General features: G+C 41.8%; 2 protein-coding genes and 1 pseudogene across 7 annotated transcripts; 1 reads left to right on the top strand and 2 right to left on the bottom strand.

Moving 5' to 3' along the window:
- Positions 1 to 3,923: 3,923 nt before the first annotated feature.
- Positions 3,924 to 23,922, bottom strand: LOC119804274 (annotated as a pseudogene).
- Positions 23,923 to 55,649: 31,727 nt separating this feature from the next.
- Positions 55,650 to 77,292, top strand: Las1l (LAS1 like ribosome biogenesis factor). 6 transcript variants are annotated; one of them, XM_038316326.2, is made up of 14 exons: positions 55,650 to 55,683; positions 55,778 to 55,973; positions 56,691 to 56,816; positions 58,014 to 58,083; positions 60,094 to 60,175; positions 61,214 to 61,510; positions 61,843 to 61,889; positions 62,735 to 62,844; positions 65,244 to 65,329; positions 66,016 to 66,222; positions 66,583 to 66,730; positions 71,616 to 72,190; positions 75,224 to 75,371; positions 76,961 to 77,292. In XM_038316326.2, the coding sequence occupies exons 2-14, from the start codon at positions 55,780 to 55,782 to the stop codon at positions 77,091 to 77,093; spliced, it is 2,223 nt and encodes a 740-aa protein (XP_038172254.1). In that variant the 5' UTR covers positions 55,650 to 55,683; positions 55,778 to 55,779; the 3' UTR covers positions 77,094 to 77,292. The 6 variants fall into 6 exon arrangements, with proteins under 6 accessions (XP_038172254.1, XP_038172253.1, XP_038172255.1 ...); XM_038316325.2 differs by having other exon boundaries at positions 75,221 to 75,371; XM_038316329.2 differs by lacking the exon at positions 55,650 to 55,683 and adding an exon at positions 65,655 to 65,705 and having other exon boundaries at positions 55,700 to 55,973.
- Positions 77,293 to 84,380: 7,088 nt separating this feature from the next.
- Positions 84,381 to 114,355, bottom strand: Zc3h12b (zinc finger CCCH-type containing 12B). Its single transcript, XM_038317471.1, has 5 exons — positions 113,751 to 114,355; positions 89,813 to 89,952; positions 87,635 to 87,869; positions 86,931 to 87,037; positions 84,381 to 85,801 (listed from the first exon to the last, which is right to left on the bottom strand). The coding sequence occupies exons 1-5, from the start codon at positions 114,353 to 114,355 to the stop codon at positions 84,381 to 84,383; spliced, it is 2,508 nt and encodes an 835-aa protein (XP_038173399.1).
- Positions 114,356 to 144,179: the final 29,824 nt, after the last annotated feature.

Below are 144,179 nucleotides of genomic sequence, written 5' to 3'. Positions count from 1 at the left end.
CAATATTTGTCTAGGACTGTTAATTTACCTATTATGGATAATCTCCAGATTAACACATCAGAGTTACAGGACACTAATTGGATCCCTCCAGGAAATACTATCCTGAGAGTAAAGCTGACAAACCCCAACTGCCCTGGCTGTTGGTGCCAGGAGAATGTCTTATCTCCCAATTCTGTCAGCCTGGGCCCACAACTAAATCTACATATGCATATTCCCTGGCTTTTGTTAATCTTTTCTATAAATTGTAATACTACTATAGGCAAGGCAGTTCTGGAAAATGTTGTAAATAAACTAGTTTCCCGTAAATAAATAATATACAACATACATTATGTACATGCATACATGCATGTATACACACACACACACATATATATGTGTACGTATGTATATTCACATATATTTTATTTTATTTTAATACAGGTTAGACAGACCTATGACCAAGGGCTCCAGTAACAGAAACACAGAATAACTTGGCTTTCAGAGTGGAATGGAAAGAAGCAATTTTCCCTCTCTCCTGGTTGATCCAAATCCCTTTCTGTTATAATTTTTAAAAATGGCAGGAAGGAGGGATGCCATACAACAGAGCTCACATGGGAGATTTATTAGAAGAGGAGCGAGAAGGGGCAGAAAAGGGAAAAAGAAGGGAGCAGAGAAGGAGACAGAGACCAGTTGCTGGGGGCAAAACGGGTGGGAGGGAGGGAGGGAGAGAGAGAGAGAGGGGGGTGCAAGGCTCACCTTTTATAAGGGAACATAGCAAATGTGCGTCAGAGGTGCTCTTAGTGGCTGCAGCTGAGGAGGAGACCTTTCAGGACCCTAAGGGCAGGCCAGTACAGATGCCTGAACACTAACACTCCTGTCAGGACCCTAAGGGCAGGCCAGTACAGATGCCTGAACACTAACACTCCTGTCAGGACCCTAAGGGCAGGCCAGTACAGATGCCTGAATACTAGCACCTTCATCCCAGAAAATTTGCTCCTTATGTACTCTAGTCTATTTGCTTCTTTTTTTTTTTTGTCTATTTGCTTCTTGATTCCGTATGCTCGACAATCTCTTTTGTGGTGGAACTGTGTACACAGTGTCTGTCTTCAGGACCTCTCCTCCAGGTATCTTACTACTTGTTCTCCTATAACGCATCTACTGTCAACCATTTGGGGAATTCTTCCTTGATTCATTCCCCAAAGACAAGAGTCTCTGCATTTTCATAATTAATACACTGTTTCTTTTTTTAGAACACTTTTTATACTATATATTATATACTTCGTTATGCCCCATTATATTGGTTTTATAATTTCTGTTTTTACAAATTGTCATATATCTAGGTGCTTAAAACTAAAACTTACTTTTTCAGCTCAGTAGTTTAGAAGCTTCTTGTTCTATTGAAAACAATTTTTTCATACAGTATATTCTGATCTCCATTTCTCCTCCATCATCTCAATTCTCCCTACCTCACCACCCATCCAACTTCAAGTTTTCTTTCTCTCTCCTTAGAAACCAAGTAGGCAAATAAAACAAAGAAACAAGAGGTTTTTTTCTTTTTTTAAGAAAAAAGAACAAGAAACACATGTATACAAAATTGAAAACCATACTATACAAATGATATACAAACAAAAGACCAGTATGACTAAGACAAACAAGCAAAGAAAGAATTAGGAGACAGAAAAAAATCTACAAAAATACTATTGAGTTTGCTTTGTGTTGACCATATAGATAGTTATGGTAGAAGTCTTACTGGGGTAAAATTAAGGTATTGTCAAAGTTCTAGTCATTTCTGGAGCTCCTAGGCAACAATGCAGTTTTTCGCATTTCCCTGCTTCTCTAAAGGTCACCTGCATTATCAGGTTCACTAAATATTCCTGCATCTTCAAACTTAGCAGCATAGGGGGAGGCATTGTCAAAACTGTCCTTTCCAGTACCTTCTTCCACTTCATTTGTTCATCTAGATACTAGGATATCCACTGAACTCGAAGCTCAATCTTTTAGTTAGGCTGGCTTGCCAGCAAGCTTCAAAAATCCACCCAATTTTTTCTCTCTAACCCAGGCCCTGGAGTTACAGATGCTTGCCAATGTATGTACCTTTTCCCGGGATGATAGACATCTGAGTTCATGTCCTCACGTTAGTGCTGCAGGCACTTTCCCAAATTACCCAACTTCTGAGTCCTTCGCAGTCTTTTTTTTTTCCAGAATGAATCAATGTGGACTTTATTTTATTTAACTTACAAAATAACAGATTTTCTTATGACTTTTTCTTACATACTAATTTAGGTGGATCCTTTTCTTCTCTTTCTCTGACCCATCTTCTTGCCACCCCTACCCACCCCTTACACTTTGCACATGGCTGCATTCCTTGTATTCCCCCTTCTACTTTCATATCACGTGCATTTTATTACCCTCTCTAACTCTCTCCCTTAAAGCTTCTTTTGTCCCCCATCTCATGGTCCCTGTCTCATTTCCTACCCTCAACCCACACTTACCCCACCCAAATATAGATATTTAACAATTAGAAGCTGGAATTGACATACTAGAGAGATCATACAGAATTGTATTTCTGAGCCTGAATTACCTCACTGGATGTAACTTTTTAGTTCCATCTATTTTCCTTTAAACTTAATCATTCTTTAGGACTGAATAAATTCAATTGTACATACATATTTTATTTTCATTATCCATTTATTAGCTGATGAACATCTAGACATTCCATTTCTTTGGTGTCATGAAAAATAGCAATAAACATCGATGTGCAGGCATGTCTATGGTAAGATATAGAGTGTGTGTGTGTGTGTGTGTGTGTATTACATGTCATGGTTCGCATGTGGAGGTCAAAGAACAATTTTGTGGACTTGGATGTCTCCTTCCACCTTCATGCGAGTTCTGGAGAATTGAACTCAGGATGCCAAAACTGCTCTGCCAGTGCCTTTATCTGGTGAGCCGCCTCATGGGCCCCTGTGTTTAATTTTTTTTGAGAAGTCCCCCACATTCATTTCCATGGCAGCTGCAACTGTCTCTTCATAAATATCTATCTTCCAACTTCACTGGAGTGCTGTGTTTTCAGGGAGTCCTTCCTTACCATTGGTCAGTACAGCCCTCCTTCCCCCATCTCTAGAAGTCTGAATTTCTAATCAGTACAGATTCCAACGAACAGCACTCTCCCCCCACCTCTATTTTACCTAGCATTTATTATAATAGCCGTTCTACTGGAATGAGATGAAATCTCAAAGTAATTTTAATTTTCATTTGATAGCTAAGGCTACTGAACACTTAAAACAGTTACTTTAATTTCCTGTAATTTCCATTTGTAAATTTTTGTGCTGTATTCATCTTAACTGTTCTTTGGTAGTGTTGGGTATGTGTGGAGTAGATTTTCCTTCCTTAAGCTAAAGGATCAGAACTCTTGTCTATATGTTGGGAGTCTGCCCATTACACTGTGTACAGAAGTAAGCATGTATAAAGAGCTTGAAAAACCTGCAATCTGATCCCAAATTAGTTTTGCAAACTCTTTCCTTATTTTATTCCACTCGCCATTCCATGTACTCCCTACTTGGCTCAAAGAACATCAATGCACTAATCTCCCATCTTTCCTTACAGCCATTTCTTTTTCTTCCCAGAATGTTTACCTCCCCCTCCTGCAATTACTTTCTCCCACCCTTTTCTCATAAATATCTGTTTATTCTCACAAGCACAACTGGAGTGCTTTCTTCTCCATGTGTCCCTCCTTAGCATTTGGTCAGAGTCCATTCCACTTTGTTTGGTTTGTTTGAATTTTTAATCACTACAGACCATATTCCACTTTGTTTGTTGAAAGGCTGGTAAACATCACTGAGGTTTATTCACCTCAGTGTCCTTTCAACCACCACAGCCTTGCATCTGTCACACAATGAATAGCACCAAGTTCATGGTCATGTTTACTCAGCAAGTGAATGAATGCACTACTTTTTCCTTGTTACTACTGAAGGCTCAGAAGAAATCCTGATTAATGTGTTGCCAAGCACCAGGGCTTCTTTAATTCCTCGCTGCACATCCTCAGCCTTGTATTTATGTCCTGACCCTTGTACTTCTTTCTCAAGTATCTTGTATGTGGCCTGAGTGCAAAATTGTATCACCTGGATGAAGAGTGTCAATTGTAGTCAATTCACAAGATTATAAAGCTGGAAAATAACTTGGTGGCGTTCATTTGTCTCTTGTTTTTTTTTAAAGAAATGAAGAATTAAGGATTATAGGGGTTAAGCATCTGTATCATATTGTTATCCTGGTCAGAACTAGGTCTCAGGAAACTTTTCCAGGTTTCTTTATTTAATCAAAATATAATTGAATTATTTCTCCCCCCTTTCCTCTTTCCCACCCCTCTCATGTTCTCCCTTCTTCCCAAATTTGTGACTTTCTCTTATTTACTTATTGTTGTTTTACATATATGAACAAACATATAAACATAACCTGTTGAGTCCACTCAGTATTGTCTGCACCCCTAGATGAAGAGCTACAAGCAATTAACAGCTATTAAGAGGGGGAGATATAGCCTTTCCAAGGGATGAACACCCCTGATAGGTTATGCAGTATACCAAATGATCAGCCCTAGAGATTTACACATGCAAGTTTTAGAGACTTTTCAATTTCATTTCCTTTGTAAACAGTCACATTCTAGTAGCTGTGAACAGAAAAGTGAACCAATGGTGCCACACAGTGGTTGATAGGTTTAGCTTCAACTAATGAATTTTTCTTTCAATTAAAAAGTGGGATACAGATCTAAACAGAATTCTCAACAGAAGAAGCTCAAGTGGTCAAAAGACATTTAAGCAATTGTTCAACATCCTTTGTCATCAGGGAAATACAAATCAAAACAACTCTGAGATACCATCTTACACCTATCAGTATGTCTAAGATTATAAAAATTGATGCCAGCTTATGCTGGAGAGGATGTGGAGTAAGGGGAACATTCCTCTACTGCTGGTGGGAGTATAAACTTGAACAGTCACTTTGGATATCAGTATGGTGGTTTCTCGGAAAATTGGGAATCATCCTATCTCAATCCCATCTATACCACTCCTGGGCATATACCCAAAGGATGCATAAATCAAACATCAAGGACATTTTCCCAATGATATTCATAACAGCATTGTTTGTGATAACCAGAACCTGTAAACAACCTAAATGCCCCTCAACTGAAGAACGGATAAAGAAAATGTGGTACATTTACACAATGGAGTACTACTCAGTGGGAAAAAAAACAATGACATCTTGAAATTTGCAGGCAAATGGATGGAACTAGAAAAAAAAACATTCTGAGTAAGGTAACTCAGACCCAGAAAGAAAAGCATGGTATGTGCTCACTCATAAGTGAGTATTAGAAAGACAAGCATGGTATGTACTCACTCATAAGTGAGTATTAGACAAGCATGGTATGTACTCACTCATAAGTGAGTATTAGACAAGCATGGTATGTACTCACTCATAAGTGAGTATTAGACAAGCATGGTATGTACTCACTCATAAGAGTATTAGAAAGACAAGCATGGTATGTACTCACTCATAAGTGAGTATTAGATGCAAAGCAAAACAAAGGCTAACCAGGCTACAATCCACAACCCCAGAGAAGCTAGGTAAAAAAAGGACCTGAAGAGGGACACACATGGAGGACCCCAGGAAAGGGAAATAGTTAAGATCTGCTGGGTAAACTGGGAAGAGGGTAGAAAGGAGGGCATAGGGAATGGGAATAAGAGGAATCAAGATGGTGAAGTGGAGAGGGGGAGCAATGAAAGAGATTATCTTGATAGACAGAGCCATTATGGGGTTAGGGAGAAACTTGGTGCTAGGGAAATTCTCAGGAATACACAAGGATGACCCCAGCTAAGACTCCTAGCAATGGTGGTACCTAAACTGGCCTTTCCCTATAATGAGATTAGTGACTACCCTAATTGTCATCATAGAACCTATGGAAGCAGATGCTCTGATCCGTAGCCAAGCACTGGGTTGAGCTTCTGGAGTTCAGTTGACAAGAGGGAGAAAGGATCATATGAGCAAAGGGAGAGTCAAGATCATGATGGGGAAAACCACAGAGACAGCTGACCTGAGCAAATGGGAGCTCAGAGACTCTGAACTGACTTCTGGGAAACCTACATGGGACTGAACTAGGTCCTCTGAATGTGGGGGAGAGTTATGTGACTTGATATGTTGGGGGGCTGGCAGTGGGACCAGGACTTATCCTGGATGCATGAACTGGTTTTTTGGAGCCCATTCCCTATGGTGAGACACCTTGCTCAGCCTTGATACTGTGGGGAGTGGCTTGGTCCTGCCTCAACTTGGTATGCAAGACTTGGTTGACTCCCAAGGGAGGCCTTACCTCCTCTGAGAAGTGGATGGGAATGGGATGGGGAGGTGAGGAAGCAAGAGAAAGGGAGGGAGTAGGAACTGGGGCTGGTATGTAAAATGAAAAAAAAGTTTTAGATTAAAAATTGTTAATGGTTTATCTCAAAAAACATAAGAATAAAGTGAAACTTCCAGTCCTTGCAGGGTTTCTCATCTGAAGGATGGGGGCAGGAAAAGGAGACCATCTCTGGGAATAATGAACAAGATATCTAGATAGCCTTAGCTTTGGCATTATAAAGTAGTACCCAACTATACTGTTTAGACTCTTCTCTAACTTGTATGGAGACTGGGGTACAGGACACAGTACAGAAGCCCAAGACGTTCCAAAAGGAACTTGGAAAGGAGCACTCAGCTCTTCTCTGACACAGCTTCAAAGGGTACTTTTAGAGTTTGTGCTGCTGGCCTGGCTGCTTCCCAAAGTTTGCTGTTGTTGTTGTTCTATCTGACTTGCCAAGAGCTGGCTTTCCAGACTGATATGGGATTTTCTCCCCAGAATAGCAGATAAAGATCCACCCTCACATACTTCGAATAGAGGTTTTACTAAATTGATTTGAAAATTTGGAAGCTGGGACTTTCTCTATTTTTCTTGCACAGGAAACTGAACTTTGGCTGTTCCTTAAGCCATCCTGGTCCAGCTCCTCATAGGAATCTTCTATATTGCATGTAGGCCCGAGGAAACAGAGTTAATAATATAAGGCAAAAGAAGGGAAAGGGAACAAACATTTTTTTTTATTTTTATTAAGCTCTACATTTTTCTCTGCTCCCCTTCCTGCCTCTCCCCTCTCCCCTTAAATTCTCCCCCAAGGTCCCCAAGCTCCCAATTTACTCAAGAGTTCTTGTTTTTTCTACTTCCCATGTAGAGTAGATCAATGTAAGTCTCTCTTAGTGTCCTCATTGTTGTCTAAGTCTCTGGAATTGTGGTTTGTAGCCTGGTTTTCTTTGCTTTATGTTTAAAAACCACCCACGAGTGAGTACATGTGATAATTGTCTTTCTGTGTCTGGGTTACCTCACTCAAAATAATGTTCTCAAGCTCCATCCATTTTCCTGCAAAATTCAAGGTGTCATTATTCTTTCTGCTGTGTAGTACTCCATTGTGTAAATGTATCATGTTTTCCTTATCCATTCTTCAGTCGAGGGGCATTTAAGTTGTTTCCAGGTTCTGGCTATGACAAACAATGCTGCTATGAACATAGTTGAGCACATGTCCTTGTGGCATGATTGAGCATCCTTTGGATATATACCCCAAAGTGGTATTTCTGTGTCTTGAGGAAGATTATTTCCTAATTTTCTGAGAAATCGCCACACTGACATCCAAAGGGTGCATTCCCACCAGCAATGCAGAAGTGTTCTCTTTTCTCCACAACCTCTCCAGCATAAGTTGTCATCAGTGTTTTTGATCTTGGCCATTCTTACAGGTGTAAGATGGAATCTCAGAGTTGTTTTGATTTGCATTTCTCTGATGACTAAGGATGTTTAACATTTCCTTAAGTGTCTTTCAGCCATTTTAGATTCCTCTGATGAGAGTTCTCTGTTTAGGTCTGTACTCCATTTTTTATTGGATTATTTGTTCCTTTGATGACCAATTTCTTGAGCTCTTTGTATATTTTGGAGATCAGTCATCTGTCTGATGTAGGGTTAGTAAAGATCTTTTTCCATTCTGTAGGCTGTCGTTTTGTCTTGTTGACCATGTCCTTTGCACACCTTCAAACACCTGATTTTTGACAAAGAAGCCCAAAATATCAAGTGGACAAAAGAAAGCATATTTAACAAATGGTATTGGCATAACTGGATATCAACATGTAGAAGAATGAAAATAGACTCATATCTATCACCATGCATAAAACTCAAGTCCAAATGGATCAAAGGCCTCAACATAAAGCCAGCTACACTGAACCTCATAGAAAGGAAAGTGGGAAGTACACTTGAATGCATTGGCACAGGAGACCACTTCCTAAATAGAACTCCAGCAGCACAGACACTGAGAGAAACAACTAATAAATGGGACCTCCTGAAACTGTGGGATTGCTAGAACATAGTAAGTTATCTCCATTTTATAAATAAAGAAATTGAACCTATTTTAGTTTTATAAAGTCCCACTTGTTAATTCCTGGGTAAATGGAGTCTTGTTCAAAAAATCCATTCCTACCATATGTAGGTATAGTGTACTTCTGGCAGTTTTGGTGTTTCAGATTTCACATCTAGGTCGTTGATACATTTGGAGTTAGTTTTTATACAAGGTGATAGATATGAGTCTAATTTAATTCTTCTGCCTGTGGACATTTGGTTTACCAGCACCATTTTTTGAAGATGCTGTCTCTTTCCTCCAGAGTATCTTTTTTTTGACTCTTTGTTGAATATCAAATGGCCGTAGTTACAAGTACTTATATTTGGATCTTCCATTTTATTCCATTGGTCTGAATGTCTGTTTTGTACAAGCAACATCACGTTTTGATTACTATATACTATGTCTATCTCTGCCTGTCTTAGAACTCACAGAAGAGATCTGTCTGCTTCTGCCTCCCTGAGTGCTGGGATTATACTATGTGCCGCCACTACCTGACTTCTCAATCTTTCTTCACAGATTTTTCAGTTTTCAAAAAATAAAAATTTTACAGCTAAGGAAACAAATTGAGTGAAGAAGAAAACCTCAGAGTGGGAAAGAACATTCTCCAACCACACATCTTATAGAGGATTAATATCCAGAATATACAAAGAACTAAACAAAAACAAAACAAAAATTTTTTTTGTTTTGTTTTGTTTTTTTGTTTTTCAAGACAGGGTTTCTCTGCAGCTTTTTTAGAGCCTGTCCTGGAACTAGCTCTTGTAGACCAGGCTGGCCTCGAACTCACAGAGATCCGCCTGCCTCTGCCTCCCGAGTGCTGGGATTAAAGGCGTGTGCCACCACCGCCTGGCAACAAAAAAAAATTTAAAAAAGTTTATAGAAACAAATATCCCAATTAAAAATGGGCTATTGTCAGGGTCATGGTGGCACATACTTTTAATCCCAGCACTTGGGAGGCAGAGGCAGGTGGATCTCTGTGAGTTCAAGGCCAGTCTGGTCTACAGAGTGAGCTTCAGGACAGCCAGAACTACACAGAGAAACCCTGTCTCAAAAAAAAAAAAACAAAACAACAACAATAACAAAATTCCGGGTTTTGTTTCTAAACAGAGAATTCTCAGTAGAAGAAATAAAAGTGGCCGTGAGCTACCTAAAAGTGTAAAGTTTTTTTTTTTTTCTGCCCGATAAGCCTCTCCACGATGCAATAATCCAAATCAGACCAAATCAAACCAGATTCGAAAAAACCCAGGTGTAATGGATGCTATTGCTCCTGGGTTCAGGACCATCCCCACCCCTGGAAGGAAGACCAGGACACCACAGAGAGGGGAAAGGAGAACCAGAAAGACCACAGGTGTGTTCTCTGGAGGGCAGTGTAAATCGCCTGTGGGTGTAGAGCCTTGACCCTCTCTGGGGGAGGGGTCACCATCTGTTGGGCTTCTCAGAGGTGGAGTCTGGACTGTGGCAACTCCCAGGGAAGAAGACTTGGGATGGATGCCAGGGGCTAGGGTGATGCTTCCAACCAGACATCCCAGACTCCTTGGATATAGGGGCGTTGGCTCAAGTCTGGCTACTTCCTGCAGGCATGGGGTGACATGGGGGAGGAGAGAATTGGGAGTTGGTGGACTCACCTCAGCTAGAGGTGTGACTGGAGAGGCATCCAGTTTACTGCCATCCTGGAGACCTCAGGCATCTGTTCCTTAAGGGAGATGAGAAGGCAGGTGGCTAGGAGAAAAAATATATTGTTATTATTGGCCCTATGGATGGGGCTAGTCATGGGAAGGGTCATTAACTGCCAGAAAGAATGGGACAGAGAAGCGTCCTGGTTGTACAGGAAAGGCATGGGTGAATAAGTGAGACACAAGAGCAGATGTGACATTTTAAAACCAGATTTTAGTTGGTAAGTGTTCTTTTGAGCCAGGAGAGTTGGTACCAATGGTGAATTCCCAGGAGCTAGTGCAGGTGTTGGTGCTAACTGGAGGGCCCTTTGTAAGTTGGTCTTGGCCCAGACAGCAGGAGTGACCTGTAAAATATGCTTGAAAATGGGTGGGATTAAAATAGGCTCTGGAGACTGTTAGTTTTATCAGACCTAAGTTTTGATACAGCAGTAAAACTCTTCCTAGGACCCTTTGGTATCTGTAAGACAATTGGAACAGGAACATTTTAGAAGACAATTAAAGGGAATTTGGATCTCTGGATCTTTGAAGATACATTTGAAGATACATCTTGGACTATGAAGTCTGTGAAAGAGGCACACCTGTCTGTATTTTTAGTAGGAAATTTAACAAATCCGGTAATGAGTTACAAGTACCTTAAGTCATCAAATGCCACTAGACAGATCTGGGAGGGATAAATGAGCAGAAATGAGACTTTTTTTTGGCTAAGCAAGCAATCCCAAGTTTTTCCATAGTAGTCTTTGGCAAACACCAGTCTAAGAAGCAGTACTTGCCAAGAGTCCAGGAGGTCTGAAGATTTTCCTGTGGGGGGAGGATCTAGTCTACCTGTCTTGGCAAGATGAGATGATCGATCCCCTGGTACAATGTCCAGAAAGCTGATGAGGTAGAAGGCCGTTTTTTGCTGTGTGGGTGGCTTTGCCTCCAGGCAGAAGGTCTTTTGCAACCATGAATTTTTTTGGAGGAGCTATAGGATGCTGCAGGAGCTGGCATGTCTTGGTGTTAGAAGCTCTTTTGTTAAATGACGTACTCTCAGATTTGTAAGGCACTTGAGAATCAGGGTATCATTATCTGTTAGTTATATTTAAATTAAGTATATAAGTTAAATTTAGACAAATATTTTATCCACCTAGTTACAGCTTACCAATGCTAGAGGAGGCAAGATTAGAAGGAATATTTTAATAAATCAAAGAATATTGTAGGCGGAATGTCTCCTTGTTAAGTCCAGCATATGTGGGTACTCTTACCAAAGATGGCACTGAAGTCAAAATAGAAGCTACTCACATGTTTGTATTTTTTTAGAGCTGTTGTAATCTGGAGTTACAAGTTTTATAGATCTTAAAACATGCACGCATACACACAGAGAAATAAGACAAGCATACTATGGAAACAAACACACATACATACATAGACATAAAAGAAGCATAGTGTGGCCATATTATTTTAACAGATAGACAAATAAAACTTTTTTAGGAACCTGTGTCAGCTGACCAACTTAAAAATTCTGGTGTAGATGGCATAAGCCAGGGAAGTACACAGGTGGTCCCATTAAGGACCAGATTAGCAGACGCTGCGAGAGAGAACAAAAACATAAGGATGGAATACCTATACAGTTTTAGAGTGGAAGCACAGGGGGAAATGGATCTGTTGTAGAGAGTAAACAGTGAAAGAAGTGGGGAGGGGGACTGGGAAGGGGGAGCAGGAACACAGTATCCAGAAACCATGGGCATATAGGGGCTTGGGGGCTTGTTTGTTTTGTTAGGTGTTAAGGGATTTACAGTGTCAGATAACCCCAATTTAAAAGGAGTTTTTGTAAAAAGCAGCCCAAGGGCATTTGAGGATCCAGCTTCGAATTGAAGGTGCCCATCTTACAAGTCTGTGCTGAGATTTGGGACTCAAAGCCTAGAACAATGCATCCGCTGTGATAGACTCTTGAGTCGAAAGCAGAGGTGTGTGGGAAATTCCTTGGAAGGACATCTCCTGCCTGAAGGAGTAACAAGGGTAAGGATTACCTTGCCTCTTTTGGTCAGGTTGGGTGCCTGGCACAAGCCCGTGACTTCAACAGACCACCCAACAAATGAATAGGCCCTGGGCCCTAATGGCAGCGACTTGAGAATGGAGACTCACCCAGATGAAGCTGATCTTAGCCTGATGGAGGACATGGGCGAGAAGAACATTTTCCAACATGTAGCCCTGGGCCAGTAGGAAAAAACAGCTCCCTCGGTGGGACCTCCAGATGTAAAATTTTTATGGCCCAATAAAGCTCTCCACAGACTCAATAATACAAATCAGGCCAAATCAAACCAAATTAGAAAAAGCTTAGGTTTAATGGGTGCCAGCGCTCCCAGGTGGCTTTCCAGTCCCCCCAGAAAGAAAGACCAGAAAACATGGAGAGGGGAAAGAAGGACTGGGAAGACTACATGCTCATTCTCTGGGGTGAAGGGGCAGTTTAAATAGCCTGTGGGAGTGGTCTTGACCCTCTCTAAGGAGGGGTCCCCGTTTGGTGGGCTTTCTCAGAGGTGGAGTCTGGACTGTGGCAACTCCCAGGGGAAGGGGCTTGGGATAGGTGCCAGGGACTGGGGTGACACTTGCAACCAAACAAAAGTATTCATCATCCTTCACAATTAGGGAAATGCAAAAATCAAAACAAAACAAAACAAAAACCAAACAAAACTGCACCCCAAAATGGCCAAGATCAACAAAACAACTGATAGTAAATGCTGCTGAGGTTATGGAGAAAGAGGAAATGTTTCAGGGAATGAAAACTGTGCAGCCACTCTGGAAATCATTACAAGAAATTCTCAGAAAAGTAAAAAGAAATCTACGATATGACCTATCAATGTAGCCCCGCTTGAGACAGACCCTTGGGTCAGAACTTTACCTGGTAAGCCACAGCCATGTGGCAGTACACAGATTAATGGAGATGGGATAGTTTAGAATACAAGAGTTAGCCAGAAATATGCTTAAGCTATTGTCCAAACAGTATTGCAAATAATATGGTTTTTGTGTGATTATGGCAGGGCTGAGCAGCAGGGAACTAACTAGCAGCCTCCTATAAGACTCATCCGTTGATGGTAACTAGTATTAGAACCTAGTACTATTTACCATGTCTGATACTAGCAACCTAGTCAGCATCCTTGTCATGAATATTAGAAGAGAATTTTTTATCTTCACTTTGCTAGATTAGCATAGTTCCTAATCACATTGTATATCTTATCCTTATGACTACAGCCAAGTGTAGTTATCACCTCTCAACAAAGAAGTCTCTCATTGCATCCAGTGGAGAACATCACAGAAAACCACAAGTGGACACAAAGCAGAGATCAGTGATAATGGGGATTACAGGTTCAATGGATACATCTACATCATAGCTCATGCATCTATGGCTCAGGGAACTTAGTGGAAGAGGGGACAGAAAGATAGTGAGAGTCAGAAAACCAGAAACTCCACTGGGAAACAGTCTCTCATAGAAATGGCTGCATGAAAAAGATCTGAACGTTAGTATATTAATAGATATGCTAGCACAGAAGGGGAATTATCTCTCATGGTATCTCACCCCTGGACAAAGAACTATAAGCCACTGATGAGAAAGTTGGCCTTTCTCTGGGATAAGTCCTGTAATTTGTTGTCTGGTTAGAAAATCTCACAGAACCTACGGCGGGTATCTGCAACACTTGGGAATCTGAGCTGCATTTTGGAAAGAAATGGGCAAAGTGCCCAGGAGTTGAGTCTTCTGGCTTCCCAAGGTTGAGGTCACTGGGACTCTACATTAGCTTCTCCCTGACCCATTGTGTATACCACAAACCTGTGGGGGGAGTGACCCTGGACTTCACAAGTTCTTTAAGCAACAGCAGTGGAAGAGAGGCTGCGTTCAGGCCCCATGGTTCCCCCTGGAGTCACAGACTTTGTGAGCAGCTCCACGAAGTCCCATAATGTTTCTGTCCAAGTTGCCTTGGAGGAGTGCAGCCTTGTTGCTTGGCTTGCACTTCATGGACTGTAATAGCCAAATTTGTGTGAAAAAATAGTAAAATGGTGCAAGCTTCCTTTTGTTTCTAGTGAGTGAACCTTGAATGTTGTATATTCAGAACCCTCTAAGTACCACCTGGAACCAAGAGCAGCCTGAACAGCTCCTTCTGAGGGTTTGGCCACCTGAAGTTGATGGTAGGATGGAGGTCATTAGAGCTAAGAAGAGTAGGAGAATGGAGGGCAAGAATGAGGATACCAGGCACCAAAATATAGCGGGAGAGGGGAAGTCATTGTAATGCTAAAAAGCACATAGGGCAACTACAGTCTAAAAGAGCAATTTCCATATTTCCAAATAATGACAGTAGAAAGTTGAAAGAACCAAAAGGGCTAATTACCCAGACTGGATGAGCACACATTAAATACAGGTATTGAATTATAATACTTTACTCTAAAATAAGTACAAATATCATATATCAATTAAAAAATAAAAGAAAGGAAATAACACCAGAATCTACTCCTGGATCTGAAACAGAATCTCCATTTTACACAGGCACACACACACATCACACAAATGAACGCATGGGAACACATACTCGTACAGACATGCATTCACAAGCACACATATGCCTATCCATTATCCACAGACTGGAGCCTCTGGAATAGAGAAAAGTGAGGAGGATAGTGGTTTAGGGGGTTAGCACACAGGAAGCAGGCATGCTGTCTTACACCTACCTAGAAAGGGGGGTCTTTAAGTCAGGATCCACGGGAGGAGCAGGGGGCCCTGAAACCCTGGCATATACCTACCATCTCCATGCTTGAAACCATACACACACAAAGAACCAAAAGTGGACACAGCAGGTTGCATTTATATATTTGTGCGCACACACACACATACCCATATAGTAATTGGGGGAAAAGGACTATCAATTTGAGAGTTGGTAGAACAAGGAAAGAGTTGAAAGGAAGGGACTTGGAGAAGGCTGGGAGGAGGAAAAGGATGAGGGAAAGCAATGCAATTAAAAATAAGAATAAGAGGAAAAAAGAGAATTTACCTGATGAATAGGAAAAATATGTAACATTTTATAGGCTACTGTACAAAATAAAACTATACACAATTTTGTAAGCATAAAAACTTAGGTATACTAATGAAAGTTACATAGGTGTAACAGTGGTGAGAAGATGAAGCACATTCATAAAAAATAGGCACAGAGCAAAATGTGTACACACACACACAGACATATATATATATATATATATATATATATATATATATATATGGTGGAGAATCATGCCTTGTATTAGAAACCTAGCTAACTTCCAGAGGCCAATGAAGTCATGCATATAAGATAATCCACTACCACCACTTTGCTGGACCAGCATAATTCCTAACTACTTCTGTATCTTATTCTTATACTCACAGATAAGTGTAGTTCTTACACTCATCAAAGAATCTTCTTTTCTACAGAAAATGAAGACCATCAGTGAAAAACACAACTAGACACAGTGCAGAGACCAATGGATCCAGTTCCAGTGGTTACATCTACATCATAGCTTCTGCATCTATGGCTCAGTATCACAGAAAGGGTGTTGGGAAAAATCGTAAGAGCTAGAATACCAGGACATTGTCTGTGACACAATTCCTCACAGAAATGGCTGCATAAACAAGATCTAAACAATGGTAATACAAAATGACATGTTAATAAGGAAAGGGAAAAATTTCGTGTGGCCAAATCTGTAGACAAAGAACTATGAACTACAGGCAAATCCTAACTGTTGTCTTTCCCAGGGATGATCCCCCATAATGGTTGTGACAGTTTGAATGTAATTGGGCCCCCAAAATCTCATAGGCAGTGGCTTGGTTGGAGTGTGTATGGTCTTGTTGGAGGAAGTATGTTACTGTGGGAGTGGGCTTTGATGTTTTCTATGCTTAGGGTATCACTCACTGTTTCAGAAACTTCCTGTTGTTTGCAAGATGTAGGACTCTCAGTTCAGCACCATGTTTCCCTACACACTGCTATGATGATGATAATAGATCACACTTCTGAAACTATAAGCAAGTCCTCCCTGCAATTAAATGTTTTATAAGAGTTGCTGTGGTCATAGTGTCTCCTCACAGCAATAGAAACCCTAACTAAGACAGTGGTTCTGCAATATAAAGTGGTCAGTCCTGAAACAATATACACACAAACAGCAAAAATGGGTGCAGAAAGTTGTATTTTTATATTTATGCATTTCATATATACATATGTATGTAACAGTATTAATCAAAGAACAAGTGGTTATCTATCATTCTGGGAGTGGGGTGGGTATGGAAATGGTTGGAAGGAAGAGTACCTGGGAAGAGCTGAAGGGAGAAAAGTGATTTTTTTCTATTTTAATTAAATTTTTAAGGTAGATTGAACATCTGGGATCAATGAAATTTTATTTTCCGGTGCTGGGGATCAAACTCACATCCCTGCATATTTGAGATGAGTAAGCTTGTACCTCTGAGCTCTATTCTCAGCCCAAGAAATTAACTTAATTAAGTTAGAATACCAGTGATGAAGGTATCTGACATAATTCTAATGATGCTCAAGTCCTAATTTATTTTCTGTCCCCAAACAACAATTTTCAGTGACTGGGTAGAAGAATTTAAATATCTGCAACAACGACCACCATCCAAGACAAGCTTTGTTCCAAGCCCACGACCTATTAGGTATGGGTTCAGAACCAGGAAACCAAGATAATTAGACTGAGGTTATAATACAGCTGGCATTTTCTTTGGGGGTACTTACAATTTCTATGTAGGGAGTAAATTATTTTAGCTGCTTTGTACCAGACAACTCTTCATATTATTGCAAAATCAAGACTTAGGGGAAAGGAATGAAAATCATTTATTAAAAAAGAAATATACCAAGGGGTGCTCAACACAAGCCTTATTCTAGCTAGACAAGAAGATGGACTGGGGAGAGGTGGGAGAGGTGGAGTGGAGCTAAGGTGGGAAGGAAAGCATAAATCTAGCTAATTCCCTTGAACTAAGATGACCCCAAGAACATTCCGGCCATCTTGGAATTAGGTTTTGATATGCTGGTAAGAAGTGATAGTATTGAGCTTTACCACAGATTGAGATGCTGTTCCTGTTGGGCCACTTTAAGGTGACCACCCAGGCTAGTAACTGCTACATTGCAAATAAACTCCTTGTCGACTGTTGAAGTCTGAAACGAAAAAGAGGAACTCAGCTCCCTTCTAGCCCGAGCAACTATTTTGGTGTTCTGAACAGGGAGAAGTGTTCTCCAGAACAAGTGAAGTAATTTTGTCAATGCTGTTATTACATAACTAACGCTCACCCCATATATAATTAATATTAGCAGGAAACTTGGTGACCAGAGACATCGTTTTACCTTTATCACATCAAATCTTAGCTGACCACTTGGTTAGTTTTTGGTCAAGTTGATTCACCTGATTGTTTCAGGGTAAAACAATCAGCCACGTTTCTCGACGTGAAACTTACAGAATCCACAGTTCATTGAACTTAAGTTCCTGCTTTTCTTCTTGGTTTCTTATTTCATAGACACTAAATCTTTTTTTTCTTTTTTTCTTCTTTTTTATTTTTATTTTTTTATTTTTAATTAAAAGTTTCCACCTCCTCCCCTCCTCCCATTTCCCTCCCTCTCCCCCGACCCCCCCCTCCCTCTCCAGTCCAAAGAGCAGTCAAGGTTTCCCTGCCCTGTGGTAAGTCCAAGGTCCTCCCCCCTCCATCCAGGTCTAGGAAGGTGAGCATCCAAACAGACTAGGCTCCCACAAAGCCAGTACATGCAGTAGGATCAAAACCCAGTGCCATTGTCCTTGGCTTCTCAGTCACTCCTCCTTCATAGACACTAAATCTAAGTCTGACTTTGTTTTCTGTATTCTCACTTAACCTGATGATGATCAGTAGAGAGGACAGAGGCATTTTTTTGTGTCTGTCTTGTGCCCACAATCTCATGGATGTTCCCTCTACAACCCTACCAGTATTGAGTGTAACCTGTAAGGAGAAGATCTTCTGCTCTTTCCTTTTCCACCCCAGGGAAATATGCTACTCAAGCACTTCTGTTTTGTGATGCTGGAGATAGAAACCAATACGTTGAAAATGTTAAGCAAGCACTCCACTGAACTACATCCTCAGGTCACATCCATAGAAATATGAAAGGGGTCTGATTTATTAATTCATGGATAGTTCCTCTATACATAGTTGCCCTTCTGCTACCATGGACTCTGTCTCATTCAGCATACCCATTTCCAGCTCACTCAATGACTTTGGCAAGAACCTCCTGTCTCTGGGGAGACCCAAGGAAGGAATAAGAATGGAGGAATGGATGATTCCCTCTCTGTGTGTCTCTGTCTGTCTACCTCTCTACCTCTGCCTCTCACACTCTCTCTTTCAAGGTCACCCAGGTTGATCTCAAACTCATTGCAATCCTCCCTCCTCAGCCTCCTGCATACTGGGATTACAAAGATGAGCCATTGCGCCTGACTTCCTTTCCCTCTCTTGACCTCGTGGAACATTTGGTGGAGGTGTAGAATGTTCTTGTTCCTTGCAAGGTCCTCTAAGTCTTGTTTCAAAAGAAAAAGAAAGCGAGGGATATTGTTCTTCCCTTTCCCTTTTTAAATAGTGTTTTTTCCAACTTTAAAGACTAGATTTATTTGTAGAAAAACACAAAAATCCTTAACCAAAAGGATGAGATTTTACTTCTCAAGACATCTCTCAAGTCATTTTTCATAGAATATATTTTTGTAAAATTTCATAGAAGAAATTTTGCATGTATTCAAGAGTGGTACAAAAATCAACCCCTGTTTTTTTTTTTTTTTACTTTTTTAAATTGATTTTTATTGAGCTCTACATTTTTCTCTGCTCCCCTCCCCTTCAACCCTCTCCTAAGGTCCCCTTGCTCCCAATTTACTCATAAGATCTTGTCTTTTTCTACTATGCATGTAGATTAGATCCATGTATTTCTCTCTTAAAGTCCTCATTGTTTTCTAGGTTCTCTGGGATTATGATTTGTAGGTTGGTTTTCTGGGTCTGGGTTACCTCACTCAAAACGATGTTTTCTAGCTCCATCCATTTGCCTGCAAAATTCAAGGTGTCGTTATTTTTTTTTTCTGCTGTGTAGTACTCCATTGTGTAAATGTACCACATTTTCCTTATCCATTCTTGGGTCGAGGGGCATTTAGGTTGTTTCCAGGTTCTGGCTATGACAAACAATGCTGTTATGAACATAGCTGAGGACATGTCCTTGTGGCACAGTTGAGCATCCTTTGGATGTATACCCAAAAGTGGTATTGCTGGGTCTTGAGGAAGCCAACCCCTGTTTTTATTTTAACAGAGAGACAAAGTAGGGGAGTGGGACACAACAGCTTCCTTTTGGATGCAACTATCTAGAAGGGAAATAGACACGAGGAGAGCAAGCTACCTTTTCATTGTCTACAACCAATGTTTTTTTTTTTAATTTATTCAACCGTGGGTATCTCTCTAAAAGCCTTCCGTGTAAGTGACTTGCTATGCCCACTGATGCTGCACACTAAACAAAGCTCCTACACAGCAGGCCTAGGGCTTACACATTAAGACCAAGATATCATTTGTCTACAGGTGCCCTGACTTCCCACAACAGGGAAGCTTGCCATATTTGGAGCTGATCAAAGCAGACAGGCTAAGAACTGTGCTGTGAGAGAAACCGGGACCTTGTTCAATGTTCTGTGCATTATCCTTTATTCCTAAGGTAAAGTTAAGAAGCCAACCCTCCTAAAGCAAAAAACCACACACTGTAGGTCACATTATAAAAGCAAGCACTGGCATAGGATTCGAGTGAAAGAAACTTGTAGAAGAAGCCTTAAAAACCCCGCAATCCAGGCTGAAGACCTCCCAACTCAACTCTCTCCTTTTATGCACCCCTCCCTATTCACCACTCAAGTCCAGCGACTTAAGTACTCTGACCTCCCTGTGGAGGGGTGTGAACACACCACAAGCAGGCAGACAGGGATGGGAATCAAAGAAACCACAGAGCTGGTTTGCTTGAGAAAAGCAGTGATTCCTCAGACCCCAGCTTCTGGTTGCCAAGATAAGATACCCGTGAGAGCAGGTGTGTGACTTCCAGACACTGCTTTTGGAAGGCCAATAGTGTCATCAAGAACACGAGATGAGCAGAGTAGCAAGGATTTAAAAACAATGTGGATATATCCTAGCCTTTAGAAAGGACAGTGTTTAGAAGGGGCAAAACCAGGACACACAAGGCTGAAAGTTCCCACATCTTCTAAGTGCTTCCTCATTCAAAAGGATAGGTAATATGGATCAACTCCCTAAAGCCTTTCAAACCACCATTGAGACTGAGTTTCCCATTCATTTAGTCTCCAAGCACATCTAATTGTTAGTGGCCTGTAGACTCACTCCCAACTACCCCCTGGGAGTTAAAAAGAAAACAATTCCCTCTAGGATGGCCCCAGTTAAGTCAGAATTAAAGTAGAAGGTCTGTCAGCATCCTGGAGACTGAAACAACTTGAGAGACTAGATCCACCTTTCTAAGGATGGGCAGTTTATTCAATCAATGTTTGGGAATTTCTGGTTGCCGTGATAGGATAAGAATTAAAAGGTGTGCTCAGCCTAGATTTAGTAGGGAGGGCCTTGAACCTCCCCCAAAGCAATGTGCCTTACTCTCTCTGAGGATTGGATGGAGGAGGGGAGAGAGTGGGAACTTGAATTGGTATGTATAATGAAAAAAGATAATTTGTTTTCTTTAATAAAATAAAAGAAAAAATACAGAAAAATTTAAAAAAAATCATAAGATAGAGAACTCTCTCTTCTTTGTACCTTTCTCTACTGCCTAACTGATTTGGCTGAGTGAGTCTCACTGTCACTACCTTTCTGCTGAATGGAGCCCCAAGCACTAGTCACAACTGCTTGCCACCATCAGAAGGTATTACAACTTCCCCCTTCACAAGAAGCAGCCACACGTCTCTGGCCACAGTGGCAATTCAATTTTCCTGTTACTTCAATATTTTAAAAGGCTGCAGCAGCATCCAAAAGAATTTCATTTCATTTAAGTTTTTGAAAGTTAAGGAAGGTCTTCAGGTGACAGCGAGTTCTATTTTGTCTTCTCTGGGTAGAGGTTTTGTTGTTCATTTAAAAATGCTATAAAGTTCCAGGCGGCAGCTGGCGGCAGGCAGCGGACTCTGGGAGCAGCCAGTCCCAAGGCAGAGACTCACAGGTCCCGAGCAGGTCGCCCAAGATCCCCAGGCAGTTCACGAGTGTTGGCTCATCCCGGGCCAGCTGGTCCCACCATGTGGCGAGCGGGGAGGGACAGCTCATGGCGGGTTTGGACGTGGTAGGTTTGGACATGGCGGGTAAAAGGTACATAGACACAGTAGGCAGGTGTAGAACTGGACATTTATTACTTAGAGGAGAGAAAGGGAGAGAGAAGGAGAAGAGAAAGGAGAGAGAGAGACAGACACGCATGCACACACCAAGGGACAGAAAGGGAGAGAGATGCAAGATGGCTGCGAGGGGGGGTCGCTGGGAGTGGCCGTGGCTTGCCCCCTTAAAGGGCCAGAAGAATAACAGGTTTGGTCTGCTCTTAAATGTTCCGGGGTGGAGAAGCTAAGCACAGGATGTAGAGGTCTCCTCAGTGCGGCCACACCCTCATTCTCACCTTCACCATCCACAGAGAGAGCAGCATTCGTTCTTGCAGAGCTTACCTTGGAGGCTGGATTCTTGTCAGATTTCTTTGGCTCAGGTGCAGATGTGGAGTCTCGGTGGTTTTGTGCCATCTTTCCTGGCCAGCTTCCTCCAGTGGTCTTTGTTCTCTCCATTTCCAGGACCACAGCGGGAGTTCCCTCTTTAGCCTCTTGGGACACTCACCCCATCCATTTTATTTTCCTTTTTCCTTGATGGTCGTTCCTCAGAGGGCTGAGCTGGGCCTACTTTCTCTCCACCTCTTGTAGGAAACTGCTCCTCTGTGCCTGAGCTTTGAGATCAAGGAAGAGGGTTCGAGCTTTGCTTCACAAACCAAGCATTCTCATTTGGTGGAGGGACTGGCATAACCTTTAGAGGACGTTCAGCTTTAGAGATTGGAGAGTAACAGTCTTCTTTATTGAGTGTTTCATTTTCTAGAGACTGTTCACTCTCTCCTTCACGTATTTCTGCCAGATGTGGTTGTAGGCCCAGTCTGTGACGACTCACTTCCTGTCCTCCACCATTCTTTTTCCCGAATTTCTTCACTTCACCAACTTGTGCTTCTCTCCTGGGGCCGGCAGTCTAGTTTTGGCTCACATCCAGCTGATGCTACAACTCCTGGTCCTTCTGTAGTTTGTTCTACTTCTCTTTCTCTAGCAGCTGTGTCAACAAACAGGCTTTGTCCCTCTGAAGACAGAAGCCGCTCAACTGCACTGGGAGGTGAAAAGTTTCTGTACCCCAGTAAGCCTCTCCAAATCAGACCAAATCAAACCGAATTAGAAAAAGCTTGTTTAATAGACACCATGCTCCTGGGTGGCTTTCCAGCTACCCAGAGGGGAAATGGGAAAGGAAGACTGGAAAAAAGTGGTTGTTCTCTGTGGGGAGACAGTTTAAATACCCTGTGGGAGTGGTACTGGGCATTTCTGGGGAGAGGTCATTGTTTGGCAGGCTTTCTCAGTGCCAGAGTATGGGACTGAGGCAACTCCAAGGGAGGGGGCCTTGGGATAAAACTTTCACCAGAACATTCCAGACTCTTTGGATATATGGATGCCGGGGGCTGGGGTGAGGCTTCCATACAAACATTCTAGACTCTTTGGATATATGGATGTCAGGGGCTGGGGTGAGGCTTCCATCAAAACAAGAGGTACTAGCAAAGGAATCATTTTCCTTAGGTATACTCCAAGGTTTTAGATTCAGTTGGGTCTTTTTTTTTGGGGGGGGGTCTATCATCATACCTATAATTGTCCCAAAAGTAATCATCTCTGAAGCTCCATGACCAACTGTCCCATGTGTCTGTCATATGGGTCTTCGTAGCTGCCACCACCTCCTCAGTACTCATGGTCCCCATTGTATACACTAGCAAATGCTCTTCTGCCACTAACGTATCCTGGAGTCATAGCCTTGGTCATAGTCTCTGCTGCCTTCTTCATCATAGCTAGCTGACCCCCATAGCAATCCACATCTTGGTTTGTGCAGTCCATTATGTCTCCTGATACCTGTCACAATACTGATTTGAAGATCTTTATGTTTGTCTCCAAAGCTATCATCACCTTTTTAGGTGGGTAGCCATCAACTTGGTCTGTGGCAGGATGGGCCCCACAGTCTGTCTGTTTTGTTAGAATCCCAATTTCTATCCCCACCAAAAACATGATCATCCCTCTCTTTATTCTGTGTTTGGCTAGCAATGTCCACTCAAATTATCCTGTTACCTAGAGACCCTTCATTGTGCCTCAGAGTACTGAGTAGAGAATCCAAGCCCTCAAATTCTGCATAGCCAACTTTCAGCCTGTCTGGATTATTGGGTTCACGTGGTATGCATACAACACTGATATTTCATCGTCTCAAGAATTTCTTAATGGGGTCATCTGTCACATCATAGGGCAGGTTCCTTAGAAAAGTTGGGTGGAGATTTTGGAAGATGACTCTGGTGGATATTGGGTTCTCAAACAGCCTGTGGAGCAGTGGGAAGGATAGGATGGTGGGTTGGAGGTGCCCTATACACATTGCCATCATTACTATGCCAAGTTATTGACACATTTCTTTCCAGATTGTCTGTTTTGTCAGCCCAGGTGACTGGTTGGGAGACACAGGTGTTTCCTCCACCAGTGCCTACATCCCCAGCTGAAGAGTCTGTTAGGGAAATGGTCTTCCCCTTTTTATTCTTTCTTTTTTCTGCTGAGGCAAACATGTTGGGAGAGGGAGAAAGAACACGAGGTAAAAATTGGTTTTTCAAGTTAGGATTTTATTATGGCATTTCTATACATATGTATTAGTTTACTTTCCATACATGTTTTACTATGTGTTGCCCTCTCCTACTGTCATCCTTCCCACCTACTTCTTCTTGCTACATTCATCCCTGTTTGTAGCCCCCCAACATGTATTCCATCACTATTACTTTGCTTCTCTTCAGTGTCCCTTAAGATCTTTTCCTGTGATCCTTTTTCTAGTTTCATCACACACACACACACACACACACACACACACACACACACCCCAAGATTCTATATGTGAAAGAAAGCACTCAGTATTTGACTTTCTAAGTCTAACTCATTTCATTTCACGCAATGATTTCCAGTTCTGCCCATTTTCTGCAAATGTCACAGTTTCATTTTCTTTTCTGTGGAATGTTGTGCATGCATGTCCTTTATCCATGTCCTTTATTTATCCACCTGTCATGTTGGGACCTAATGGAGTCCTGGCCTTCCTACTCACCTCCCCTGTTGGTGACCTTTCCCTTGTTATTCTGGGTTTCTGAGAAACTTGCAAGTTCTGTGCTCTCAGAGTTTTTTTTTCCAACCCTGCTTCCTGAGTATGCATTGCCTTGGCCCTAACCAGAGGATCCAGTGATGAGGTCTCCATCCTGTTGGCCCACCTGTCTGGATTAGGTATAAAACCACCTTGGTGATATACAATAAAGGCTTCTGATTCTGCAACATCAAAAGTGCATGTTCCATTAATTCTGACGTCCTTCGCTTAGACTTGGCTCTAGCTACACTGGCGCGGCACTGTCAATCAATATCTAGGCTAGTTTTATTTCCTAGGTATCGTAAATAGTATAGCAATAAACATGGCTGTGTAGGTATCTCTATGGTATGTCGAGTTAGAGTCCTTTGGGTATATATGGTATAGCTGTACCATATTGTAGTTCTATTTTCTTTTAGTTGTGAGAAGCTTCCATACTATTTCCCATAGTGGTTACAATGGTTAATCTTCATTGCCAAATACGCTGGATTTGGAATTAGTGCAGAACACAAGTCAAAGTATCTATGAGGGTATTTCTGAAAAGGTTTAATTGAGAATGGAAGACTTACCTAGAATGTAGAAGACACTGTCTCCGTTACCTGGGGTACTGAACTGAATGAAAAATGAGAAACTAGGGGTACAGACGAAACCCAGTTGTTAGAGTGCTTGCCTCGTGTGCACAGTCACCTAAAACCAAGCACAGTTGCCCAGTGTACTCCCAGCACTTAAGAGGTAGACACTGGAGGATCAGGAATTCAGGGTCACCCCTGAATATATATTGAATTTAAGGGAAGCCTATCTTGCAGGAGACCCCATCTCAAGGGGAGAAGGGAAAAGAAAAGAGAAGGAAGAAGAGAGAGGAGAGAACAAGTCAAGCAGCAGCATCCGCCTGCATTTGCTTCTTGATTGTAGACACAGCAGAACCCGCTTCCTTGCTCTCCAGCTATCCTCCTGCCTTCCCCACTAGCAACAACTCCACCCTTGAGCTGCAAGTCAACTCAATGCCTTTATTAAATTGCTCTTGTCAGGCATTTTGTCACAATATGTAAGTTAAATAAGACAGAAAATTGGTTCGGAGGAGCGGGGCTGTTGCTATGACAAACATACAAAGCATTGTAAGCTTGGGAATTGGTTACAAGGGAATGTGGAAGAGTCAAAACTCAGGACTAGAAAAGACCTAAAATGCTGTAAACATATCTTAATGGGCCACTGTGGTGGGAGTATGGAAGACTAAACTACTGATTGGAATGTAGACAGTATAGGTCTACCTTATAAGGTTTCAGAGAGAACCAAATTCTCTATCAAAAACTTAGCTAGAGACTATTTGGATGACATTCTGGCAAGGAACCTTGCTTTATCCTGTCCATGTCCTGAGAATTTGAGATTGGGTGAATTAAACAGTAATATACTAATTTAGTTGACAGAGGAAATTTAAAGAAAGAATAGTATTCAAGATGTGTCAATGATTCTTGTCCATCATTCTTATCCAGGTCAATGGTGAAAAAGAAAAGTAAAACAAAAAGATATGGGGAAAAATGTGAAATTTGACCAGGAAAAGAGCATGAGCAAGTTTAAAGTTGCAGACTAGATGGGTACCCAGAAAGTCACTGTAATTAGTAGAAATTAATAAAATTACCTGGCATGAGTGAGAAGGAAACACGGAACATGCAACAAACCTGCTCCTTAACTTACAAAATGCTTCCTTTTCGCTTTTAAACTATCCCGACTGGCTTCATCAAAAACTTGCAGTGATCCTCCTGCCTCTCCATTCTGAGTGTTGGGATGACAGGCATGTGAGGGGGACTTCGCAGGGGGCCGGCAGACAGGGAAGTGAACTGCGAAGAGGTAAGAATGAAAACTCAGTTCATACTGACTTTGTCAACTTGGATCAAACTTGGAGTCTGATGCCATGAGGTTCATTGCCAGTATATTTAAATATTGTATAATTTGGAAAATTCCTGGTGTAATACAATCCCCAGAGTACAAGGAATCATAATTACACCAAAACTCAACTCAACGTATGCATCATTTCTTCCAAGAAGATGGGTTCTGGAGATAGGCAACCTGTACTACCTTAAGGGCCTAGGGAAAGATCTGGCTTGGTCTTGTCATGCAGATAGTATAGAGGTCATTTGACAGCCACCTCTGATCCGGGTTGTGGGAGCATGGGGAAGCCCTTGCCTGTACAGATAATAGAAGAGTCATTTAAACTATTAGGTATCTCCAGTAGTCCCTGTGGAAGCTTAAGGAGCTACTGGTTGTTATCATTTAGATTATTAACCATCTCTTGTCCTAGGTGTAGGTTAATATGAACCTGCTCAACAGATAGCACAGATCACCAGGCTGTTAATCACTTCCAATTACCAGATTTCTGGATGGAAGAACAGGTTTTACATGGATTCTTTTGAGAGAACAATCCTGTGTGCTTAACATTCCTAGTTGTTGTGGATTCTGGAGATCTCTGGGTGTAGGGCCCACAGATCTTCCCCTCCTCCTGGGGCTCATGTTGAGGATAGCTTGCAGTTTCTGGCAAAATGTCTCCAGCAAAACATCCTGTTTGTTTCTGTGCTCCCTCTGCCCCCCTGGTGGTTAGATATAGGACCTTGTTTACCAGCCTGGTAATTTCCCACCTGCCTGGGGGGATTTCCATTGTGCAGCAGTTAGGTATATAAAGTGTTTTCTAAGCTTGACTAAATGGCATTCGACATTCTTGACCCACTCTCTTGTGTTCCTTAATCTCCAGGCCCTTTCCCGTAATGTCCAGTAATGCAGGTGTTATGTGTGCATGCAAGGACCTTTGCACTCCCAATAGGCATGCGTTATCACAGCCAGTATCATGGTTGATGTTGACTTTCACCTGGTCGAATCTACACTCACCTAAGAGTCCAATAATCTGGGTATGCCTGTGAGAAAGTTTTTATATTAGGTTCATTGTGGCAGGGAGGACTTGAGAATATACTATATGAGTTATTTGCCTTCCCTGTGTATTAAATAATTTATTTTATTTTATTTTTTTAAATTCTTTATTTTTTTATAAAAAATTTCCATCTCCTCCCCTCCTCCTCCCCCTTCCCTCCCCTCCCTTCCACCCATACCCCCACTCTCTCCCTCTCCAAGCCAAAAAGCCATCAGGGTTCCCTTCACTATGTTAAGTCCAAGGTCCTCCCAGCTCCCCTTAAGTCCAGGAAGGTGAGCATCCAAAATGACAAGGCTCACAGTGAGCCCATCCATGCTGTAGAGTTCAAGCTCATCGCCGTTGTCCTTGGTTTCTCAGTCCTCCTCCACCGTCAGCCACATTCAGAGAGTCCGGTTTGGTCCCCTGTTATTTAATAAATAATTATTAAAAGTAGGAGATTTGTTCATGAGGAGCCATTTAGCTACTCCCACTGCCTCTATACTCTTACAGAATTGTCCATGTAATGTGGCTGAACTAGTTACTTTTTTCATTGCTGTAGCAAAATACCTGACACACACACAACTTAAGGAAAGAAAGGTTTGCTTGACTCATAGTTCAAGGAGATAGCCATGGTGGCAAGGGAAAGCATGTTATCAGGGGAGAATGCACCTGGTCACATTGTATCTGTAGTCAGAAGGTAGAGACAGATGAGTGCTGCTTATCAGTTTGCTTTCTTCAGTCTAGGAAATTTAGGTTCATTGTGGCACAAAAGTCTCATAATTCATAAAATTAATGTCATGATAGAATAGGTGTTGACAAACTGTTATCTGGGGCCAAGGGTAGCTAGTTGCCTAGCTTTGGAAATAAAGCTTTATTGGCAAATAAATAGTCATGCCCACTCATTTACTTATTCTCTGTGGCTGTTTCTGTGAAGCAACAGAAGAACTGATCAGTTGCTAAGAGAAATTGGTAATTATTCAGCCACAAATAGGCTGCACTTCCGGGTTCTAGAGCCATGCATGTGCAGACAAGCCCTAAGGCAAAAGTGCCTGAATGTTAAAGAGCCCTGCATGACCCATGTGCACACATGCATGGTTACATCCACTATGACTCAGCTAAGGCCTTGCACACATGTGTGAGTCCCATCATCTGCGTATGATGTAGTTATGCTAACCTCCTGTGTGTATGTGCTAGGCAGTTTTTAAAAGCTGGAGGAACCATCTGTGTGTGTGTGTGTGTGTGTGTGTGTCTGCCTGTCTGTCTGTCTGTCTGTCTGTCTGTCTGTCTGTCTCTCCCTGTTTCTCTCTCTCTCTCTCTCTCTCTCTCTCTCTCTCTCTCTCTCTCTCTCTCTCTCTCCACACTGATTCCCCAGGCCTGTACATGCCCCCTCCAATAAACTCCTAAGCAGGTTTATTGTGTGTGTTGTGGTTCCTTCTCACTTGCGCCAAGTAATTTCATTGGTTGCTGTGAGGCTCTGGAGGCTCTCCCACCCTGAGCTCCTCTCCTGAGGTCGGGATCTGGAACCAGGTATTTTTTTTCCACAATAACCACTTGTTGCATATGCCTGAGTGTGATTTCTACTCACACCACCAGCTTTAATTGGTGAGTTTCCCCCATTCTGGTCAGCTTAACCATTTCTCTGAACCTATGAAATTGACCATTGAACTCCTGGGAATCTTCTGGTGTTCCTAGAAACGGTGGGGGGAGCCCCCAACCACGGTCTTTAAGGCTACAGTTGAGCCTTTCACTGACATTCATCTCTGGATTGCTTCCCTTAGCTAAAATTGTATTTGGATGGCCCAGGGCTGGTCCTCCCATGACTGGCCCCCCTCAGATTCTTCTTTCTCTTTTATTCTTTTTCTTTTCTTTTCTTTTTTTCCCTCCCTACCATGAAAGGATGCTTGGAGTGGCCTCTGGCCCCTCTGGCTTCCGAGTCACCCCAACCTGATCCAGTCAGGCAGTAGCACCCCACCTGTGGGCAGAGGATACTCTCCCACGGGTCCTATAGTGCTTGCCACCAATTTACACCCTCCCTATAGAGGAAGAGACGTCTCCCTGTAGGCCTTCCCTGTCGGCCTTGTGGTGTCGCTGTCTTTTGACGGTTTTCATGGTTTCAGCTATGGGTAGCAAGCCATCCAAACCCATCAATCTGGCCTCTCCCCTGGGATGCCTTTTAGAGGCCCTAAAACCCCAGGCTTTAATGCCCTACTTACAGATTTTAACACTTGTCTGTCTTTGTTTTTAAAAAAAATGGCCTCGTTACAATTTATATAACAATTTAAAGTGGCTGCCTAATGGCACCTTTGATCCTGGTATTTTATGGGAGCTTTCTAACTACTGTCAGCACACAGGCAAATGGAAGGAGTTTCCTTACATCCAAGCCTTTTACTATCTAGGCTCTAAGTCTAAGCCCTCTGTCCTTGCAAGTTCTTTGCCTGCTCACATGTTCCTGGCTATGCCATCTGAGGTAGAAGAACCCTCCACTTCCACTCTGAAGTCAGCTAATGAACCCTTGCCTTTTTGACCTCAGCAGGCAGTACCCCCATTCCTTCAACTCCTACCCCCCATTCCTCCAGCCCCTACCCCTGTTCCTTTAGTTCCTACCACAGTCCCTTCAGTCCCTACCCCTGTACCTTTAGTTCCTACCGATATTCCTTTAGCTCCTACCCCTGTCCCTTTAGTTCCTACTGCCATCCCTTCAGCTCCCATCCCTGTTCCTTCAGCTCCTACTACAGTCCCTCCAGCACCTACCTCCATTCCTTCAGCTACTGCTCTGAACCTTACTAAGGAATCCACACATTATAGACCTCAACAGATAGATATTTCTGCTCCTTTACCTCCTGCTGCCTTGCCACCTCCCTCCGCTTACTCTTCAGCTCTCTCTTCCCACCAACTACCTGCTCCAGCAGCCACACTGAATCATTTTCCTCTCCGGTGCCTGGCCACAGCAGTCGCCCAGTTCTGGCACCCACATTTACTCCTCCATTCACACACTCACGTGCTGCTATGGAACCCAACCCTGACCAAGCCAAGCTAGCTGCAGTTCTTCCGTTGTGAGAGGTGGCTGGTGTAGATGGATTGATTAGGGTACATGTTCCTTTCTCCCTTGCAGAACTCTCCAATATAGAACAAAAACTGGGGTCCTATATCCCTTAATATCTCAAATCTCCTACCTCAACCTAACATTAATTATTTCCCATCTCATTCCTGCATAGAAACCTTAGAGGATCTACTGCTCCACCCCTCACATATACAGGAGGGCAAACTGTCCCAGGCCACTTATACCTGATACACAGATGGCAGCTCCTTTTTATGTGAAGGGACCCGTAGAGCAGGCTATACCATAGTGTCAGATACTGGGGTAGTGGAGTCAAAGCCACTCCCTGCCCATACCACTAATCAGCAGGCTGAGTTAATAGTCCTTATCTGTGCCTTCCGGTTAGCAAAGGGGTAATCTTTAAATATTTACACAGACTCCAAATATGCCTTTCATATCCTCCTGTCCCACGCAGCTATCTAGAAGGAGCGTGGGCCTCTTACAACAAAAGGAGGATCCATAACTAACTCAAGTTACATTATGGACCTGTTAAAAGCCTCCCATCTCCCCAAAGCTATAGGAATTTTTCACTGTTGGTCTCATAAGACTGACAGTTCCATTATTTCCAAGGGAAATAACTGGGCTGACCAAACAGCTAGAACAGCAGCATTCCAGAGCCCAAACCTACCTCAATCACCTCAGTGGGTTCATACAGTACAGCCCACACTCTCACAGACACCCCCTGACACCTGAAAGTTCTGTCCTACCTACATCAGCTCTTTCATCCTAATAGCAAAGCTCTGTTTCATTTTGTCAAGGCTCACCTCCAACACACCCCTGAGGACTTAGAGTTCTTAAAAGCTATCACTGCCTCTTGTAAAATCTGTCAAAAGTCAGATCCCAAGACCAAATATTGTAGCTTCCCTTTTCCCACCCACCAGGCCATGGGCTCCCTTCCAGGAAGCGACTGGCAGCTAGATTTTACTCATATGCCCTTGGTCAGAAGAGTTAAAGATCTCCTGGTCTTGGTAAACACCATGTCTTGGTGTATTGAAGCATTTCCCACCACTAATAAGAGGGCACAGACAGTTTCTGATGTTCTTTTCTGAGAAATCATCCCTCGGTTTGGAATCCCAACCTCTTTTCAGTTGGATAATGGCCCAGAGTTCACATCCCAGATTTCCCAAAATTTGTCCAAGGCTCTTAACATCCTCTGGCATTTTCATATTCCATACCACCCTCAGTCTTCAGGGAAGGTAGAATGAAGTAACCATTTCTTAAAACATGTTCTTGTTAAAATGTCACAGGAGCTTCACCTTGACTGGGTAAAATTTTTCCTCTGGCCCTTCTAAGGCTTAGGGCTCTCCCCAAAAGCCCCCTTTTCATCTCGCCCTTTGAACTCATGTATGGTCGGCCAGTTTTAACCCCCAGCCTCTCACCTAAAACCTCTCCCCTTCCTGATCACCTGCATACTCCGCTGTTAATCCATCTATGCTCCCTATTATGGGATTTTACCGATTACTCATTACGTCAACTATGTCTTAATTCATGCCCACCAAAAAAAAATAGGGGATCAGGTACTAATCTCTCCCCCAGACCAACTCCCCTCACCCCTTTCCTCTAAATGGTAGGGCCTTTTTAAAGTAATTCTTGTAAGTCCCACAGCTGCCAAGTTCGAGGGACTTCCTCATTGAATTCACCTGTCGCACCTTAAACCTTTTACTCTTCCAGCTCAAGATACCCCCTCATGTACAGTAACTCAAACAGGGCCCTGATCCCTTAAGTTCCAGAGGACAAAAGGATCAGCCACTCTCTCTCCAGTTCCAGAAAAATAAAAGTTTCATCACCATACTCAACCCTCCTGTGCCAAAAAACTCCATATACTCTCCCCCTTCCTCTTTCTCCTATATGCTTTACCAACTTCTCTACAGGGACCATCATTAAACATAGAGCCAGAGGTACAAGGACTATCAAAAGCCCAGGTGGTAAGAAATAATAATGAGTTTGTAGCCACAAACTTCAAGGAACTCACAAAACAGTCTTTAACATCACAGGTTTATCACTGACTGCAGCAGTGTTTCCTGGATGTTAAGGTAATAATACCATGATGCAAAAGGATTTACTTCAGGTAAAACATTAAAGGGTCTAATAATTATCCTTTTCAATAATTTCCTTCTCCCTCCACCATCTTCCATCTTATCATTGTAATCATAAACTTTTAATATGTCTAAAATTTATTTCTTTTCAAACATTTTTAATAAGCTCCAGGGAGTCCATTGGACCTACCTAAATGAACCAGACTCACCCAGAATAAGTATCATTTAATTCTTCCCTTATCATTCCTGGTCTCGGGAACCCCTGGGAAATTCCCTCCTCCATCCTCCCCCAAAGAATTCCCCCCTCTATCTTTCATCTTGGGACTCTCCTCTCTTAATCACCAGGATCCAAAATTTTTTCAGACATAATTTTCTACCTTCCCAGCATCTTGTGAGGTCCAAGCTGCCAGCCGGCTAGTTCCTCAGAGCCCGGAAAATACATCAGCAATAATCAGCCACCCCAGGACATGGTCAAGCATCTCAACTCCTCTACACCCACAAAGTCAGCGTGAAGCAGTCACGAGAGACCTTAAAATGTCCCGTTCCCACCCATTAAGATCCCCACCCCCAAATTTTTATAATAAACAAAAGGGTGGAATGTTATTATTCAGCCACAGATAGGGCCACACTTCTGGATTCTAAAGGCAGGGACGTACGGACAGGCCCTCGGGCACAAAGGGCCCTGCGTGACCCACATGCACGCATGCATGCATGGCTACATCCACGTATGACTCAGCTAAAACCCTTGTGTGCATGCGTGAGTCACCCATCTGCATCATCAGTGTATAATAACATAGACATGCCAACCTCCTGTGCGCATGTGCTAGGCAGCTTTTAAAAGCTGGACGTGCCATTTCCCTCTCTCTCTCTCTGCACACTGATCCCAGGCCTGTACGCACCCCCACAATAAACTCCTAAGCAGGCTTGTTTGTGTTCCATGTTTCCTTCTCACTTGTGCCATGTAATTTCAATTCCCCTTTCCAATAATTCCTACTTCTTTTTCTCCCACCATCTTCCATTCCAACACTATATCATTGTAATCATTAGCTTTTAATATGTCTAAAATTTATTTCTTTTCAAACATTTTTTCATAAGCTCCAGGGAGTCAACTGAACCTACCTAAATGGACCAGACTCGCCCAGAATAAGTATCATTTAATTCTTCCCTTATCATTCCTGGTCTCGGGAACCCCTGGGAAATTCCCTCCGCCCCCCCCCAAAAGAACCTCCCTCTATCTTCCATCCTTGGACTCTCCTCCCTTAATCACCAGGATCTAAAATTTTTTCCAGACATAATTCTTTACCTTTATAGCACCTTGTGAGGTCCAAGTTGCCAGCCAGCCATTTCTACAGAGCCCAGAAAAACACAAAAGTAATCAGCCATCCCAGTACATGGTTAAGCATCTCAACTCCCTGATGCCCACAAAATCACCAAAAATCAGTCTCCAGAGGCTTGACAATGCCCACACTAGTAAAAGACCCAAACTCCAAAATTTTTGCAAACATTTGCCCCATTCACACCAATTAAAGATGCCCAAACTCCCAAATTTTTATAATAAACAAAAGAGTGGAATGTAATTATTCAGCCTCACTTCCAGGTTCTAGAGCCATGCACATGCAGACAAGCTCTCAGGCATAAGTGCTTGAATGTTAAAGGGCCCCGTGTGACCCATGTGCATGCATGCGTGGTTACATCCACGTATGACTCAGCTAAGCCCTTGCACACATGTGTGAGCCCTGTCATCTGCGTATGACATAGTCATGCCAACCCCCTGTGCACATGTATTAGGCAGCTTTTAAAAGAGAGAGAGGAGAGAAGGGAGAGACAGAAGCTGCCTCTCTGAGAGAGAGAAAGAAAAGGGAAGGAACTCAGGCTGGAAGCTGAAGATGAACCTGCCTCAGTGGATAGGGGAGGGAGTGGACGTGGCTTGTCTCTTAAAGAGACAGAACAATCATTACATTCCTATCTTTTTTATAATAAAAATGCAGGAGGTTGGGCAACACATATTAAAGGAATTGGGGTAGAGGATTCTCAAGACTTCTTCCTGCTTATTTGTGGGCATTGCCTTTGGCGGGAACCTGAGAAGGCCGGGTGCTGGCCACATCCTGGCATAGCTGGTCTCTTTGTTCCTGTCCAGTGTTTGTGGTATGGAAATGTCTGGTGTCTCTTATATCTGTTTAAGGTATTGGCAGAACAGAGGACAAAGTTAAATTAAGGAAAGAAAAGTTTTTAGGACCAGGGAATTGAGGGGAATGTATCTGACATGTTTAACGTGGATCCTTCAATTCAGCTCCCTGGAACTCACAAGAATTCTTTGGGTTTGTGAAACAGAAGTTTTAGATATATACATTGTATAAACAGTAGCATATTTATATCAGAATGACTGTGACAGATATTTTTGTACAATGAAAAGTATTTTTAAAACTATGGAAGGCAGCATTAGAGAGAAATTTGATCTGAAATTTGTTTGGTGAGGGTCGTCCTTTTAAACTGACAAAAGCTCTCAGCTGTCAAACTGCATCAGAGATCTTTGAAAAGGACAAAATTTTACTTCAGTTACTGATTTAAAAAATGACAGAGCACTTACTTGATTGGTACCCAGAGCTACTCTTCAGGGTCCTCCATAGTTGCTGAGGGTCGCATTTGCCATTTGCTGTTTAGCACAGGCTCCGGAAGATCCTGTGGGCGAAGAAATCTGTAGGAAGACAAGCCTACCTTTACCTGAGCAGCTAGGCTGTTGAATCCAGAGATTCTGTTCACTGTCTGGAGATCTTCAGTTTAGATGAAAGGCAGTTTTGCCCAGTGGTCAGCACTTGGCAGTTGAAATGAATTGCAGATGGACGTTGTTTTGTGCCCATCTGTCTTCTGTCTTCTTTGAAGGAAGTAGAGAGCTGCTGCTAGGATCCAACCTGTCTCTTTTTGTTATGAAAAGTTTTTTTTAATAATTAAATATTTAAATGTCATATTCCCCAGATATCTGAGCAGTTGAGGGCTGCTTATCAGGTGTAACTACAGTGTAGAATCTGCCTGGAGAGCTGGGTCTAAGCTTGACTGTACTGGCTCTTAACAGGTAAGATTTACACATGTAAAAAAGACAGAAAGAAGAAAAACTGCTTGCAACAGAAGGTTAACAGCAGAACTGACACTAGTAGAGAACAGCTTAATATATTTTAAATGAGGATTGGATTAAATATAAGGTATTTTTGTAAGAGACTTAAAAGTACATACCAGTTTCAAACATGAAACTTATTGTTTTGTAGTGTGAAATGAGATGCAATAAACAATTATAACATTAAGCATAGGTGCATTTAAGTTACATGTATGAACACACACAGAGTGGACAGGAATTAGTCAAAGTGGATGCACTTGGTGGGCCCTATCAAAGGCATGACACTTCACAAAACACATGTAACAGACTCAGCAAGAGGAATTTAGTGAAAAAATATAAGTAAACCAGGGGACAAGGCAGGATATACTTCAGTAAAAATGGGAGAACTTGGTCATCTGATCTGGCTCTCAACCAAGATGATGGCAAAGTCACACTGATCCCTGTCAAAATGACAGCAGTCACATGTTGTATGGAAAAGCCACAATTTTTGAGCTGCAGGGATTTTAAGCTTAATAACAGAGACCTAGAGGTGTAATCCACCCCATGGCTGAGCCACCATGCCACAAGCCGTAGAGGGGAGCAAAAGGCTGGAATTGAAAAAAAGCCGCCTCGTGGATCCAACCAATCTTGTTGGCAGCACTAACCATGGCAGGGTTCATTTGCCTGTTCGCCAACAGTAGTTAAAAGCTCTCACTTGCTGGGCAGTGCACGCCTTTAATCCCAGCACTTGAGAGGCAGAGGCAGGCAGATCTCTGTGAGTTTGAGGCCAACCTGGTTGACAAGAACTAGTTCCAGGACAGGCTCGAAAGCTACAGAGAAACCCTGTCTCAAAAAACCAAAGAAAGAAAGAAAGAAAGAAAGAAAGAAAGAAAGAAAGAAAAAAAAAAAAAAAGAAAGAAAGAAAGAAAGAAAGAAGGAAGGAAGGAAGGAAGGAAGGAAGGAAAGAAAGAAAGAAAGAAAGAAAGAAAGAAAGAAAGAAAGAAAATTCCCGCTGACAGTAGTCAGAAAGCTCCCAAAAAAGTGGAGCTGGCAGGACACAGGCAAAGTAGTGAGGGTAAGAGCTGAAGAAATAGGGCATTAAGGCCTGGGGTTTTAGGGCCTCTAAAAGGCTTCCATCTTGGGGGGAGATGGGCATGGCTGGCTTGCTACCCACAGCTGAAATCGTGAAAATCCACGAAATGGTGACTCCACAAGCACACAGTGAGACGTCTCTAGATTGTGGGCGGGGTGTGAATCAGTGTGCAACCTTTGCAAGACCCATGGGAGGGTGTTCCCCCCAGGCCATGAGTGTGAAGCTAAGGCCTGGCTAGATCCAGTCGGGGTGGCTCGAAACCCAAGAGAGGCCAGAGTCTACTCCCAGTGGCCTTTCATGGTGAGGGGGAAAAAAAGAAAAGAAATGGAAAAAAGAGAAAGAATAATCTGAGTGACTCTGGGCCCGCAGTCGAATGCACTGCACAGAGTGTGTAGTACTAGCACGGGAAGAATGACCCCAGGTCAATCTGGTCACGATTTTAGCTAAGGGAAGCAATCCACAGATGAATGCCAGTGAAAGGTACAACTTTAGCCTTGAAGATCATGGTTGGGGGCAGTCCCCCCGGTTTCTAGGAACACCAGAGGGTTGCCAGAGCTCAACGGTCAATTCCTCAGGTTCAGAGAAATGGTTAAGCTGACCAGAATGGGGGAAACTCACCAACTGAAGCCAGTGTTGCAAGTAGAAATCACGCTCAGGCATATGGAACATGTGGTTGTTGTGAAGAAAATACTTGGTTCCAGATCCCGACCCCGGTAGAAGGGCTCAGGGAGGGAGAGCCCCCTGAGTCTTGTGGCACCAATGTAATGGATTATTAAAAATATGCAGGATCCCTGATGGCAGCAGGCAGCAGAAACACTGCAGGTCCCCAAGTGGTGATAGGCATGGGCCATGTGGTGGCAGGCAGGGGGGCAGTGGGTCCTGAGAGCAGCCAGTCCTCAGCAGGGACGGCACACAAAACCACGCGGAGGGTCTCTGAAGGCAGCTGGTCTCAGGCAGTGAGCCACATGAGGTGAGAGACAGATGGATAACATGCCATGCTGAGTAAGGTTGGATATTTATTTAGTGGTTATGGAAAGGAGGGGAGATGGGGAGAAGAGCAGAGAGGGAGGGAGGGAGGGGGAGAGAGAGAGGGAGGGAGGGAGGGAGGGAGGGAGGGAGAGAGAGAGAGAGAGAGAGAGAGAGAGAGAGAGAGAGAGAGAGAGAGAGAGAGAGAGAAAGAGACAGAGACACTGGAGCTGCCTTTCTGAGAGGGAGCCAGAAAAGAGAGAGAAGAGAGAACTTGGTCTGGAAGCTGAAGATCAGCCTGCCTCAGCGGATGAGGGAGGGAGTGGGCATGGCTTGTCTCTTAAAGAGACAGAACAATCATTCCACTTTGACCTGTAAAATCATGACCACAAACAGCAGCAACAACAAAATGATGATAAATGCTAGTCATCCCCTGAGTGAACACGAGTTTTTTTTTTTTTTTAAAGTACAGGTAGAAACATAATGGTTACATGGGAATCACTTTTGGGGAAACTGGTAAGAGACAGCTATGGATGGCACTGGGAGTTCATTTTCTTCCCCTTTCCAGTAGTTTAGCCAAGGGACAACTGAGCTATTTGTGGAAAGACAAGGTCTTTGGGTGATTGCAGATGAGCCTTTTCCTAGATGATCTTGGGCATGCACAAATGTGAGCATTGTTCTTGGTTTTGGAAGATCATTGATAAATTTCTTTTTACTTAGAGAAACTATGTAGTGCCTAGTCTCATGTCCAAAGGTGGAGATAAAGCTCATTTTTTTTCTTAGAATGTTCACAGTAGTATACTGACTTGCTAATTAAATAATTAATTTTGTATCCAGTTCATATAGAATGTCTACAACCAGCCTACGCTACAGAACAAGGAGAGTGGAAGAGACTTGCATGTACTACTGCTTTTCTGCTTGATTGTAAGTCACCCTTCCATCAATGAATCCTATGCTATGCTTGTATTTTGTGCTGTGATCAAAGAGGACGCCCCAAGTGGAACAGCAACGTAGCCTGCAGTGGAAACAAAGCTGAGGCTATTGTGTAACAAGTGACAGGGACTATACCTCTCAGACAGGTCAGAATTTGAGCATGTGAAATTTTGTGTTAGGCAGATCTTAAAGCAGGGATTTGGTTTAGTTAGATCAGGATTATGATTAAAAAACAAAAGAGTCCAGGATTGGGAAAACAACAGGGCAAAGACTCACAAGCTAGGAATTTTCCAAGATCTTAAGGAAATTTTAGATCTCCACTGTTGCTTTAACTGAAGAATTGATGAGATATTCTGGGAGTGGACAGTGGTGCTGTCGTTTGCTCAGGCAAGGGAGTTTATCAAAACCTGGAGTCATATTACTGATGAAAACAGAATAGCAGAGCTTGGTTAGATAGACTGCTTCAGTACTCTCTACTCAGTGTGTGCCCAGGCTGAACATAGGACTAGCAGATTTTGCTTTTCAGGTGCTAATTGTGTATTGTATGTAATATAGTGTGTGTGATTACATAAATGAATGACATTTTTCAAACAATGAAAATAAATTAAATTGTGCTTCTGTTCATGTTAAAGATTGAATCTAGGTCTTCACACATGCTGAGCACCCTGGCAGCTTAGAAGATGAATGGCAGTTAGTAAATACAAATTTGGTTCTGTGCACCTTTTGTTCCAGCTACACATGAAATGAATCATGAAGTATAGTGTATTTTCTATAGTGTGTATCCAAAAAAATTGAAAGCCACATCCTTAGCTCTCCAGTCTTTTAAAAGACACCACTGTACCTTTCTCTCAGCTAGCTTGTACCTCAGGAAACAATATGTAATCTAAAGGCTGAAACAGAAATCCTGTTGAGGAAGATTAGGGGGTTGAACTGGAATTATGAATCCATAATGCTGCGTGCCATTTCAGCACAGAGGTGAGAACTGTAGCACAAAAGAAAGGAATAACAATCTTTCAAAGTGAACATTGTTAGCTTCTAAAGCACATCCTGAGAAGGCACAGGTCCCCAATTCAACTGACTGTCTACTCAGGAAGTGGGTTAAACAAAAGACCTCTGCCGACCCTCCTTATTGGAATGATGGGATAACTCCATTAAGTAGAGCCTACAACAGAAACAAGCAAGTAATTTGAGATGTGTTAGCTGCCTGGCATATCCTAGTACCTGACTCTGCAGCCAGCCATGTTGAAACAGAAAATACAGGTGAAAAAAATTCAGGCCCTGAAGGGCTTCATTTTCAAATGTATTATGTATTTCTGTGAGTTAACCCATCCCTTTTTAGGAATTTCTAAGGACAGACTTTTAAAAAGAACTCTTCCACAGCCCGCTCCCAATCAGCCTGAAATTGCCAGAGTGGCAGTACTGGTGCAGTAAGATACAAAGGCCAGGATGACCACAAAATGTATGAGGACTCTCCTAAAGCTTTAGGGACCTCCATTAAGGGACAGTCCTTGAACCAGATTCCTTATTGCAGTACGGAAAAGAACTCCTAGAGAAGGCAATTATGAAACAACTTGAAGTGTTTGTTGTTTTGTTTTGTTTTTGTTTTTGTTTGTTTTTTTAGATGATATTTTAAAACTGGTGTGGTCAAGCATGACTTTAATCCTAGGAAGAGGTAGAGGCACATAGGAAAAGAGGCAGAGAGGCCGAGGTACAGAGAGGCTGAGCAACATGGAATCTGAGGGACACAGAGGCAGAAGAATGGACAGGCTAAGCAGCACAGAGTGGCACAGAGCTTGAGGGACAAAGAGGCTGAGGGATAGAAAGGCCTAGGGACACAGAAACCAAGGGAAAGAGCGACGAAGGGGCAAAGAGGCCAAGTGACAGAGGCTGAGGGATGGAGTGGTCAGGGACAGAGGGGCCAAGGGCCTGAGAAACCAAGGGACTGAGAAGCTGAAAGACAGAGAGGTGGAGAGAGAGAGGGGCACAGAGGCTGGGGAACAGAAGGGCAAAGCGGCACAGAGGCTGAAAGACAGAGAAACAAAAAGCAAGGTTGAGGGACAGATGGACTGAAGAAAAAATAAGATGAGGGATGGAGAAGTCAAATGACCATGAGGCTGAGGACGGAAAAGACAAGTGACAGAGAGGCCGAGTGGCACAAAGGCAGAAGGACAAAGTGGCTATGTGACACAGAAGATAATGGCTGAGGGGTTGAGAGGCACGGAGGCTGAGAGATAGAGGGGTCGAGGGACTGAGAGGCCAAGAGCCAAAGAGACTCAGGGACAGAGTCTGAGTGACACAAAGGCCAAGAGACAGAGAGGCTGAGGAATGGAGAAGCTGAGTAACAGAGGGGCAGATGGACAACAGGCCGAGGGTCACAGAGGCCTGGGGAAAGATAGGCCAAGGGGCAGAGAGGCAAAGGGATAGAGAGGCAGAGGGACACAGGAACAGAGAGGCCAAGGGGCACAGGGGCTGAGGGAGAGAGGGGCCGAGGGACAGAAGGGCCAATGGACAAAGGAGAAGAAGGGCACAGAGGGCAAGGAATAGAGAGGCCAAGGGACAGAGAGGCTGAGGGACGGAGAAGCTGAGGACCAGAGGGTGTTCTTGACAAGCGGCAGGGGACACAGAGTCTGAGGGACAGAGAGCCAGAAGGACAGAGGTGTGGAGGGGCACAGACGCCAAGTGACAAAGGGGCCAAGAGGCCAAGAGGCCAAGAGGCAGAGGGACCAAGAGACTGAAGGACAGAGAGGCCGGGGGAAAGAGGGACACAGAGGCCAAGTGACGGGGGGGCCAAGAGGCCGAGAAGCAGAGGGACAGAGTAACTGAAGGACAACGAGACCGAGGGACAGATGGGTTGAGGGACAGACAGAACAAGGAATGGAGAGGCCAAGCAACCATGAGCCTGAGGGATGGAGAAGCTGAGTGACAGAGAGGCCACGAGACAGAAAGTTTGAGTGGCACAGATGCAGAAGGATGGAGTGGCAATGCGATACAGAAGACAATGGCTGAAGGGCAGAGTAGTTGATGGACTGGGGGGCTGAGGGCCACAGAAGCTCATGTCCAGAGAGGCTGAGGGACAGAGAGGTCAAGCGGCACAGAGCCTGAGGGATAGAGAGAGGTCAAGTGACAGAGAGGTTGGGGGCACAAAGGCTTCTCCATCACTTGGCCTCTCTAGCCATCATGCTGTCTGTCCCTCAGCTCCTCTATCCCTTGTCCCCTCTGTCCCTGGGCCTCTATTTCCCTCAGCCTCTGTCCCTCCACCCCTCTGGCCCTCTGGCCCTAGGGGCTGAGCAACTGAGAGACTGAGGGACTGAGGCCAAGGAAGAGAGGGACAGAGGGGCATAGAGGCTGAGGGACAAAGGGGCTGAGTGACACAGAGGGCAAGGGAAAGAAAGGCCAAGGGACAGAGAGATTGAGGGACAGATGGGCTGAGGGACAGACAGGACGAGGGACAGAGATGCAAAGGGACAGAGGGGCAGGGTAGCACAGAAGCTGAGGAACAGAGAGGTCAAGGGACAGGGGCCGACAGACAAGGGGCAGTGGGGCACAGAGGCAGAGGGATAGAGAGGCTGAGAGATGAATGGGCTGAGGGTCACAGAGGCCAAGGGACAGAGGGGGCATAGGGGCTGAGGGAAAGAGAGGTTGAGGCACATAAGGACCAAAGAAGAGACAGAACAATGGACAGAGAGACCAAAGGACCACGAGGCTGAAGGACAGAGGCCAATGGACATAGGCCAAGGGGCAAGTGGTGGAGGGGCACAGAGGTCGAGGGACAGACTGAGGAAAGGAGAGGCTGAGGGACAAAAGGCATAAGGACACAGAAACTGAGAGGGGTGGGCACTGAGGCTGAGTGACAGACAGGCAGAGGGACAAAAAGGCCAAGGGACACAGAGGCCGAGGGGCACAGAGGATGAGGGACAGAGAAGCTCAGTGGCACAGAGACTAGGGACAGAGAGGCTGAGGGGCACAGAGGCTGAGGGTCAGGAAGACTGAGGAATGGAGTGATCGAGGGACAGAGAGGCCAATGGACAAAGGTGCAGAGGGGCACAGGTAAGGGAGAGAGGCTGAAGGACAGAGAGGCAGGTTGTCACAGAGGCAGAGAGACTGAATGGCGATGTGACACATAGGTCAATAGCTGAGTGGCTGTGGGATGAAGAGGCCAAGGGACTGAGGGGCCAACGGACAGAGATGCTGAGGGGCACAGAGGTCAAGGGACAGAGGGGGTGATGGAAAGTTAGGCAGAGGGCACAGAGGCTGAGGGACAGAGAGGCCGAAAGACAGGAAAAAAAAAAAAAACAAGGGACAGAGGGGCAGAGCAGCATAGAGTCCAAGGGACAGATAGGCTGAGGGACGGAGAGGCCAACGGACAGGGACTGAAGGACAAGGGGTAGAGGATCACAGAATCTGAGGGACAGAGAGGCAAAGTGGCACAGAGACCAAGGGACACAGAGGCCGAGGGACAGTGGGGCACATGAGCTAGCTGAGGGATAGAAGTGCCAAACAGGACAGAAGCTGAGGGAAAGAGAGGCCGAGGGACAGAGGGGCCAAGGCACAGACAGGACGAGAAACAGAGAGACCGAGTGACGGAGAAACCAAGTGCTACAGAGTTAGGGGGACAGAGTGACCATGTGACACACAGTCCAATGGCTGAGGGGCTGAAGGACAAAGAGGCCAAGAAACTGAGAGGCCAAGGGACAGATGGCTGAGGTGCGGGCAGGACAAGGGACAGAGAAGCCAAGAGACCAGGGCTGAGCAGCACAGAGGTCAAGGGACAGAGAGGCTGTGGGAGAGAGGGGCTGAGCAGCAGAGAGGCCGAGGGACAGAGAGGCAGATGGACAGAGAGGCCAAGCGACACAGAAGCTGAAAGACACAGAGGCCAAGGGGCACAAAGAGACAGAGGGATGGAGTGGCCAAGGGATAAAGGGACCCGTGGAAAAAGGGTCAGAGTGACACAGAGGCTGAGGCACAGAGATGTCGAGGGACACAGAGGCTGCTGGGTACAGAGGCCAAGGAACAGAGAGGCCCAGAAGAACAGAGGCCTAGGGACAGAGAGGCCGAGGGAAATAGAGGCCGAGGGACAGAGGGGCAGAGGGAGAGACAGGATGAGGGACAAACAGGACAAAGAACGAAATGTTGAGCAACTGCGAGGCCCTGTGACAGAGAAGCTGAGCAACAGAGAGGCCAAGGGACAGAAAGGCCAAGTGCTACAGAGTTAGGGGGATAGAGAGACCATGTGACACATAGTCCAATGGCTGAGGGGCTGAGGTACTGAGCGGCCGAGGGACTGAGGCACCAAGGGAGAGGGGGGGCAGAGGATCACAGAGGCTGAGGGACAGAGGTGCAAAGCAGCACAGAGGCCGATGGAAAGAAATAGAGACTGAGGAACAGGGGGGCTGAACAACAGACAGGACAAGGGACAGAGAAGCTGAGTGACAGAGAAGCCAAGTAATACAGAGGCTGAAGGACAGAGAGGCTGAGTGGCACAGAGTTAAGGGGGCCGATTGACCGTTCAACACATAGGCCAATGGCTGAGGAGCTGAGGGACTGAGAGGCAGAGGGGCTGAGGGTCCAAGAGACAGAGTGGCTGAGGAACGGAGAGGCTGAGGGAATAGAGGCTGAAGGACAGATAGGTTGAGGGTCCGCAAGGCTGAGGGACAATGATGAACAGAGGGCCTGAGTGGCAGAAGGGAAGAAGGGAACAGAGGCTGACAACAGAGAGGACAAGTTACCAAGAGGCCAAGGTACAGAGAGAGGTCAAGGGACAGAGATGCTGAGTGACAGAGAGGCCCAGCGACAGAGAAGCAGAGGGACTGTAAGGCTGAAGGAAAGGGAACAATGGATAGAGGTGCTAAGGGGAAAGTGGTTGAGGGGCACAGAGGCCGAGGTACAGAGTGCCTGAGGAACAGAGAGCACAAGGTACAGGGAAGCCAGGGGACAAAAGGGCAAAGAGGCACAAAGGGTGAGGGATAGAGGGGTCAAGTGGTATAGAGGCTGAGGAACAGAGAGACCAAGGGACAGAGGGACAGAGTGGCACAGAGGCAGAGGGACAGAGAGACTGAGGGACGGAGAGCTGAGTGACAGGAGAAAAAACTGGGAAGAGCATCACAGAGACTTAGAGACAGCGAGGCTGAGGAACAGGTTGGCTGAGGGGCACAGAGTCCGAAGGACAGAGAAGCCGAGGCCAAGTTAGGCAGAGGGTCACAGAGGCTGAGGGTCATTGAGGCCAAGGTTCACAGAGTCAGAGAGAGAGAGAAAGAGAAACCCAGGAACAGAGAGGCTGAGTGGCACAGAGGCAGAGACACAGAGAGCCAGTGCGAATGATCGGCAGAGGGGCGTGGAGGTGGAGAGAGACAGGCCAAGATATAGAGGGGCATAGAGGCCTAGGGACAGAGAGACTGAGGGATGGAGAAGCGAAGGGGCAGGGGGCCAATGGACAAGGAGCAGAGGGGCACAGAGGGCATTCGAGTGGCCATTCAACATATAGATCAATTTCTGAGGGACTGACGGACAGAGGGGCCAAAGGACAGGGAGGTGTAGTGTGAAGCGGCGGGGCTGCGTCCCGCCACCCGGCCACCGGCTAGCTTTACACCCGAAATAATTACACGGAAACTGTATTCTTTTAAACACTGCCTGGCCCATAGTTTCAGCCTCTTATTGGTTAATTCTCACATCTTCCTTTAACCCATATTTAGTAATCTGGGTAGCACCACGAGGTGTGGCTTACCAGGAGAGATCTTAACCTGCGTCCATCTCTGAGAGCAGCAGCATGGAGACTCCCATGGCGACTGCCTGAAGTGTCTCCCCAACTCTACTTCCTTGTTCCCACAATTCTGTTCTGTCTACTCCACCTACCTAATTTTCTGTCTCTTAAAGGGCCAAGGCAGTTTTCTTTATTAATTAACCAATGAAAGAAACATAGACAGATAACTCTCCTCCATCAGGGAGGCCAAAGAATAGAGAGGCCAAAGAGCACAGAGGCCGATGGAAAGATAGGCAGTGGGGTTCAGAGACTGAAGGACATTGAGGTCCAGGGTCACAGAGGCTGATGGACAGAGAGGGTGGGTGAGGAACAGAGAGGCTCAGTTGCACAGAGGACAAAGGGCACAGAACCTGAGTGAAAGAGAGGCTTAGGGTCAGAGAGGCAGAGCAGCACAGAAGTTGAGGGACAGAGAGGCTGAGGGGACAGAGAAGCCAAGGGACAGAGGGGCAGAGCGGAACAGTGCCTGAGGGACAGAGAGGACATAGGACAGAGGCTGACGGACAATGGGCAGAGGGTCACAAGAGGCTGAGGGACAGAGGAACACCAGGGCTGAGGGGCAGAGGAGCACTAGGGCTGAGGGACAGAGATGCAAACAGCACAATGGCTGAGGAAAAGAGAGGCTGAGGGACAGAGGAGCCAAGGCACAGACAAGACGAGGGACAGAGAGGCTGAGAAACAGAGAGTCCGAGGGACAGAGAGGTGAATGACACAGAGGCAGAGGGACAGAGCGGCCATGCAACACATAGCTCAATGGGTGAGGGAGCTGAGGCACAGAGAGGGTGAGGGGCTGAGGGGTTAAGAGACTGAAAGTTGAGGGACAAAGAGGCCAAGGGGGAGAGAGGTACAGAGGTTGAGGGACAGAGAAGCCATGGTACAGTGAGGCTGAGGGACAAATGGGCTGAGAGACAGACAGAATGAGGGGCAGAGAGACTGCACGACCATGAGGCCAAGGGACAGAAAACTCGAGTGACAGAGAGGCAGAGGAAAAGAGAGACTTTTTTCCTATGAGTGCCTCTGCACTGTTCTTCTTGTAATATATTGCTAAAGCTCTTTATTTTCATTGTTTAGACCGACAGGTGCAATCCAACATTAGTAACGGTGGAGAGTTTACTTCAAAACAGACTGGGGAGCTGGGCAGTGGTGGTATACACCTTTAATCTCAGCTATCGGGAGGCAGAGACAGGCGAATCTTTGTGAGTTTGAGGCCTGCCTGGTCTACAGAGTGAGTTCTAGGACAGGCTCCAAAGGTACAGAGAAACCCTGTCTCGAAAAACCAAAAAAAAGAAAAAGAAAAAAAAAAACTGGGGACAAAAGATTGAAAAAAAAAGTCAAGAAATGGAGATAAAAGCTCCTGAGGATGAGGCAGTAGTTTCAGTTTTTTAATTATTTTATCTTCATGATGTCTGAGAGGAAGCCATTTTTTATGGTGATACAGTTATAAAATCACCTGAAGTGGTGCTTACCAGCTTAACTGAGCCAAAAGTCCCTCAAGCCCTCAACCTCCTGGCCTTCATTTTCAGAAGCCTGCTGAGCCTGAGCCCCTGCTGTTTGGCAAAACTTTTCCTGGGGAGACACAACACACATCTGTTCAGTCCCAACTGGTAGCCCACAACAACCAAAGTATGGATGCTGAAAGATTTATGGCAGTGCGACCCTGGCAGGTCCCTGGCAGGCAGGTGGGAGACCGGGGCAGGTGAGAGACAGACAGATGTGCCATGCGGAGTGACCGTGGGTATAGAGCTTAATTATAAGAGTAAGGGATTATGGAGGAGGGGAGAAATGAAACGAGGACCAAAAAAGAGGAAAGAGAGAGGGGAGAGAGAAGGGGAGAAGGTAGAGAGAGAGAGGCAGTAATTACATTTTCAGAAGAGGGAGGGAGAGAGAGGGAGAGAGAGAGAGAGAGAGAGAGAGAGAGAGAGAGAGAGAGAGAGAGAGAGAGACTATGGAGGAATGGGGGAGGGTGTGAGATCACTTTGCCTTGGCAGAAGAGGGGGGATTGGAGTGGGCGGAACTTGTCTCTTCAAAGGACAGGATACCCAGGTGATAGGGGAGGTCAGCAGAATGATACCGGATACCACTGAAGTCCAATTTGGTGAACCAATGAGTTTTATTGGGGTTACTCGCAGGAATATGGGTGAGGGGTTACAGGAGCAGAAATGACTCAAAGACAGTTGCATCACCAAGGCCCACCCCAGTACCGGTGACAGCTAACAAAGCTAGGAACCTGGAGCACACTGCACAGGCTGCAGACAGCTCAACGGACTGGAGAGTGGCCTTTCCATGTGCCTCACTTGTTCCAATCCTCTTCCAGGCACTTTGACTGGTTTCTGTTGCTTCCAAGCAGCTGGTCGGGTCTCAGAGTCTTCTTTTCAGCTTGGCTTGTCTGACAGCAATTCTCAGCAGCCTTTATTATTTACTCTGGCAGGGAGAGGGCTTAGTGATTCTGGTCAGTTTCAGGAACTTCCTTTGATCAAATTAATGCCAGTGCTCAACCATTTTGTTAGAAACTGTGTACCAAAGGCCAGCACCCTGAGGAACGTTCAGAAATTCTTCAGAGTCCAGAGGAACCCTATCAAAACTTTATTTCTCAGTTCTTACAGGCAGTGAGTCTCATTCTTGTTGATGGAGGCACAGAAACTTTTAGTCTCTCTGCTTTACTCCAAACTTTGGGGTTATCCCCTCAACCTCTGAAGATTTAGGTTGACAGTTTATATGTTGCAAGGTTGCCTAAATACTTTTTGGTGCTCTTCTAAAATAAACTGAGGATAAAGAATTAGTTAATTTGTTTCAGCAGGCACACCAACGGTTCAAAATTTGGGAGGCTCCTTCTTTTCTTCAACCCAGTCAAGTGCATTCTAGTCTCCCTGGTCCTTTGGCAGGAGAAAATCAAATCGTAGATCGAGCTTCTCCCCGTCTTATTCAGATGATTGCTGAGTCTGTTTGATTTGAGCAAGCTGCAGACTCTCATACATTCCATCACTAACCATCTGCTATGTTTTGCTGTCACTTTCAGTTATATAGAGAACAGGCACAGCAAATTGTGACAGACTGCTCTGCTTGGGTAACTTCTCTGCCTGCTTCTTGATATGGTATTAATTCTTGAGACTTATTGCCTAATGCATTGTCGTGGATGGTTGGACAAATGGAAGCTGCTAAGCGTTGAATTACCTATTGCCTGCTATCTTTCTTTTTGTAGCTGGCCTTCCAAAAAACATTGAAAACAAGTAATGCTCCTGTATATACTTCTAATGCCTTTAAGAAAATTTGTACCACCTTGGGAATTGCATGTAAAACAGGTGTCCCTTACAATCTTCAAAGACAAGGCACATGGATCTATTAAAGTTTTGCTTAAAAAATAGAAAAGGATATATATCCTCCTACTACTCCTATTAATCTTAACTTTCTTTATTTAAATTTTTGAGAATAGATAAACAGTTATTGACACTGCAGGGCATTTAAGGGGTTAACAGGCTCTGGAAGGAGAGGTGATGTGGAAAGATCTTGCTACAGGGAAATGGTTTGGGCCTGATTCCATGCTAATGTGGGGGAAAGGTGATGGCTGTGTGTTTTTTTTTTTCCTTACAGGAAACTGATAGTCTGTCTTGGGTTCCCAAGAGTCTCATCAAACACTTCCAGGTTACAAAAGAGACAGCTGCAGCACCTCTGCCAGAAGTTGACGGTACAGACAATGATGCATTTGAAGGCAGAGCAGAGCCAAGAGCAACCCTTTAAACATCTTACTGCTGAAGGAATTGAAGTGGTCAAGAACAGAGGGCAACCTGTTACTCCTGGTCACTTATTTTCAGCAATTCTGGCATTACTTTATCCCGCTGGCAGACAGTGCTGGGGTCTACTGGGTGCCACACCAGTGCAGCTTGGAGGCCGAGACTGGAGGCTGGGATGGGATGTGGGTTGTGTGTGTGCTGGGATTGAGACACGGAGGCTTCTTTTCAGGTGGAAGAACAGCAACCTTAATCCCCTCCCCCAGCTAAAACCTTTTATACCTTTATGCAGCTGGACCGCTTCTGCGGAAAACCACTGGCCAGAAAGAACACAAACATCTTTGTCAATTACAGAGTACAAGGAAGTTCCGTTGTTGGTCAGGGGGAGTGAGGGCAGCTGGATCATAACTGGGCTTATGGACCTGATCCCACTCTGGCCCACCCAGTCACTTGGGAGGATCCACCAGTTAGAGTATTTACTAATGATACAGTGCTTTTTGACAGTCCTGATGTTTCCCACGTGGCCCCTCACATTGCTTTCTTTAACTACACTGGGATATCATCCACCATTCCTATCACTTTGTCATTGGTGGGTCACTATGGATGTGTCCCTCTCATCCAAGTGACCTGTAAAGCTTATGGTTTTAGGGTACAGGAGAGTTTGAGTGTACAGTTTTCCAAACATCATCAATCCATCCATCACTTGAGTTTTCCATTCTCTAATCATTTACAGGTTTCCCCACTGGATGGATATTTCCCAGTGTGCAATGAGAATCACATGCCCTGGTTTCAGAATGAAATTCCCCCTTGGGTGGCATGCTCCACAGTTTTAAAGAACTCTGAGCCTCTGAATGGATGACCCGAGGTCAACTTGTCTTGGAGGTGCCCACCTGGTCTTGATGAAGATGACTTCTCAGAACCCCCTCATTGGCCACATCCTGTTATAATGTCTCCAGAGGGAAAAGCTCAGCCAGATCTTTGGCTGTGAGCCACAGCCCTGGACAATGAAGTTGTTTATGGGACTTTTGGTGAAAACACACAACTATTGCATGCCCATCATTTTACGTTTGGACTCATTGCCTGTGCTAACCTTTCATATATTGTTGAGTGGGAGTCCCTCTATTCAAGACAGTGGGGAACAATTTAAAATTACCTGTATAAGTTGTCTTCTCTCTAATGGTTAAACTCCTCTTCTGCTCAAAAGAGCCTTTTTTGTTATGGTTCCTGTGCACCTTAAATATACCTGGTATGGTGATTTTGGATAACAAGTTCTCCCTGAACTACACCAAGCTTTTATTAGAAAGTGAAGATTTTTTAGGTCAGATTTTATATAGCATTTTTGCAGTAGTCAATGTTATACAACCTACAGCTGTTTCCACAGTGGCTATTACCCAACAACTGCAAACTGCTCATTTTATCTAGCTTATAATCCCTCTGTAGAAACATATATATATATATATATATATATATATACTATATTACTAGAAGCTAAGTTAAATGCCTTAAAAATTGTGGTATTGCACCTAGAAGATATAGTACAAGCAACACAACATCATTTTACAGCATCATTCTGACTTTAGATATGTCTATGTTACTCCCTTAAACTATAATGGATCTGAATGGAAATGGGATAGAATTAAAAATCATTTGCATAGAATATGGCATCATGAAAATGTAAGTTTATAGTTATTAACCTTCAAGCAATTAGTTACTGACCCTGGTCTGGGCCATGTTCATCTTGCATCCAGTTCCCCTTTGCAATTGGCCAACACTACAAGGATTTAACCCTTTTAATATTTAACATTCATTCAGTATTATAACCATATTACTTGTGTTAGTGATTCTTTTAACAATATTAAGGGACACTTGTTGGTTTAAGGGATATCAGGGTCTCTTAGACATCTAGACACTAATAACTTATCTGGCCTTAAAAAAATTAGTGTGTGTGTCTGGGGTAACCTGTTGGGAACTAGGCCCATCCAAGTTTCCCTCAGATGTCCTGATGAAAAGACAAAGGGGCAGACTTGGCAGGGTCCTTTTTGGGCCTGGAGACAAAGCCTCAAAGGAATCAAGGCTTCATTTTCTGGGGATCCGACTTTTCCCTCTCTTTATCAGTCCTAAGTGTTGTGATCCAGCTGCCCTCACTCCCCCTGACTGATAGGGGAACTTCCTTGTGGTCTGTAATTGACAAGAATATTTGTGTTCTTTCTGGCTGGTGGGTTTCCACAGGAGCAGTAGAGATATAAAAGGTTGCTGGACAAAATAAATCTTGCTGTTCTTCCACCTGAAAAGAAGCCTCCTTGTCTCAATCCCGGCACCACCTCCCAGTCTCAGCATCCAGGCTGCGCTGGCTGCAGCACTAAGGAGCTGTGTCTGAGGCAGCCTGTGATCCTGTGTTCTCCTTTTTGGTATCTGATTTAGCTTTCTGCTGACTTTGACTGCCTCTCTCCATCTGCAAGCAAGTATGTAAGAAGCTATGTGGCATCTTATACATAAGAAGCTATGTGGCTTCTTACATACTTGTTATAAAAAAACTTGCTTCACATAAGACATAGCTCATGCAAGACCTCCTGATCCCAAACTTTCCTATCATCTTAATCTCCTATTCCTTCCGCTTGAGAAATCGATCGCTGAAGAAGACCTGCTGGTTTATGCCAGTAGAATTAGAGGGACAGAAACCGAGGGCAGAGAGGCAAAGGCAAAAATGCAAAGGAAGAAGGATCATGAGGCAGAGGGCTGGTAGCCAAGGTAGAGGCAAAAAGCAAGTGGGTAGAATCGAACACAGGGACAGAATGGCACAAGAGCATAGACGCAGAGGGACAGAGGCAGGGTGGTAGAGGAAAGGAAGTGGGTGGGAAAGGCGAAGTAGAGGGACAGAGGCAGAGTGGGAGAAGCAGAGAGGTAGAGGCAGAAATACAGACACAGAGCAGCAAAGGCAGAAATGTAGAGGCTGCGGGGCAGAGGCTCAGAGGGATGAAGTGAAAGAGGTGGAGAGGTGGAGGGGCAGAGAAAAAGATAGATAGAGGCAGAGAAGCACTGGGGGAGAGGGAGAGAGAGAGAGGGAGGGAGGGAGTGAGGGAGGGAGGGAGGAAGGGGGAAAGGGAGAAAGGGGGGAGGGAGGGAGAGAGGAACAGAGTCAGAGGTGCAGAAGCAGAGGTGAAAGGACAGAGGCAGAGAGGCATGTGGGGCAGGGTAGATACAGAGGCAGATACAGAGAGGGGCAGAGGGAGAAATGCAGAAGTGAGAGGTGGGGAGGCAGTGGAATAAGCAGAGGCAGAAATGCATTTGTAGACACAGATTAATAGAGGCAGAGTGGCAGAGGCAAGGGCAGCAGCAAGCACCAGCGTGTACTTGGTACACAGACATGCATACAAATGAAATACTCATACACATAAACTAAATCTAAAAAAAATTTCAAATGGAGGCTTGGGTTCTTTATACTTATCAAAAAGAGAGCCAGAGAAACACTACAGTAATGCCTTTCTTCAGGAACCATCCAGTAAATAAATATTAAAACTGGTGGGAATAGAGTGTGTTAAACACTGGGGGTGCTTGCTTTTATAGTTCTCATGGTTTTAAGCTGTTTTGTAAGCAGGAAGGACACATCTCTGTATCTGAAAATTGTAAACAGAGCCTAGCCTTAGAGTTATACATAACTGAAGAAAACACTCTTCCCCCATTCTTTAAAAAAGTTAGGAATTACGTTTATTTGTGTGTGGGTACACTCATATGAATACAGATACTACATGGTGTCATTGGTGCTGGGTCTCTGTGGCGCTAAGAGCCACCTGTACTCTAGTTCCCCTGCCAGAACAGTATATCCCCTCTTAACCAAGGAGCCACCTCTCAGGCCCACTTATCTCCGTTCTCAACAGTGTCATATGAGCTTATGAAACTGAGCTGCAGCTTTCTCATTTGGAAACTAATGAAAACAGAGTCAACATCAGTAAAATGACACAATTCACCGGAAAATTAAGATAAACTATTTTATTCAGGCTATGGCCATGGGGAGAATTTTTTTTTTTTGCTTGCAAGTAGGATTTATTTTAGAATATTTATGCCTCCCTCTCAGCTATACAGAACTTTGCTTTTGCCTAAATTCTTTTTTTTCTTTTTTTCTCATTTTTTTTTATTAAAGATTTCCATCTCCTCCCCCTTCCCTCCCCTCCCTTCCACCCATACCCCCACTCCACCCCTCTCCAAGACAAAGAGCCATCAGGGTTCCCTTCACTATGTTAAGTCCAAGGTCCTTCCAGCTCCCCCTAAGTCCAGGAAGGTGAGCAACCAAACTGACAAGGTTCACAGTGAGCCCGTCCATGCTGTAGAGTTCATGTTAATTGCCGTTGTCCTTGATTTCTCAGTCCTCCTCCACCGTCAGCCACATTCAGAGAGTCCGGTTTGGTCCCCTGTTCCATCAGTCCCATTCCAACTGGACTTGGTGGTCTCCCGTTAGATCTGTCCCACCGTCTTAAAAAAAAAAAAAAGTATGACGTGGGGAGAATTTTTTAAAGAACAACAACACAATAGATAGTTTTGTAGTTGAAGGCAAACATGAAAGTCATCCCTGAGTGCTATGGAAGTCAAAGGAAGTAAGTGGAAGAATAGTATCTGAATTTGCACAGGGAATTTGGTCCTTTCCAGCTAGTTGAGAACCTTACAAATAGGTAGGGGGATTTCTGTACTCTAGTTGCTTTACTAGAATCCAGAGCTCAAACAAAGCTCAGTGCTATCAAAAACTTTATGTAGCTGGGCGGTGGTGGTGCACGCCTTTAATCCCAGCACTGGAGAGGCAGAGGCAGTCAGATCTCTGTGAGTTTGAAGCCATCCTGGTCTACAAGAGCTAGTTCTAAGACAGGCTGTACACACACACACACACACACACACACACACACACACACACACACACACAAAGAACTTTACATAAACGCTGGCTTGAGGTAAATGATTCTTTTCAGTTTTTTCCTCCAATAGGAGGGTGTAAAAAATGTGTGTGGGGATTAAGAGAAGTGTGTACTAGACCACCAGCTGATGAATAGTCAAGGGTCACATTGCTGTGACAAATTCCAAGACCCTTGCTTTTTGTTCCTCATGACCCCTATGAGACTCGTGGGAAAACTGGATTTGACAAATGATCCTGAACACCAAAGATGAATAGTGGTTTGACAGAAACAGGGAAGAAAGGAGAATGTTCCAGGTAGCGCTAATCTGCTTTCTGGGCAAGAAAAGACATAGAGGCTTAGTAAAATCATGGGCAAAGTGCATTTTAGGAGGAGCTGGCTGGGGAAGAGCATATAGAAAGAATTCCAGCAAATTTACCAAAGAGCCAATCACAGCAATTATATGACGGGTACCTCCTGTTCTCTCAGAAGTGCTAAGTTGGAAAATAGCTGCTGCGTGAAGGACGGAGGCCCTAAATATATTCGGGATGGCCTGCAAACTCTTGGAAGGGCTTCATGATGTTGCTTTCTTCCTCACAGCTCCAAATTCTAAGGGATTCTTTTGTTGTTGGTATTTTAGGGTTTTTTTTGGGGGGGGGGTGGCCAGAGTCTCACAACCTTGTCCAGGTGTCCTGGTACTCACACACTGGCTTTGCCATCACTGCAATCCCACCTCAGTTTCTCAAGTGCAGAGATTATAGAATTAAGTCATCAAGGGATCAAAAGGAATTTTGCAGAAACCGTAATTACACCTTTGTGTATACCGAAATCAACAGCACAGAATACTCAACAAGTTAAAACTCCTACAATTGTAAGCAATGGTAGATAACTGGAGTCAAGACTAAAATCCTCACCGTACAGGTAAACAAAACAAAACAAAACAAAACCCAGTTCAGGAAAGGGCCAGAGACTTGTCCAAGGCCACACTGATAGTGGCACTATGCTCTCGAGATAATTCTAATTCCACTCATTCTGACCTCAAATTACCATGCAACAGGCACATACCAACTTACTTATTTCTTTTGTTTTTATTTATCATAAAAATAATTGGTTTCGTTCTGCCATTTTCATACACACACAGTGTTGCCCTTTGTTCATATCCATATTCCATCCCCATTACCATCTCTCACCGGTTAAGAACCTCTCACACTATTCTCTTTCCTTCATCCAAACAGGCTGGGATCAGTTTACTCTGTACCAGCAGTTTACAAGAAAGCAGATTTTGTTTTACTCAATTTTACCTAAATATATGTTATTTTTTTCTGTAGCTGTTCTTCAGTGTCCACAGTAATCTATCGGATTAGGAACTTTTTAAATAACTTAAAGCTTATTATCGGGAAAGTACAGTAATGGAGTACAATTCCTCCGTTGACCGCCAAGGGGCGCAAAGTATTTTTTCCCTCTTGGCAGTCCGGACACACTGGTTCCTGTAAGGGACAGAAGACGCGAAACAGCCGGGAAACTAGCAGAACCTAGAAGCTGAAAGCTTGTGGTTCTGGTAAGGCGGCTTTGTGGAGAGAACACTTCCGGCGGCGAGTGTGGGCGTAATCCTGCACGTGGGACCCATGCCCCACGTTCCAATTGGGCACCCTGACGCTGAGAGGCGGGCTTGCGTCGGGGTCGCGCTCTCCAATTGGCTGGTAAGGTGGCCGCCGTTTGAAGCTAGGGTCTCACGTTAACGGGTAGGCTGCGGAAGCGCGCGGCGCACGGGCGCTTTTCAGGTTTGGTGGGGTTCCAGGACTGAACCTGTCTTGGTCCCCCCCCCCCCCGCCCCAGGGATGGACTGCGTGTGGCGTTCGTGGGACGGGCACGACTTCAAAGAGAAACAGCCTCAGCCGCCGCCATGTCCCGAAAGTATCGTGGTCTCCTGGCTGAGCCGGGCTGAGTGGGATCAGGTGACGGTTTATCTGTTCTGCGATGATCAGAAATTGCAACAGTACGCGCTGAACCGTATTACGGTGTGGCGGAGCAGGTAAGGCGGCGGTGGGGTCAGCCCTCTGACCTGGATGCTGGGGGTGCCTCACTCCATCCTTTCCTGAGTTCCCCGACAGCCTTGTTTTCTATAGCCTTCCCCGAAGTTGCCTTCTGGTGCCTCCCTCCCAAGTGCCTGGGGAAGGGGGGGAAGGGGAGGAAGGGGGAAGGGGGCGGGTTGCAGCCAAGTTCTCGTACTGACTTCGTGGATGAAAACTAGGGTGTATGTCCCCTTAATGTTTTTGGACCGGTGAGGTTTAAGCTTTACTTGCCAAATAGAGGGGACCTGAGCCCAGGACTAAAGGGGAGTAGTTAGACATGCTAGGGTGGCTTTCTGATTCTAGTTAGGGATTGGACTGTGGCTCTTTAGATTGGACGCGGGCTTGAGGTGGCTGCTCAGTTCAGTTTGGGGCGGGGGTGTGATCGTGATTTGCGAGCTCTCTAGCTAAATAGTTTGGGGAGGGGGAGAGAACGAACTGTGTCTACACCACTGCTGCTAACTGTAGCAGCTCATTCGTCCCGTGTATCCCAGCCAGCGTCTCACTTCCTTTATTACTGTTGGGTCTCAGGGATTTTACCCTGCCTTTCCCACGGTGTTTTGTATTCCCATGTACATCCTCAGTGTGTATTTGGAGTAGAGCGCAGCGACCAAGATTCTGTGGTAGCGGGTGGGACAACGTAAGGACTTTTATGATGGTGCTGGACTGTGGCTCTTTAGGTTAGGCAACGACCTGCCCCTGGCAGTGGCTTCTACTGCTGACCTGGTACGCTGTAAGCTCATGGATGTAGCTGGTGGCTTGGGCACCGATGAACTTAGACTGCTCTATGGCATGGCGTTGGTCAGGTAAGACCTGCATGGGGGAAAACTGGGGGGTGGCTTTGGGAACTGGAGGTGGGTAAACCTGGATGAACAAGGCTTGGCTTCAGGTGCTACCTGAACAAAAGCCCTAGGTAGGTCTTTGTGTGTGAATCACCTTGTGATTGTTTATCTTGGTCATGACTCTGCCTTGTTCACAACTATGCCTTGCCCACACAATCTTTTCTTCCTTTCCAGAAAGCCTTCTCTGTCCTTCTCCCCCCCCCCCTTTCAGAAATATGTATTGGTCTGTGAGGGGATGTGAAATTCAGACCACGTGGAGTTTTCAGAACCAAATGTAGGGAGGGCTGTGAGGGAGCGTGACATTCAGAACATGTGGAGTATTTAGATTCAACCCAGCTTTGACAATCTTAAGTTTCCCCTTCCCTATTAGTCTCTTAACTTTTCACCAATTCCTTTCTTTGGGCAGGGTTTCATCATGTAGCTTCTATTGGTCTACAGCTCACTTTGTAACTGAGGCTGGCTTCCTACTCCCAGGTGATCCTCTTGCCTCTGCCTCCCTAGTTGCCATTGTTCCCAGCTCAGTGGTTCATTGCTGTAATTTATTGTGGATTGTCCAACCATCTTATCATACCCACCATCACCACCACACATACAGAGGGGGCTGGGGCGGGCTCCTTGAACTACTTCTTTTCCTTTTCTCTCCCCTCTGAAAGCTGAACGGTTGCTGAATTGTGGAAGAAAAGACACAGGCTGGGAGCTTCTAATTGAACTGAATCATAGTGGTTCTGAGAATTTCATACATTTTGGGGGAAGGGTTGCCGCTGAAGTTTTCTCATACTTCAAAGCCTTATATATTTCCACTCTCTGTCTTGATGTTTTCCCCTTTGTCCTCTGTTTCTGTCATTTATCTGTTCCCCATATAATGTAGTCATTTGTTCTGATATCTATAGCATATTGTGTTCTTTCGTATGTCAAGATTATTCCAGACCAAATTTGCCAAGACCAGAACAGTATCTTATTTATCTGTATTGTTTCAGTACATAGCAAAGTCCTCAGTCAATGTTGGGGTGAGTGGAAATGTCCCTGCTTTGACTGACACCAATCATAAGAACAGGCCAGTCAGTAAAAAGATTGTAGAAATACAAGATATCAGTAACTTCACAAGGAATTTTGAGTGAAACAGGTTTTTATACTCTACCACTTATTTCTTTCCCAACCCAGGTTTGTGAATCTTATTTCAGAGAGGAAGACCAAATGTTCTAACCTCCCCCTCAAGTACCTGGCTCAGGAGGTATGTGTGATAAAATGTTATTGCACATTCTCTTTTTGTAGGAGGGTGTCTTGACTGGGTCATGGTGTAACATGTAAGCAGATTAATCTCATCACTGCCAGGTAGACAGACCCACGAAGAGCATCAGACCCTTAGCTTTCAGGGTTTGTGTTGTTACCACATGAAAGCATGTTCCGCTGCAGCATTCATACATATATGGTTATACTTTGTTTATTGGTTCCTCTCTGCTTCCCTCTCTCAAATCGTCCTTCCGTTTGCTTGCATGTCACATTCCATTAGCCTCACTTGTTCCCTTTGTCCCTCTCATTAGGTCCTTCCTCCCTCCCCCACAGTCTGCTTTCTATATTCACCGCCTAAACATATACATGCACATCTGTAAATTTAAATCTAGATTCTTCATATGAGAAAATATGAACTGGTTGACTTTCTGAGTTTGGCTTATTTTGTTTGCTTCACATACTGATCTCCGATTCCATCTTTTTCCTGATGATATACTTTACAACTGAGTAAAATTTCATTCTGTAAATGCTTCATGTTGTCTTCATGTATGTGTTGATAGACCTATGGGCTCATTATATATTGCAGCAATTGTGAATCAAGGTAGCAGTAAATGTGGATGCGTAAGTATTTCTGTGGTATTTTGCCTTAGAATCCCTGGGTATATACCCAGGAGTGGTGTAGGTGGATCATATGATAATTTTAATTTTAGTTGTTTAGGAACATCTATAATGGCCATACCAGTTTACACTCCTGCCAGCAGTGAATAATTATTGGTACTCTTTTCCCCACGTCTCACCAGCATTTACTGTTGCTTGGTTTTCTTTCTTTCTTTCTTTTGTTTTTTTTTTTTTTGTTTGTTTGTTTGTTTTTTAGTTTTGAGACAGGGTTTCTCTGGCTTTGGAGCCTGTCCTGGAATTAGCTCTTGTAGACCAAGGCTGGCCTCAAATTCACAGAGATCCACCTGCCTCTGCCTCCCCAGTGCTGGGATTGATGGTGTGTGTGCCACCACCAACCGGTTGCTTGTTTTCTTAATGATAGCATTTCTGACTGGGTTGAGATCAAATCTTGAAAAAAATTATCTTTTCTTAAGACCTAAGGCTGTTGAACAGTATTTCAAATATTTATTGACCATGCACATTTCTTTGAGAAGTGTATGTTAGTATATTTATTGATTGTACAATATTGTTTAATTTTGGAGATTCTTTATAGATATTACTGCCTATATGATATATACTTGGCAAAGATTTTCTCCCATTTTCTAAGTTGTGCTATCTCTATGTTTTGTTATTTTCTTTGATATGCAGACACCTTTAAGTGTCTTGTAATCCCATTTGTTGAATCTTAGGATTATGTCTTGTGCTGTCGGAGTCCTTAACAGAAAGAGTTTGACTTGACGATTGAATGTCCAGTTTTACAGTTTTAAAGAAGCAGATTGTTCCCATGGTTCTCATAACTTGCATTTCAGTGGGCTTGGCAAGCTCTGCTTGTCTTGTCTGCAGTTGCCCAGTGAAAGTGAGGAGCCTGACTATACCTCTGGGTAGGGACACAAAAAGAGGGTAGTAGTCAAAATGCCTACCCTCCGGGAGCTAGCAGTCTGAGGAAAGAAACAGCTCAGCCAAGCAGCAAGAAAATGCCAGATATTTCTGGCTTGAGTGAGTATGTTAGTTGTATAGGGGCTTTGAGGGTGGGTATGTTCTCAACCATGAAAAAACTTCCTAGAGCTCTTGTGGGAGGCAGAGAAGGATAAAGATACCTAGGAAGAAGGAAAGGGCAAAGAGAAGCCAAGAAGGTAATTACTAATGTTCATTCATAGAAATCTCTTGATGGAGAATGGGTGGAGATAGTTGCCTTTTCTTATTTAACACTACTTCCAATGAGCAGTAAAATATAATCAGGAGCCCTGCATTTTAATCACTGGGGATGGATGGTCAGGGTGATTCATCCCTGAGTTTCTGCAAGCTTCATTATTTTCTCATTTCTAATTAAACTCATCCTCTACTCCTAAATCAGGTGAACATTCCAGACTGGATTGTTGAACTTCGCCACAAGTTGACCCACAAGAAAATGCCCCATATAAATGACTGCCGCAGAGGTGAATGTCACTGGGTGTGATACCTATCACAGTTAAGCTCCTGGGGTCTGGGCTGGGTGGCATTTGGGGAAGGGACACAGAGAGGAGGATTGTACCTGGTGTCAGGACCAGAACTTGGGTGAAATATGTTATAGACTCATTTTGGCTACAGTATAAGGGGCTTTCCAAAGCTTGATGATAACAGTATGTAGTATTTTCATATGGAAAAAGCCATATATGAAAATATATGAAAAATGAAATCAGGATTAGTATTACCTTGTTTTAGGATTCAATATAACTTGGCAGTGTACTGTTCTGGTCCTGTTTTTAAATTTCAGTTATTTTTATTTATATACATGAGTGTGTATTTACTATTTATCTATGTGTACCTCTAGAGGCTGGGAGAGGTTTTGGGGGCTTCTGAAACTAGGGTTATAGGCATTCATAAACCACCTGCTCTAGGCACTGGGATCTAAGCCTGGGTTCTCTGTAGGTACAATTGCTGTTAGCTGATGAGTCATCTCATTAGCCCCACTGTTATGGTCCTTTTTGATATTTTAATTATAGGGTATGTTTTCTTCTTAAATTTTCTTATATAGGTGGTAGTAGTCGAGAGGTGTAAACCATAGTGTCATGAACTCGGCGTTCTTTTTATCTTAATGAAAACTCCCTGATTTGGGCTCTTCCCTTGTAATCAGGAAACCAAGATCTGGAAAAGGAAAGCAATTTGGCTAAGGGAATTTAAGTAGCTGGTGTAGCTACTTAAATTTACCACCCATTTACCACCCCTTGTTTTATTTGTCACCCATGTCTAAGGTCAGTAGTAGTGTTTTTTTTCTCCTAGGAGAGATACTAGTGAGCAGGAGAATACAAAGACCAGGCTCAAGAGAGGCTATATGTGGCTACTGGGGAGTTGAGCCCTGGAGCCCTCTTTTCCTTAGCCTTTCCCCATTTATACATGCAAAATGAGAGCAGAGGCCCAGAAAGCTAGGAGCCTGCTAGTTACTTGCCTGTAGTTGGTCCTATGACATGTCTGCCCCATTCACCCTTCTCTCCTAGGTTGCTACTTTGTCCTGAATTGGCTCCAGAAGACGTACTGGAGCCGTCAATTGGAGGATACCCTGAAAGAGACCTGGGAGTTGGAAGACGACCAGATAGAGCCAGAAGAACATCAAGAAGAGGAACGTGAAACTATTGTTGATGTTGTAGTAGAAGCAGAACCAGAACCAGAACCAGAACCAGAGCCTCAGGAGGATGACAAAGATGAGCTGCCTGTCGAGGACAATGTGAACGATAAAGACAAGAAAGAGGCAGATTCTCCTCCAGAACCCAGTCCAAGATACAAGGAGCTGTATGGTAGGTATTCATGTGGGCAAAGAACACACAGCTTGGGCTCAGAACTGCTTGTTTCCCTAATGGATCAGTTTCTGTGGGATCTAGCGAGTCCCAGTATAGAAACTGACTGTTGTAAATAAACTATCTCACTGGGATAGTTTCCGTGGTGTAATGGTTATTGTGTTTGCCCCATGATTTTTCTTGAGTTATGTGAAGTAAGTGGGGAAGGAATTTTAGTTCTCAATTTTAGTTCTCAGTTTATAGCATAAGAAATGAGATACAAGAGGCTCAGATTCACAGAGGGAATGGGAGGCTGGGCTTCCTTCCCTAACCTTTTTCCATGCTGTTTTCAGAAAAAGCACGGGAATTGCTGGTATCGTATGAAGAGGAGCAGTTTAAGGTAAGTGTCCTTGGTGCAGTATGCTGTTACCTGCCACAGGCATTTCTTTCCTCTTGCCAGCTACCTGAGAAATCTTGAGAAAGAATTTGAAAGTGGCAGAGCATGAGGGAACTTCTCAGAGAATTTGGAAGAAAAGTGGCAAGGCATGAAGGTACTGCTTGGAGGGGGTGGGACTACGAACGAGGAGAGCAGAGTCTAAGCAGATGGTCCTGTGAAGTGATGGAAGGAGGCAAACCCATAGTGAAGTTGATGGACTATCTGCTCTGGTGTAGAGAACTGGGAATGGGCTACAGTTGTAGAGCCTTGTGATTCTCAAGATGACCAGCAGGTGGGGCTAACAAGCTTCCCTCCATCAGATGAGATTTAAGGTAGTTTTTATAGAAAGGCTCAGAAATCATTTAGTTCATTCTCCCTTTTTTACAGACAGATTGAATCCTTGGATGAGGAACGGGACAGAGTCAGAGTTATATACATAGTAACAGAAGTAGAATAAGAACTTTGGGCCTCAACAATTCCCTTGCTCCCATAACTCATTTCTCCCATTTGTTCCTTACCCTTTGGTTCAAAAATCTCTGCTTATCTCAAACCATATCCTTCCATGTGACACCTAATATCATAGTATCTGATTATTGGGAGCCACAGGATTTGGAGGGGGAGAGTGGGAAAAGAAGAAAATCTAGTCATTTTTAGTTGCTGGGCCAATAAAGGAGTTGCCGGCCCATCTTGTGTGCTTTGTCCTGTTTCCTTAAGGGCAATGCTGGGGTACTATGAGAAGGGATCCTAAAGGAATTTGGGGTGGGTTGCTTGGTAGGTTCACACTTCTGATTGACTCTTTTTGCTGTCAGGTGCTGGAGAAATACAGGCATTTACCTCAGGCTGTTAAGGTGTGGAACCACCTTTCTCCATGTGTACAGTGTATCCTGGAAGAACTCAAAAGCATTACATGGGAGAACAGGTTTGTAACTTGGTAACTCTGGGTTACCTGCTCTCTAGGGTAGAGGATGAAAGCCTCATTGAAATTGATTTCCAAACCACACCCGGTGATGTAGACTTGTAATCCCAGCTATTTGAGAGGTTGAGGTAGGCAGATTGCAAATTCATAGCCTGGGCTACAGAATAAGTTCAAAGCCAGTCTGCAGCTTATGAGACCCTGTCTCAAAATAATAGTTGAGTGGGGAAAATGAAAGGTGCCTAGTAGCTCAGTGGTATTATGGCTGCCTAGTATATGCAATGCCCTGAATTCAATTCTTAGTACCAGAAAGGGAAAGCAGGTGTGGTATTCTACCTAGCTGATCTCTGTTGTAGGAAATCCTAGAGGAAATCTTCCTCCCTTTTATGGTGACTATATTTTCTGTATGGTGTGCCTCTAACCCTGCTAGCCACCAGGTTTGCCTGCTGTGAGTTACTAGAACAGCCAGAGTTAGGAGTGCATTCCCTGGCAACTAACACCTCACTACCTAGTCATGCCTAGGCTAATAAAGGCAGGGCCTTCTTAGGGTATGGCTGCTAGAGACTAAGTTCCCTCCTCTCTCACTCAGTATGGCTGTGTGTCTCCCTGCCCACAATTCAAGCTGAGTAGGCAAAAATGTTGTTCTTGTTTATTCTGCCTAATTCAGTTTGAAAGGGCTTTGAAGGACTCACTACCAACAACAACCTATGGAGGAAGGCTGGGAGTGTGATGTGGTTCAGTGGTAGAGCAGTTGCCTAGTGTGCACAAAACCTTTGGCTTGATATCTCCAGTGCCAAAAGGGAAGAAAGAAAAGACGAAACAAAAAAACTATGGAGGTGATGCTGGCCCTACAGTGAAGGAAAATTAAGAGATATCTAAGCTGCAGAGTTGAAAAGAATCTATACTAGATCTGTTATAGGTGAGTTTGGATGGAACTTGTCATGTAAGCTGGGATTACTCTTGTTATCTTGTCTTTATTTCTAGAAGACTAGTTCCAAAGGTGATGGTGCTGTTACGGGTTTTTGTTTGTTTGTTTGTCTGTTTTGTTTTTTGAGACAGGGTTTTCCTATATAGCTCTGGCAGGCTTCAAACGCACTATGTAGACCAGGCTGTCTTCGAACTCAGAGAATTACCTGCCTGTGCTTTCTGAGTGCTCAGATTAAATGTGTGCACCCCACCATGTACCATGCTTCCAAAGGCGTTTTACTAGAATTTGCCCATGCTAGACTTCTTGACTCTACCCTTCAGCAAAAGTCTGAGGGATATCTTCTCCGGCAGCTGGGAAGAACTACCCCTGTGCCCTACATACTAGTATCTGCCCTTATGTGCTGAGCAGACAGCTGGTGGCTGTTTTAAGTTCTAAGCTACTTATCTGAGGAGATGAGGGTTAATTGGAAAGACAATTATTTTCTCAAACTTGGTCTGATAGATAGAAGGAACTGACTGTTGTCAGCCCTCTAGGACATGGTGAAAGCTTATTGACTCCTTTAGACCTAGTCAGCTAGGAGAGGTTCTTAGCAAGCCAGTAGCTGTAGAGAATTTGCTGTTGCTGATTTAAATTTGAGCTAGATGAAGCTGAGAAATCTCCCCTATTAGTGAAGTTTTCAACCCCTCTAAGTTTGATCTGTGTTCTCAGTATGAAGTCCTGAATCATATTTGAACTAGCAATTGAATACCTAACATTTCAACTTCTAGGATCTAAAAGAAGGTAGTAAGAAGGGAATGTGTAGAGAACAGAGAAAGGGGCAGGAGAAACAAAAATATTGTAGGAACTGAGCTCTAACTTAGGCATTTATTTTTTTTCTGTCAGCCTAAGACTTTTATTCTGTTATTTGAGTTGTTCAGTCACCATTGCTCTCATTTATAGACATCACATCACCATGTGCTTGGTACATGAGTGTTTAAAGCCCACTAATTCCAGACTCTGGCTCAGCTCCTCCCCCAGGAGCCTGAAGCCTAATAGCTATTGTCACCTACTTAGTCCCTCCCACTGACTCTGGCCATTTGAACCAGAGACATTAGCTGTTTTGGAAGTGTTGCAGGAATAGGTGTGTCTTCTGTCAGTTTGCATTTTAGTGTGTGCTTTTTTTTGTTTTGTTTTTGATTTTGTCTTTCTACTTTGTGCTGGGAATCAGGCACTGGCCCTTATGCACACTGCTAAGTCTTGTACCATTGAGCCCCGGCCAGTGGTACAAACTCCATATTTCAGTTTTAAATAGCCAGAGAATCAATGCAGTATATTTGGAAAGGATACCTTTTTCTTCCTTTGAGACTGGGGTTTGTTATGTTACCCAGGGTGCTTCTAACTTAAGGATGCTTTTGCCTTGGCCTCCTGTGTCTACTGAGTAGCTGGGATTGTAGGCATGTGCAACCATGCCCTCTAAATTACTGTCTGTTTGCTTTAGGGATGCTGTGCTGGATGCTTTTCTGGACGAAGGCTTCCTTATCCCCACTTTTGAGCAATTGGCAGCTTTGCAGATAGAGTATGAAGGTAGGGTCCTGCATGTCCACGGGACTCTTAGGGTTCTGTGTTTCTTGTGTGGGAACTCCAGAAGTGGGCTGGAGTGTGGGGCGGGACGGGACTGAAACTTCAGCCCTTTGGCTGAACAGAATAGACAGTCCTGCTGACGTGTGGTAGTGGGACTTTCTTTAAGTGGCCTTGAATTGGTCAAGGTGGGTTGGGATGGGTAGGGGGGGGCTTCTTAACACTGTTGTTGTGCCTTGTTAAATATGATTTAGCCACTAGCTAGAGAGCTAGAACAGCAGCATTGGAAGGGCCTTGAGAGGTCATCTAGTCCAACATCCTCATGTTACAGATGGTCAGACTGAGGTCCAGAAAGGGGAAGTTACTGAACCAAATTCACACAGTGAGTTATCGACAAAGCTGAAGTCAGAATCAGAGCTCTTTTTCTTTTGTATTTGGTTTTGTATCAGTTGTTATTTACCAGATACTAATTGGTTTCTCTTTCCCTGCTGTTCTGCTTTCCTTTCCTCTTGCTCTGCAATGGCAATTCTTGTTGTTGGGACTTGGGTATGTCTGTTCTTTCTCTTTGGTGTGCATTTTTTCTTCTCTTTCCCCCACCCCCTCTTGCTGGCTTGCTTTTGGTGCTCTCTCATTCTCTTGCTCTTGACCCTATTGCCCTTCCCATCCATCAACGGGTATCCCTCACAAACCAGAAAACATCAACTTGAATGACATCTTGGTGCCAAAGCCATTCTCTCAGTTCTGGCAGCCCCTGCTCAGGGGCCTGCACTCCCAGACCTTCACACAGGCCCTGCTGGAGAGGATGTTCTTTGAGTTGTCTACCTTGGGGAGCACTGGAATCCGGTCTACCTACATCCTTAGATGGACTGTTGAACTGATCGTGGCCAACACCAAGATTGGTGAGGAAAACTAGCCCTCTTCCCAGGGCCCAGGCATCTCAAGCAGAAGCATATGCCAGTGGTCTCCGCTCTGCTGTAAAGTACCACCATGTGGACAACTTCCTTGTTAAAGGTTTAAAGTTGCTCAAGAGAGTCCTGTAGGGAATAGTGAACAAATAGATCTCCCTCTTCCTTTTTCTTCTCAGAGCCAAGTAAATTGGGCACTCTGGATGCTTTGCACAGTTGGAAAATACAGGGTGGAGATTTGAGGGGGTGGGTGGGTAGGGGAAATGAGGGATTGATCCTGAATTTTGAGGTCAAAGACTGGGTGGAGGACTCACCTGACTCTTTATCTTATCTTAAGCCTCTGTTTTCTTTCAGGACGGAATGCCCGGAGGTTTTCTGCAAGCCAGTGGGAAGCAAGAAAGAGCTGGAGGCTGTTCAATTGTTCTGCCTCCCTTGATTGGCCCCAGGTGGTTGAGTCCTGCTTGGGCTCACCTTGCTGGGCCAGTCCCCAACTCCTTCAGCTGTAAGTCTTAGTTCCCTCTGGTAATAGGGTATGGCCCTGGAAGCCTTAGGGCCTCACAGCATTAGACTGAGTTGGAAGGCTCATTTGGAGATGTCTGTCCTGGTATCCCATTCCTTCCAGTAACAGATTGGAGAATTGAGTCTGGAAAGGGGAGGGGTAGGGTGCTGCTTCCTATGGTCATTCCTTTTAAGACTTGGCTAAACTGAGTCTGGTGTGAGAATGCTTAGCATAGTGGCCTGCACAGAGTAAGTGCACAGTAAATGGTAACTGGTGTTTATTATTGAACTCAGGTCTTCTGGCTCGAAGCCCAGTGCTATCTCCTCTATTTGCTTCCTAAAGTATACCTTTGATAGTTACACAACAATCCCCAATGCCTTCTTAGCAGAATGAAGGTTTAACCTGACATCCAATTATATTTGTGTTTCTGGACCTACCTGTAATGGTAACCATATCTCTTGTGAGTCCCTTTATTCAGTTCTCTCTAAGTTGTGTGCTCAGTTGGAGTGTTGTTTTGATTCCTGTAAATATCCGTGGTTGTTTGCCTTTCCCTCTTTTCTGTCACTTCCTGGCCCTAAGCTACTTCCCTCATTCTCCTGAAAGCCTTTAGTCCCTGATTCTCTTCCTGCTTTCTAGAGCAGTATTTGTCATTTGAGTGACCCATTTGTCCCGCATTTCCTCAACTCCTGAGATTTTCATTCTGTACTGTACACAGCAGCATATTTCCATTATTCCGAGCTTTCTTCCTCCGAAAGCTGGCATCCCAGCATCCTACTTGGTGACCATGTCTTGTCCTTTCATTTTTCACCCTCCTATACCTTGACACTGCTTTTACCTGTGTCCCAACTGCCATCCCTTTATTTCTTTCCTTTATTTTGCTTCCTCAGCCTTGTCTGTAGTTAATCACATCACTTCTCTTTGGCACCTTCTGTTCTTGTGATCCTTTGGCGGTGTCTGGCTTACAGACTCCCAGGCTGGGATTCATTTCCCAGCTCTGTTTCTTCCTTTCCTCAGCCTAGGTAGCCAGTCCAGCTCGCACTGAGGAAAACCCAGCACTGCTCATTGCTGCTAATGTAGAGCTATACTTTCTAGTCTCACGCCAGGCTTCAGGTCTATGTCTGAGCATTTGTTACTGACCACTTGGGCTCCAGTCCTGGACTGTTCTAAACACATCCCATTGACCTCTAGTCCTTCCATTTCACCCTAGCTTCCTTCAGTACATGAAGGCATGTACCAGGTCTCCCTCAACCTGATGTTGAGTCCTCTTGAGCTGGTCTGTCTCTAAAGTCAACACCACCAATCTCAGTTTGAGGCAGCCTTGCAGTGCATCAAAACCCATTCTTCTGTCTGTGCTTCGGAGGCCAGCATTGTTGGGGCCCCACCACAGTTTCTCTTTTGCTTAGCTGGTTCTTACCCTTTATGAATGTGTCTGAGGTTTTTCTTTTCATGTTAAAGGAGTAATAATACAAGCAGTATCTGCTTTGACCATGCATATTTTTGTTTGCTTATTATCAGCTTGGCACTTTTTCCCCTTATCTCTCAAAAGTGGTTTTCATGCATCATCTTGATTTTTTCACTCCTCTTTTCCTCCTTAACCTGCTGCAGTTTTGTTGGTACTCAGTCCCAAAGCTGCCTTGACCTAATTATCTAAACCAGGTCTCCTCATTAATTTCTATATCTGCTACGTTAATGCTGAATGCAATACCCTCCTGGAAATGCCAGTGTTTATTTCCTGTCCATATAAACTTCTCAGCTCACATCTCCTTAGTCTAATCCTTTTCCTCCACAATTCAGTTTCCTCTGTCCAACTGCATGTTCAACATCTGCCTTTGAATGGGCAGTCCAGTGCCAGAGGAGATCCTTTACTGTTACAGATCTCACTTGGTGGTAGCACAGTCTAACCTTTGTTGACTCCTAAATATTTTCCAAATTTGAGATTTATGTTGCCGTGTCTACCCCCCCCCCCGTGTCTCCTTCCTTCCTCTCCTAGACTAAGCTTCGCAAGGGCAAGAGCTCTGCATTAGCTCTCTGTACTCCAGCATATTACACAAATCCAGGCACCAGGCAGACTTTAGTAAATACCATTGAACTCAGTGAAATATCCTCTGCCGTCTCCTTAGCAGCAGTGCTTATATTGGTAGGACATGACCCAGTGTGTGAGGAATGAGTGAGGTGGAAGACTGGATGCCAAGACTGTGTTAGTTCCTCATCCATCTATTTGATCATAAAGTCTTTCTTGAACCCTTAGTGGCATCTGGGCTACAATCATATTTATAAACTAAAAATGTGGCCTTACAAATTCAGCCAAGGAATTGCATCAGCTTCAGGAGATGGGACCAAGCCACGCTGCCAGATGTGTGAGCTCTGGATTAGAAGTGATGTGAAAAAGAAATGGGGAAGCAAACTAGCAGTTTATGGAGGAGTCAGGTTAGAGCATCAAAGGAAGCACTTGTGCATTTCAAAAAGAGAAAAATCAAGGAAGTTCTTAAAAGTGTAGAAGGAATGTAGGATGTGTTTGTACTTGGGGGAGGGAGTGAAAAGAGCAGAATGGAGAGGTTTGATTAGATGGCCTTCAAGGTACTTTCCAATCCTAAGTGCCTGCAGAGTGGAAGCTGCTGGTCTTGGAGAAGTCTGGACCACAGAGATCTTCTCCCAACCCAAGCATATCAGAGGGATGCGACACATGCCAGCAGTAACAGCGGCTCACCTGGGTACGATTCCTTGTGCACAGATCCTACCTTTCTCAGATAATCAATGAATTTGCATCAAATCACCCATTATACAGAGTGGGAAATAAAGGGGTTGTGCCTAGGTATGCTACATTTAGGGCCCAAACCCCCTGTAGCCTGTCCTTATGTCTGAGGTTTTCTATAATGTTCCACATAGATTGAGCTATGGCAGAAAACCTGTTACTATGTGACTACAGAACTCTGTTTTTGTTTTTTTTTTCCAGAGAAAATATAAAAGATACCATAGATAATTAAGTATTAGGTATCACGTTTCTTTTTTTCAGTAGGCTATTTAATTTGACACGGCAGTCTTGGGAGGTGGAAGTATAATACATTTTCACAGATAGGGTATCTAGGGACTAAGGATTGAAGTACCTTAAAATCACAGTGGTTTTTGGATAATGGGATGAGAATCGGGACCTGAGTTCTGTGGGTCTAAACTCCGCTTATTTTCCACCAGCCTAAACCCATGACCTCAGTCCCAGGCTGCCACAGGCATAGTCAGGAAAGAGGTGCATTTGATGATTTGTATCAGTACAGCACCTAATGGGCTGGCTAGAAGCTGGGCACAGGGGACGGGTAGTAAGTAGCAGGGACAAGGCATCTTGCCAACGTCAAGTGCCTGAGGACATTTATTATTAATCATACTAATGGACCACAGTGAGAGGGTAGGCTTTCTTCCTGCCTTTTCCTCACATAAAGCTGTAGGCATCCAGGAGCTTCCCTCAGCCGGGCGATCAGCTCAATATGAACGAGTGTCCTCTTGGAATATGAAATGAGTTCTGCCAACAGGGACTCCCCAGTCCAGTCAGTAGATCCCAGCTCTGTCCCCAGAGACCAGTGGCCAGTCATATGCGACCAATCTGCATGCGCTGCTTGTGCTCTCTCCGCAAAACATGCCTAGTTCACATTCTACACTTCTAGAAGGACGTGCCCCATCCCTCCATCCTGCTGTGTGTCCCACAGTGCCGGCCACCTCTTAGGGGCCAGGCTCTGTGAGCTGTGCTCACCTTCATCCTCCCCAGCAGCTCCGTATCTGTTAGTGGTTTTGTTGTTAGCACTGTCTGTTATGTGCACAGTATCATCTTGTTGAATTCTCCTCTGTTGGACCCTTCCCGTTGGTCACCAAGCCGTGCTCTTTGTGTGTCTGTCCTTTACAGCTTCCTCCCTGCCATGTCTACCAACAGTGCCTGAGGTCCTCCCTAACCAACTGTTTTGAGTTGTGAAAACAGGTGCCTCCCTGGTCTTCCTGCCTCTAGGCTCCCTGCCCTGGCCATCCTCCCTCCATGTGGTTAGCATGGTGATCTTCAGAAACGGGGACTTTGACCTGTCCCCAGAGTTGGCAGGTGGCCTGCCCCATGATGCACACACTTCCCTTCCCAGCCTTCTTTTCTTCCCACAGCTCCCCAGCAAGGGCCTTGCCCTCCCGCCGGGCTACTCTGGCCACAGGCAGTGTGCTCCCTCTTGTCCCTGGGCTACCTGGGCCTCACCTACATGAAGCCCTCCCCAGTCTCTGCTCCCTCCTTGAACTTTCTGCTTCCCCTTAGCTCCTATAGCACGCACAGTCAATTAACAGTGCTCATCAGGCCTCCCTTCCACATTCGCTTTGTCTCGTCAACTGCTGCTGTTTTCTTTCTTTTCCTCCATTCCAGGCTGGGCTGTAGCTGCTCCCATAAGGAATCACACATTGTGTTCCATGCAGAAGAAACCCAGCACACTCCCACCATATCCTTGGCCCTCAGGATGGAATCCTCAGCTAGGCCCAAAGGAGAGACTGTTCTCCCATTCTGATTTCCATTTAGGCTAGTTTATATTTACGTAGTGTTTGAGTGCAGGCTAGTAGCTGTCACTCATTGCCTGTCACTGTGCCAGACACTCAGCCAGGCATTCTAGTTAAGCTTTATTTCCTCCTCCCAAGAATCCTAGAAGTCAGATTCTGTTATTGCCTTCATTTTAATAAGGATAGAAGTAAAGCATAGAGATGTGCCAGAGAGCTGAGCTAGCATACATGTTCCTGTTTTGCATTCTCTCTGCTCTATTGTGCTGCCCTTCAGAGGCAAGTATGGAAGTTAAGAGAATAAGTTCAAACCCCAGAGTGCTGGGCTGTGAACTGACTTGAGACCTTGACCTTTTCCTACTCCATCCCTCCATTTGCTTAGAGTCTTCAACGCCATGGGACAGGTCTTGCCAGATGGGGAGCAGGAGAAGCTGCTGCGTGTCTGTTCCATTTATACTCAGAATGGAGAGAATGGTGTGGCAAAGACAAGTGTAGGTTCCTCTTCCACTGGGAAAAGTCCATACACATTGGATACCTTACAGCAGGACCCAAAACCATCTGGTGCCAACTGTGAGTCTGAAGAAAATACTCAACAGAAGGAGCAAGGCAGCCTTAAGGATACCAAGCAAGGGGAGGAAAAGGAGAATGAGGAGGAGGAGGAGCAGGAGAATGAGGTGGAGCAGGATGAGGATGAGGAACAGGAGCAAAAGGTCTTTCAAGATCAGATGGAGGAAGATGTAGAGGAAAGTTATGACTTGATAGAGGAAGAAGAGGAAGTGGATGAGGATGAAGACGACGATGATGATGATGATGACGAAGACGATGATGACGACGATGAAGACAGAATGGAGATGGGGGCTTTTTCTTTCATGAAGGAATCTTACGATTTTGAGAATACTAGGGTCATGTCCTGGAAAAGGGAAGCTTTGCAGGGTTCAGCATGGCAAGTAAGCTCTGGTAAGTAGCCCTTAAATCCACTTCCTTTCTTCTTTCATCGATTGCCTCGATTCTTCATTGGCCCTTCCTGTTTTCAGTCTCCCTCTGCCTCTCCTCCCACCTCTCTTAAGATTCAATGTCACAATGTAACCCTAGACTTGAGATCCTGTAGCTTTAGCCTTCTGAGTGCATGCCCCACTATCCTCAGCTTTAACTCTTTTTGAGATGGAGGTTTCACTATGCTGCCTACACTGCTGTTGTTCCTGTGGGTTCAAGTAATCCCCTATTTCAGCCTCCTGAGTAGATAGAATTATAGTTTCATGCCATTTGTGCTCTGCTGGCTGACTCTTGAGGCTTTCCTTCACCCTAGAGAATAGATGAGAAAGGGACAGGATGTAGATAGTGTGTGGCAAGCCTTAGGCACCCGGGTACATGGATGGCAAGCGGCTTCACATGAGTAGCACATTTAAGTAAGAACCTGTGTGTGAGTCTTGGGCAGTAAGAGGGAAAGAATGTGATAGACCAGGGCCGTGTATGTATTAGGGCACATGCTTTCATGTACACTAAGAGTGCTTTGTGTGTACACATAGAGACTGACTGGTGGGAACTAGTTTTGGCTGTGTGTATTGGAACCTGGGGTATTAAGTCAGAAAAACTGGAGATAAGATCAAAAGAAAATAGAGAGTGGTTCAGATATTAGGTGTTGTATCCAAGTCCATGAGATTGAAGCTCAGAGGGGATGCAGGGGAGGCTTGGTGATGGAGAGTGAGGTGTATGGGCCCTTTTCTCTGCTGAGGGTAGTTTTTGAATGACTTCATTTAGTTTAAGGAGGAGCCTTAATGGAAACAGACATGGAGCAAATAGAACAATCAATATGGTGTGGTACATATCTGCATGCACATGGAAACCAGAGGCAGGGGCATGGTCTGTGTGCCGAAGCCTGGAGAAGGAAGGAAAGCAGCCGAGCCCAGTGGGGAGTAAGATAGAATCAAGAATTGAATGAGCTCATGGCAAGAGCTGTAGCCTTTGCCCTATGAAGACAGGTATGGAAGGGTTGTGGTATAAAAACTCTTTTGAGTGGGAGTGCCAGGAGTGAGTGAGCAGTGTGTCTATCTGTTTGTCTCTGTCCACGTCTGTGTGACATTTGATAAGTAAATTGTGACATAGTGACAGAAAAGCCTCTTAGGGCAAGGAAAGCTGAGAGGTTGGGGGTTTGTTAATAGCAAAAGGGAGAGGAATTGGCACAGGAACAATTGTGTCTGTGGGGTAGGGTGGGGTTAGATGTGGGTGGAAGAGAAAAATAGGGGAGGTGAAGAGAATCTCAAATAGGTCATAGCGTTGTATGTGTTTTCTGAAGAGAAAGCAAGATCAGCTGAGACACATGAGATCCAGAAAGTGCCTGTGAGGGAAGGTGGGAGCCTGCAGAGGGTTTATGACTAGGCAGTGAGAGCCATTTAGAATTGGCTCTGTGCTGTAACTTAGAGGACATGTACAAGGATGTCAGGCTAAAGAGATATGGGCAATAATATACATATGTTTGGGAATGTTAGTGATGGGAATGGCCAGCTCGTGCCTGATGGAACCAATGGTAGTGAGCCTTGTGTGTGATGGTATCTGTATTGGGTGATAAAAGATTATGAAGACAGATACAAGTTCTTACAAGGACCAGGATTAGGGAGATATGCAAATAGAGAGATTGTTCTAACCTCAGAAATAGTATCCACCCTTTAGGGTGTGTGTGTGTGTGTGTGTGTGTGTATCTTTGGGCAAAGCCACTAAGAAAGGGTATGGCATTCAAACACATCATGGTGGTATAGCTGTATAAACAATTATGATCAGTATTGGTGGGTATGGACAGGACATGCTGTGAGAATTCTGAGATTTCCACTAATTAATGTGCTGATACAGCTGTATCTGAGGCTGTCTTATGCGGTGAAAAGTGTCTGTAGCTGTGTGTATGTAGATAATGTAAGCTCATGGGGTAAGAGTTATAAAGTGCCACGGTGGTGGAATGCTAAGATGCACAGAGGAGTATTCTTGAGAAGTGCTAACAGTGAAGATGGAGCCTGGGACGTGTAGAAAGTGCGCCTGTGTACCAGTAGGAAAACCGGCTCATCAGTGCACTTTTTTTCTGTAAATATTTTTATTTGATATTTTAAAATTAGTCTGTTTTCATGAAAGTATACATTGTATGTTAAAGATATTTGCCATCCTACCTTCCTATCCTCATTTTTCTTTTTTCTTTTTTTTTTTGGTTTTTCGAGACAGGGTTTCTCTGCAGCTTTTTTAGAGCCTGTCCTGGAACTAGCTCTTGTAGACCAGGCTGGCCTCAAACTCACAGAGATCCGCCTGCCTCTGCCTCCCGAGTGCTGGGATTAAAGGCGTGCACCACCACCGCCCGGCTTTCCTATCCTCATTTTATATTCCTCTTTCATTAGTTTGCCTCGCTTTCCTAGACAGTTAAGATGTGTACTTTAATGTGAGATATGAAGTACATGATTTTATACATCTATGCAAGATAGATACCACAAATAAGAGAAAGCCTGGTATTTGTCTTTCTGAGATTGGCTTACTTAATAATGGTTTTCTGCCATAGCATCCATTTTCTTTCAAATGTGACAGTTCTTTAGAGCTGAAAAAACCCTTGATTTTTATCTGTTGCCTTTCCTTTATAAACTCCTCTGTTCTTGAACACCTAGGTTGGTTCCATGGTTTGGCTACTGTGAATAATGCTGTAATAGGCACTGATGTGCAAACATCTCTGTGATACATTGATTTTTGAAATCCTTTGGGTAAATACGGTACTCTGGGTTTTTGTTGTTATTGTTTGTTTGTTTATTTTGTTTTTGTTTTGAGAAACCATTATCCTGACTCCCACTGTGCCTGGACTAATTTACATTCCCATCAGCAGTATATGAAAGTTCCCTTTCCATATCTTTACCAGCATTTATTACATTTTTTTTAAATGACTGCCATTCTAATTAAGATGGAGTCTGAGTATAGTTTTGACTTTTCCCAAGCTTATTCTTGCCACCTTTCTTTGTTATACAGAAGATGTGCGATGGGGTGCATTCCCTATAGGCCGAATGCCAGGTCAGACTGACGACCCAACAGAACTTTTGTTGGATAATTACGACACCATGTATCTTTTGGACCAACCTGTACTCGAGCAGCGGCTAGAAGCCCCAAAGTCCAGGAGTAGGTGAGTACCTGTGGCAGTGGGCTTTCTTGGCCCTTTGACTGCCTCTGTTGGATGAAGAGGAACAGAAGTGGGTCGGATGAGTCAGTGGTTATGCCCTTGTTAGTATTCCTGTTTCTTTTCCCTAGTATAGGGAACCAATGGACTAGTCGCACATGATTTGATGCCCCTTCCAGGTTGAGTCCAGTCTGTATGCAAGTGCTTCTCTGTATGCATTTGTCTGTGGGCCATTGGAATTGAGAGTCCATTCCTGTTCTGCTTGCTTATTCCCTAGGAGATGACTTGAACTCCCCTTCACTCGGGCATTCTGAGGGAGGACTCTAAAATCTAATTGCCCCAGCAGCAGCTGAATAGAGGAGGTAGCTGGGAAAGCCAATTGGAAGTGGGATTCCATTATAAGAGGCCCCTTTCTCCTCCAACTAACCTGGCCCTAGGAAAGCTTGGTGTAGTGAGTGCCAGGGCATATAGAGCTGTTGACTTGGCCCATCTTTATAGCCCTCTTCCATTAGTAGTTGGTATACGAAATGTCCACCCTTACTTTGCTCAGCTTCACTCTTGACTTGGCTATGCGACTTTGGGCAGATTCTTTCTTATTCAACTCTGGACCTTAGTTTCTTTGTAAAGTTGTGGGTGATGGGAAGGGGTGGGGCTATTATTTCTAAGTTTTTCTTTTTTTCATCTATAGTATTATAACTATAGTACTGGAAAGATGGCTCACTGGTTAAGAGCACTGCCTGGTCTTCCAGAGGTCCTGAGTTCAATTCCCAGCAACCACATGGTGGCTCACAACCATCTGTAGTAAGATCTTGTACCCTCTTGAGGAAGAGACCTGGTCAGTTATCCTCATCATCATGAAACCCAATATGGACAAGTTCAACAGAACCACCATATATGGGCTGCTCATGCATGCTTCAGCATTGCCAGGGAATAATTTTATTTTTCATTCATCCACTGTAACTATAGATCTGCCTGAGTGAAGGCTGATAGCTTAGCTCTCAGCTAGATGGCACCTCATCTAGCTGGAACGACCTTTTATCTACAGGAAGCAGGAACTCAAGAGTGTTTCTGAGGTTAGGGAGACAGAGGATAGTTGTGTACCTCAAGCAGTCTTAAAATATGGAGTGGGGTTGGGTCATATTAACTCTATATCCCAAGCCTCATATTGAGCCCCTTAACTTGCTATTAGATGTGAGAGGGATCCACCCAAATGTCCTTTGGGTCCTAAGCTCTAGGACCTTGGAAAGACGCTCTACCAAGGCAGCCACTCTGTTATCTTCCTGGAGCTGAGGTGGGACCTCTATCCCTTAATCTCAAGCAATACATGAGATTTAACCTAGTTTCTGTACTGCAGTTCTGTGTAATGCTTCACTTGAGAAGTTCTACTCTTCCATTCCTTCCTTTCATGGGCGGGACAATGGGCGGGGAGCAGAGTCACCCCTGGTTCTCACCTGAAATCATTTGTCAGAGTAGCTCCTATCTCTCTCTAAAGACAGGCAGAAAGTTGGCCTTTCCCACAGGCACGTACAAGTCAAGTTTCCTTCCTGAGTGTAGAGCCACCCCTTCCCCTGACTGACTGCCCATTGTCTCTGCAGCACTTTGAGCCTAAGTTGTTGTGGAGGCAGTAACAACTCTAGCAGCAGCAGCAGCGGCGGCAGCAACTTGGAGGGCCTTCACTGGAACCAGGGACAACTGCATGGGCTCAAAGCTGGCCTGCAGCTCTTCTGATGACTGTCCTGATGCAAGTGGCCTGCAGCCCCGCTATAGTCACAGCTCAATCCAGAGTCTATCCATGGTACAAACTGAACAACCTGGGAAATAGTTCAGATCAGCTATATCAATTTAGCTTTCCACCGCAATAGAAATTTGAATATTTCCTCAGATTTTCTGTTTTGTTTTGAAAAATAATAAACAGATTTTTTTGTCATGGTGTTTGTGAGATGAGGGTGTGTCTTCTGAGTTAGACAAGTGTAATTCTCCCTTTATTTTGTGGATATTCTATAACAGGTGACATGGTAACAAGGCTTTTAAGTAGAAGCTGCAGCCTGGGGCCTATTAAGTATACCAATTGCTTTCGTAAGTAAACTGTAGGCATACCTTCTGCCTGGCTCCTTAAAACTTATTTCTGCATCGCATCCCTGTAATGTGGGCAAGTCTACATGAAAGCATCAAGGCCCAGAAAAGAGGCTTAGCTGGCTCTAGAGCCCAGTGAACAACTGGGGCATGGGGCTTTGTGGGGATAGGAGGTAGCAGGGAGTTTCTTTTTTAGCAAGCAACAAACTGAAAAAAAAGCTGGAAATATGGTATACTTTGTCATTTCTCTGTCATTTGGCTTAGAAAAGATACAGTATACTTCTGCAGTCATCTTGGAGCTCTAGATATATCTTAGTGATGTCAGCCCCTGTCCTATGGTCACCCAGTTTTCAGTCACCTTACCTCATAGTGCCTATTCTCCATCAGACCCTGGTTGCCAGGAAACATAGGCAGAACCTTTAGCCTGATGAGGAAGGACAGAGTTACTTAGGCTTCTTCCAAGTACCTTAAGGTGTTTCTATAAATAGCTGTTCCAAGAAATGTTAAAACTTTCTGTTGGAAATGCTGTTTCTGAACCCAGTCAAGGTGTTTTGTGCCCTGCTTATCCCCAAGCCACTCCAAGCTGCAGATGGTACCCAGAGCCCTCAGCCATGGTAACCAAATATTTTCATCACTGAACTTCAATAAGGGTTCTAATTTGACCTTAAGGGAGTGTATATCATCTAAAAGAATACTATATAAATATTATATAAATATGTTTATAATGTATGCATATATAGTGCATGTGTAATTATGTATATGTACATATATACATTTATGTGTATGATATACATACACACATATCTTGATCTGATATATTGCTTTTCAAGGGAGATAGTCTAGTTTTTGTTACTCTTAAAAGCAGTCCATGAGTCCACCAGCACAACAAACTTTACCATGTAAGCATATAGGTGTTGATAAAGCACCCTTGTGCATTGGTTAATACAGAGGTTTCTTTTTTTTCAAATGCTGCTCTCCTCACAAAGGCAAGGGCTAAAGGTTTTCTAGTATACTGGAAAGTCAAAGCCTGAAAGATCACCAAGAATGATCTAGATTAAATGTGAAAAAGGGACTTGAAAATATGTGGTTACATATTCCATGGTCTAAAGATGCATATTTATAATCCTGGTCTACATCAGACTACCTCACTTTACTGCGTATGTTTTGGGGCTTACATGATATTGCTTTTTAAAGATTAGATTTTTCTGCCTAGAAAAAGGTTTGAAAGTAATAGTTCTTGTTTGGTTCCTCCTGCCCCCCCACAATGTATGTACACACACCTTTTTACCTATTTTTTTCAAATATCTTGAGATTCTATTTCTCTTAGGCCCCTAACCTAGTCCACATCCCCCTTTAAGTGTATTGAGGTACTGAGACAGACAAAAGAGAAGTGATTTACCCTTGATCAGAGAGAGTGGTTGCTAGGTTGTTTTTTTTTGAACATCATCTGGGATCATTATGGATGATGATTATTAGACCCCACTCCTGATGTGAATCTATGGTTTTGGGATTATTTTGATGCAAAATGGAGTTTGAGATGCACTGGTTGACAAGAAAAAGCTGCCTAATGACACAGGTTCCAAGCATTTCCCAGTACTTAATTAGAGCAGCCTTGGGCAAATCATCACATTTTCTTAATCTGCAGGATAGTTACCTCAGAAATTTATAAAAATTGTGCATAGCAGGACAGATTAGAAAATGCTTTTGAGGATCTAGGGAGATGGATTAATAGATAAGAATGCTGGAGGATCTGAGATCAAATCTCAGCAACTACATAAAACACAAAGCATGGTTGTGCATGCCTGTAACCCTAGTATTAAAGGAAATGACAACTGTGTTCCAAGAGCTTTTTAGGCAGCCAGCTTAGCCAAAATGGTGAGATTTCAGTTCACTGAGAGATCCTGTCTCAAGGCGCGGTTAAGGTAAAAAACATTAAAGGAAAACACTCAAGGTTTTCTGGCGTCCACATATATGCACACAGGTGTATGGTCCCATACATGTGCATGTATCACATAGATACTATGTACAACACGTTTTCTGAAAGAAAAAAAAACATTGTTAACTCACTTCAAATTCCACATGGGGTGCTGTCTCCTAAGAATATAAAACAGTGCCCAGTACATGACAGGCCCTCAATAAATGTTTACTGAATGTGTTTTTCTGAAGCATTTGTTTTATATATGCAAATAGTGGGTATACACAAACCTTTCTCAAAAAAGAAAGAACAAGAAAATGATTTTCCCAAGTACATCTGTAGTCCAAGTACTTGAAAGGCAAAGTCAGAAGAATTGAGAGGTCATGACCATTTACCAAATTGTATGTGTGTATAAAGTTGAAGTCCAGCCTGAGTTATGTAACAAGACTCTTTCTCATCATGCCAAGGGCTGAGAATGTAGCTCAAGGGTAGAATGCTTACCTAACATTTGTAAGACTGAGTTTGATTGATAGAACCATAAGAAACAAAAAATTAGACAAGGTTGGTAAATTTCTGGTGAACTCTGAGGAAGGGATGGGGATCTGTGTCCTATTGTTTATTTAACAATGCAGATTGAAAGGTCATACGTTTATAGGAACAAATTGGAGTGTGTGTGCATTGACTTTGACTTTTGTCGCTGATGTTCTTAAAGAACGAGTCATTAGTGATTAGTAGACAAATAGTTTATGCAGTAAATGGGTTTACAGTTCATTGTTGTCAACAATACAGCATTTTCATCACAACTACGGGTGAAACAGAACCTCATGGAGAAGTTGTCAGTACATTCATGCTAGTGAGAATATTGTATAAAGCATTTGCACATGCATCCTAGGAGCAGACAAAACTGAAGAAGGGCTATATTTTCACTCATCTCAGGTTGGCTCTGTATTTTGTCATTGAGACTTACATTATGTTTGGGTCAAATAAGAAACCCAAAGTGGTTTTATAAAAAGTTTACAACCATTAAACAATACTGTTTAATCCCACAAATGGATAAAACAAATTACTATAGCTCAATGATACACAAACCAGGACTAAAAATAGTCAATCTGCCTATGTGTATAGCTAGCTATAATACAATAGATATCAAATATGCTGGGTCTTCACAGAGGCATTGACTACTTTAGACAAGCAAGTTGTAGAAATACACTGGTTTTGTTTCAAATGAAAACTAACACTGGTGCTATTTTGGTCAATTGAAGATTATACACTCCTCAGTTTCATATCCGAAGAGAAGCAAACTAGAAGGAGGAAGAGAAGGGTTATTAGGAGGAGACCTGAGCAGGGAGGGCTCTTTGGACAACTTGGTATTACTTTCTCTCTGCAAATCCAAACCTGGTTTACAGAACAAAACAAACTATTGAAATTGTCGCCCCCCCCCCCAGGGCATTTGTACAAAGCTGCACATGTAGAGCACAGATAGAATGTTAGCTGAGAGCCTCTTCACAATGAACTGTCCCATGTTAGAAGGAAGCTGTAACAAAGATTAATAGATATTAATGGTTGAATTATTACATAAAGGTTATTTCAAAATGAAAAAAATGGATTGCAGAGGATTTCTTAGAAACTAGAAGGTTGCGATATTAAGGTGGGGGGTAAAATCATGCTATATGCTTCATTGCTTAGAAGAAAAGTTTTACAGACCATTTCCATATATCGTCATTTTCTCCTCCACACCTGGTACCTTAATTGAGTTCAGGAGTTCCGTGTTACCTTGCAAAGGCTCCTTTTTCTGTGAGCTGTCTTATAGAAAGGGGGCCCTGGATTGACCATACCCTCCAGAGTCACCTTGCTCCTTTAGATGGAAATGAAAACAACAGTAAGGTCACAGCAAGAAAAGGAAAATCAGAAAATCTACAAAGTCTAAGGCCTGAATAGGCACAGGTTTGCTATGAGGTCAGAAAATCAGTGAAGGAATTCAAATTACAAAGCACCTCTTACAGAACCCGCTGCTCCTCAAAACCCACACGGAACACTGTGCCTTAACCCCTGCTGTGGTAAGTATCCCAGAGGACACACACTTAGCCCCTTGCAGGGCGCTAACGAGGTCTCAATGCTCTTCTTTATTTGCTATTTTATAATTATAGACAAAATGGAAACATCAAGAAGTGTGCAGATCTTGATATAAAAAATGTTTCTGTAATGTAAGAACCACACTGGATTAATGCATTCATAATTATACAGCTCCATTAAAGATTCTTACATATGGTTTATTACTATTGACACTTTATAAAATTCCCCTTTATAAGGACATGTTAAATTTAATAGGCTAAAGAGAATCACAATGTTGCAGATTGTACACACAATAGTTGTGCATCTAACAATAAAGAGGCCTTGAAAACTGTATTTGTCTATAAACTACTACTGCCCTTTGGAAATAAAAGCTCCCTCGTTACCCCTGGGCTACTTTCCTGTGACACACAGTGCCACAAATATGGTGAAAATTAAGTACTAAACATAGTTTAAGATGAGTTTTGTATATTTGTTTCTATACAATCAGGAGAAAAGTGATACAATTTGTATCAACAAAAGGTCATTTCTGGTTATTTGAGGCATTGCTCTTAGCTGCTTTGGTTCATACACTTTTTCCGAGGAGAGAAGAATGGCAATCCTTTCTTAGAAAGTAAAAAATACATATGCTATCTTAAAAAATTCCCCTGCTGGGAGGAGCTTACAATTCTTTAGCATTTTAAACATGAACGTGTTCCAGATAAACTGCAGCTAATAAGATGTGTCCTGTGCTTCCCTGTGAACTGGGCAGCTCACGGACACTGCAGAGTCATTGGCCAGAAGATGATCTAATTGGTAGAAAGGCATCAGAATAATCTGAGATTGTCAAATACCCTGATTTAGTCAAGGGGCAGATTTAGAAGGTCCAAGAAGCTGAAGGTATGAAGTGATGCTCAGGCGAGAAAGCACTGCAGAGACAACTGTCGGTTTGTATGGACCTACCTGGTAGAAAATACTCTTTATCAGTAGACTGGGAATGGAACAACCAGCGGGTCGGAGGACATAACTGGGAAGTTGTGACTAAGGGAATATGGTTTAAGATGTACTATTCATCAACTTTCACAGAGAGAAAGCTGGAAAGCAGCATGGAAGCCGTTATTCAAACCACCAGAAACAACCCTGACTACAGCCTCACGTTCAGAGTGTTTCACAGGAAGAAACATTTATAGGCAGTATTACACGTTCTCATGAAGAAACAAAAGGCCACAGCCAGGCCTTCTCAACTCTCATGAAAAAGGACTGTAGAAGTTAGTAAGTTCCAGCCTCAGAAATTGTGAGCTGGGCATCGTTCAAAATGTTGAAATATACAATGGATTGAGAAAGGAGGGCTCATTTACTGCGATCTTAAAACAAAACAATGACTGCCTCTTGTAGAGGCGTGTTGCTACAAATGACTCTACCCAGAGTAAGATTCAAACTATGCAAATCGTGCTACCTGACCCAAAAGTCATAACCCTCTTTAATATTGACTACATCTCAGCACTACCTACCACCCAGTGCGCCCACCCTCTCTGCATGGATTCGAAGTGCATAGCAGAGCACTTTCCCTTTGGAAGCTGCTCTTTTGCCACCTAGAAAATACCCTGGTTTTGTTTCCTGGAGGAATTCTGCTCTACCAATGACTGATCTTATTGCTCAAAGGGTGGACAACAGGAGAGGGTGGTGTACATGATTATGCACACTCTTTCACGACACTTTGTCCTATAATGTTGAATTGGTCAAAAGTTCCAACTCTGTAATGCCATCCCTCCTGGGATAAGGGAAGTAGATTCTGGTAGTAAGTCCCTTGGTCCTGGTCCAGCTCTTTAGCGCTTGTGTATAATATACATACATACTAAGTGTTGAATATGCACTTAGAGTACCTCCTCTATAGAAAACTTCAGCCTGACCCCTAATTTGCTAAGGTGAAGAGATTTGAAAGCTAAGAATGGTTAATAAATGTGGTCAAGTAAAATATAAAAGAAATACGGCTGCTTTACTCTGGTGCTCAAGAAAGCAAAGTTTAAATGTTGACATGTGATTTCACTTTTGAATCAAATTGAAAGTATAAAATGTGACAAAAATCATCGAGTTGTATTTGTGATCTATACAGGTGTAAACTATAGACTGTATAGAGCTTACAGTCTTCTTATCACGATAAAAAAGTTGATAACAGAGATACAAACACATCTCAAACCAAATGTATAAATTCATACATGCAGTAGAATTGCTAAGAGGATTCATCTATATCTTTAGAAGTTTCAAATGGGCCCCTATACTTGGCTAAAGATATTGAATGATCAGATACCCATGCAATAAAATCTGTGGTTACTTTTAGTTTTAAATATCTCTATTATAAACCCTTAAAAGGTTAATTCACAATACAATCTGATCCTCATGTATTTGCTCTCTAAATTGGACAAATGATCCATACTTTATAATATGGAATATGTGACTAAGCAAACCCTGGTAGCTGGGTGTGGTGGCACACGCCTTCAGTCTTAGCACTCCGTAGGCAGAGTGAGTTGAAGGCCAGCCTGGTCAACATAGCAACTTCAGGAAAGCCTGTGCTAATAGGAGAGACCCTGTCTCCAAAAACTCAAAAAGAAAACAACGGTAATGAAATCCCTTGGGATTTCTTGCATTTAGACAAAACCTGGGTTTTGTCCTCTATTACCTCCACACTTCAGTGGAAAAGGGCATGGGACACTGGGCCAGAGAACTTCGGGTTGTATCTTGACTTGGTCATTTACTAGCAGTGTGACCTTGGCAGGTCTGCTAACTTCATCAAGCTTCAGTTTCCGTCTCTATAAAATTAGATGTTACCAAGATCTACCTCACAGAGTTGATATGGACTAAAATGATATAAACACTCTGTAATTTGAAAAGTACAACACAAATTATTACTTATTAGAATTATAGTGTCATGTATTATTAGTATTCATATTTATGTAAAGGAATAAGTCCTTTGTGTCATGTCAACGTGCAGCCCGAAGTTTGGCAACAATCAAGGCTGCCAGTTGCTGTGCATCTGCTGTGTGCGGATTCTTCTCCATCACTGCAAGAACAATGTTAGACGGGAAGATGTTGCAGAGGTTCTTGTACGTCTGATATTGGTGCTCTGGTATCACATGCTCCCTGGCATCATTGCACATTCCAACCCAAGGATTCCTCCAAAGCTGCTCCATTTTTTCAGGCATGCTCCTTACCATGACTGGTTCATAAGATGGTTGCATGAGGCTGTTACCTAAGGGATAGGAGTGGTATCCATAGGAGTCAGCTGTACAGGGCAATGGGTCCCAACTAGCATGCTGTTCCCTGCACAGAGGGGGCCGCCGTTGCCTCATGGGGTTGCTGTCATAGAGGCGGGAGTCAGAAATGCTATCCATTCGAGTCATCACCAGAGCACGGCCTGGCTGGGAGGCTCCCACAGGATGGAGATTGGGAGGCATGGTGTAGTCTCCAGGACAGCTAGAGTGTGCTCCAGTTGCTGAGTTCTGGGTATGCACAGCTAAGTGAGGGACTGACTGCTTGTGTGGTGCTTGCTTGGAATCTTCTGAACCATAACTTTGCACTCTAGCTAAGGCTTCATGGTAACCATGGGAAAACGGCTGAAGATGGTTGTGAGATGCTGAGCGGTGCAGCTTCAAAGTGCCTTCGGGATGGGCATCAGCTACAGCCAAGTACAAGTTGTTGTAAGAGGAATAGTTGTCATTCCTGGTATGGCTCATGTGACTGTCGGTACAGAGGCTGGGATTCCGAACATATACCCCCTGGTTTGCTTCAGTCATATAGTACTCATGATTATGCATGCTGTTGATGCTCACTTTGGAGAAGTCGCTTAACACTGAATAGTAGTCATGGTCCCCCATCGTCTCAAACTTTGGGTATTGCTCAGTATAGTTAATAGGGGTGCCATGGCTGTTGGTAACCAAGATGGGGGGGTATTGCATGCTGACCATGTGCTCCAAAGAGGCCTTTTGATGGGGGAAATGGGAGGACCCTGGCACTGGGCTGCTGGCTGAACGGGTGTTGAGTGCACCCACTGCATGGCTTTTGGGGGGAGGGATTGTAGGAACACTTAAAGCGGTCACAAGTGAAGGGACAGAACTGGCCTCAGGTTTACGCGCAATGGGCAACCACTCTTCAGGTTCCGCAGCCACAGACCGGATGCTGGGATCCGATTGGCGCTTGGAGGCCACACGTTTGACCTCTGAGGTTATCTCACCTTTGGCTGTAGCCGTCCCTGTGCCGCACTTGGCCAGGGTGTCTTCGCTCAGTATTTTCACTGCGGACAGTTTGGCACTGATGCGGAGCTCATCAGCCACCGAACGCTGGGGCTGGTTGGCCCGCTCCGGATGATAGTATTTGCACTTGTGGCCGTAGGTGCATTTTTTGCCTGAAAAATAATGCCTTGGGGTAAGACTCTCTCTCATAGTGGTGTAACCCTCTGTGCCAGAAATTGTCCTAACATTCTGGTCACTCAGGTTAGGGTTAGACTGTTCGGGGTTAAGGCAGAAAATTAATTTTCCACAAAGATGAGAGACAGACAACACCGAGGAGTCAGCACAGACTGTGAGGGAGTGGGAGAGAGTTGAAAGCTTCGGAGGAAACTGCAGGATAAGAGCTAAGAGCTGAGCAGTTAGTTGACTAGGCTGAGGTGATGGCACGGAAAGCAGGCTGACAGTGCAGAGAGCGCATGTTTGGAGGCCAGGGAGAAGTGGGTTTCAAGGCCAGCTATGTCCTTTACTGACTGTGATATGGCCAAGTGACTCTTTTCTAAGGCTCATTTTCCTCTTTGGTAAAAAGGTTCATAACCAAGCCTATAGTACAGGATTCTGGTAAAGATGAAATGAGACAACACACATGAACATACTCTGATTTGAACATGATTCGCAGACAAACAAACAAAAACACACCCACCCCTCAACAAGTGATTCTTCAACAAACGCAGACACCCTAAATAGCCCCAGACCCAGCAGTTCATGTTGCTCTGTGAGGCTCACAAACTTCGTATCAGGGGGATTTGGGTAAGAGCACAAGAACACTTTTTTAAAAAAGTACTTAGAAGTACAAATGAAAATGGAATGTGAAGTGCAAATCAGAAGAAGATGGACAATCAATTGACAGAGGGTATAGTCACCTGCCTGAGGAACATGACCTTGTTTAGCGTCAACCCTTTGCAATGGCCCCTTCTGCTTCCCGAGGCTATATAATTTCTGCTCATCCTTATTCCTAGCAACACCATTCAGGACTTGGGCATCTGGAGCACATTTTCCCAAGGGACAGTGTGCTATGTTAAGTGACAGCTAATCTCCTCTTCAATCCGAGTTCCTTTTTCCCTGTGCAGTTTCTAAGCTGTCTCTCCATGTACCTAGCTGGGAGTACATAAAGACCCAGATGTTCATTCACGGAAAGTGGATGAGCCAAGATTTCTCTCTTGAAAGAGAAATGTGGAAAGGAAAAGCATTGCAGGAATCTGTATGTTTCCCTTCGTATACAACTCAACTCTGTCTGGACGTACTCACCATAAGGACAGGGTTGCTTTTTATGCTCAGGAACAACAGGTCTCTTTCTTAAGAAATTCTCAAGGCTCGGACCATGGCGTCCTAAAGGGTCATCGGGAGGCATGAATCTGAAAGCAAGCCACCGAGACGTGAATTGTTTCCTACTGTCACCAGCACGCTTGTAAGGGTTCAGGCCTGCCTTCTCCCCTGGCCGCCCAATTGTTACAGCATTCTAATGGTGCTTTCTACCCCTCAGCTGTCTAACGACGAGCCATTGTTTCTTCCCTTTCTTTCTACTTGATTACACAGGAAGGATGATCTCCGTGTGCATCCTTCTTTCATGGTCTGTCTGCACCAGTCATGCTGCCATGAACGGCGTCTCCCCTGCACACCAGCCACTTCCATATCTTTGTAGATTTTCTCATAGTGTTCCTTTCACATGCCATACCCAGCAGCCCGCTTTATTCTGTAGAATTCTTTTCAAGAGATAGAGCAACTTTTAGCATCCTGCCATTATTTTCTCTCTCCCCTATCTCTCCCTTTCTTCTCCTAGTCTTTAAGTCCCTTGAGGGTGAGTCCTGCTTCCTAGTCAATCTTTTATCTTTGTAGCGACCAGCAGAATTCACGGTATAGAGTAAGTGTTCAGTATACGTTAATTGAAATGTAATGCATTACTCCTGGAAACTTGTGATGAACTCTTTAGAATTTACTAGAAAGAAACTCACTTATCATTCACAAAAGAATACATCAGCAACCGCTCCTCTATAAACTTCTTCCATTCCGGCTTTTCAACTTGAAGGTCTCGGTAGTTATCATTGGACACAATGATGCCATCGGAATCAAAAGCCAATTTGACTATGAACCGGTCATCATAGCAGACCACCCTTCTGCCTTGGACCCTTCGGGATGGTGTGAAGACGAGAATCTTTTCCTTCTCCAGTTTACGTAGAATATCTTGATCTATCAAAATATGTTTATGCCACATAAATAGAAAACATTTTTGGGAATGAACAATGTTATCCCCATATTATCAAAACAAAAGTTAGTACTAGATAAATCTTTTATTGTATTTGGAGAATAAGTGTGCTACTTCTCTAGCTGTGACATCAAATAGAATTGTGACTTAGATAAGTCATCTTCTATTTCAGACTTTAGTTTTTCTTTCAGTAAAATTAAAAAACAAAACAAAAAACCCTAGATTCAGACACTAATTTTTAAAAACTATCTATCACAAAGAGAAAGAACTAACACTTACTAACTCTTGATCTAACATTCTTTTTCTTTTTTGTTTGAGACAGGGTTACTATGCAGCCCAGGCTAGCCTGGGACTTCAAATTCTTCTATATCAATGTCCCAAGAGCAGTGATAACCGATGTGTACCAGCACGCTCAGCTAACCCTAGCATTCTTGATTTTTGTTTTGTCCTTTGTCTGAAGTATGGTATTTTTTTTCCTGTGGTGGTGGGGTTGAAACCCAGAATCAAAAGCATGGTAGGCAAGTGCTCTACCACTGATTTCTATCCTCATCCCTAGCTTCTTGACTGTTTGAGTTCAAAAATAGCAAAGGCTGTGTCTGTTAGGAGAGTAAGTCATCGCTCATGGAGACTTTCAGTTTTTACTGTTTCCTGAAAGACAAAATGAAGGTGGGACAGCAAGCAATATTACTTAAGCAGTGACTTTCTTCTTCTTCCTTTTTCTTTAAAGATTGACTTATTTATTTATCCACCCATCTATTTATTTGTTTGTTTGTTTGTTTAGTGTGTGTGTGTGTGTGTGTGTACCATGACATGTGTGAAGGGATCAAAGGGCAACTTGCAGGAGTTAGTTCTTTTTCCATTATTTGGTTCTCAGGGACTAAACTCAGGTTGTCAGAGTTGGCAGCAAGGGCCTTTACCTGCTGAGCCCTCTTGCTGGCCATTTTGGGAAGAAAATTTGCTTACTAGGCTTGACCAGTGCTGAGAAGCACTCTTACACTGGGCCTGGGGACTGCTCTGCAGATGTAGACAGCTCTAGGTAGGACTCAGCCACCCACTCACTGACAGGACTTTCGGAGTAGTTCCTTTGGAAATGCAGTGCCTGCGCTGTCTGCATGAGGTGCACATCACGATTCTTCTGGAATTTAGGCACCTTTATGCTCATGAGCTCTTTCTTCCATAGAGAAATATTTAAAAATTCATTTTAGAATTTGGCTACTATAAAGACAAATGTAATCCAATTAAGTGTGTTATTACACATTCATTGTTATTCTCTATTTCATTCTTATGTGAAAAGAACAAAACAAAAACATTTCTGTGGAGATTTAAAAAGTGTGATCATTTCTAGGCTCCGAACCTTCTTTACCTCAGACACAGATTGTTTCTTAACTTCCTTTGGCTGTTTTCTCTTCTCTGATAATTTGTAAACCCCACATTTGTTTCTTTGATACAAAAATAAGATTGCATATATATGTATATATATATATATCATGTAACCTTTAGTTTATTGAAAAAATCAGTCATATTCATAAGCAGACTTATTCCCTAGTGTCTGAAACTTATTACCAGTCAGATTGCCCTGGTACTCACTATATGGCACAGGTTAGCCTCAAACTCATCTTCCTCCTGCCTCAGTCTATTGAGTATTGGGATTTCAGGTATGCATCACCATTTCAATAAAAATAATGTCCTTTTTTCCAATTATGTGCTTCATGGTTTTCTAAATTGAAGTTTTTATTTAACTATCACATACCACAAAACAAGCATGGCTTCATAATGGATCACTTTATAAAGATACACTTACTAAATACATTTTAAGCAAATTTAACTTAGAAAAGCAATTATCTAAATTGAGACCATCTGCCTCTCTCCAAACTATCTTTTCAACTTTGACTCTTGAGGAAAATATTTTTTTTATTTGAAGTAGTACCTGTAATTGGTGCATCAGGGCGGGACTGCTCCTTTCTCCATGCGGGTACAAATACAGTGATATCTTTATGGCCTTTGTCTAGAAACCAATCCACAGCAAGTTGTATTCCTCTGCAGGAGAATTCTTCTTTATTTCCATGGCTTCCGAAACAATACAGAACAAGAGAGAAAAGGATCAATAATAGACAGCAAAAAGAAACACCTAACCAGCTTTTTTTGTACAAGGTTACTCTATCTATCTATCTATCTATCTATCTATCTATCTATCTATCTATCTATCTATCTATATTAAATCTTTACATTGCTTTTGGTAATTTTCATAATATTAATTCTACCCATGCATGAGCATGGGATGTCTTTCTACCTTCAGCTGTTTTCCTCACTCTTTCTTCAGAGATTTCACATTTTCATTGTGGAGGTTGTTCACGTCCTTGTTTAAGTTTATTGCTAGATACTTTGGGGGACTACTGTGAATGGTACTGTTTCCATGAGCTCTTTCTCAACATTGATTCTTTTGGGTCTATAAAAAGGATACTGATTCTTGTAAGTTGATTTTGTATCCTGATACAAAACTACAAATAGTTGATTATTTCTAGAAGTAGTTCCATGGAATTTTTTGTTTCATATGTATTCTATCATATCATTTGCAAACGGGGCTAATTTGACTGCTTTTTCTAAATTCCTTCTCTTGTCTCAGTACCCTAGATAATGCTTCAAGCACTACCCTGAAAATGAATGGAGGAGTACTACTTTCTAGGTCTTGTTTTCAAGGGGATTGCTTCAAGTTTTTCTCCATTTAAGAAGATGATGGTTGTTGGTTTGTCACATATAGCTATATTACTTTGCAGTATGTCCCCTCTGTCCTACTCTAGGAATCTGAGTAGCCAAAGTAATTTTCAGCATAAAGAACATCGAGAAAATTAACATTCTTCATTTAAAGATACATTACAGAGCTACAGCATGACAAATCATAGCAATGGTACAAAATAGAAGACCCAATTATGAGTGCATGTAACTACAACCATGTGATATTTGACAAAGATGCCAAAAATACACAATGGAAAAAAACAACATTTTCAACAAATGGTGCTGGGAAAACTGGATGTCTACATATAGAAGAATGAAATTCGACTCATATCTGTTACCCTGAATAAAATATGAGTGAATCAAAGAGAGCTCAGTGTGAAATTTGAAACTCCTAGAAGAAAAAATCTATGTACTACTCTACAAGCTATAGATATTGGAAAAGATTTCTGAATAGGACTCTGTTTGTCCAGAAATAAGGCCAGGAGTAGACAAATGGGACCTTGTAAAACTAAAACACATCTGTACAGCAAAGGAAGTACTACAGTGAGGGGAAAGCTCACTGGAATCTTTGCCATCTGATAGAGGATGAAAATCTACAATATATAAAGAATTCAAAAGGCATAGTCAATAAAACAAGCAACATGTTTTTCTTAAAGAGGGCTATGAATCTAAACAGAGTTTACAAAAGAAGAATATCAATGAGTTAAAAAGATCTCAAGAATGGTTCAATATCTTTAGCAATCAGGGAAATTTATTTTTTTAATTTTTTATTTATTTTGTTTTTTTGTTATTACTTAAACAATACCAATCCAAATTCCCACTCCCTCTCTTCCTCCCAGTCCCCTCCCTATCTCTCCAAAGATCCTCCTCCCTATCCCTCCAACAATCAGGGAAATTTAAATGAAAATTTCCTAGAGTACCCCCCTCATCAGTTAGCATGGCTAAGATCAAGAAAACACTGAAAACCAATACTGGCAAGTATGTCAGGAAAGACGACCCCTCATTCACTGTTGGTGGGATTGCAAATTGGTGCAGCAACTATGGAAATCAGTTTGGAGAATTATCATATAACCCAGCAACATTTATTCCTTGGCAAAGGACCAAAGGACCTGACATCCTACTTCACAGATATTGTTCAGCAATGTTCATTGCCAACATATTCACAATAGCTGGGAAATGGAAACAACCCAACTGAGCTTTGATAGAATGGATAATAAACACGTGGTAAGACAGTATAGTATTCAGCTGTAAGGTGATGGAGGAGTGTCTATGTATTACTTTCATTGGTTAATAAAGAAACTGCCTTGGCCCTTTAATAGAACAGAAAATTAGGTAGGTGGAGTAAACAGAACAGAATTCTGGGAAAGAGAAGGCAGACGCTTCAGGCAGTCACCATACTGCGTCGCCATGCCTCTCCTCTCCAAGATGGATGCAGGTTAAGATCTCTCCTGGTAAGTGACCACCTCGTGGTGCTATACAGGTTACTAAATATGGGTTAAAGCAAGATGTGAGAAGTTAGCCAATAAGAGGCTGAAACTAATGGGTCAGGCAGTGTTTAAATGAATACAGTTTCCGTGTAATTATTTTGGGTGTAAAGCTAGCCGGGTGGAGGGATGCAGCCCCACTGCTCCTTCTACAGTAAGGAAACGTGAAATCATGAAAATTTCAGGTAAATAGACAGAAAATGTAGAATTATATAATTATATTTACAGAAAATATGATGGTGAATGAGGTAGTTCAGACCCAGAAAGACAAACACCACGTGCTCTAGCTTATTTGTGGATCTTAGCTATAGCACTTTAGATGTGAGTATAACAGCAGATACCAGAAAAGTTTTTTAAAAAAAAGGACCATAGGGGACTTTCGTAGACAGAGGAATAGTAGAACACAGGTGCTGTGAAGGAGAAATGGGGAAAATGAGGGTGAGGGAGGAGAGAGGGAACTACAAAATGAGACAATCAGGATTATTAACACTATTAAAACAGGATGTTTGAAAAGCCATAGGGAATCATGTTATTTTATGTTTACTTAAAATTACACATGTAACTATATGTATAACAAAGTAACAACAATTAGGGTGGCATTAGTCTGTAACCCCAGGGCTTGAGGGCTTGAAATATTTGAATCCTGGGGGCCAGTCAATTCAGCCAAAATGCTAAGTTCTGGGTTCATTGAACAACCCTAGGTAAAGAAGCAATTAAAGAATACAAATATCAACTTACAGCCTCCACATACACCCACACGGGCAATGTCACCCACCCACACACACATCACAACATATACACATAAAGGAACCAGTTGAAGCAGGGGAGGAGGTATAGGGAAGGACAAAGGGTGATCAGAAAAATAATGAGAACGAGGAGTAATGCATGTGTATGAAGATACCATGATGATGGAATCTATTTCTCCAAAGAATGTCATCAGAATGTTGAGAGGGAGAGCAATGCATCTGTACATTACTTCCAGTATAGCCATCTTCACAGCTCTGATGTTGCTGATGCAAGAAGGCATGTATTTCAGTCGTCTAGTGTCTTCAACTTTCTTCACTGTTGACTATAGAGCACTATCACTTTCATGGTTATGTGTACTTGGTCCTAGGTACTTTGGGAGCTATTGCAAATGGAATTATTTCACCTATTTCTTTTTCAGTATCGTTATCATTTGTTAAATAGAAAAGATACTGATTTTTCTATGTTGATGTTAACCCTGTTTTGTTGAAATAATTTATTGAATCTAAGAATTTTCTAATAGAGTATATGGAGTTACACACACACACACATCTGTCACTTTTCCTTGGCTTGTTTCTCTAGCTAAGGTTTAATTACGGTGGAGAGAAGAAAGTATACACTCTTGTTCCTAATTTTAGAGAAAACATTTTGGCATTTTCCCTATTTATTGTAAGACTTGCTACAGATTTGTTGTATATACACTTTATACTGTTGAGGTTCATACTGTTATTTTCTAGTTCCAGGGCTTTTTTTTCTCACAAAAAATGTTGAAATATATCAAAAGCCCTTTCTTCCTCTTCAGATGATCCTATCTAATTTCTGTCTGTGAGCCTATGTATGTGTTGTATTGCATTTATTTTATTATTTTTCAAGATATGATCATTTATTTGTTACTCTTAAAAGAGTTTTAAAATTCATCTATTTATTTTACATCCCAGCCACAGCCTCCCCCATCCTCCACTTCAGTCCCTCTCTCCCATTTCCCCCTCCCACCTCCAATCCCTTTCTCTTCCATCTCCATGCAGGAACAGGCAGATCTCCTATGAGTATCAACAAAGCATGGCATATCAAGTTGCAGTAAGGCTAAGCACCTCCCTATGTATTAAGGCTGGGCAAGGCGACCCAGTATGAGAAGTAGGGTCCCAAAAGTCAATAAAAGAGTCAGAGACACCTCCTGTTCCTGCTGTTAGGAGTCCCACAAGAGGACCAATCTACACAACTGTAACATATATCCAGAGTACATAGGTTAGTCCCATGCAGGGTCCTGAGTTGTTGATTCAGTCTCTGTGAGCCCCTATGGGCCCAGGTTAACTGATTAGCCTTCCTGTGGTGTCCTTGACCCCTCTGGCTCCAACCACTCCTTTCTCCAACTCCTCCACAGGATTCCCCAGCTCCACCTAATTTGGCTGTGGGTCTCTGCATCTGACTCCCTCAGTTGCCTCTCTGATTCTCTCTCCCCAATAGCAAAGTTGAGAACACTCGGATTGGCATCCACAGTGCACGTGTGAACAGACTTATGCTTCCTCTCTCTAACTTTCCATGGCTTATAAAGCAAGAATTTGCCTTACTCTGCTTACTTCTTAGGAAAAAAAAAACATTGTTTGCCACTACCGGTCTGGAAAACATAATCCATGCATTCTTCACCTAGGGAAACAGCAGCATTGTGCACATGTTAGGCAATGCTTACATCCGGAAAGTAAACCAGCTTAGTCAGGTAAGACTATCTTTTTACGTGTTGAATCCAGTTTGCAAGTATTTTATTGGGAATATTTGTATCAATGTTCATCGGTGTTGCTGTGTTGTCTAGTTTGGGTGCCAGGGTAATACTACTTTCGCAGAATAAATTTTTTTAGCATGTTTTCTCTTTTGCTTTTATAGAATAGTTTGAGAAACATCCATCAGTAGTACTTATTATTTAATGATTTGGTAGAATTCATATTGAGCCTGCCTAGTAGCGAGCTCCTCTGTTGAGAGATTATTATTTTTTCAGTCTCACTGCTTTTTATGGAACTGTTCATGCTTCTTTGTTTTAATAGTTTTTCATTTTTATGTCCTTCTTCTCATGATATATACATTCATAAAATATATCATTTTAACATCTGCAAGTAGGTCAGTGGCATTACGTGCATTTGTAGTGCTGTGCCATCATTGTAACAGTTATGATTACCATATTTACCCAGAGTTTTCTTTTCAAACTAAAACTCTATTTTAAATAATGTCTCCACTTGTATCACTCAGCTCCTTGTATCTCTTGAGAAAAAGCTTCAAGTATGTGAAGTGACTTAAAACTAAGATAATGAAAAAGGACAATTCTTTTAGTTGTTTTCAGTCATAAGAAATAAACAATATCTCAATATACTGATGAAAATATTGGCTGTAGATCATAATCTTCTCATTTAAATTTAGATCTTTGAGAACTTTGTACAATCCATCTTGATTATATACCCCCATTTTTTGAAGATCCATCCTTCCTTCCTTACTCACCCAACTTTGTGTACATTTTTATTAATCCATTAAGTACAGATTATGCTGCTCATATATTCTTGGATGGTTAGTCTTAACTGGAGTTTGGTCTTCTCACAAGGGGCTATACCCCTAAAAAAATAAAGTTTTCCTTTCCCAGCAGCTATCAAGTGCTAATTGTAATGATTGTTCTGTCTCTTTAAGAGACAAGCCACACCCACTCCCTCCCCATTTGCTGAGGCAGGCTGATCTTCAATTTTTAGCCTCAGCTCTCTCTCTCCCCATCCCTCTCTCAAAGAGGCAGCTTCTGCCTCTCTTCCCACTTCTCTCCTTCTCCCACTTCTCTCTCTCTCTCTCTCTCTCTCTCTCTCTCTCTCTCTCTCTCTCTCTCTCTCTCTCTCTCTCTCTCTCTCTCTCTCTCCTCTCTTCTCCTCCCTTTTCTCTCCATAAACCCCTAAATAACCTAACTCTGCATGGTATGCCTATCCATGTCTATCCATGTCTCTGTCTCTTGCCCGCCCACCACGTGTCTCCCTGCCTGGGACCAGCCACCACTTGGGGACCCAGTTCGGCAGCCATCTCTGCCTGCTCTCAGGGCCCGCTGCCTGCTGCCACATGACCCGCTATCACTGCTTGGGGACCTACAGCATTTCTGCTGCCTACTGCTGCTGGGAATCCTGCAACATTTTTAATTTTTCCATTACACTAATGACTGCTTATCTAGGAGTGGGACTTAGTGAACTCCCCTCTCCGTGCTAGACATTTGTCATGCTTTAACTTGCGTAGATCTTGTGCATGTTGTCTCATGTTGTCTCAAGTGCTGTGAATTCATATGTTCAAATTCCCTGAGGTGTCCAGAAAATGATTTCCTTGTAGACATCCACCACCTATATTTTTTACATTCTTTCTGTGATGCTCTCTGAGTTTTAGGTGTGTATGTGTGTGGGTGTAATATAGATATCTCACTGAGGTCTGACCATTCCACAGTCTCTCATTCTCTGTACCTTCATCAGTTGTGTGTCTCTGTGTTAATCACCATCTACTAAAAAAGCTTCTCTGATGAGGATTGACCTACATACTAGCCTATAGGTATAATGGTAAATCATTAAGAGTCAGTTTAATATTATGTTCATGTAGGAAAATAATAAAAGTACCTTCTCCCTTAGGATCTTTGACCTGTCCTTCAGGTTCTAGACCCCAATAACATGCAAGAAATGGGTTTCAACTTGTGGAGTAGGTCTTAAATCCCTGCGGAAAACGGTTAGTTACTCTCCAAACATTTGTGCCACTATTGCTTTGGTAAAAACATCTTGTTAGGCTTGCCATTTTTGTAGCTTGCAGAATAAACTACAACTGAGTAAAACTGATAATCGCTTTCCTTTTGTGGTAACATGCATATGAAAGCTGGCCAGTATGGATAATGCTTCCAGGTCAGTAACAACTTCTTTTCTCCATGTTCAATGACTCAGATGTATGGTGTGTTTAGCAATAGGGTCTTACCATAAAGTTTTGGAAGGTAACCAAGAGCAGTGGCAATTATTGTTATAATTATATTGTTTGAGGTTTCCTGAGACCTCATTTGACAATAACTCCTAAAAAGTGATTAATTCTGGGCACTGTGTTTTTAATTTGTAATCCTGTACTGTCTAGTAAGAACATTATAAACCTTTAAACTTTTTATATATGTGTATGCACAGATTTTAGGGAGATTCTACCATAGAAGGTCTCCATAGAATTTTCTGAAATGTCATTAGTGCTAGTCTTAATTGGTTTTTTTATTGCTGTGAAGATAAATCATGACCACAGCAACTCTTATAAAAGAGAACATTAATTGGGTCTGGCTTACGTTCAGAGGTTTAGTTCTTTATCACCAGGGCAGGAAGCATGGTGGCATGCAGCGAACATGGTACTGGAGAGGTAGCTACATCTGGATCAGCATGCAATAGGAAGAGAGAGAGAGAGAGAGAGAGAGAGAGAGAGAGAGAGAGAGAGAGAGAGAGAGAGAGAGAGAGAGACTGGACTTACCTAGAGCATTTAAAACCTCAAACCCGTAACCAGTGACATAATTTCTCAAATAAGTGCACACCTACTTCAACAAATCCAAGCCTCCTAATCGTGCCACTCCCTATGGGCCTATGAAGGCCATTTTTATTCAAAATACCACATTCCACTCCCTGGCCCTCATAGGCTTGTAACTACAGCATAATGCCAAACTTCATTCTGTCCAACTTCAAAAGTCCCTATAGTCTATCACAGTCTCAACAATGTTTAAAAGTCCAAAGTTCAAAGACTCATCGGAGAATCATGCAATTCCTTAACTATAACTGCCTATAAAATCAAAATAAAAAAAAACAGATCACACACTCCCAACATATAATGGCACAAGATATACATTACTGTTCCAAATTGGAGGACCGGGAGCATAGTAAGAAAATACTAGACCAAAGAGAGATGGAAAATCAGCTGGGCAAACTCCAAACTGCATCTCCATGTCTAATGTCAAAGTGCTCTTCAGATCTCCAACTTCTTCCAGCTTTGTTGACTGCAGCACAATTCATTCTCTTGGGCTGGTTCCACTCCCTGTTAGCAGCTCTACTCAGCAGGTGTCCCACAACTCAGCATCTCTAACATCTTGCGGGCTCCAAGGCAATCCAGGCTTCACCTTCACAACTTCACGCAATGGCCTTTCTAGGGACACTCCTGATATATGCCTGGCCCCAGCACCTTTCCTTAGTCACAGAGGGAGATTCCATAACTCCTTTCTTCTATCCTTGACTCTAAACCCATAACCATGTGGCCAAAGATGCCAAGTTCTGATCCTTGCTGGGGATGGAACATTCCTCCATTGTTCAAATACATTTTTTGCCAGCTTTCTGTTTAGATAGTTTAGCTTAACTGCATAAACTTGGCTGTCCTGGAACTTACTCTGTATACAAGGCTGGCCTTGAACTCAGAGATCTGTTTGCCTCTGTCTCCTGAGTGCTGATATTAAAGATATAGACCACCATGCCTGGTCCTGAGTTTTTCTTTAATTCATTTTCATTTTTCTCTGAGTCCTTTGCACAAGCTGGAAGCTTAGCTGGGTTGGTCTTGCTCTGAGGTCAGCATTCTCTTTATTCCACTTAGCATCAGGCCTTTCTTTAATATGTTGATAATTCCTGGTCCTCCCTTTCTCCTCCAACTGTACATGTTGTACTCTTTCTTGCTCAGCTTGCCACTTTTAATTATAGATCTGCATAAGACTGGCCACTAATAGCCACACAACAGAGTCAATGGTAGGTTGTTCAGAAATGTCCTCTGCCAAAGCTGTTACTCTATAACTTTTCAATTTAGCCTCAGGCAGATTCTTTAAGACATGGGCATAAAGCAGCCAGGTTCTTCACCAAAATATCACAAGAACAGTGTCTAGGCCACATATTAATACTATTCTCCACTGAAACGTCTTGAGCCAGGCCCCTACAGTTCAAATTACCCTCACTACCACTGTCTTCCATGTTCCTACTAGTATGGCCTAATAAGGCCTACTTAAATTGTCTGCTTGTTTTTCTAGTCCAAAGTCCCAAAGAGTTCAATATTCCTCCAGATGGTTAGGCTTATCATAGACATCTCCTAGTCTCTGGTATCAACTTTTGTCTTAGTTAAGATTTTACTGCTGTGAAGAGACACCATGACCACAGCAACTTTTTTTTTTTTTTTTTTTTTTTTTTTTTTAGGTTTTTCGAGACAGGGTTTCTCTGTAGCTTTGGAACCTGTCCTGGAACTAGCTCTTGTAGAACAGGCTGGTCTTGAACTCACAGAGATCCACCTGCCTCTGCCTCCCAAGTGCTGGGATTAAAGGCGTGTGCCACCACTGCCCGGCCGACCACAGCAACTTTTACAAAGGAAAGCATTTAATTGGGGTTGGCTTACAGTTTAGAGGTTTAGCCTATTATCATCATAGCAGGAAGCATGGTGGTATGCAGGCAGACATGGTGCTGGAGTGGTATCTATCTCTGGACCAACAGGCAGCAGGAAGAGAGAGTGACATTGGACCTGGCTGGAGAAACTGAAACTTCAAAACTTGCCCATGGTCATACACTTCCTCCAGCAAGGATGCACCTATTCCAACAATGCCACACCTCCTAATAGTGCCACTCCCTATGAATCTACAGGGGCCAATTTCATTAAAACCACCACAGTTATCCTTCCTCATTTCCCCTAATCTACCCCACTAATTATTCTCTCTCTCCTCTCTTGAAGTTGCCCCTACTATGGCCCTTTATTAGTTTCTCGACTTCTATGGGTATTCCAAATGGAAAACATGCATCTGAAGATTTCAAGACTAACACCCACCAACGAGAGAAAACATATGTTTGATGATTTTATATCTAGGTCTGGGTTTCTTCACTCAGAATGAATGTTTCCAGATCCATCCATTTACCTGACTGTTAGATTTTTGTCAACCTAACACAAACTAGAGTTAGCTGGGAAGAGGGAACCTCAATCAAGGAAATGCCTCCACAAGCTTGGCCTATAGACCATTTCTTGGTTAGTTTTGCTATGGAAGGATCTAGTCACCTGTGGGCAGTGTTATCCTAGGCTGTATAAGAAAGCAAACTGAACAAGTCATGTAGAGCAAGCCAGTAAGCAGCATTTCTCTATCGTCTCTGCTTCAATTCTTACTTTTGGGTTCCTGACTTGTTTGAGTTTCTGCCATGACTTCCCTTAGTGATACATCTGATCTGGATCTATAAACCAAATAAACTCTTTCCTGCCCAAGTTTCTTCTGGTCATGGTCTTTATCACAGCATTAGAAAGCAAACGATAATGCACGTGCATTTCATAGTTACATTTCTTAAATTGTTGACTAAAATTTTATTATGTAAATGTATCACATTTTCATTATCCATTCATTAATTAATGGAGATCTAGACTTTTTTCATTTCCTTACTTTTATGAATATAGAAACAACAATGAATATGAATGGGCAGGCATCACTATAGTAAGATAGAGCCATTTCACATGTAGCTCAGAGTGGTATAGCTGGTTCATGTGGTAGAACTTTTTCTTTTTGAGAAACCACCCCCCACATTGATTTTCAGAGAGGTTGCACCAGTGTGCACTCCCACAAGCAGTGAATACATAACTTTCTTTCCCCACATATATGTCAACATTTGTTTTCTGGATCTTAGCCATTTTGATTGGGTTAACATAAAAAATCCAAAGTAGTTTTAATTTGCATTTAACTGATGGTTTGGGATGTTGAAATTTCTTTAAATGTTTCATGTTTCTTAACCATTTATAATTCATCAGTTGAGATCTCTCTGGACAATTCCCTGATCATTTAAAAATTATTTTTAAAATCTCTCTCTTTCTCTCTCTCTCTCTCTCTCTCTCTCTCTCTCTCTCTCTCTCTCTCTCTCTCTCTCTCTCTCTCTGCTTGCCACACATGTATGGGTGCCTGAGGAGGTCAGAGGCTTCAGATCCTCTGCAGGTTACAGGTTTCAGTGAGCCACCTGATATAGGTGTTGGGAACTGAGCTCTTTTCCCCTGGAAGAGTAATATGTGATCTTAACCACTAAACCATCTCTCTTGCCCAAAGTCCCACTTTTAAATTGGGTTATTGGTTTCCTATTAGTTTTTTGAGTTGGTTGTATATTCTAGATACTAACCCTCTTTCAGATGTATAACAAGTAAAATTTTCCCCCATTCTGCAAGCCACCTCTTCATTCAAAAGTTGATTATTTGTTGCTTTACAAAAGTCTTTTCATTTCAAACAGTTTTATTAGTAATTGTTGGTTTTAATGCTTGTGCTATCAGACAGAGTCTTATTCAGAAAGTTCTCTTTTGTCCCAGTAAGTTCAAGTACATTTCCTACTTTCTCCTTTATCATATTCACGGTTGTGCTGGTTAGTTGTACATCAATTTGACACAGGCTAGAGTCATTTTGGAAGAAGGAACCTCAATTGTGAAAATACCTCTACTAGATTGACCTGTGGACAACTCTGGTTTGTTTTTGTAATTGATGATTATTGTGGGAGATCCCAACTCATTATGGGCAGTGCCATCCCTTGGTTGGTGGTCCTGGGTGCTATAACAAAGCAGGATGAGCAAGCTATGGAGATCAAGAGAGTAAGCAAAACTCCTACATGGCCTCTGCATCAGTTCCTGCCTTCAGGTTCCTGCTCTTCTTGAGGTCCTGCTCTGAGTTCCCTCAGTGATGGACTGTGGTGTGGAACTGTAAGATAAAATAAACCCCTTCTCCCATAAGTTGCTCTATTTCATGGTGTTCTACAACAGCAATTTAAACCCTAAATAAGACAAAGGCATCAGGTCTTAAGTCTCTGAGGTCCCTGATCCATTTGGAGTTTTGTTGGGGGGCAGGGGAAGAAGGATCTGTTCCTTCTATATAGTCAAATTGTATTCCATTTGACCAACATCATTTATTGAAGATTTTTGTCTTTCACTCAGTGTATTTGTTGGCTTCTTTGTCAAAAATCAAGTAGTTTTTAGCAGTTTTCATTGAACCAATAATTTACTTGCTTGATTAGATTTATTTAAAGACTTTTTTTGAGGCTACTTTGAATGGAATTGCTTCCATGGATTATTTTTACTATTGTGGCTCTAAAAATTTTAAATCAAGTATCTGATTACTTTTGCTCAGGATTATTTTGATTATCCAGGTCCTCTGTGATTACTTACAAATTTTATGTTTTATTTTTCTATTTTCATGGATTTCCACTGAAATTTTAAATGATATTGCATTTAATCCTTTGATAACAGCAATTTTCACGATATTCATTCTGCTATCCACGAGCATGAGAGGACTTTTGTTCTTGTAGCATCTTCTTCAATTTCTTTCTTCAGTGTTTTAAATTTTCATTGCAGAAGTTTTTCATCTTCCTGCTTAGGGTTATTTATAAATATTTTGTTTTTGAATCTATCATGGGTTGTATTCCTGATCTTTTAAAAATTAATATTTATTTATTCTTCCCTATCCTTTTTAGTTAATCTGATTAACAGTTTGCTGATCTTTTTTAATTGTTCTCAAATAACCAACTGTTCATCTCATTGATTCTTTGTATTGTTTTTGTTTGTATTTTATTGATTTTAGCATGGAATTTGATTATTTGTTGCCCTTTACCCTTTTGGGGTTTATTTCTTCTTGTTTTAGAGTTTTCAGGTGTATTGTTAAGTTACTAATATGAGATCTCTCCAGTGTTTTTTTTTTAATTTAGGCATTTAATACTATGAACTTACCTCTTTGAATTGCCTTCATAGTGTCCCTTAAGATTGGATATGTTGTGTTTTCATTTTCATTCAATTTTAAAAAGTTTTTAATTTCCTTCTTTAGTCCTGTCTTCTCCAGTTCTCCATTCGGTAGTAAGCTAGTCCGTTTCCATGAGTTTGTATATTTTCTGCTTTTTTCTGTTGTTGATATACAGCTTAATCCATGGTTGTCAGATATTTTGCAGGGTATTAATTCATTTTCTTATATCTATTGATATTTTTTATATTCTAGCATGTGGTCAGTTTTGGTGAAAGTTCTATGAGTCACTAAAAGGAAAGTAAATTCTTTAGTGTTTGGGTGAAATGTACTGTAGGTAGCTACTAGGTCCATTTGTTTCATTATATTATCTAACTCTAGCATTTCTGTGTTTAGTTTTTGTCTGAATAACCTGTCTATTTGAGAGAATGTGGTATTGATGTCACCATCTTTTACTGTGTGAGGGTCAATGTGTAATTTTAGCTGTAATAGTGTTTCTTTTATGAACTTGGCTAGCCTGAGTTTGGTGCACAAATGTTTAGAACTGCACTATCCTCTTGTTGGATTTTTTATTTCAATGAGTATTTAGTGTCCTTCCCTACCTTTTTTTTTTTATTAGTTTTGACTTGAAGTCTATTTAGTAAGATATTTAAATACCATTGTTTGAATATTCTAATTTATCAACCTTCTTCTCAAGACTAGAGTTGTCTTCTGTGTGATATTGGCTAGATTTCCTTTTTTTCTCTTTTGTTTTCTTTTTTTTTTGTTTTTTTTTTTTTTGTTTTTCGAGACAGGGTTTCCCTGTAGTTTCTAGAGCCTGTCCTGGAACTAGCTCTTGTAGATCAGGCTGGCCTCGAACTCAGAGATCCTGCCTGCCTCTGCCTCCCGAGTGCTGGGATTAAAGGTGTGCGCCACCACCGCCCAGCTTCTCTTTTCTTTTTATAAAATTTTATTTAATTAACATTTTTCATTTATTTTACCTATCAACCACAGTTTCCCCTCCCTTCTCTCCTCCCACTCCTTCACTCCTTCTCCCATCTACCTCCTCCCCTACTGAGATTTTTATTTGTCTTAGTGAGCTAAGCTTTTCATACCAAAGTTTCAATTTAAAAATTTTAATATTTCAATAACTTTTTATAATTCCCCTTTCATATCTTATATTATTTTTGTACTACATCTATTTGTGTGTGTGTGCACGTATGCACGCGCGTGTGTCTGTGTTGGGGTACATGATTGTGGAGGTCAGAAGACAACTTGCAGGGAGAGATTGGCTCTCTCCTACCACTATGTGGGTCCTAGAGATTAAACTCTGGTTGTTAGACTTGGCAACAAGGTCTTTGTCTGTTTAATCATCTTGTTTGCCCAAATTTATTTTTTAAAATTATTTTGTTAGGGTAGCATAGAAAGAATTTAGGTTTCTTTTAATGGCAGCTTTATACATATGTATCATATTTTGTTCTCAAAAAGCCCCATCTAACTAACATTGCCTGTCCCCCTAGTTGATTCTGTTTCTTCTCTCTGTTAGTACCTCTTTCTAGTTGCACTTATATGTATCTACTACTCTATATTTCTTACCTTTTTATCCCCTTTCATGATCTCCTTTCTTCTTGTTTTACAAACTACAGACATACCACACATCCATCCAAGACAAAACACAGTATTAATAAAAAACTGACTTGCAAATGCCATGATTTTGCTTTTCATTATGGCTGTATATAATTCCATTGTGTATATGGAGCATATTTTCATTATTCATTTATTTGGTATGAATGTTATGGTTCCATTTTTGACTATTGTGAGGGATGCTGGTATAAACTTCATTGTCAGAGTATCTTTGTGGTATATTTACTTAGAATTAATCATTTCTTTAATTCCTTCAGCTGTCTGTCCTTTTTGTTTTAGTTAGGGTTTCTATCGCTATGATGAAACACCATGACCAAAAAGCAAGTTTATTTGGCTTACACTTCAACATTGCTGTTTATCACTGAAGAACAAGAACTCAAACAGTGCAGGATCCCAGAAGCAGGAGCGGATGCAGAGGTCATGGAGAACTTGCTTCCCATGGCTTGTGCAACCCACTTTCTTAGAGAACCCAGGATTACCTGCCCAGGGACAGTACCACCCATCATGGACTAGGCCCTCCCGCATCGAGAACTAAATGAGAAAATACCTTACAACTGGAGCTCACCAAGGCATTTCCTCAGCTGAGGCTCCTTCCTCTCTGATGACTCTAACTTGTGTCTTGTTGGCACACAAAACCAGCCAGAACACCTTCGTAGGTAAATTTGGCTGCTCTACTTCTTCCAAGCAGCTCAATTTGTCTGAAAGTGTCTTTTATCAACTACGGCGTATTTATGCACGGGGAAGGAAAGAACTAGTGAATATGGCCAGCTTAAGGGACTTTTTGAGAGATTTTGAGTTGTTTACTTTGTGATTTTAGGGAGCTTTCCTGCAAGATGGAATGTTTCATCTCCCTTTTAACATCCTGTGACGTAATGCATATTCCTCCAAGATGGAAGGTGTTTTAGTCAGTGCTCTAATGCTGGGAAGAGACACCATGACCACGACAACGTCTATAAAGGAAAGCATTTAGTTGGGGCTGTCTTCCACTTTCAGAGGTTTAGTCCATTCTCTTCATGGCCAGGAGCATGGCAGTGTGCAGGCAGACATGGTGCTGGAGAAGTATCTGAGAGTTCTCCATCTGGATTCATAGACAGAAGGAAGAGAGAGAGAGACTCTGGGCTTGGCATAAGCCTTTGAAACCTCAGAATCTGCCCCCCTCCATGATACACTTCCTCCAACAAGGCCACAGTTCCTAATCCTTTCAAATTGTGCTACTCTTAGATGACTAAGCATTCAAGTATAGGAGTTGCTCTCATTCAAACCACCAAAGAAGGCTTTAACCTCTAGTGGAGTATAAGTGATAAAAGCTCAGCACACGTGCTCAAGGTACTCAAGCCTCAATTTCCTGCACTCCTCCAAGAGTAAATATCAATTGCAGAAGCAATAAAACAAATCGACTGAAATACTCTAATAGTCAAATATAATTACTGCTTCAACTCACAACTTCTTATGGAATAGAGGAGCACAGATAGTATGGTGTGTATTCAGATATCGGTTATTAAGGTTAAGAACAAAGAGAAAACAAACAGGAAAACTAGCAATGGAATCTACTCTTTTCTATCTTCCAATTGTGGTAGTTTGAATAATAATGGCCCCCATAGACACATATGTTTAAATGCTTGGCCAAAGGGAGTGGCACTGTTAGAAGGTGTGGTCTTGTTGGAGGAGGTGTGGCTTTGTTGGAGGAAAGATGTCACTAGGGAGTGGGCTTTGAGGTCTCAGAAGCTCAAATCATATCTAGTGGCTCACAGTTCACTTCCTGCTGCCTGCTGATCTGGTTGTAGAACTCTCAGCTTCTTCTCCAGCACCATGTCTGCCTGTGTGCTGCTATGCTTCCTACCATGATGATAATAGACTAAACCTTTGGACTGTAAACTGCCCAATTAAATGTTTCCTTTATAAGAGTTGCCGTGATCATGGCATATCTTCACAGCAACAGAAACACTAACTAAGACACCAATGTTTCCTTTCTTCTTTGTAACGGAAATAGTATTTTTGCCACATTATCCAGTTCACAGGGTGACTGACCTCGGACTATCCCTTGCTTATTATCTGAAGATTGTAGCAACCGATGTATGGGTGTCATGCATTGCATTCTTCCTCCTTTGTTTAATTTTGATAGGTCATATTTTTTCCTAGAAATTCTAAATTGTTTCTTAAAAATATAAAATTTCAAGGTATTCTGATCCCCTAGATTTGTGAATCAATACATAAATACAATCTGATGAGTATGTCTGTGTTTAGTGTTGCTTATATGTATATTTTGTAAGGCTACTGCTTGACGTTGGATAACCATTTAGGGAGCTCATCTCTGGGGAAAGCTAATTCTCTTTCAGTAATTTTTAATTGCTTTGCAATCTTCATCTAGGGGTGGAGATCTATACAATTTCCCCCATCCATGTCGGCATGTTAACTGGTGGTGTCAATGTTCATGTCTTCTTTAAACAAACATACTGTTTACATTTCATGCATGTAGTTCCCTGTCATATTTAGGAGCCAACAATCCTGCAGCAGATTTCCTGGGTCTCTGGCTTTCACAATCCATCTTCTGCATCTTCCATGATGTTTCCTGATCCTTAAATTTTGGGGCTGAATTGTAGGATACCTTACTAGCTATTGGTTGACTAGATTTACAATACCAGCCATGATTTCTCTCCTATCGAGTGAACCTTAAGTACAATTAGGCAACTGTTGGTTACCACAAAGATATAAGTGGCACTGTTATAACTTTGGGGATATCTCTCCTTGTAGATCATTGTTGTAATTCATCAAAGCCACAGCAAGGTAAGACTACTGAATGATTTTTCCCTTGACAGCTTTCATAGCACCTTCTGGTATTATGAAGGGAAATATTCATGGGTGGAGTCTTTTGGCTCATATCCAGGTTGATTTATCTAAGAATCTTATATCTGAAGTGTGTACTTGGACTTAGTAAGAGGAATTTACCTCCAACTTTGGGAGGCAACAAAGGTTCAGCCCCAATATTACTACTTTTTTCCTATGTACCATCTTGGGTTTGGCCTTTTCTTGGTTTTCCAGTACCTTGATATCTAACTATGATATCTGAGTTTTCTCTGAAAACTTCATTAAGTACAGGCACCTATAAACTTCTAAAATATGAGTACTGTATCCCAAAGTTTCTGGAAAATTATTTTTCATTATCATTTCATTCTAGAATTTAAAAATAAGTTATCCCTGATTTCTCCAATGACCCAGTAATAACTCAAGAGCTCAATATTCAAATTCCTTATGTGTATATTTTCTATAGTTTCACTTACTATTATTTCTTAGTTTTATTCCACTATAAGATATATGAAATTATTCTGATTAAATTTTATGTTTTAAGACCTACTTAAATATCTAAAATGTGATATATCTTGGAAAAATTCAATGGATCGGTGAAAGAAGAGCATATTCCACAGATATTAAGTGAAATATTATTTTCAAGATTTCTCTTAATCCCTGTAGGTCTATAGAAAAATTTTAATATGAAGTTAGATTAATTTTTGCCTGAATGAGCTATATCTCTATGAGGGGGGTACTGGTATCTTCCACATAATTGTATTATGCCCTATTCGTTTCTTTATGTTCACTAGTGTCTGCTTTATGAAATTTGGTACATCAATGTTTGGTGTATGTGTGCTTATAATTGCATGTCTTCTTGATAGACAATTATTTCCATTAATATGTAGTAACCTTTTGTATCTCTTCAGATTTATTTTGATTTAATGTCTACTCTGCCAGATATAAGAACAGCTACTCCTTGCTTTCAGCTTCTGCTGGTATGGTATATCTTTTTCCATTTTAAAATATTTGCTATGTGTGGTTTTTCCCCAATAAATGTTTCTTACATATATCAGATAAGTGGATTTTGCTTTTAAATCAATCATTTATCCTACTCTTTATATTGGAGAGTTAAAACCATTTGTGTGTGTGTATGTGTTTGGAGGGTGGGTATTCACATGCCATATCATATACGTGGAGGACAGAGGCCACTTGCAGAAGTCAGTTATCTTCTTAAGCCATATAGATCTCTAAGTACCCCTGTATTAGATGTCTATATTCTTTAATAGATTTGGAAATTTTCTGCAATAATTTGTTTTTTAATTTTAAGGATATATTTATTTTATGTTTACATATTTTATTATCATTATTCCTGAGTCACATGCATGCCTGATATTTGTAGAAGTTGGAAAATGTCACTGAATCCTTGGAACTGGAGTTATGGCTTGTTTTGAGTCAACATGTGGTTGCTAGGAACTGAACCCAAGTCTTCTGCAAGGGCAACAAGTATTCTTAACATCTGAGACATCTCCCCACCCTTATTTCATTGTAAGATTTTTTTATTTTTTTAATTTGTGTGTGTGTGTGTGTGCACATACTGTGTGGGTGGGTGCCTGTGGAGGTCAGAGGAGGAGGTCAAATCCCCTGGTTGCGAGTTGATTGTTGTGGGTGCTGGGAACTAAACTCAGGTCATCTGGAAGAGCAACTCCTTCTTCTATATTTTATTGAGGATGTATTTTGAGCATGCAATGTGTATTTCAGTTTCTTTTTCTGCCTCCTGTATTCTTTTCTTAGTATTTATTTATTTATTTATTTATTTTGTATACAATATTCTGTCTGTATGTCTGCAGGCCAGAAGAGGGCACCAGACCTCATTACAGATGGTTGCCGGGAATTGAACTCAGGACCTTTGGAAGAGCAGGCAATGCTCTTAACCACTGAGCCATCTCTCCAGCCCTACCTCCTGTATTTTTAAGTTTGCTCTCTTCTATCCTGAAATCCTTGAAAACTGTCTTCATGTTTACTTATTTTTATTTATTGCTGTCTGAATATTTCCTACTTTGTTTTCAATATCTAATTGTCTTGTTTTATTTAGTCTATCAGTAATGCTTTCTTGTGTATTTTAATTTGGTTTATTTAATTTTTCATTTAAAATATTTCTACTTTTGGTATTTCAATTATTTCATCCATATTTCTGATTTTTTGAAGCAACTTTTGAATTCAGAACTTCCTGTAATTGGCTTATTAAATTGACTCCCCTACTTTATTCATCTATATGAAATGTCCTTGGGGTCTCTGGTAATTTTTCAAACTGAACTTTTGACTTCTTTGTGTAGGAGTCAACCATTTCCATATCTTTGGATTTAGCCATTAGGCATTGTGACCTTTCAGAGGAGTTGGGTTTTCTTGCGTGCTTTGTAGTTCTTGTGTTTGAAAGTTGTGATCTGTGCATTTGTTGAGGTGAGTGTCCCTTCTTCATTTATTTTGAGGATATTTTACTGGTCAGTCTTATTTTGAGGTCTCAACCACAACACTGAAAGAGAAAAACCCAACTGCTGTGCATCCAACACCACCAAACTAAATCATAAGGAAAGAAACAAATTTAAACAATTTAAATCTAGCTAAGCCAAATAACGATAGAAAATAAAGTGGCAATGATAATGTAGAACAAGCTATAAAGTTACACGTTCAATAGGAGAAATTTAATTTAAAAAATAAAATAAGGAATGTGGGCATGAAAAAGGAAAAAGAACAATGTTAAATAAAAGGAAAAATTAATAACATTGAAGAATGTGAACTTGGGTCATCCAGAAGAACACCCAGGATCCTTAATGACTGAGCCATTTCTTGAGCCCCATTATGCTATAATTCACTGAATAATAGACTGAATTTAAATGTAATGATTAAAATTTTTGGTGGTGGAAATTTTGAAAGAGAGCATTATTTGGGCTGTAGCATAGTTGCTGCTTACTGCACTTATTCACATCTACAGTAAGATAAAAAAACAAGGAGAGGGGGCTGGAGAGATGGCTCAGAGGTTAAGAGTGCTTGCTGCTCTTGCAGAGGCCTGGAGTTCAGTGCCTAGCATCAGAGTCAGGTGGTTTACAGCTGCATGTAACTTAAGTTCCATGTGGTTCAATGCCCTCTTCTGGTCTCCATGGGTTCCTGCATTCACATGCATACACGGACACACTTACTTACACACAAATAAATATACAAATAAATCTTTTAAAAAAGGAAAATGAAGATCATAAAGGTATGAAAAATGTGAAGAAAAGAGAGTAGGATTAATGCTGTGAAGAAAGAAGGTGAAGACAAAGCATCTGTAAGTGTTAACGACACTAGGCTCATTAAAGAGAAAACTCTCTTGATGAGGCATGTTGTTTTAGAGCAAGACTTCCCCCATGTAAGGTTTCATATTGTGACAATGTAAAAACATTTGTAAGGAGAGAACTTGAACTGAAAATGCAGCAGAAGGGTTTCTCTGATAAAAAAATAAATAGCTATCTAGGAAAGCGTTTCCCGGGGTTCAGCAACAAAGGCGCCTGCAAAGGCTAATACTGCCATGATGGAACAGAGCTAGACCACATCTTGATATCCCAGATGAGCTGGGAAGCACCAGGGTGATGCTTTTACAGACATAGGAAATGAAAGACTTAGGGATCATCAAGTCTTGTACCAAGATTCCTAAGAGTGGTTGAGACCAGTTAATCTACTTTCAAGGTGACACTAAAAGTCCATTGCATGAAACAGAGAAGGTAAACTGTAAGTGGCAATGGAAACTCCAGGATGTTGGAGGTACCGGCACTATAAAGATATCTACAAAGAAAAAGTGAGGGAACCAATGGAATCATCATTAAAGAGAAGCTATATGTGTTACAGGTAGCAGTCCTGGAGGGGTAGGGATTCTCAAGCTCATTGGAGCTCAGATGAAGCCATCATCAGTACAACCTGTGAGATATCAAGGTACATCAAGCTGTTTCTCCTGCTAGGTTTTACTTTGATATGATCTTTCCTTGTTATTATCTAATTTTTTCCCTTTTGGACTGGAAATGTTTATTCTGGAGCTTTGTATGTTGGTAGGATCTAACTTGTTTTCTATTTTTATAAATATTCACAGTTAAGAGATTTTCTTTTCCTTTTCTTTCTTTTTTCTTTTTTTCTTTTTCAAGACAGGGCTTTTCTGTATAGCCCTAGCTGTCCTGGAACTCACTTTGTAGACCAGGCTGGCTTTGAACTCAGGGATCCACCTGCCTTTGCCTCCCAAGTGCTACGATTAAAGGCTTACACCACCACTGCTCAGATCTAGAGATTTTCTTGGGTCTTAGGAAAGAATTTATGCTTTAGAATAGTGTTGGGATGAACTAAATGCATTTGAAACTGAGACTTAAGGGTTGTGAGCCAGAATGTTATGGTTTAAAGTTATGTATTGGGCTATAAAGTTGACAAGCAGTGGAGATGTGAAGGCTAATCTTGAGTGTCAACTTGATTGGAGTTGGAGTTTCCTTGAGAGTACATCTCTGGCTGTGATTGTGAGGCTGTTTCCAGGAATACTTAACTGGTGAAGAGCCACTCTGCATAAATTGCCGTCCTTGACAGAACAAAAGAGCGGTGTCTGAACAGCAACATTCATCCTTTTGTGTCAGCTCTCTTGCCATATAAATGAGAAAAATTACTAGTAAATTCTCCCTCTTCTTGCCTTTCAATGATTTTCTTCCTCCCAATAGCATCCTCATTTGCTGTGGTGTGACCACACACACACACACACAGAGAGAGAGAGAGAGAGAGAGAGAGAGAGAGAGAGAGAGAGAGAGAGAGAGAGAGAGAGAGAGAGAGAGGGAGAGGGAGAGGGAGAGGTAGGGAGGGAGAACATATATGCATACATATATGTATATATGTAAGCCTAGGTTATGCATATAAGAAAAATATGTGATAATCTCTTTATTTCATTTCAGTACACTCTTTTCTCCCCTTTCTTCAGTTTAGAACTGTTCCTCATCCATCATACTCCTTCCCTCTTATGTGTCATACATAATAGCTATGCATTTTTATCTATTCTCTACAAAGAAGAAAAATCCAGTTTTTCTTTTTTTTTGAATCTGAGTTCAGTTATTTTACTTAAAATGATAATCTCACTCAATTTTCCTTCAAACAAAACTCTATTCTGAGCTGGGTGTGGTGGTGCATGCCTTTTATCCAAGCACTCAAGGAGGCAGAGGTAACAGGAACTCTGAGAGTTCAAGGCCAGTCTGGTCTACAGAATGAATTCTAGGACAGACAGGGCTGTGGCACAGAGAACCCAGTCTCCAAAACACAAACAAACAAACAACAACAACAAAATCAAGAAAAACTCTTTTCTGTACACATCACTATTTCCTTATCGATGAATTGGTCTGTTGAACATTTAGACTGGTTCTTATCTTATCTCTTCTGAGGAGTGTGGCAATGAGCACAGCTGCAAAACTATCTCTATGACATTCTTGGCATTCTTGGATCCTTTGTTTATCTATCCGGGACTGGTACACTTGGATCACATGGTAGTTCTAGTTTTAGGTTTGTGAGGAACAAGCACACTGACTGCCATAGTGATCACGCTAGTTCGATATCACCAGGAGTCAGTGTATTCGTTTCCTACTCTCTCTATAACAAATTGCTACACATATAGTAATTATTCATTGAAAGTTGAAGAGACCAGAAATCTAAAATCGAAGCTTTGGTAAGGCTGCTTTTTTCCTTCAGACCTCAGATGTTTCCTTATACTTTCCAGCTTTTAGAGTCTACCCTCATTCCTGTGGTCACGGCTTCTTCTTACTTTCACTTATTGTGTCTGTAGCACATCTTACTACTTATTCTGATCCTGTTCTGCCTCTAGTGACAACTCTTGGCCAACCTTAATCATACAAGGTAACTTTTCCCAGCTCAAACTCCAGTTAAATACATATATAATGTCTATTTAATACTTAACAGATTTACAGGCTTCAGAGATTATCATATGGATATCTTTAGCAGGCAAGAAATCCTGCTAAAAGAAATCCTACCACAATCACCAAGTTTAGAAAAAACACACGTTGCATTTTAAGGGTGTGACAATAAGGAGCATGTTGCTTCTATGTTGGGAAATGACATGAATACAGGTAGTAGGTATAGAAAACAATAATTTATAAGACTTTTAAAGAGTCCAAAATAGTTGAGTGGTGGTGGTGCATGCCTTCAATCCCAGCACTCAGGAGGCATGAGTTTGAGGCCAGCCTAAGACTACAGAGCAAGTTCCAAGACAGGCTCCAAAGCTACACAAAGAAAACCATCTCAAAAAACCAAAGAGAGAAAATTGAAGGGAGGGAAGGAAGGAGGGAGGGAGGGAGGAAGGGAGAGAGGGGGGGAATGCAGTCAAGTTGGAGAAAAGTCCACATCACACATTTGCCTTGAAGGTAGAAAGATCCCAGCGTTGTGTACTCGTAATTGGGAATTATGGGAAGTTCCAAAGTAAGCCGTCAACTGGCAATGCATATGCAGCAGTTTTGAGGATGATTAATCTAGAAAGGACAGGACATAGGCACTAAATATTTTGTCTCTGTTGAGGCATCACTAATATCTAATATTTTGTCAAAAATACTTGCAGGAGAATTGGTAGCAATTCCAGAGGAGAAGGAAAAGCAAGGGAAGGGTAATTCTAGACTCTGTCCACCTATAGGAATGCAAGACACAAACAAGTAAGACCTTCTCATAGTGCTCTGCAATGCAAGACAATTTCCATTTTAAAAGGAGACGAAAAAATACACCAGGCTTACCTCATTGCCACATTACTTCCATCAATAACAACTGGTCTTAAGTTATCACTATTGTCCATTTCATCTTCCAGAGACAGTTCAGGGCTTGCAGTCTCTCTGGAGCTAGCCCCTCGGGGCAACACCAGACTCACGTTGACTTGCCCTTCTGAGTCACCTTTGTTTCCAAGTCTGACAAGCTCTGCCAATACATCATTAATAAGTGATTCTGGGCCTAGTTTATTAAGCACTGATTGAATTTGTTCTTCTGCATAGCCCAGCTTTAGAGCAAAGTCCATCTTGGCTTGGTATTCCTTCTCCAGGTCTAGCTTCCCATCCTGTAAAATGCTGCTCTGGGAGAAGCTTGGCCGGTCCAGGCAGGGTGACCGACAGAGCTGGCGATGTGGCTTAGAGGGCATCTCTTTCTTCTTCAGCTGAGTATCTGCAGGTTGGCAGCTGTTGTGGCCACTCTTAAAGCCCAGCTGTTCAGGGTCACTCTCAGAGCTCATCCAGTCTTCAGGGTCAGCATTGCCTCGCTCTGTGCTGGCCTCCTGCCGTGGCTGCTGCTTCTCTTCCTTGGAAGCACTCTTCTCCATTTTTGATGTCTCCGCTGCAGCTGTGGCCGTCATCCCGTTTCCTGGGTCCTCAGAGATCTAATCAGCTGTTTTTCTTTTTAACCTGCTTGGAATCCATGTACAGTGGCATTCCTCTAGAGTAAAATGTTGGGGGTAGCAATGGTGCAAGAGTTTATCTGGTTCTGTATGTTCAGATGTTAGGCAATCTCTACAAATAAACACATATAGCATAATCGTATATAATAAACTTCTGGGGAAAGCAGAACACACAGTTTTTCCCTCAGAAATTGCAGATTCTTTAGCATTTGACTTTTCTGTTTACAATGGTATAGAGAGTCATTAATTCTCATAATTACAGACAAAATTTCAATTGGGGTAATAAAGCTATAACACCTGAAAGCACAGCTAAAGTTATTCTTACAAATTTGAATTCTTACAGACTCTCTCTCTCTCTCTCTCTCTCTCTCTCTCTCTCTCTCCCTGTGTGTGTGTGTGTGTGTGTGTGTGTGTGTGTGCGTGGTTGTAGACAGGACTCTTTTTCTTTCCTTTTGCTAGCAAAGTATTTCTAGATAACCCCTCCAGATCCTTCTTCTTATGGATGCAGTCTACTCCTGAGAAGAATCTACTCATCATTACTTTTTACAAAACATCAAGAATCTCATCTTTTAGAGAATCCAAATAAAGATTAAAACTGCTTTTAGACAACTAATGTATCATGCAAGGGAAACATTACAAAGTGATGTTTTAGATGTGGGAAAGTATATATGTGTGTGTGTGCGCGCATGCTAGCGTGCGCGTGCATGTGTGCAGGCACCCACGCACAAGCCTGTACATACTTTGCCACCTCTTTTACTTATTGTAACTGGTAAACAAAAGGAGCAGACGAGCTGTGCTTAGTGATGCATACCTCAAGTCCCATTATTTCAGGAGGCCATGACAGGAGGTTCCCTTGAGCCCTGGGAGAGATATCCCTCCCCATAGGCAACAGAGGGAGACCCTGTAAATTAGAAAAAAGAAAAAAATCAACTTATTTGATAAACATTAAAAAATAATTACAGAAGAGAAATAGACAATTTTATTTCTATCTTCTCTAGCACGCACTTCACCTGTCTTGACAGTTTTCAGTTCTAATTTTTTTCTCTTCTTGGAATTTGAGATTTTCTTATGTGGAAGGTGAAGACATTCCCAGGTATCTACCAGAATAATTGCAATTACAAGCTTACATAAGAAGAGTGAAAAAGAAGCTTGGGAAAGTCAATAGAATGCAGTAAATTCTCAATGCAAATTCGCCAAGGAAACAGCAGATTCCACAGTGCACAAGGTTTCTCTTTTGGATAGGGTCTGTCACTGTAGCCCAGGCTGGCCTTGAAGTCATAGGAATCCTCCTGACTCAGCCTTCTGAGTGGTGGAATTATAAACATAAGTTACCACATCTGGTTCAGAGCTGTTTTTACATTTTACTTTTATTTTTGAGAAGGTTCTCACCATGTAGCTTGGCTAGCCTTAAGCTTGCTACAAAGACCAGGATTGCCTTGAACTCACTGAAGTTCAGGAGCCTCTGCCAGCCCAGTCATGGAATTAAAGGAATGTATAACCATACACACCTAATTGTTTATTTTCATATTTTTATTTTTGAGATTAAATTACATGACTTTTTTCCATACCCTTTCTCTCTCCATGTACCCCAGATTGCTCTCTCTCAAATGTAAGGATTCTTTTTCTTGAACTAGTCTTCCATTTTGTGTGTTCTGAAGGAAAGTAGAACAAGGATAGTAGAGCTGCGAGCATGGCAACTCTTTTCAGGGATCAGCTGTGCCCACTAAACTAAAACAAGCTTGTCTGTAAAACCAATATACCAAGCCTTCCAGATCCTGCCAATTCTATTTAAACAAACAAGAAGAAAAGCTACAAACAGGCCTAACAGTGTTATGGCTATTCCTTTACTTCGAGAGTCTTATCTGGAAACATTAATACAAAAATGAATTTTCTGAGCAGCTATTAAGGAAGTGTGTAATATCTTCTCTAGTGACTACACTACTATTTTTGGCTTTACACTTTTCTTTTAGCTGAGTTTGGTGGCTCATGTTTGTAATTCCAGTCCTTGGAGTCTGATACAGGAATATTTCCATGAGTTCAAGGCAAGCCTGGTCTACACTGTGTGACCATATCTCAAAAAAAACCCCTTGACTTCAGTGAATTACTCAATGCAGAGATGTCAATTTTAATTTTGCTTTCCAATTCATCTGGGTTATTCAAACTTTCAAGCTCATTTCCTTTATAAGTTTTGCATTGATTGATTTATATTTTATTCTCTTCAGAATAATATCTAGTGTACAAAATGTACTGATATTTTGTCTAGCACTTATGCAACGCTCTAAAATCACTTAAAAACAACCATTTATAGGACTTCATATTTATTTTGGGTATATACTATTAAATTGTTGTTGCTCTTAGATAGTATAGTATATATTACTTTCCAATATATAGTATACTATATAATATTGCTTTTCCTTCTATCAGGTATTTTGCTCTCTTTATATTGACATCCTGTGAACATTTCAACCATGTTCAAGAAGACACACATGATTAAACTCACAGAAAATGCTTTACAGACAAGAAACTCTTATTGAAATCATAGTCATTGTATCTTTTTTCACTTAAAGAGAAAAAACTAGCTCAGTAAAAATAAGCTTGTATCAACCTTTAAAACCATTAAACAATTTAAAGAAAATTATTGATTATTTGTCCTACATCTTGTATTAGTATATACCACATATTTTTATTTGTTTCAGAATGGAACCTGAAACAAATTTCTATACCTATATTCATTGTTTAATTATTTTTAGCTAATAAACAATTTAATATTTTATGATACTTTTTTTGTTTTTTTGAGACAGGGTTTCTCTGTAGCTTTTGGTGCCTGTCCTAGAACTAGCTCTTATAGACCAGGCTAGCCTCGAACTCACAGAGATCCACCTGCCTCTGCCACCCGAGTGCTGGGATTAAAGGCATGCGTGCCACCACCGCCCAGCAATACTTTTTATATATAATTTTATCTTGCATCTATGTATAAATTTTATATATTTATATATAATTGTAACACAAAGTGTGTATATGTACTCATATTCACCCCTCCTTTATCCTGTTTTGTCCTCTATCGACCTACTTCTGGTTCCCTTCCTCCCCCCTAATACTCCCCCTGTTTTCGTGCTATTTATATATAATGGTTTTCTTTTGAGATACAGGATATCATATAGTCCAGGCTGGTCTAGAACTTGATAGCTGAGGATGACCTTGAGCTTCAGATTCCCCCCACCTCCACCTCTGAAGTGCTAGGATCATAGTTATATACCACCACATTGGGCTATACACATATTTAAATTTAGATTTCATATATAAGAGAGAATGGACAATATTTGTCCCTCTTTTCTTGTTTCTATCCCTATCTTGTTACCTCCTCATCCACTATTAGACACCTTACTCACTCGACAGAATGTCACCCAGCGGAACAATGATTCTACTGTTAAGTCTAGGTTCTACATATGTTTAAGTGGAGATTCTACATATGAGTGGTAATATGATATTTGTCTTTCCAAGTCATATTTGTCTTTTTAAAGCTGGTTTATCTCACTTAATATGCTATTTCCATTCCCATACAAATGGCACAATTACATTCATTTTACTACCAATCAAACTGTTGTGCACATAGGTCTACCACACCTTTCTTTTCTGTTTGCTGATGGCCATCCGGGCTTTCTGTCTTAGCTACTTTGATTAATATTTAATGCTGTAATAACCACTGATGTGTATGTCACCTCTGAAGTATGAGGTTTCATTACCTTCTAGTACTTTTCTTAGTCACTTTTAAAATCTATGTTTTATAGTTCTTTGGCTAAAGATCCATTTTTGATTGGTCTTTCTAACCCTGGAGCTTAACAGTGTCAAACACTGTTCTTATGAATGAAGAGGTGCCACACTCCTGCTGCCTTGTCTCAAGAAATTTGCAAACTTACGTCTAGCTTTTCCTGGAACAGCTCTCAGTTTGTGAACATTGTTCTAGTATAATTACGAACGGAAATTCCCTCATTCTCTCGAGTCCCAGATTGAGTAAAATGGGAAGAGGGATAAGAAAGTAATGGGGGCAGGTGGGGAATATGATCAATACACATTATTGTATGGAAATGTCATAATCATGCTCACTATTTTGTACACTTAATATAAAAATTTAAAATACAGGTTGGAGAGATGGCTTGGAGGTTAGGAGCACTTGTGCTTCCAGAGGATCCAGGTTTGATTCCCAGTAGCCACTTGGTGCTTCACAGCCATCTGTAATTCCAGTTCCAGTGAATGTATGGCTTCTAGCCTCTAAAAGCATCAGACAGTCATGCAGTGCACATATAAACATGAAGGTAACTACTCATACACATAAATATTTGAAAAACTAATATGACTGTCTTGGTCAGTGTTCTATTTCTGTGACGAGACACCATGAACAAGGCAATCCTTTTAGTCACTGTCATGGCAGGTAGCATGACAGCACACAGGCAAACACGATGCTGGAGAAGCAGCTGAGAGTTCACATCTGAATCCCCAAGCAGCAGAGAGAGAGAGCCACCGGACCTGGATTGGGCTTCTGAAATTTCAAAACTCACCCACAGTCACCCTTTCCTCCAACATGCCACATCTACTCCCACAAGGCTACAAGGGCTAATCCTTTAAGTAGTACCACTCCCTAGTGACCAAGCATTCAAATATATGAGCCTATTGGGGGCCATTTTTATTCAAACCACCACATTCCACTCCCTGCCCCCCATAGGCTTGTAGCCATATCATAATGTAAAATACATTTAGTCCCATTTTAAAAGTCCCCATAGTCTATCACAGGCTTCCAGTAGAAGCTGTGGCCTAGATTAAATCTGCATTAAATATCCGGATTAAAGGTGTGTCTGCCTCAAAGATTCAGAATAGAAGTAGATCTTCTTTTAAATAAGCAGAATTTCCTCACAGATATGCCCTCCATTTTTGGCTTTTAGTTAATTCCAGATGTAGTTAAGTTGACAGCCAAGAGTAACTACCACAATGATAGAGTCTGTTGCTTTAAAATGGAGATTTGATACAGACAGAAAAGTGGATATCTGATTATAAACTGTGCCTAGTTGTTATTTATTTAATTATTTAAAGCCTATGGTGTTATAAATTGCACTTTTAGAAAAAAGTAACAATCTCTGGACAATAAAGAGTCTTTAAAATGGGGGGAGGGAGGATGTGGGAAGGAACTGGGAAGAGAGGATGGAGAGAGGATGGATGATTGATCTGAAAAAAATTACTACTTAAAATGTGTTTTGTAGTAGTTGTGTTGGGGGCACTGACTGTTATATTCATAGGGAAGGGAGGGTGAGTTGGGCTTTTGAACTCTTCCTATCACTGGTGCTGGGATTAGGGATATTTTGAACAAGTGTCCAATATCTGACAAAGCTGCCATTGATTTTCTAGCTTTCCATCTATGCACATCAGGATTCTCTGCTGGACATTCTTAACACTGAAGTCTATGGGCCAAGCAGGTTCTCCCATTCTCTGGAGACTACTCAATTTGTATCCCCTGAGGTGACTGACCTCGGGGTTGGGGGTTGGGTTGTAAGAAATAATCACAGCACCAAGATCTGTACGGATGAATTACCTGTTCTTGTGCTTTCAAAACTTGGGAAGTGTTAACCTGCTATGGGGACAAAATTATGGATTTCAAGGAGTCTTCTGTAGCTTCAGAATTTGCAGACTCTATAGTAGTAAATAGAAGATAGGTACCTCCAGACATTGATCTATCTGCTGTTCTGGGATATTAAAGTTCAGAGTCACGGGGTCTTTTCCCAGCCACAGAGGGAAAGTTACTTTTTCCTATGTACTTTACTTTCTGGACTGTTTTTTGACACCTGTTGTTTTCAGTTTGCCTGTTCATTCATCTTACTCTCCACAAGAGAGTAAGTACGTCCTGGGGCAGTGGCCAGCTTAACTTGGGCTTCCTGACTCGTGGTTGTTTATCTTCCGAGCCCCTAGAACAGCATAGTTTTAAACAAATTCCTTGTCATTACAGTGCCCAGACACTGCCCCATCTCAAGTCTATAGATTGACAGAGTGGGATTTTACTTCACTGCTGAGCCATCTGCCGGCAGAATCCCTGTCTCATCAGAACTCACAACTGAATTTGAGGGTTCCCATGGTTGTGGGTTGTCTTTTGGGTAGTAGTGCAAATGTTTACACTAGGGCTCCATCTTCATTTCCTTTCCTTTTGCTGTGATAAAATACTCTGAGAAAAGCAACTTAAGGGAGAAGAGTTTGATTTAGCTCACAGTTCAGGATACAGTCTGTCATGGCAGGGAAGTCACAGTGGCAGGAGCTTTGAAGCAGCTGCTTGTATTATGTCTAGAGTCAGAAGTGAAGAATGAATGAATGCATGCAAATACTTAGCTCACTTTCTCTACTATTATAGAACCCAGGATTTCCTGCCTAGGGAATGGTGCCCTTTCATAGTGGGTAGATCTTCCCACATCAATTAATATAAGCATGAAAATCTTGTATAGGCATGCCTGGAGGACACTCTTCTAGGTAATTCTGGTTTTGTCAAGCTGACAATTAACACTAACACATCCCCTAGCCTATCTTCTGAATGAAGCTTCTGCTTGCCCTCATTCTGGGGACCAACAGAGCAACAGAGCTGGAGCCGTGGTTGGCTTGGCTTACTTTTTTTTATTGCATCTTTCTTTCTCTTCTTATCTTTTGGGCATCTTCTTACCTTTCTGATTTTCAAACTTTATATCTCTATTTGAAATTGAGTCGATTTTTTCTTATTCTGACTCCTCTCGTTCATTAGACCATGCAAAGTAGTTTGAATCTACTACCCTACTTATAAGTCTCTAACTTTCCTGTATTTTTTTTTAGTGAGGATCCTATCATATTCAATTTGCAGTCCTACGCTAATGTATCTAACTTCATCTGCAATCAGATAATTTCTATATAAGTCAATGTTTTGAAGTATTGAAGATTAGTACTTTCACAACTGAAATTTTAGGAGTATGTACAGTTTATCCTATAACAAATGGCTACCATGAAATCTTTTTCTGTTAAATATAGCATCTGGTTCTTTGTAAGGAAATTTCTATTTCCTTCACACACACACACACACACACACACACACACACACACATATATATATTTCACAATTTCTCATCCCTTTGAATGATCTATAAGTTTTAAAATAATTTTTAATCTTCCTCTTTCATCTCAAGTACCATTGGACCTACTGGATCATCAGGGCCCATTTGGAAAAACACTTTCCAGAGCAGCCCCATGCTATTCTATAGTCTTTTCTTTTTCCTGTAACCACCCAAATTTAGAAGATATTTGAGTAACATGTTAAATGAAGTATAGTAACACATTCAAATATACAATGTGGTGTTTCTCAAATACAAAAAGAATCATTAAACATTATGATTTTTTTGCTTATAGGAGAGAATCAGTACAACATAGTCTTCATCTGAGAAAGATTTTCTGTTTATGTCCCCAGTCACTGGACCTTCTAGAAATTTCATGGGTAGAAAGACCCTTAGTACTAGTGAGATTTATTTTTCATACTCCAACTGAAAATATCTTAATGAGTATAGTACAACTGTTTCTCCTTGTTTATCAGATTGAATCAGCATACTACTATCAACAAAATGGATCTGTGTGAATAAACATTGATCTACAAGAGCTAGTTCCAGGATAGGCTTCAAAGCTACAGAGAAACCCTGTCTCGAAAAACCAAAAAAAAAAAAAAAAAAAAAAAAAAAAAAAAAAAAATTAAGAAACCTGATAAGTTGATATGTACTTGATGTGGGACACTGAGAATGTAGCTCTGAAAGCAAACTTCTGGTGGTGACTGCTGTTGACAGATGTGTAGAGAGAGGTCCGCCATACCAACAGTCTCATGCCAGGAAAATGAAGATGTATTAACCTTTTCAAAGAATAAAGCCACACACCAAATTATCTCCTAAGTAAGTATGCGTACGCTCAGAGAGTAGTGCTGTTTCAGCCTTTATAAGAGAAGCTTCTTTTGGCCATCAATGACAGTCAATGTAAAGATTTAAGACTCCTCAGAGTGCTGAAAATAAGTGACTGTTAAGGGTTCAGTCCTCAACGAAACATTTGTATCAGTCCTTCCAAGGCTTAGAGAGAACTGTAGAAAGGAGCAGAAAAATGTAAGCAAGTTGGGAAGAAAGAAATACAAAATGTACAGTTTAGCAAAAAAAAGAGCCTAATGTTACAGCCAAGGTATATGCTGAAAGATAAGTTCTAATTGTTAAGGACATGTATATTAAGGAGAGGCCTTCCTGTGTGAAACTGAAACAATGGGAAGGGTACATTGAAGGCAAGGAAGACCTCACCTAGCTCAGCTTCCAACTTGTGAAAAGAGAAAGCCTGAGGGGTTGCTTGCTTTGGGAAAGTAATTGTTTCAACATACAAAACCTGTTGCCAATACAGGTCGAAGTGGGCAAGGTTCCTAGACTTGGCAGAGTCGTACATCTGGTACTGAACTTGAAATCATGAAAAACACAAGAATGAGAGGCCAATGGATTATGGTTTTTGGTTTCAGAGAGCTACTGAAGACATGGAAAAACGTGTGGTGGTACTGGTCAGTGTGAAAAGGCCCTGAGAGTTCATTGCAAAGTTATTAAACTGAAGTTTGGATTTCAGAGTAGAACCCAAGATGCTGGTGATGCCAAATCTTTGAGAAATCTGCCAAAGACAGCTAGTTGCACATAGTAAGTGGAACCAACACAAGGTAGAGATGTATGTCTTTGGCAGAACGTTGGAAGAGCTAAGCTATCTAAGACTTTTAAAACTAAAGCTCCACATTGACATGTCTATTATTGTCGTCCCTGTTCAATTTATGTTTAGGCAGTCATGCTGGTGAAATGTTATGGGTATAACTTCTGACATTCCTAGGAGACCCAATCTCCAAGGACAGAAAAAAGCCCACTGTTAACCCTACTCAAAGAACTACAGGAAACGAAGAAATGCTAACTCTAGGAGAAATAGTCTTTCTCAGGAAATGACACATCAATTGGTTATTCAATACCAAATGATAAGCCATGAAATCATATATATATGTAACATTATACAGACTGAGAAGGTTTTTTATAAATATATACATGTGTTTTATATATATGTATGAATAAAGGTTTTATTTATATTTGTATTTATATACATATATATTTATATATTTAGGAAATATATATATGTATATAATAATAAAAATACATCAGTAGTTAGGTCTTAGAGACCTTGAGTGAGACGGGAAGATAAACTCTGACCATGGGACACCATTACATGTACTACAGTCATGGACTGGAATACTAGCATTCATCTCTCTGTTTCTTTACTGCAGATAAAATGTTCTTGACATCATCTTCCCTACCATGATGGATTATATTCCCATTGCTTATTTAATATATGTTTTTGATTTCACAGGAATTCACAGTTAAGTGATTTTCTTGGGTCCAGATGATACTGGTTTTTTGTTGTTGTTCTTGATATTTTGTTTCTAAAGTGTTGTGATGTGGGATTTCCCTCTCTATGTTGTGACTACCATTGGTTAATAAAGAAACTGGCTTGGCTTCATAGAGTAGAACAGAGCTAGGCAGGGAAAACTAAACTGAATGCTGGAAGAAAGAAGGGCAGATTCAGAGATAGCCATGTATGTAGCCCTGCCAGAGACAGACACTTGATGGGGACTCTCATGGGTTAATAAAGAAACTGCCCTTGGCTTTTGGTTTTTTTTTTTTGGTTTTTTTTTTTTTTTTTTTTGAGACAGGGTTTCTCTGTGGCTTTGGAGCCTGTCCTGGAACTAGCTCTTGTTGACCAGGCTGGTCTCGAACTCACAGAGATCCGCCTGACTCTGCCTCCCGAGTGCTGGGATTAAAGGCGTGCGCCACCCCCGCCCGGCCCCTGCCTTGGCTTTTTGATAGGGCAGGATTTAGATAGGTGGGGTAGACAAAACAGAATGCTGGGAAGAAGGGAAGTTAAGCAGACACTTCGGGCAATCGCCATGCCTCTCCTCTCTCTGGGTCAGACGCGATAGAGCCAGCTACCAGGTCAGACATGCTGAATCTTACCCGGTAAGACACCACTTGTGATGCTACACAGATTATTAGAAATGGGTTAAGCAAGATGTGAGAATTAGATAATAAGAGGCTGAAACTAATGGGTCAGGCAGTGTTTAAATGAATACAGTTTGTATGTTGTTATTTAGGGGCATAAGCTAGCCAGGTGGCCAGGAGCCGGGCGGGAACACAGCCCGCAGCTCCTCACTACAGACATTAAGCCACAGCACGTGGCGATACACAGATTAATAGAAATGGGTAAAATTAATGTGTAAGAGCCGATAAGAAGCTAGAGCTAATGGGACAAGAAGTGATTTAATTAATACAGTTTTCTGTGTGATTATTTGGGGGCTAAGCAGCTGGGAACTAACTAGCGGCCTCCTTACAACAGTGTTGAGACTGTTAAACACCAGGGAACCTTTTAGAGATAGACTATACGCACATTTCATTTTTAATTTTATTTTTAAAATTGTAATTTAATTACATTTATTTCTTCCCTTTCCTCCCTCCTCATTCTCATTCAAATTCTTTTTTCATTACTACTGAAGACATAAATTTTTTTTATACATTTGTAGTCCCAAATGTAATCTAATGGGTCTATATAACATTTCTTGTATGTATGTTTTCAGGGTTGACCATTTAACTGAACAACCAATCGGTGTGCTCCTCCCTGGGGAGGAGACCACCTCTCCTTCTTCCAATTTTACTCAGTTGCCTGTAGTTCTTTGTGAGGCATCATGGGGTTTTTCCTAAGTTTGGCCTGTTCCTTGGTATCTTCCTTGTTTAGCTCATGTTTGAGTGGTACAGTTGGTGGGACTTTATGAGAATAGCTTCTGATGTTACTAGGAGATACATCTCACAACAACTCCCTGATCTTCTAGCGTTACCATCTTTCTGGCTTTCCTCTTCTACAATATTTCCTGAGCCTTAGGTATGGTAGTGTGTTGTAGATGTATCCTCTGGGACTGGGCTCCACAACTCTGCATTTTTATGGTTGTGGCTTTTTGTATTGGTCTCCGTTTTATTGCAAAAAAAAGTGTCCTGGTGATGAGGGGGGAAACGACTAAACCTTATCTCTGGGTTTTAAGGACCAATGTTTATAGATTGTCATTACGGGGACCATGCTGGTTTAATAAATTAGTGGTTGTATATTCTCCTCCACTAACCATAATTTCACTAGCACCAAGTGGTTCTCTGGGTTTCCAGTGGCCAGGCTATTTCTTTAGCAACACAGGGTAGACTTGGCCTTCCTAAGAAAAGCAAATACAAAGAAGTGGACAGCTAGTACAATGACCATCACATGACGGTTATCCACTTAATGTTAATTTTATGGCATTTTCTTTCATATTCTTACTATAGGAACTTTCTATCTACAAAGCACTTTCACATTTGTTACTTCGTTTGTCTCACAAAAACTATATGAGGTAAGGATTATACTTTTATTACTGATGAGATAGTATTTTCAGTAAAAGTAAATCAATTGCCTAGATTTACAGTCTGTAAAAAGAGGCAGAACTACAATTTCAACTTGGATTATCTTACTTCATATTAAGGATTTTTGACATAATATCAAAATTGCCTATGATTTGTGTATTCTTAGTGAATACTAAAAAATTAAAGCTGTGGTTAAAACTAACATATGTCATGAGTATTTTTTTTCTAAATCTTAAGGTTGCACAAAACAAAAGACTTATATGGTAAACGTTTTTTGAAAAATATCTGAATGCTTCTAAACTATATTATTAGAGGCTTCAATTCTTTGAGCAGTCGTATAAAACTGTACATGATTCTAGAATCAGAATGAACTTTGCATTGCGACTTTTAGCTAAATAAATATTTAAAAGTGGAAAGTTTTGTTTCTATAGTTACAAAAGGATACACCTACTCTGAAAAATATTGATTTCTACTTTTGCAATATATGAAAAATGTAGAAGGAAAAATGTCATAATCAACACCTGTCTTTCTTTCTTCTTTTCTCCCCTCCCCCTGTCCTTCTTATTTCCCTGTTTCTTCCCTTAATGTATTCTGGGGATTGAACCCCGGGTCTCAAGGGTGACATAAAAGCATTCTACCACTGCAATATGTCCTAGCTGGAAGGTGTTTTCTATATTGTTGAAAAGGCTGTTTCTTTGACTAATTGCTGTTTCCCCCCCTCCACATTTACACATGAGGGCCGATAAAGTATTTTTCTGAATATCTCATGGAAAATGTTTTTTTTTGAAATGAAAATAGAGTAGAAACTCATTTATATGAAAATATATAGTCATGATTTCATATTGGTTATTTAGTTTCCTTTTAATCACTATGATAAAAGCCAGAAAACAATTCCACACAGGTACAGCCCCACCTGAGTTTAAATGATTCCCCAAAACATACTTTGGAGAAAGAAAGCCTCTTCAACAAGTGGTTCTAAGAAAAACAAACACAAACAGGACAAGTTTAAAGCATTTCTACCATCCTTTAAGCTGTATATAAAATTCAGTTCATAATGACTATGACCCTTAACTGCTAGAAGTAAATTTAGAGAAAATACTTCAAGGTTTAAGCCTGGGAAATGATTTTCATAAAGAAATTTAATAGCTCAATAAATAAACTCAAAGAGGAAAATATGATTCTGAATTAAAAAATCTTCTGCCACAACAGAGGAATTGATTATTTGAAGAGACAACCTACATAATATGTGAAAAATTTGCTAACTATGGATGCCCAAGAAGTAGCTATAATATGTAAAGAGCTGAAAAATGAAATAACCTAACCACCAAATAGCTTAATAAATAAATAGGCTAAAGAAGCAGACAGGCAGTTCTTAAAATATGGATGAGTGACCAATAAATATAAAAATGTTCAGCATCCTTAGCTATCAGTTGTGGTAGCCCACATTTAACTCAGTTTCCATCTGATGTCCATTCTGACTTAACAGTCATTTGAGTTCAAGTTTGCCTGCTCTGCTTCCTCAAGTATCCTTGAGGGCTGTGGAGAGAGTTCTGATAAAGCCCATGGGAGAGAGCATTTTGCCCATTAGCGAGAACACATTATCTATTAGATACAGGCTGTTGAATGCCAGCCAAAGGCACATCTAGGTTAAAAATATTTAAAAAACTGTTTGCAGGACTCATTGGGATAGGTAATTGTAGTGGCATTGCAAATGTATGCTAATAATAAAGACTACCTGAAGATCTGAGAGAACTAAACCGGACTCTCTGAATGTGGCTGACGGTGGAGGAGGACCTGAGAAACCAAGGACAACGGCAATGAACATGAACTCGACAGCATGGATGGGCTCACTGTGAACCCTTGTCAGTTTGGTTGCTCACCTTCCTGGACTTAGGGGGGAGCTGGGAGGACCTTGGACTTAACATAGTGAAGGGAACCCTGATGGCCCTTTGTCTTGGAGAGGGGGGTGGAGTGGGGAAAAAAAAAGATCTGAGAGGAAAACAGTTCACATGGTTACCCTTACAGAACAGATTATGGTAACACACACCTTTAATCTAAGTAGCCATAATGACACCTTTAATCTCAGTAAACCATACTAGTTGCCATAGAATCTGGGGCGGTGCATACTTTTAATGACGGTGGTGCGTGCCTTTAATCCCAGCCCCCTAGAGAGGATTATAAAGGGGGGGGGGAGCTCTCAGTCACACAGTCTCCTTCTGAGATTCCAGAAGGCAGGATTGCCATTTCAGGACTGAGATCTGGCTGTTTTGCTTTTCGGATTTTCAGGTTGAACCCCAATTTTTGACCCCTGAGCTTCTATTAATCATGTTTCAGGTAATGAGGTTACTTGCTACTTTCTCTCAAGGACAGTACAGGGAAGTGACTAAACTGACTATACTGTTCTTTGATCTGCTTTTGCCTGTAATTAGAATATATGTTGGCTGAGAAATAAACTCGGGACTGTGCAGAGTAAGCTGGCAGTCCCCCAAATCTATTCTGTGTTTCTGTCTCAATTTTCTCTCAGTCTAACACTTCTTCAGCCTCAGCGCCCCCTCCCAGGTACCCTGGCTGACTTTGTTGGAGCAGGCTCCAACAACCAGTGAAATGAAAATTAAAATAAAAGGGAGATTCAATTTTACCTCAGTGAAAGTGACCATGTTTAAAAACAAATAAGTGCTATGGAGGATGCAGGGAAGAGAGATAGAATCTTTATCTATCACTAATAGATATGCAAGTTAATATGGCTACTATATAAATCATATTGAGGTTCTATAAAAATCTAAAAGTAATGCGACCACATGGTCTCCCAGTATCACTCTGGTGTATATTACCTGCTGGACTACAATTCAAAATACCACATAGATCCTTGAACATCTATGTTTATTGTAATACTATTCATAATAGCCATGTTCTATAATTGTCTAGTGTCTGATAACAGATGAACACAATAAAGGTAATGTGTGTTATACAAATTGGAATTTTTCAGTCATGAAGAACAACATACATTATATCATTGCAGTAAATATGGATGTAACTAGAGTTCATCTTAAACAAAATAGGCATATATGTCTTCATTTTGTCTACTTTAAATTTCTTGCCTCATTAGTTTCTCAAAAGCCACACTGTGAGATTCCAAATTTCTTCTGTATTCATTGTCTTAGTTAGGGTTTTTATTGCTATGGAGACACTATGACCATGACAAGTCTTATAAAGGAAAATATTTAATTGGGGCTCACTTATAGTTTAGAGGTTTAGTCCAATATCATCATTATAGTAAGTATGGTGGCATGCAGGCAGACACTGGTGTGGAGAGGTATCTGAGAGTTCTACATCTGGATCTGCAGGCAGCAGGATGAGACAGTAAGGTCTGTCTTGAGCTTCTGAAATGTCAAAGCCCACCCCCAGTGACAACTTCCTTCAACAAAGTCACACCTACTCCAACAAGGTTACACCTCCTAATAGTGCCACTACCTATAGGCCTATGGGGGGCCATTTTTATTCAAACCACCACACTCATTTATAGTTCAGCATTCTGAAAGCTTTTAAGCCTTGTTGTGTGTCTTACATATGATGTATCTTGAAAAAATTTCTACATGTATTTAATGAGAATGTTCTTTAAGTTTTATGTATTTGGTTTATAAACACAACCTGAATCCATGCTGTGCTATGATTCTCCTGTATGGATAATCTATCTACTTGAAAATGGAAAACAAAAGTATACAACTATTATTCTATTTCTATGGTAATTTATAATTCTGTTATATTCACTTAATGTGTTTTGGTGCTCAAATGTTTAGATACATACAGATTGATGATAGGTCTCATCTCTATGGTGAACTGACATGTTATATCATCAGTGGTACTTTGTTGTCACTTGCTTCCTTGTATCAGTCAAAGTCTATTTTCCCTGATATATCTATCTTTGATTACTTTGGGCAATAATTTGAAAGGAACATATTTCTACTCTTTCATGTTTAGTTTATTTTATCCTTATATTTAAAGAAAGTGTCTTTTTGGAGTCAGTTGTTAAATTTTGTTCCTGAAGTAACGAGTAATTAGACATCTTTTGATTTGGGGTCTTAATCCATTTGTATTTAAATAATTGTTGAATAAATAATTTTATGTCTTTCTCACAGTCGTTTATTTCTTGCGTTCCTTGTGTTGGCCATATTCATTTTTAACTGATTTTTGGCATGCTTTATTTTTTGTTTGTACTTCTATTAGTATTTTTTGTGGTTACCATAAGGTTCATATAAACAAGCTTTGGGTGTCTATTTTATGCTGATATCAACTTAGTTTAGATGTATGATAATTCTACTTTTACTTACATGTAAAAATTGCATTAGTAGTGAAGTCTCTTGCTAAACCTATAATGTCTCCCCTATTAAGATATCTTCTTCCCTGCTCCCCTATCCACCCTTCCCCCATCCCAACCATCCCATTCCCCCCGGGGCTCCCCATTACCCCTTACTGGCCACCCCACCCCCACCCCAAGATCCCAATTTTTGCCTGGCAATCTTGTCTACTTCCAATATCCAGGAGGATAACTATATGTTTTCTTTGGGTTCACTTCTTATTTAGCTTCTCTAGGATCAGGAATTATAGGCTCACTGACCTTTATTTATGTCTAGAATCCACTTATGAGTGAGTACATACCAAACTCATCTTTTTGGGTCTGGGTTACCTCACTCAGAATAGTGTTTTCTATTTCCATCCATTTGCATGCAAAGTTCAAGATGTCATTGTTTTTTATACCGCTCTGAATAGTACTCTAATGTGTATATATTCCACACTTTCTTTATCCATTCTTCCCTTGAAGGGCATCTAGGTTGTTTCCAGGTTCTGGCTATTACAAATAATGCTGCTATGAACATAGTTGAACAAATGCTTTTGTAGTATGATAGGTCATCTCTTGGTATATTCCCAAGAGTGGTACTGCTAGATCCTGGGGTAGGTTGATTCCGAATTTCTTGAGAAACTGCCACACTGTTTTCCAAAGTGGTTGCACAAGTTTGCATTCCCACCAGCAATGGATGAGTGTTCTCCTTACTCCACATCCTCTCCAGCAAAGGCTATCATTAGTGTTTTTGATTTTAGCCATTCTCACAGGTGTAAGATGGTATCTCAAAGTTGTTTTGATTTGCATTTCCCTGATCGCTAAGGAGGCTGAGCACGACCTTAAGTGTCTTTTGGCCATTTGAACTTCTTCAGTTGAGAATCTCTGTTCAGATCAGTACCCCCATTTTTTTAATTGAGTTAATTAGCATTTTTAAAGTCAAGACTTCTCTCTAGAGGGGTTCCCAGGTATCCATGGAGATGTCCCAGCTAGTTCCTTGAGCAGCTGAGGAGAGGGAGCCCTGAAATGGCCTTTCCTATAGCCATACTGATTAATATCTTGCATATCACCATAGAAGCTTCATCTGGCGATGGATGGAGATAGAGACAGAGACCCACATTGGAGTGCAGGTCTGAGATCCCAAGGCCCAAATGAGGAGCTGAAGGAGGGAGAACATGTGCAAGGAAGACAGGACAGCGAGGAGTGCACCCACCCACTGAGACGGTGGGGCTGGTCTAATGGGAGCTCACCAAGGACAGCTGGACTGGAACTGAAAAAGCATGGGATCAAACCAGACTCTCTGAACATGGCGGACAACGAGGGCTGACTGAGAGCCAAGGACAATGGGCACTGTGTTTTGATCCTACTGCATGTACTGGCTTTGAGGGAGCCTAGTCTGTTTAGATGCGGCACTTTCCTGGACCTGGATGAAGGGGGGAGAACCTTGGAACTTCCCTCAGGCAGAGAACCCTGACTGCTCCTTGGACTGGAGAGGAGGGGAAGGGGAGTGGAGTTGGGAGGGAATGGGAGGTGGGGAGAAGCAGAAATTTTTATAATAATAATAAAATAAATAAAATAATGAAAAAAAGAAGTGAAAAAATGGCACATGATTCAATATTTTTCATTGTATATCATATACTATCTTTAATGAATAGTTTTAAGTAAGTTTTGTCTTTATATTTTTATATCAAATTAAAAACACTAGACATCAAAATGTATTAAATAATCCAATTAATAATGGGGTACAGAGCTAAACAGAAAATTCTCAACAGAAGAATCTCAAATGGCTGAAAGACATTTAAGGAATTGCTTACACATCCTTAGTCATCAGGGAAATGCAAATCAAAAATTGACTCTGAGATACTTGTCAGAATGGCTAAGATCAAAAACACTGGTGACGCTTATGTTGAAGATGATGTGGAGTATGGGGAACACTCTTCCACTGCTGATGGGAATACAAATTTGTACAGTTACTTTGGAAATTAGTATGGCGATTTCTCAGAGGAACGGGAATCAAACTTCTCAAGATCCAGCAATACCACTCTTGGGCATATACCCAAAGTGTTGGAGCCCACAAGACTATACAGTAACTGTACAGCTGACAGATTCATAAAGGCAGACCCACTAGTGTACAATTTTGGGACAACCCTGTTTTGAAGAGCTGCAGGAACATTTGTCTTTTGGAAAAGTCACTGTCATATCTGTAAAAATCTTGTGAGGCCATGATTTTTCCCTTCAAAATGGAATTCATTCCCCAAACACCTTTGCAGTGTAACTTCTGCACAGGCAGTGGAATGACCTTGCTCCATTTCCCCACTCAATGAGGCCTTAGAGCAATAACATTTACTCTTGTTCTAACAGTCCAATTTACATAAGTCAGGCACACAAAACTACCTGCTAACAGACACACAGAAATTTCTATAGCAGACAAGACAGGCACTGAGCAGGAAGGCAGCATGCCCCACTTTTGCTAACAAACACAAATCTAGGCCATCCCCAAAACTGGTTATCACCAAAGAGGTTAGATGAGAAAAATGGGTGAATTTAGGATTCAGAGATGTTTAATAACGTTATCTAATGGTTTGGAAAGTCAGTTATTTCCCTTTGAATGTTGGCTTTCTTGGATTGGGCCACTTTTTCTGCAGTACAAGCTTTGTCAGGTTCTACCTGTCCTTTTTTGTAATTTTGATGTGCATATTATCACTGTTCTTTGCCTATGAAATTTTCCAACTACATCTGTAAAAAACTAGAAAACTTGTGGAGATCACCCCTTATTCTCCTTGCTACTTCTTCTACCTCTTTCTTTACTCTCCTTCTTTCTTCTCCTTGTTCTTCTTCTTCTCTCCTCCTCCTCCTCCCCCTCCTCCTCCTCCTCTGTGCCTCTTCACTTCACTTTTGCCCCTTACCCAAAAAATAAAGAACATGCAGAGGTAACGTACTTGAGTTAATCATTTTACCCTCAGATCCTCACCTGCCATAGACATCCAATTCTGAGCCCTTAGTGAGTACTGACGCTGGTACTCAAGGCCCCCGACACCAAAGGATGCACAATCATACCACAAGAACACCTGCTCAACTATGTTCATAGCAGCCTTATTTGTAATTGTCAGAACCTGGAAACAACTTAGATACCCCCAACTAAGGAATGGATAAAGAAAAGGTGGTGCATTTATACAATGGAGTGTTACTCTCAGCTGCAAAGAACAATAGCATTATGAAATTTGCAGGCAAATGGATGAAACTAGAAAAAAAAAATCATCCTGAGTGAGGTAACCCAGACCCAGAAGACAAACACTGTATGTGCTCACTCATTAGTGCATACTAGATGTAAAGCAAAGGATAACTAGACTACAATCCACAGCTCCAGAGAAGCTAGGTAACAAATAGGACCTGGATGCATTGATCTCCCTGGGAAGGGGACGTAGATGAGATCTCCTGGGTAAACTAGGGGTAGGGGATCAGTAGAAGGGAGGGGATGAGAACATGAGGGAATGGGATAGTCAAGTTGGGGGAAGGACAGAGAGGGAGCAATTATGGGGTTAGGGAAAAACCTGATACTAGGGAAATTCCCAGGAATCCACAAGGATGACCCCAGCTAAGACTCCTAGCAATAGTGAAGAGGGTGCCTGAACTGGCCTTCTCCTGTAATCAGATTGGTGACTACCCTAACTGTCATTATAGAACCTTCATCTAGTAACTGATGGAAGTAGATCTATAGCCAAACACCAGGCCAAGCTCTGGGAGTCCAGTCGAAGAGAGGGAGGAGGGATTATGTGAGCAAGGCGGGGTTGGTGGTGGTGGTTCAAGATCATGACTGGGAAACCCATGGAGACAGCTGACCCAAAGCTTGTGGAAACTAATGGACTTTACACTGACAGTGGTGGAACCTGCATGGGAATGAACTAGGCCATCTGCATCTGGGTGACAGATGTGTAGTTTGTTCTTTTTGAGGGGCCCCTGGCAGTGGAACCAGGATCTATCTGTGGTGTATGAGCAGTCTTTTTGGAGCCTATTCCCTATGGTGAGATACATTGCTCGACCTTGGTGCAGGGGGAGGGGCTTGGTCCTGCCTCATCTTAATGTGCCAGGCTTTGCTGGCTCTCCATGGGAGGCCTTATCCTTTCTGAGGAGTGGGAAGGGGTGGGTTGGAGAAGAGGTGGGGCAGCAGAAGGAGGGGACAGAGAGGGAACTGTGGTTGGTATGCAAAATGAATAAAAAATAAAAAAAATGACTGCCAAATACTATAGTACTATTCCTTGTTAGTCTATATATTACTTTCTATATTTGTATTTAGTCATATTGCTGTTTTGTATCCTTTTAATTCAAAATATTGCCCTATGGTGTTCTTGAAAGGCAAAGTGATGATGTTCTTCAACTTTGATTGCAAGGGACAGTCTTTGTCATTTTGAAGCCATGGTAGGCATAATATTCTTGTTCAGTAGTTTTTTTAATTTAAGTATTTTAAGTATATCATCCTACTCCCTTATGTTTTGAAGATTTGTTCTAAGAAAGTGATAGTTTTTATGAGTTCTTTTTTATGTGAAAAGTCACTTTTACTGCTTTCAAAATTCTTTCTTTGCTCTTGAATTTAATCATTTAACTAAAACATGACTGTGTTAGCCATAATAATTAAAGAAAAAGAAGCCATAAACTGGAAAAGAACAAGGCAGGTTAATGGGAGGGGTTAGAAGGAGCAAAGGAATGGAAAATGATGTAGGATTATTTTATTTAAAAAATAAAGAATTTAAATATGGCTGTTGTGTAAATTTCTTTTAATTCATCTCATTTTTGATCAGTTATCCTTCTTCCTCAGAATTGTGAACTTTTATGCATTGTTTCCTTAAATAACTTTTCTACATCTTTCTTTTTGTTTTCCCTCTATGAAATTCCACACTACACACACTGATTCGTTTGATGATGGTCCATATTTGCTTTTGGCTTTAAAAGTCTTCTGAGTTCTCCTCAAACCTCCCGTTCTCCCCTCCTCTTCCCCTTCACCCTCCCTTCTTCCCCTACCCCCATGCTCCCAATTTTGTCAGGCGATCTTGTCTGTTTCCAGTTTTCAGGTGGGTCTATATATGTTTTTCTTTGGGTTTACCTTATTACTTAGCATCTCTAGGATCATGAACTATAGGCTCAATGTCCTTAGTTTATGGCTAGAATCCACTAATGAGTGAGTACATACCATATTCATCTTTTCGGGTCTAGGTTATCTCACTCAGGATAGTGCTTTCTAATCCCATCCATCTACATACAAAATTCAAGATGTCATTGTTTTTTTTACCGCTGGATAGTACTCTAATGTGTAGATGTGCCACACTTTCTTTATCCATTCTTCAGTTGAGGAGCATATAGGTTATTTTCAGGTTCTGGAAGAGGAGGGAAGAAGGGGAGGGTTGAGGAGAACTTGAGAGAATGGGATAGTCGAGATGAAGGAAGGACAGAGATGAGAGCAAGGAAAGAGATAACTTCATTGAGGGAGCCATCATAAGGTTAGCAGAAACATGGCTCTAGAGAAATCCACAAGGATGACTACAGCTAAGACCCTAAGTAATAGAGGAGAACTTGATTTTCCCTGTGGTCAGACTGATGAATATCTTAAATATTGCCATAGAACCTTCATCCAGCAACTGATGGAAACAGATGCAGAGACCCATATCAGAGCACTGGACTGAGCTCCCAAAGTCCAGTTGAAGAGAGGGAGAAATGAGAATATAAGCAAAGAGGTCAAGACCATAATGGGTTCACCTATTGAAACAGTTTCCCTGAGCTAATGGGAGACCACCAACTCCAGCTGGACTGGGAAGAAACAAGTATAGGACCAAACTGGTCCCTCTGAATGTGGTTGACAGTTGCATGGCTGGGGCAGACTGAGGGGCCACTGGCAGTGGCACCAGGATTTATCCCTACTGCATGTATTGGCCTTTTGGGATCCTATTCTCTTTGGATATATACCTTGCTCAGCCTAGATATAGTAGGGAGGGCCTTGGACCTTCCCCAAAGCAATGTGCCTTAACCCTCTCTGAGGAGTGGATGGGGGTGGGGTGTGCGGATGTATGGAGGGAATGGGAGGAGGAGAGAGAGTAGGAACTTGGATTGGTATTTTTTTAAATCTAATAAATAAAAAGTCTTTTGAATTCTTTTTTTCTACTCTGACTGACACAATTTCAAAGATTTTTGTGTACTTAACTGATATTTTTGCTTCAGCTACATTATTTGTGACAATAATAACAGTAGGACATCTTGTTATCCATATTAATGATTATTTAGTATGTCAGCAATTGTCAGAGTACTAAAAATAGTTCAACTGGTTAGAAAGCTAATGTATATGAAAGTTTTTTAGTTGTGTTATTATAGAAATATGATTCAGGATAGTATTTTCTGATAGTGTTGATGGGGTAGCCTCCCTAGCACGTACAAATCATGAATGCAGTTGAATTTGATATCTTTCAATGCTAGTAAACATTCACTTGATGGTAAGGCTCTTTAAAAAACATTTTTTATTTTTAATCACACATGTGCATGCGTGTGTGTGCACGTGCATGTGTGCGTGTGTGTGTGTGTGTGTGTGTGTGTGTGTGTGCTATGTGCACATGAGGACAGATGCCTACAGAGGTAATTACTGTAGTAATTGCATTGCAATTACTGGTAGTTGTGTGCCACCAGACATGGGTTCTGGGAACTGAACTCTGAAAGAACCATGCATGGTTTTAAGTGTGAGCTACCTTTCCATTCCTAGGGCTAACTTTTCATGAGCACCACCTCCCACAGTGAAAAATTCTCTTTTACACTTAATAGTGAATAACGAGATAATATGAATGGACCACTGAGCTTCCACTGGTTTGTCAGGACCATGAACAACAACTGAAACTATTTTTCAAATGTTAGAAAACCTGCATATCGTCTCAAACATTTTGGCCAGAAATCTTTTACTTTGAACTCCATGGCTGAGTATAATTAAGCATGTCAGTAGTGAATTGATCACTTATGTAACAAATGAATTAACTATGTTCTTTACCATTATCCTTAAGGTTTCTTAATCTTTACATTTGGCTTAGAAGATAAAATATAAAAATCACAGAAATATCTTACAGAATAACAGCCTATGATACTACTTACTGATTTTTAAATTGGGCTTCACTGAATTTAGAATCAAACCTCCCTCCAATAACAACTAATTTCAACAGGATATATTTTAAGTGATTTTATCTTTCATATCTGATTTGAGAAAAGATACATAAAATCAAATACACAAAATGCTAGCCATTTGGGGAGTAAGAACTGGTTCTTATTCTAACTCACACTCGCCAATCATCTCCCTCACTTCCCTGTCTAACATCTGTAAGCTATTAAAAGTAAGTGTGGATGGGTCACCTTCATCACTGCACTTAGAAAAAAAGGTGTGATTTAACTCAAAGTATCTAGTATAGAGAAGTTTATTATCATTCACTTTAAATATTCTTTTTTATTGCCCTTTGAAAAGTCAGAAATGAGTGTTGGATGACTGCTTACTGCTTGCAACAGGAATCTAATTGAATGATCAAGCACCTGCTAATTCTTTAAGCACTGCACTGTCATTCTAGGCACTGCATTTAGCACTTGCCTCACAATGGTAGCGGGATCACAATGCTCATATCACATTTTCTGTCAGCTTGTTTCTAAGTCCTTTTCTTTTCATTCAGGGCTGACTGTAATAGCATCAGTAATAGCTTTCACCATGTGTATGTAGTGAAGTAGACCTTGGCTGGCTTTTAATAGGCTCCACGGGCACCTTTCTTGCAGTTTCTAGCAGAATGCCATTTCTCAGGCATGGTTTAGCTGAGGAAAAATGAATAGGCATAGGCTCTACTTGGCACGGAATAATGGTATAATTCTGCCACCTCTATGGCCCTTAGGAAAAGCAGCACTGGTGCCAGGGATATGTTTGGTACTTTTTATGTTCTCACTATCTTCATTCAAATTCTCCATTTATTTTGTCTTCTAATCTTTTATAACATTTTTATGATGATTACTTTGAATATATGTTTGTGAGATATTGTCTTTCTCTGTAGCTCAGACTGGATTTGAACTAACAAATTTTTCTGAGTGCTGGGATAACTGACACATATCACCATGCCTAACTCTATATATTTTCATGTCCTTAGTATCTCTTTCTATATATTTATATTTTTGCCTTTGGAAAATATTTTTCTATTTAATAATTTCCCTGAAGTCCTTGTGCTAGTCTATATAGTACATTCATTGTGCCTGCCTGTATAGACTCACTCTAAATAACTAGCCTGTTCAAACATGTATGCTGCTCCCGCGCACCACTTTTTGTAATGATCTTCTTGCTTCTTGAGTATTCCAGAGTGATAAGGGACACATGAAACAGATACTAATGCTTTCGGAAAACTCTCAACACATTCAAAGTGGATAATCTTTGATTCATTCTTTCTTAACCTGTGACAGGAGAGTAAGGCATGCACAAAAAACCCCATCAAGGTAAATGTGAAAAAAGTCAGTCGTCAGAAAGACTGGAAGCACCTCCACAATAGAGCTACAAGCCAATAAAACACAACAATGACTGAGAAAAAATCCCCAAGCATCTCCCAGAGAACACAATGCTATGTAACCAAAAACATCAAGGGTTCTGATACTTAAGGGATATGTGTAGGGATTTTGAATTTCAAAACCTGTCCCTGCCTGGATCTCTAGCCTATATCCATTCTTTAGAATGTCCCTTCTCGTTTAATAGATTGTTTATTTATTTATTTATTTTGGTTTTTCAAGACAGGGTTTCTCTGCAGCTTTTTTAGAGCCTGTCCTGGAACTAGCTCTTGTAGACCAGGCTGGCCTCGAACTCACAGAGATCCACCTGCCTCTGCCTCCCGAGTGCTGGGATTAAAGGCGTGCGCCACCACCGCCCGGCTAGATTGTTTATTTTTATAACTGGTCATTATGTCCCTAGTCCATTCATTTGTTTAGAACACATGAAGCTGAAAAGTCTCAGTGGGGTACTTGTCTGAATTCAGAAGCATATCTATAACCATTGATGTCACAATCCAGGAGGTAAAGTACATTCATTTCTCCCCATTTTCAGTTTCCCTGGAGCATTTGGAAATGGTGGGAAAGGAATAATGATACCCTGGGGGAACTTGATCAACTTTTTTCCCTTCCTTTCCTTAGTTTATGGTGTCCTGTAGCCTATAAGAATGTAATGCTAGAATCCAGCTGCTCCTTAGGGCACAAACCTATAGCAGCCCTTCCCTACTTATAGAGAGATGCCAAATAATCACCCTACTGAGATATTGTCTGTGAATGTATATAACAGACTTCCAGGTGCCAGGATCTCTCACCTGGGGAAATGAGGTTAAAAGAAAGAATTGGTGGTCACATATCCTGCTCCTCATGCTCTTCCCTGCCTTGAATCAGAAAGCCTGGCTGTGGCTCTTGCTGTGAAAGCATCCCCGTCCTCTGGAAGAGGGCCACACTTTAGCTATAGGGCCCAGATTTCTTCAATTCAGAGCCTCTTCATGCTGTTATCCATCTGTTTATCTGCATGCCCACAGTGTTAATAACTTTTCTACTAAACACTATATTCCCAACAATATGTCTCAGTATCCCATCGAATCTCCCTCCAAGATGTTTTAGTGCCTGGAACCTCTTCCCTGCCATAATGGGATGTAGGCTGGGGCAAAGAGGTGTTCATTGATCAATTGCTGCCTAGAATGCAGTTTAAGTTTGCACTACATTTACCAAGTGTATTGATCCCCCAGATCATGATCCCACTGCTTAGGATTATAGCACTCCTGAAGGGATTCACAGACATAGCATGACAATAACATAAGGCTTAAAAACTGTATTGAAAACCTCATTAACTATAAGAAGACCAGAAAGGTGATTAAAAGAAGGGACCAACCCCTCCTCACATGACCACCTTACAGGATTGAGGGTATCCAGTGAAATCGAATGGCAGATAAAAAAGTAAAAGGTGGCCTCACTGATTCCTCAAGCATTAACCTAGTTCTCTCCAAAGGTAGACAAAAGAGCTTTTACTTTGTTAACATTAAAGTATGTGTCATGCCTGTTCATAATTATGTTGCTTATAGGCCATCATATGTTAAGACAACATGGGGCAGTTTCAGTTTGTCCTTAAAACTTCCCCAAATAAATAACTTAGTAACAAAATCTGTGGTTTCATGTTTTTCCTTTTCCTGACACAATAAGAACATTTTTGGTGAAGTAATTATAAACTATGTGTGTATATAGGAATGCAAGTATTTTGGGGATTCTTTAGCAGGCCTGATACATACTGCCATATAAACTTAGATACTCTAGACTTTCACAACTTATTCAAATAGTAGTTTTTAGACTACTAAATGTATTATCAAACCTTAAAGTGTTGTTTATACAAAAGAACACTGACTGAAATCATAAAAGAATGATTAAGTCATAAAATTTAATGTTTAAAGGATATATTTTGATTGGGATTTCCATACATAACAGGTTGTAAAGGAAACAACGTTAAATATTTTTCATTTTAAATAATATCACAGGTACCAAAATTATCTATATATTATATATTAAAAATAATTTTGTTTGGGGCTACAAAGATGGTTCAATATTTAAGAGCATTTATTGTTTTCAAAGAGGACCTAGGTTGATGTCCCAGTATCCACATGGTAGCAAACAGCCATCTATAACTCCAGTTCCTAGGGATCAAATGTCCTCTTCTGATGTCTAAAGGCACCAGGTACACATACAGGGCATAGACATATATGCAAACAAAACATTCACACAAAAAAATAAATATCAACATAAAACACCCTTTGTTAGATTAAATTATATGGATTTCTTTTCTAGAAATATTCTTGATGCAAAACATAAAAATAAAAATTTTATTTAAGGCTATGATACATACAAAATGATGGCTATATATATATATATATATATATATGTTTGTCATAGTTCTTTTTCATTGAATTTACTTTTCACAACAAACAATATAGGACATACAGCCAAAGAATTAAAAGTATTCAGTCTTGATAATCTTGCTCTGTATGTAATAGCTTTGAATATATTGTTAAGTCTTAACAATAATCATGATTAACCTAATTACCTTACATTTTAAAATAAAATTGTAATTAAAGTCATAATATTAGAAATTAAAAACTATTGGCTGTCTACATATGCTCTCCTTTTCCCCCCAAACCAAGATATTCAAGATTACTTTGTCCAGTTAAAAAAATTGGTCCTTTAAAAACCAAGGTTTTGGGCTGGATATGCCTTGATATGAGAAGGTTGTAAATATGTGCAGTCATGTTTGTACCTTATATTTTGTTCTACTGATCTGAATGTATGCTTTTATGATAGTACCATGATTTTGTTTTATTTCTTTTTTTAAAAAAATACTATTTCTTTGCAATACAGCATGAAATCTGATAGGGTGATCCCTCCAGCATTTTTGTTGTTGAGGTTGTTATTTTTTTGAGACAAGATCTCATTGTGTATTCTTTGCTGGTGGAATTCACAGATTGGAATTCACCAGGCTGGTCTTGAACTTATAGATATCTATCTACTGCTGCCTCCAGAGTGTTGGGATTAAAGACATGCACCACCATGTTCAGCCAGCGTTTCCATTTGAGGGTGGGATTGCTTTAGTTATCAAGTGACCTTTATGCTTCTACTTGAATTTCAGGATTTATTTTTTTCTATTTTATTCAAGTATAGCACATTAAAATCAATAAAAAGAATCATTCATAAGGGGGAAAAGAATGCCGCTGGCATTTTCATTGGGATGCATTACATATCTGATTTGGGTATTAGAGTAATGCTGCAAATTGCTTTTGCAGAATGGTTATTTTCACAGTATTAATTCTGCCAATCTATGTGCATGGGAAGTCGTGATGGCTAATCATGGTTGTTAACTACACCTGAAATCAACTAAAACCCAAGCTTCTGAGTGGAGTCTATGGGGGATTCTCTTAAGCACATTTGAAGCACGAAAATTCACCCTAGATGTGGGCCACACCTGCTGCAGTCTACAAAAAAGAACATGGAGGAAGTAAGTTGCTTTTTGCCTGCTTGCTTTCACTCTTATTGACAAGTTCATCTATTCTGATGTTGTGTATGGTATTAACTCCATCTTGTTCAGGATTCCAGGAGTGTAGACTGAACAGCAGCCCTCCTGGAATCCTCTAGAACTACAGTGCAAGATGGCTGAGATATCTAGCTTTGTGGATTGGACAGACAAATACCTGATTCTTGGCCTTTCTGTTGTCAGACAGCCATTGTTGGACTAAAATCTGACCACACCTTGTAAGCCAGTTTTGTAAATACCATAACACACGCACATCATATGTTTTGTTCATTTACAGAACTCTGACTAATACAGAAGTATACAGAAATCTGTCCCTCCTCTAGTATCCTCTGTTATAAGATATTTTAACTATGTAAAGATTATTACACTTCTTTAAGTTGTGAAACATTATTTTAACTGTGTAAAGTTGTGCTATATTTGTTTATGCTGCATTTGATTAATTATGTAAAGATATGTTGCATTTGTTTCACCTTTCCTGCCTAAGGCACCTGATTGGTCTAATAAAATGATGAATGGACAATAACTAGGCAGGAGAGGGAGGCAGGGATGGTGGGCAGAGAGAATAAGTAGGAGGAGAAATCTAGGAGGGGGGTGGAGGGGGGAGAGGGAGAGGGAGAAGGGGAGGGGGAGAGGGAGGGAGAGGGAGAGAGGGAGGGAGGAGGAGAGGGGAGAAGAGGGGAGAAGAGGGGAGAAGAGGGGAGAGGAGAGGAGAAGAGAAGAGAGAGGAGAGGAGGGGAGGGGAGAGGAGGGGAGGGGAGGGGAGGGGAGGGGAGGGGAGGAGAGGAGAGGAGAGGAGAGGAGAGGAGAGGAGAGGAGAGGAGAATGAAGAGAACAAGGAGGAAGAAAGGGAGATGCCCAGGGCCAGAAACCAGGCAGCTGGCAGCCAGCTAGATAATAGCAGGAAATAGCAGACACAGGAGGAAAGTAAGATATAAAGATAAAAATCTCTGAGGCAAAATGTAGATAAACAGAAAACAGATTAAAATAAGAGCTAACATAAGGCCTAGCATTCATACTAATATTTAGTTTCCATGTCATGATTGGCAAGCTGGTTGGTGGCCCCCCAAAGAAAGCCTGGTAGTCTTCCTCAATCCCTTTCTTCAGAAATTTAAAGTTTTCAGTATAGAGGTGTTTCATTTCTTGGTTAGGTTTATTTCCAGGTTATTTGGGGGGGGGGGGCTATTGTGAGTGAGCGTGTTTACATGATCTCTTAAAAATCATACTTGCTGGACGGTGGTGGCGCACGCCTTTAATCCCAGCACTCGGGAGGCAGAGGCAGGTGGATCTCTGTGAGTTCGAGGTCAGCCTGGTCTACAAGAGCTAGTTCCAGGACAGGCTCTAAAAAAGCTGCAGAGAAACCCTGTCTCGAAAAACCAAAAAAAAAGAAAAAAGAAAAAAAATCATACTTGTTATTTGTATATAGAAACAGTTTTTTGTAAGTTGGTTTTATATCCTGTTAAATTTCTGAATGTGTTGATTATTTTAGAAGGATTGTGCTAGAATCTTTTATCTCTTACGTATAATATTATGTCATCTGCAAATAGTGATAATTTGATTTGTTCTTCTCCTATTTTGTCCTTTCTCTTGTTGTATTGCTTCAGCTAGTGCTTCAAACAGTATATTAGTGATAATGGAAAATTCTGTCTCATTCCCAGCTGTGGGTTGTCATATATAGCCTTTATTATGTTGAGGTGTGTTACCTCCCACCTTATTGTTTCTAGGATTTGAATCATGAAACCATGTCAGATTTAGTCAAGAGTCCTTTTCCACATCTGTTGAGATGATTACATGAATTTTGTCTTTAAGTCAATTATATGATTTATTACATTTATCTACTTATGTTGAATCATCTGCATCTCATGGATAAAGCCAACTTCATTATGGTATGGA

This window comes from Arvicola amphibius, chromosome X (assembly GCF_903992535.2).
Source record: "Arvicola amphibius chromosome X, mArvAmp1.2, whole genome shotgun sequence".
Taxonomy (NCBI): domain Eukaryota; kingdom Metazoa; phylum Chordata; class Mammalia; order Rodentia; family Cricetidae; genus Arvicola; species Arvicola amphibius.
This window is presented reverse-complemented; position numbering and strand designations above follow the sequence as displayed.

Bases quoted from the DNA above. Each gene is read 5' to 3' on its own strand.
- Las1l (XM_038316328.2), top strand. From the start codon at position 55,780: ATGGACTGCGTGTGGCGTTCGTGGGACGGGCACGACTTCAAAGAGAAA. The intron at 56,817-58,013 runs GTAAGACCTGCA...TTCCCAACCCAG, and splicing joins TATGGCATGGCGTTGGTCAG to GTTTGTGAATCTTATTTCAG. The intron at 58,084-60,093 runs GTATGTGTGATA...CTCCTAAATCAG, and splicing joins TCAAGTACCTGGCTCAGGAG to GTGAACATTCCAGACTGGAT.
- Zc3h12b (XM_038317471.1), bottom strand. From the start codon at position 114,355: ATGACGGCCACAGCTGCAGCGGAGACATCAAAAATGGAGAAGAGTGCT. The intron at 89,953-113,750 runs GTAAGCCTGGTG...TTGTTTCGGAAG, and splicing joins GGAAGTAATGTGGCAATGAG to CCATGGAAATAAAGAAGAAT. The intron at 85,802-86,930 runs GTGAGTACGTCC...ATTATTTTTCAG, and splicing joins AAAGCAACCCTGTCCTTATG to GCAAAAAATGCACCTACGGC.